Here is a 144,179-nt window from a genome sequence, read left to right on the forward strand (position 1 = left end):
ATCTCACTCTCTTGCCTAATGTTCTTTGTGTTCTATGTTTCACAAGTGAGTCATTTATGACTATTCTCGGCGAACAATGGGGCGGGAACAGTGGGTTGATCCTTGTATTACTATTTACTCACTGTTGAGTCAACACTCAGCTAGCGTTGATTGGATACCCTGCTATGTGTCCAACGCATGCTTAATATTATGTAGTCCTTGTAGAATCCAAAAGGTATTTGCTTCATTTTTCAGATGAAGAAACTCTAGAGCAGTGCTAGTAAACAGAACTTCTGCACTGATGGAAACACGCTATAGCTCCACTGTTCAAGGTGTAGGCAGGAGCCACATGTGGGCAGTAAGTGCTTAGACTATGGCTACTGTGACTGAGGAACTGAATTTTTCATTTTGTTTAATTTTAAATAATTTCAACTCAGCTGCAGGTGACTATTGGCTATTGTATTGGACAATACAACTCTGGAGACTGCTGAGCTAGCATTCAGGTATAGGCAAAATTGAGACTGTTATGGGCTGAGTTGTTCCTCCCAAATTTCTGCTGAAGACCTAACCCCCGGAACCTCAGAATGAGACTATATTTGAAGATAAGGCCTTTAAAAGTAAAATGAGGTCCTATGCTGCTGCTGCTGCTGCTGCTAAGTCACTTCAGTCGTGTTTGACTCTGTGTGACCCCATAGACGGCAGCCCACCAGGGTCCCCCGTCCCTGGGATTCTCCAGGCAAGAACACTGGAGTGGGTTGCCATTTCCTTCTCCAGTGCATGAAAGTGAAAAGTGAAAGGGAAGTCGCTCAGTCGTGTCCAACTTCGCGACCCCATGGACTGCAGCCCACCAGGCTCCTCTGTCCATGGGATTTTCCAGGCAAAAGTACTGGAGTGGGGTACTGTTGCCTTCTCCGGAGGTCCTATGACTGGGCCCTAAATTCAACATGACTGGTATCCTTTTAAAAAGGGAAGATTAGAAGACAGACACACAAGGGGAAGACCATCTGCAAACATATGAGAAAGATGGCCGTCAACAAGCCAAGCGGAAAGGCCTCAGAAGAAACCAGCCCTACTGACACCTTGATCTTGGACTTCTAGCTCCAGAATTGTGAGAAAATTAATTTCTGTTATTTAAGCTACCCAGTGTATGTTTGTTACAGCAGTTCTAGCAAACTAATACAGAGACCTTTTCAATTATGTGTAAAACCCAAAATATTGTCATGGGTTAACTCTGGGAAAGAGAGTAGGATTGTGGGAGGCCACATTCTTGGCCTTTGTACCACAAATACAGCTTGTGGGATCTTAGTTCCTGGACCAGAGATAGAATCTGTGCCCCCACCAGGGAAGTCCTGGGAGGGCACTTTTACTATTTACCCCAAGTACATCTTTATCAATTAGTCTTTCACAATAAATATACATTCTTGTGTTACTTGTGTCATTAGAAGACTTTTTTTTTTAAGATCAGAAACATTAGAGTCAAACCTAGATTTTCTGGCTCCAGAAATTACTCTACTAAACACATTGCATTTCCTCTTGAGCAAACTAAATCTCTTCTTTAGGCCTTAATATTTGGACTGATAAAATGAAAGTTGTGGGCTACATTCGTGACTTTCAAATTTTGTCTCAAAGAAATATCTTAGAAGCTACTTTGAAGGTTCAGAGAAAGGCTATGTAAGTAGATCACCTATGTTTTTCAAGCAGTGAAGTTCCTATTTTATTTGATTTATATATTTATGTCCCATTGGGGCTTCCCTGATAGCTCAGCTGGTAAAAAAATCTGCCTGCAGTGCTGGCCCTGGTTCAATCCCTGGGTCAGGAAGATCCCCTGGAGAAGGGATAGGCTACCCACTCCAGTATTCTTGGGCTTCCCTGTGGCTCAGCTGCTAAAGAATCTGCCTGCAGTGTGGGAGACTGGGTTCGATTCCTGGGTTGGGAAGATCCCCTGGAGAAGGGAAAGGCTACTCACTCCAGTATTCTGGCCTAGAGAATTCCATGATCTATATAGACCATGGGGTTGCAAAGAGTTGGACACGACTGAGTGACTTTCACTCACTCATTCACTCACTATATTTGTGTCCCATTTAACACTATTTATAGAAAATAGTATTATAATTCTAAAAAAGACACACCAAAGTCTGGAAGCTGCTTTTCCTAGATGACTTCTAAGTTCCTTCTAACTTGAACATCCTAGAGTACTTACCATTTCAATAACAAATACATTTTTGTATGAAAACACAGACTAGGGAAATCTCATATTGGGTTTTGCTATATTCATATTTGTGAAATTATTGCAAGCTTCTTTACAGTGAAGTATTCCATCAATTAACCAACAGTTTGGGTCATGTAATTAACAAGCTAATACAACTGATTTGGAGGACTGGATTTCACACAACTCTTGGTTGGGTATTACCCACACCTAATCTCAACATCCAGATCAACACCAGTGGAAAGTACCTTTCATTAAGAAACAGATAATTTGAATTTTGATCTAGGACCTGTCAAGTCCTGGATACACAGAAGAACTGTACAAAAAAGATCTTCATGACCCAGATAATCACAATGGTGTGATCACTCACCTAGAGCCAGACATCCTAGAATGTGAAGTCAAGTGGGCCTTACAAAGGGTCACTATGATCAAAGCTAGTGGAGGTGATGGAATTCAAGTTGAGCTATTTCAAATCCTAAAAGATGATGCCGTGAAAGTGCTGCACTCAATATGCCAGCAAATTTGGAAAACTCAGCAGTGGCCACAGGACTGGAAAAGAATGCTTAAACTACTGCACAACTGCACTCATCTCACACACTAGTAAAGTAATGCTCAAAATTCTCCAAGCCAGGCTTCAACAATACACGAACCATGAACTTCCAGGTGTTCAAGCTGGTTTTAGAAAAGGCAGAGGAGCCAGAGATCAAATTGCCAACATCTGCTACATCATAGAAAAAGCAAGAGAGTTCCAGAAAAACATCTATTTCTGCTTTATTGACTATCCCAAAGCCTTTGACTGTGTGGATCACAATAAACTGTGGAAAATTCTGAAAGAGATGGGAATACCAGACCTGCCTCTTGAGAAATCTGTATGCAGGTCAGGAAGCAACAGTTAGAACTGGACATGGAACAACAGACTGGTTCCAAATCGGGCAAAAAGTACGTTAAGGCTGTCTATTGTCACCCTGCTTATTGAACTTATATGCAGAGTACATCAGGAGAAATGCTGGGCTGGAGGAAGCACAGCTGGAATCAAGATTGCCAGCAGAAATATCAATAACCTCAGATATGCAGATGACACCACCCTGATGGCAGAAAGTGAAGAAGAACTAAAGAGCCTCTTGAAGAAAGTGAAAGAGGAGAGTGAAAAAGTTGGCTTAAAGCTCAACATTCAGAAAACGAAGATCATGGCATCTGGTCCCATCACTTCATGGCAAATAGATGGGGAAACAGTGGAAACACTGTCAGACTTTATTTTGGGGGGCTCCAAAATCACTGCAGATGATGACTGCAGCCATGAAATTAAAAGACGCTTGCTCCTTGGAAGGAAAGTTATGACCAACCTAGACAGCATATTAAAAAGCAGAGATGTTACTTTGCCAACAAAGGTCCATCTAGTCAAGGTTATGGTTTTTCCAATAGTCATGTATGGATGTGAGAGTTGGGCTATAAAGAAAGCTGAGCCCTGAAGAATTAATGCTTTTGAACTGTGGTGTTGGAGAAGACTCTTGAGAGTCCCCTGGACTGCAAGGAGACCCAACCAGTCCATCCTAAAGGATATTCATTGGAAGGACTGATACTGAAGCTGAAACTCCAATACTTTGGCCACCTGATGCAAAGAACTGACTCACTTGATAAGACCCTGATGCTGGGAAAGATTGAAGGTGGGAGGAGAAGCAGACAACAGAGGATAAAATGGTTAGATGGCATCACCAACTCAATGGACATGAGTTTGAGTAAACTCCAGGAGTTGGTGATGCACAGGGAAGCCTGGCGTGCTGCAGTCCTTGGGGTCGTAGAGTTGGACATGACTGAGCAACTGAACTGAACTGAAGCCCTAGATCTGGCCTTGATCTTTGAACAAGTTAGGCGTCTGTTTCTTTAGCCATAGCATAAAGACTTGGGCTACTGGGACTTCCCTGGTCGTCAAACTGGCTAACACTTTGTGCTCCCAATGCAGGATGCCCAGGTTCAATCCCTGGACAAGGAACTAGATCCCATATGCTGCAACTAAGACCTGGTGCAGCCAAATAAATACATGTATATATAATATATATATATAAAATTTATAAAAAGGAAAGCAATTTGTCTATTAAACCTCTGAACTTCTTGTCAGCTATCAAATTCTATCATTCATTCATTCCTTGATGCTTGATCAAAACATATGCTCTCTTCAGGCAGCGAGAAATTAGACCTCCAAAAAAAAGTGGGTTTATAGAGACTTGTCAAGACTTACCTTAAATAGGATGCACAGCCATGTTAAATTCTTAAGTTGAAAAAGATAACAAAGTAACTAAAAACTTTGGAGAGAAAACTTTTCCTCATAGGATAGCAGGCCATGAAGTGACGTGACTTTAATGATTAAGCTGACTTTATTTTCCCAAGCTGCTTTGAAGAGATCATCTAAGTATTATTCCAGACACCCATCACCCTTATTTTTAGCTCTGAGTTTCCTTCACAAGAACAGTGACCTGTGTCTTCGAGTTCCAGAGGGCGCCCAGATATGGTTCATGATTCATGTGCAGGTACTTTGCATTGATTTCCAGGAAGGTCAGGGGAGTGGGAGCCTGGAAAATTGATTTTAGGTGTAAAATCCTTTCTTGCCTTTGTTCCTGTTCCCAGCATTTGATCAGAAATGCACACTCCACAAATTGATCCCTGTATGCCAAAGGCTATTGGCAAATACAACAAAACCCAGGCGATATGGTTCTGCAAGGGCCTCGCAGCTGGTGTGGGGGGAACGACACTCAGGGCTTTGGTCACAAGCTATTTTCGGCCTCTGATAGCAGTTGTGTTACTCATGTCTCATTCACCCCCTCCCCTCAGCCTCCCTCCCCTTCCCTGAACCGCGGGCCAAGGCTGGTGACGGCCCTCATGTATTTAAAGAGGACGTGAGCCCCCTTATGCAGCTGAGCCGACAGAGATCACACAGACAGGTGAGTGGAGTGAAGGGCATCAGGCCTGGGGGTGAGCTGGCCTGGGGGCGCACTGGGACTAGGAAGGGTCCGTAGAGTAAGGGTGTGCTTCATAGAGTACGCGTGTATTTCTTTCAAGCGCCACCAGCCACTCTGGTTCCGTGTGAGGAGGGTCAAGTTATGCTCAATTCTGGGGTAGACCCAGTTGTCTAGAACACTCCTCAAAGGGTGATTAGCATTTGAGGGTGCAAGGAAAGCTCACAGAGAATGAGTAAGGGATCATTTTTGGTCTAAAACTATTTTGATGGAATAATGTTTCTTATTATCTTAGTCAAAAGGTGTTCATTCTAGTCCTAGGATCACATAATGAATGACGTGTGACTTTGAGAAAGTTCCTGTCCTCAGGGTCTTGGTCTCCCCTCCCAGGATCAGTATGGATGTGGTGACATTTTCCTACACTGTAAAGCCCTGCACAAAGTGGTTACAATAGACACGATACAGCAGAAGCCACCTTTCCAATGCTTAAAATACAAGGATCTGTTCTTTTTCAAAAGGTGTGAGTGAGTGACTCAGACTTCTACAGTTCACCTTATCCTGTCTTGCACTTTGGTAAAACTCAAAAGAGTCATTGATTTAAAACAGATTTTATATCCCAAGGATGTTCAGCAATAGGCTTGCTCTTAATCATTTGAAACTAATCAAAACAAGCCCCCCAAAAAGACATGTCTGTGTCGAAAATCAATTAAAAGTTCTGTTTGCTGGGAAGACCATTCCCAGCTGGGGCTTGAGGGGTGATTCCCATTGTTTCCTCTAGGTTTCAGTACAGGATTCTGTTGCTACTGTTGTTGTTACATCCCAGTGAATGACAGGCATGAGTGTGACTGAGAGTGAGAAACGAGTGAAAATGCTGTCCAAGGATCAGAGCCACCGCCTCTAATTCCTGTTCACTTCATTGAGCCAAGGTGGTGACTCCTCAAGAAGGGAGGGTTGGCGAACGGGTCTGAGGACCCCTGTCTCTGCAGTACAGTTTACAGTTCATTGCCATTGATGAGCTTGTACTGACTGTCTCCTGAATGCAAGGAAGGGTGGGCATCAATACAAAAAGGGCAGGAAAATGGGGAAAACCTGTGTCCTCAGTTTATAATATTTTGGGGATTGAACTGCAACGCTGGGTACATTCAGTTCATTGCAATGTATGTAAAACTTCTATATGACCCAGAAAATGTCAGAGATTCTTCTGGCTTGACTTCAGTTCCATTCTGAACAACTCAGTCCTTAAAAGAAGCCCTGCCTATTGGTAAGGGTACAGGTGACCCCAAGGCTCAGAACCCTCTCAAACGGGCAGACAGGTGCTCTGCAGCCCCCCACACAAGCCATCCACTGGAGATAGAGGAGGTAGGAGATTGAGGGGCAGAAAAGGAGAAGGAAAGAGTGAGCAGGATCTTTCAGCAGGCAAATTGCTACAGTCCTCCTGGAAGACAAGGAGACAGACTCTTGGGAGAATACAAATTCAGAAATCCTGGGGGACTTCCTTGGTGATCCAGTGGTTAAGAATTTGCTTTCCAGTGCAGGGAATGTGGGTTTGATCCCTGACTGGGGATCTAAGATTCCACATGCCTGCTGTAGGGCAACTAAAACTTTGTGCCAGCCTGTGTGCTGCAAAGACCCAGAGCAGCCAAAAAAAGAAAAAAAGTTCATGTTTAAAAAAAAAAGAAAGAAATTCTTCAAACTTGAAAAAGGAAATAGAAACAAATGAAGAGCCTCAGCCATAGAGGCAGTTCAAATTCTAGCTTTGAATATCACTTCTCTGCGTTTCCATTTCTGAACAGTAAAAATTAAAGTTAGGCTACCTATCCCAAGAGCATTTGTTAGAAACAAATGGAATAAAGTATGAGAAAGTAGTCTGTAAGCTGAGTAAAACTGTACCAATAGTCCAGGCCTTGGAGAAAAGGCACAGGGCCACACCCCATGGGCTGCAAGAGGATTTCCTGCTAAGTACAAGTGTGTTAGATGCTCAGTTGTGTCCGACTCTTTGTGACCCCATGGACTGTAGTCTGCCAGGCTCCTCTGTCCATGGAATTCTCCAAGAAAGAATACTGGAGTGGGTTCCCGTTCCCTTCTACAGGGGATCTTCCCATCCCAGGAATCGAACCCAGGTCTCCTGCATGTGCAGGCAGATTCTTTACCATCTGAGCCACTACAAGTGTGATGGTAGAGGTCGGAGCAAATAACAAGCTGATCAAGAGTCAGATGATTAACCTGTTTTACAAGAGGAAGGACACAGACAAGGAATATAACACACAGGAAATAGAACTCCTGAGGCAGGCAGACTCCCAATTATAAGTGTGCCGCTCAGATTTTCGGGAGTACTATATCCAAGAGCTGGACCTCACAGCCAAAGAGAAATGGGATGCCTTCAACTGTGAAGAATCGCAGTTACTCACTGCAGTGAAGGAAAGCGAGAGAAGAGACAATCATTGTCTTATTATTGGGCCCAAAGAAGACAGAAGCTTCTCTGAGCCTGACCGGTGACCTCATCATGGGAAAGGGGTCATGATTTGTCGGTTGTTTACTGCCCTGTGCAGGCATGCAGCGCAGTTAGCCAAAAGTCACCAAAAGTGGTGCAAGACGTCATTCTTCAGGGCGTGTAACGAAACTTCAAAGAAGCGAAGTAATCACTCAGGGTCACGTGGCTAGGAAGTGGCTGAATCAGGATGCACCCGAGGGTGCAACATGGTCTTTAAAAACAAATTATAAAGGTCAAGAGAGCCGAGTGAGTTTCTGAGAGTAACAGTCGGCCACATCCTCAGAGACGATTTCAGAAAAGATAGAATATGACCCGTGAGCTACAGCCTTAGTTTGAGGGGCAGGTGTGTCTACTCTGTCTGAATTTTAAAAGAGCTAGGTTTATTTTTGTACTGGGATTAAGTGACCTATGCTCCCCAGGCTTTGAGAAAGGGCCTCTGGAAGGGTGCCTTCATGTATCTCCTCAGAAGCTTAGCAGGAAGCGGCTGACCTTGAGTGTCCTCCCCAGGGGGAGCCACGGTCTCCCTGGGCCACAGGGCCTCTGTTTGGGTTCACTGCTTCCCTTCCAAGTGCAGAGTACCAGCAAGGTCAGCGGGTATTAGGCACCAGAACTGCCAAAGTGGGGAAGTGGCTGACCCAGGGCACAGGCTCAGGACCCTGCCAGTGTGCTGTCCCTGGTGCCAGGCATCATGACCCCCTGTCCCCCTGCCCCCAAGGAGGCTTCATCTTTCTTGGGTACAGCACACTCTGAAGGCTGAAAAACAGAGTGGGTTCACAGTCTGAACAGAAGAGCCATGGAGAAGGAGTGGGAAAGATTTATTTAAGAAAACGTATTTGGGGGTCTTTCCTGGTGGCCCAGTGGCTAAGGCTCTTGTGTTCCCAATGCAGGGGGCCCAGGTTCAACCCCTGACTGGGGAACTAGATCCCATATGCCATAACTAAAGATCTTGCATGCTGCAACAAAGGTTGAAGATCTGGCTCAGCCCAATAAATACATTTTTAAAAAAGAAAAGAAAAAGGATTTTAAAACTGGAGATTAAAAACACTAACAGTAATAATGAAAGCAACTAAAATTATTAAACGCCCGCTATATGTAAGCATTTATATATAGTATCTTTGCTATTACTGCTGTCTTATTTAACCAGAAACAACCTTCTAAGAAAAGCCTTCTCATCCTCTCGTTATGTACATGATGACATTGAGCTCAAAGATTTTGAGTAATTTGCCCACAGTTGAATAGATAGTGTTTCTTGCATCCTGGTTTGTTTCTTTCCAAAGCCCTTGCTTTCCCACATTATCTGTTTTACTTGGATGAAGAAACTAAAGAGGCAGTATTTAAGAGGAAATACCTCTGGGTAGCTTCTCTGCCAGGTGAGGTTCCAGTCACCAATCAGATCCCTAAATCTGTCTCAGGGCTTGAAGTACTCTTGAAAGGGCTTCACTACATTGCAGCCACTTGGCCATCCAGCCCAAGCTAAATCAAGAGGGAGAAAGAACTCTCCAGTCCCGAAGGAGCCCTTTCCATGCGTGAGGAGCCCTGACTCTAGGAAAGTCCTTTATTTTACTGAATTGAATTCCATTGCCCCGTTACTCCCACCAGTGAGTACTCTCTCTGCCCCATGGAGAGATGACAGGTTGGTAAGACCCCAGTTCCCATCACCTGTGAAGTTCAGTTAATGGAGTTGCTGACCCCTCCAGTGTGTTATAAGCAGGGACATGGGACACAGAACCAGCTTAACTGGGGTTTGAATTGTGGTTCTGCTGCTTACTAGCTATGGGACCTCAGACAAGTCACTTTAGCTTTCTGTGCCTCAGTTTTCTCATCTACAAAATGGGAATCACAACAGTTGCTCTACAAGGCTGTTGTATTAAAAGTAGTATATATAAAGCAACTGATACTCAGTAAACAATAAATAGTGGCTAAGGTTAACAGAAGAACACAGCTTTGGAGTTACAGCCATCTAAGTTCCAACCTAGCCATGTGACACAAACTAGCCAAGTATGGCCAGAACCACTAGCCACCTGAGCAACGTAATTTCCCTAAGATTCCTCGTCTCTGACTCTGAAGTGAATGTTATAAGCACCTGTCTCGGAGAGTGGCTGTAAAGATTAAATGAGATTTGCCACAGGGCCTGGTCCAAGGGCCAGGCTCCAGACAATTGGACTCAACAACAACATGATTATATTAGTACTGATTATCACTTAGATTCCAGATATGTGCTTCTATGATCCAAAATCTTTGCTTCAGTCAGTGTAGACAATTTAACTCACTATGTGGAATCAGGCCTCTAACAGAACAACCAACACTGAGATGAAAACAGCATTGTCACTGGCAATGTCTGCTCAAAGCCCGTGGCCTAAGGTTCCCTCCCTGGTTCTTTAGTGGACCCCTAATAAAGAAAAAACAGAATCACTGAGCCCCCATTTTATCTACCCCACCCACTTTTGCCCTAAGGTATCACCTTTCAGCTCTACAGTTGGTAGTTTAAAAAAAGAAAAAGCAAGTATTGAATTAGGAAGAATGTGCCCAAAATACACAGTATAGCAATATTTTTAAAAATTAAGATAGATATGTGACAACTTAGAGTTATTGCAGGACTCATCAGCTTTCACATTTTATAATACTCTGCAATTTCACTCACTCAAACAACTACCATCCTCCCCAAAATAGTGAAATAGATGAGACTATCATGCCTATTCTAGAGACAGACACTGAATTTCAGAGAGCCTGCATGGTTTTCCCAGATCACACAGCTTCGAAAAGGCCAGGCAGAAATAGAACTCTGGCCTCCTGCATCTGGTTTATGCTCTTCTCCAGTCTCCACAATAGTGCATTCCCAGTATAATCTCTTCCACAGCATTATTCATTACGAAATCCACCCAGGTAGCTCTCACTGGGAACTGGGTATTCAGCAGTCTGGAGTCCACCCTCTCCCTAGTTGACATGGCAGGGTCTGGCATTCTCTTTCATCCTCCTAAATCCCGGACTGTCTCCTGTTTAATCCTGACTCACAGACAAGATCATCTCTGGGACTGGCCCAGAGCGTAGCGCCAGGTGATGTGATGGAGACTCTGATCCAGGTGACAAATGGGTCTGAGTGACGGGCAAGCCTATATTTGGTGTCCCACCTTCAATGACCCTTGCCTGTGCCAGGCAACACTGATAAACAAGTGGCCCATCCCTTGGACCTTGCCAGAGTAAACTTGCACTCCAGGCCTGGCTCGGGGAATGTTGAGACACAGGAATTCCAAAGCCACGCAAGAGGCTGAGAAGGTTAGGTATGTAAGCCAAGACCTAAAGGTTCTTTCAAATCATAGTGACTTAATTAGCAGATGGTTATTCAGGTTGAATAACCTGAAATAAAGTGAGTAGCAATGACTTACCATTGAACAGCTTCTCAATGCTGCTTTAAATTCAATCATCTTTCCATGACCTTCACAAGGATCCTGTGAGGAAAGTGCAGGACATAACACTTTTCACTCACTTTCAAGGCCGCAAGGTTAAGATTAAAGCCTGTGTCTTCCCATTCAGGCTGCTTTACAATGCACACTGCCGTTTGGCCTTTGAGCATCCAAAGGAGAAATCAGAGATGTCTCTTGTGTTAAGCCCCCATAGCTACACTTCCATCTTTAGAAGTGGACCTGAGCACCTGTTTAATTGAATGCTTATGGATTTCTATTTTGTGTCCTGACGTCTTGAAAAATGTATGTCAGATATTTATGATCACTTAAAAACAACCTGTGCAGGCTCCATTACCTTGTGAATAGCTATTATCTGTAATCTTATACTTACTTTGAAAAGTACCATGTGTAGACAACTGCTGAACACACATACACACACACTCATGCACACACACACACTCACGCACACACACACACACAGTCCCTCTAAGAGGCATCTCTGTCTCCCATTAAATTGCAAAACATGCCAATGAAATCTCCATTGAAGATGTGAAATGAGAAATTTGACCTGGGGTTGTTTTCATTGAAATTTTTCATGTCATTAATTTCATAAATCACATTTCTAGATATGTATTATATTTCTTCTCTATTTTATATTATGTTGAAACTCAGGATCAAAATGAACATGAGCAAAATTACATGATTTTACCCTTTTCCAAAAATGTATAATCTTTAGTCAGAGAAGGATGGATCTTGGAAAAATAAGTTGGCTAAAATATCACCCCCAAATGTCTACTTTTTATGCCTCATCTTGTGTATACATGAGGTTGCAATATTAAAAGTCTACTCTATCCCTGAAAGTAAAATATAAACAATTTGAACTCTTTCAGGGTGTTTTAAGATCACCAAACCTTTCTGTGTGCTCTTTTCTCTGCCTGAAATGTCCTTTTTCCTTTTCTCTGTCTGGTAAACTCTTATTCACCTTCCAATCCCCATTTAGATGTGAGGTTTTCTGTGATCCTTTAACAACTCACTGCTTTCTTCCCCAATCTAAATGTAGGTAAGTGGGTAAGTCATTTCCTCCTTTAAATTTGCATGCTGCTGCTGCTGCTAAGTCACTTCAGTCATGTCCGACTCATCCCAAAAGACTCTTCTCTGGTACAGAGTATTCTGGTTCTTGCCTGTCTTCCTAGATATCTTCCTAGAATGTGGGCTTCTCAAGGCTAGGGAATGGGACACAAAGTACCCATCTTTATAAGCTTTCTCCTCCTTTATTCCCTCACCAAGAAATTAGTGCAGTGTCTGACAGATGACAGAAAGTGAAAGGTGAAAGTGAAGTCGCTCAGTCGTGTCTGACTCTTTGCAACCCCATGGATTATACAGCCCATGGACTTCTCCAGACCAAAATACTGGAGTAGGTAGCCTTTCCCTTCTCCAAGGGATCATCCTAACCCAGGGATTGAACCAGGTCTCCTGCATTGTGGGCGGATTCTTTAGCAGGTGAGCCACAAGGGAAGCCCAAGAGGGGCTTATCCCTTTCTCCAGAGGATCTTCCTAACCCAGGAATTGAACTGGGTCTCCTGCATTGCAGGAGGATTTGTTACCAACTGAGTTATTGCTGCTGCTGCTAAGTTGCTTCAGTCATGTCCAACTCTGTGCGACCCCAATAACGTCAGCCCACCAGGCTCCCCCATCCCTGGGATTCTCCAGGCAAGAACACTGGAGTGGGTTGCTATTTCCTTCTCCAATGCATGAAAGTGAAAAGTGAAAGTGAAGTTGCTCAATCCTGTCGGACTCTTAGCAACTCCATGGACTGTAGCCTACCATGCTCCTCTGTCCATGGGATTTTCCAGGCAAGAGTACTGAAGTGGGGCGCCATTGCCTTCTCCAACTGAGTTACTAGGGAAGCTCAATACATGACCCATGATACATTGACACATGATAGGTGGTAGTAAATGCATGGTGATTAAATAAATGAATGAATGAATGCAGATTTGACCCCAAGCCTTTCAATTAAAAATCCATCACTCTTGCCACTATATTGAACAACCTGAACTATAGAAATAGCACTAAAGGTTTCCTTTTTAAAAAACCTTTTGGGGAATTTCCTGGAGGAGTGGTTAGGGGGCTTCCCAGGTGGCTCGGTGGGTAAAGAACCCACCTGCAATGCAGGAGACAAAGGAGACGTGGGTTCAGTCCCCAGGTTAGGAAGATCCCTTGGAGGAGGGCAAGGCAACCCACTCCAGTATTCTTGCCTGGAGGATCCCATGGAGAGAGGAGCCTGGCAGGGCTACCAGTCCATGGGGTCACAGAGAGTGGGGCAAGACTGAAGCAACTGAGCATGCATGCATCCCAGTGGTTAGGACTTGGTGCTTTCACTGCTAAGGGCCCAGGGTTCAATCCTTGGTTGGGGAACTCAGATCCCACAAGCCTCATGGTGTGGTTATATTTTCTAAGATTTTATTGGATAAAAAGAAGAGCTTGTTTCTCTGAGAGGAAGGTAGGATGTTTCTGGCTAACCTAACCCGTTTTTGGAAGCGAGGAAAGCTCCTTGTAAAGCATTTAGATGGAGAGTTTCCCTTTTATCCTAGTACTGGGTTCCATGATCTGTTTGCTATTTACCTTCTGTTTCTTAGCAAAACCTGTCTCTGTTATGAGGCTGGAAGACACAATCCATACCAGGTGACCCAGGAGGCTTAGTGTTAATAGCCAACTATTATAAGAAGGTGACTGGCTTCCTGGAAGGGAAGGAGAAAGTCGAAGCAGCCACTTGGAATGGTCTGAGAATGCTTGGTGCCAATGACAAGATGACACACCAGGCTTCTTACAAACCAAAGGATCCCAGAGAAAATTCAGGCTCCTGGGACTGACAGGATTTCAGAGATTTCACTGAGCATTGATAGCTTATTTTAGTTCTGCTCTGGGGAAATTAAAAACTGGATTTATTCTTACACACAGACACAGAAGGAAAGAGAAAAAAAATTCTTGATGTCTCTCCTAACCTGGTATCTCTGAAACACAGTTCTCTAGTGAGGGGACTAGGGTGGCCTGGGGCTGGCTGTCAGCAGCTCCTGGCAACAGAAGGTGCTTAAAGGATGTGGGCAGACTCACAGGAACATCACCTGGCTCCTGGAATCACACCTGTCCCTGAGAACAGTGTTAAGTACCTTCCTGCACATCCTTTAAACAACACTGTGAGGCAGCAAAGAAAAGGACTCTCTTCATAGCACAGGTGGGAAAACAGAGACCCTATGAAGTTCATTTCCATGCACATGGCAAGTTGCCAGCAGTCCTAAAGGCAGGAGGTAGGTTTCCAAGCCACTAATCTAGTGTGGTGACAACATAGCTCATTGCCTGTGCAATGATATTTCTTAGAAAGGAATTAATGTGTAGATGAAATGAATCTGAAGAGAGTTTTAAAATATTACATGTGTATATATATATTTTTCAGGGCTTCCCAGGTGGCACTAGTGGTAAAGACCCTGCCTACTTTCACCCATTGGAGAAGGAAATGGCAACCCACTCCAGCGTTCTTGCCTGGAGAATCCCAGGGACAGGGGAGCCTGGTGGGCTGCCATCTCTGGGGTCGCACAGAGTCGGACACGACTGAAGTGACTTATCAGCAAACAATGCAGGAGACCTAAGAGATGTGGGTTCGATGCCTGGGTGGGGAAGATTCCCTGGAGGAGGGCAGGGCAACCCACTCCAGTCTTCTTGCCTAGAGAATCCCGTGGACAGAGAAGCCTGGCGGGCTACAGTCCATGGGATTGCACAGAGTCGGACATGACTGAAGTGACTCAGCACACACGCAAGATTGGCGAGGGCTTTGCTAACCAAAGGGTGGTTCACTCCTAGCAGCATCCGCTTATCCTGGAGTCTGAGACATGCAGAACTTCCTCCCCTTCTCAGATCAACCAAAGCAGAATCTGCATCTTAGCAAGATCCAAGGTGACTCAAGAAACGCTTAGCTAGATAACATACGGTTTTCATAGGTTATTCCCACTTCTGAGGGAACAGTTTAAAAAACACTTAGATGGAAGGAAATAACAATACTGAATATTTGCATACAATTTCAGATACACAAAACCAGTTAATCCATTCTTTCTGAGAACCCTGTGAGGTACACAGGAAGAAGGACTATTAATTTTTAACAAAAGAGGAAACTGAGACCCACAGTGGCAAAGTGACTGGCTCAGAGCTTGCCCTGAGTGTCTGAGCTTATCCGTGACTGGCTCAGAGCTTGCCCTGAGCGTCTGAGCTTATCCATTGACTTACACACAGTAACCATTTGTTGAATGAATGATGGACCACCAACAAACTGGGGCTTGATCCTGGTCTGCAGACCACAGGGCTGCTAAGGATTGGTTCTTTTTTTTTTTTAATTGAAGTATAGTTGATTTACAATGTTGTGTTACTTTCTGTGGCACAGCAAAATGAATCCATTATAAATATATCCACTCTTTTTAAGATTCTTGTCCCATACAGGTCATTACAGTGTATCGAGTGACGTTCCCTGTCCTTATTAGCTACCTATTTTATATACAGTAGTGTGTATATGTCAACCGTGATTGGTTCACTCTGGAGGCCACCTAAACTGAGGGTATTTGATTTATATCCTGCTAGATTTGACCTTGATCAGAGAGTCTTCAAGATGCCAAACTGGGGTGGAGGAGCGAAATGCGGAGCCTGCGAGAAGACCGTCTACCACGCGGAAGAAATCCAGTGCAATGGAAGGAGTTTCCACAAGACCTGTTTCCACTGCAGTGAGTTGGATGCGAACACCATGACAGTCCCTCAGAGTGCCAAGGGCACGCCAAAGCTCACCCTTAGCCACAGTTACTGTGTATCAGCCGTTCTCAGCAGATGGCCCCGGGACCCACAGCATCAGCATCTCCTGGGACCTTGTTAGGACTACCACGCTGGGCATGGCCTACAGAAGGGATGGTGCTCTCCTAAGCACCCGCTCTCCAACCATGTGCCCGGCTCAGAGGCAGTTTCCCTGCAGCTCAGAATCAGAACAAGCTCCCAGTGGTAAAAACCCTGACCCCGTGGTGATATTTACGAAGTATGACTTGGCAGAGAAAGGAAGCCATCACTTATCTGCAGCCAGGGTGGATTTGGCTCAATGGGTTGTTCCCACAGGCCAGCGGTCACTGAAGCCAGCTGCAATGGGCCTTTCCTAAGAAAAAACCAGTGTCAGGTGAGGGGACAGCAGGGGCTGACTCTGAAAGGGTCAGAAAGGGAAGAATTTGGGGCACCATGAACTTGACAAGGGGAATCTTTACCGTCCCCTGCTGGACACACTTCCACAAATGTCAAAACTAGGGGGACATTTAAAACTCTGTGGTCCACCCAGGAGTCAGGCTCTGCCCAACTCATGTGACTCTGGACAAGTCATTCTCATCTCTAAGCCTGGGTCACAGGCATCTGCAACAGAGCCAAGAGCAGAGTCTGTACCTTCAAATCCCAGTCTAGTCTCCTCAACCCGACTGCCTTCTAGTCTCCTAGCAGCTTTTCCCCATTTTAGGAGAGCAGTTCTGTTTTGGGCACTTACCTTCTTTGCTTCCCTCCAGTAGGTCTGGCTTAAGGGTTCATCTTACTCGGCATTTGGCAGACGCTCCCCCCGCCTAGTCCTCCATCCACCCCCATGTCTTACCCAGCAGCCACAAGGCATCACGCTGCCTCAAACTGTTTCATACAGAACTTCAAGGGTTGTGCTCCATCTGTTAGGGGATAGAGCCCCTTCATCCTCCAGTAACGGTAATGTTTTATCTGCTGCAGAAATTTCCGTTATCCTGTACCTCCCACAACAGACATAATTCTCACCAAGGAACAGGGGAAAATGCTGCTGTGATGGGACTGTTTACCAACGTTTTAGGCTTTAATGATGGGTAGTTAATTTTAAGTCATCATACACATCCATCAGGTTCACCATTATCATCACAATTATCCAGAAGTCATTGCTCAAGAGGATTTATTCCATAACCTTCTGACTTCTATCCAAAAACAGCGAATGTTCTTTTAAAAGAGTAGGGATAAGAAATACTGGAAAGAACATTGGAATCGGAGTAAAAATGACTAGGGTTTGAGTCTGAACCCTGCCATGTAACTGTGTGCCCATGTATGTCATTTCACCATGGTGAGCCTCAATTTCCCCGTTTATAAAACAGAGATGGTTATACCTGACACACAAGTTGTTATAAGCAGAAAGCTGGGGTTCTTCACCTGAAGTCCAGTTCTCTAGGCGTTTATTCTCCTTTCATCAACTTGGATATCTGAGTGGGAGCAGGCAATGATAGCAATGCTTTCCATGGTGAAAGGTGTCTTGTCTTTCCCAGGATGCAGGAAGATGCCCTGTTGAATGGATCGTGTAGAAAGGATATAAGCATTTACATCCCTTTCAACCCTTGAATATTCTCCTTAGAACTTGCGGGTGGGATAGGGATCTGAGCAGGTTTCAGCAGTGGTGGACAGAAGGATTCTGGAGTGGAGCATGCTTTTCTATAGTTTCATCACAAGACTGATCTGTCCATAGGTCACTCTGTAATTGCTGGAAATAGAGGCAAAGTCTACCTTAGTCTGTCCCGTGGCCAGGGTTCTCCAAACTTCTAGACAAATCTTAATCCTCCCTACCAGCGCTATCCAAAAAAACTATAATGCAAGCCACATATAGAAAATTTTTCTAGTAACTCTATTTTTAAAAACATAAAAAGAAACAGGCGAAATTTTTAAACATTCAACCCAACATATAAAAAATAATAATTTCAACGTGTCACCAATACACACATTATTACTTCATGTGGTGGCCAGGTGGCTATGGTATTGCACAGCACAACTCTGCTGCACCTGGGTGTGAAAGTTGGTCAGAAGCCAGGGAGTGGCTACAGGATTGTTTAGGACAAGACAGGGCCCAGGAAGTCCTGGAGTGATGGGAATGAGCGGTGGAATAGGGTCAAAGGGATCTGAGGCTGGCTGTGCAGTTTACTGCTGTATAATCATGGACAAGTCACTGATCTTCACGCACGCATGCATGCATCAATCCGTCACTCATTCAACTCAACAAATGTTTACAGAGGACTAGGCTCTGTGCTGTGTTCTGGGGATATTAAAACAGTTTTTCCCTCAAAGAACTCAGTCTCTAACATCAATAAATATTCAACAAGTTGTTCTGGAGATTAGGAATAACAGTGATAAGAAGGGCAGAGATAGGTATATACTTAATATGCTGAAATATAAGGCAATCCCTCCCAAAATTATTCCTCACAAAAAGGGTTCACCTTGGCTTCAAAGCCTTATGAAGTCTCTCACACTACAGGAGAGTCTCTCAGTTTATTTAAACTTTTTTAATCAGAAAATTTAACACACATAATATTGACATAATTGTTTAATGAACTCCCATATGCCTGTTTCTCCAGCCATATAAGCACCGACCTCTGGCCAACCCCACCTCTTCTACCACCGTATCTTCTCTCTCTCTCATATTCAATTACTTACTTTTAAAAAAAATAAATTACCATTTGAGAAAGGCGTGTTAGCTTGAAACAATCTCATTAAACGTTGGATTGCTTATAGAGGTCACTTAATGGAACTGGTTTTCTAAAAAGGAGGCAAACAAATTGAATGCACATGTGTTATTATTCCTGGGGATATGACCTCACTATTATGAGCCTCTGTATCACCATAAACAGTCTTTAAGGCTCATCATTACAATGTGATACAGCAAGGTATTAAGCTGTGGAAATCCTACATACTTTTAAAGCTGCTCTAATATTATTGTTATTAGGTACTTCTTGTTGAGACACAGATTTCAAGGTGACAGCTTCCTGCTCAAGGAGACAGGGTTGCCTCTCAGATACAGACAGACGTGGGTATGAGCTGCTCTGGGGAGCTGGGTCAGCTGCCTCAGAAAGACATTGTTGAGAGGGAGATGTTGAAGGTGAAGATGCAGAGAAATAATTTGGATGCAATTTGTTTCCTGAATTTGTGTAAGATTAGAAAAAAGCTAATGTCTCCAAAGCAATATATTTTTTATTTATATGATTAAATATTAGAAGTGGGTATCTGACATCTTCATTTACATCCTTAAACACATATTTATTCAAGTTGACAAAAATTTTTCTATCAATTGAAAATTTTAATTAATAGAAGATTTTCTATGAATCTTCTTTTTGGAAAAACAGTCTTATGTACTATGTATAATATATATAATAATTATACTAATGTAAAGCATCACCCATACTTTATATTAGGTGATTACAGTGACTTGAGTCAATAGAAGCCTAAGAGCAGGTCTACCCTTTCATTATGTCCCCTGCATAACTGGATCAAAAGTAGTCTCAGCAGTAATCATCTCCCTGAATATCACAGTGCTCTTCAGAGTCCATTTTATTTATTTATTTATAATTTTTATTTTTACTTTATTTTGCTTTACAATACTGTATTGGTTTTGCCATACATTGACATGAATCAGCTACGGGTATACATGAGTTCCCAATCCTGAACAGAGTCCATTTTAAATAGAGAAACTGCTCAGTGCTGATTCTGATGTGATTAAGAAAAAAATAAGTTCCTCCCCTGCCTCACCCCCTGCTTAGCCCCACACATAAACACTCACACTTCCCGATGTCATTCGGGGTGAGACGCTCAAGGACAACTATTCTTGGTTGGTCTGAGACCACACACTGGGTTCCAGTCCTGGTTGCCACCTCTTTCTAGCTGGGCACCGCTGAAAACACTACTTCCCTTCTCTGTGCTCCCATTTCCTCATCTGTGAAACAGGACTGTCTTGGAAATCTATGTCACAGGAATCAAAGCTGTATGCTCGGCTTGGGGGGCCCCTTGTGCTGGAACCTCTGGTCCTTGGCAAGGGGGCCCTTGCACTAGCGGTGCAGGGAAGGAGGGGAAAATTGCAGCCCTAACTCCCTGGCCCTCCTTTCCCTGGCAGTGGCCTGCAGGAAGGCGCTGGACAGCACCACGGTGGCCGCTCACGAGTCAGAGATCTACTGTAAGGTCTGCTACGGGCGCAGGTACGGCCCCAAAGGGATAGGGTATGGACAAGGCGCTGGCTGCCTCAGCACGGACACAGGCGAACACCTGGGACTCCAGTTCCAACAGTGAGTTACTGCCCCGCTTCTCCCTGCCAGTAAAGCCCCAGCTCTCAGGGGAGTTCATTCTGTTCCCATGGCAACGTTTTCTGGAGATGGGAGAATGGACCCCATTGTTGACTTGCCAACAACAGGAATACTCAGTCTGGCCAAGTTCTAACAATGTGTCATCTCTCCAAAGACTCTCTTTAAATTATCTGCCTTTCTAAAGGGCAATTACTTTTACACCATAGCTCTTGGGTTGCATCTCAAGAAAAAACCCAGAATGTACAGATGTCCTATTGTTTGACCTTTGCAAAACTTCATGGAGTCTCTTTCCTTCCCCTTTGAGTATTTCCGTGTAAATTACATATAGACGGCAGGGATGCAATGGCCCTTCTCTGTGTGTTTGTTGCTGAAATATCTCTCCCCTTGGGTTGTAAGATGACTAATGTCTGCATTGTAGGGGGAAATGGGTCTGTGGGGATGGACTGTGCTGAGTAAACAATCAATTATGACTGTTCTGCGGGTCTCCTAGCTGCCCTGTCTGTTCCCAGGACAGTGTTGAGGTTTCCCTAGCATTATCCTAGAGAAGCAGGGATTTCGCACTGTGCCACCTCCATCTACCAGTCTGTTCTACTTAATGATCGCGCTGACCTCCAGCCCAAAACTGAGTATATAGACTGACAGTCACTGGCCTGCAGCTGCTGTCTGGCCAGCTGGTACCCGGGCTCAGCTCTGCAATGGGACTGGCAGAAAGGCCCAGCCCAGTGGAGGCAGCGTCCCCCAGAGATCAGTGAGAGCATCTGAAGAGTCATCTGGTCCCTTTCAAAGAGCACAGCCCATGGTAGAGCCTGTAAAAGTGCAGGGATGTGTGATTTGCCATTTAAATTTTTCTCATCACTTAACTCCAACTGAAGATGCTATTTAAAAAAGAAAGATGCTACCAGCTGCAATCTCTGCTTCACATTACCCAAAGCTCACTTTTCTATGCTAGGGCTTTTTCTGGGGTGCTGCACAGACAGAAAGAGAGTCTGGAGACCTGGCTTTCATCCCAGCTCCACCAGTTATGAGCTGCTGACCTTGGGCACTTACTCCTCTGGCTCTTACTCTCCAGCTACTCCTACTTACTTTAGAGGGTTATGAGACTCAAACGATAAATGTGCAAGGAAACACCAAAAGATAAGGAAACGCAGGATTATTATTGTACCTCTATCTTAGACATGGCTCTCAAGAGGGCAGGTGACCTTTGGATGCAGGGTGACAATCTGAATTGTGACAAGGAATGCATCAGCTCATTGGACTATGGTTTGTTTAGTATCAACTGTCAAGATGCTACCTTGCCTTGTAATATTTTTACTCATTTTGGAAAGCAGACCTGTGGGTTTCCAGATGGTACAGATAACCCTAAATGTGCAATCAGGATAATAACACAACAACAGCAATAATACAAGCTGCGTACATGGAACACTTGCTAAGTGCTTTACAACAGAAAGGAAAGGTGTAAATGAATTCTGGCTAACATTCATTAGCCCTTACAGCATGCCAGGCAGGTGCTGCTCTAAGCGCTTTAGTTACCTGGCCTCATTTAACCTTCTCAACAGTGAGGAAGGTTACAGTGGGGAAGGCACTGTAACTATTCCCACTCTCAGATGAGGATCTAAGGCGCAGAGAAGTTTAGTAACTTGCTCAAGGTTACACAGCTCATACTATTTGCCAAGGGAAGTCTATAGGTTTCATTCGTTTGTCTATTTCCACCAGGTCCCCAAAGCAGTCACGTTCAGCCGCCACCAGCAGCAACCCTTCCAAGTTCGCAAAGTTTGGAGCATCGGAGAAGTGCCCTCGATGTGGAAAGTCAGTCTATGCTGCTGAGAAGGTGATGGGCGGTGGTAAGGTAAGGACTTCCACAGGAGCCAGATGGGGATGTGTCCACCTCCACCCCTTGGGTTGGGAGGAATGAGAGAAGGAGGCAGACCCTCCTTAGCTCCCAGCAGCCACTTAGGAGCCACTCATCCTCACCTGCCTTCCTGGACTGTGACGGTCACCCTGCAGTGCCCTAGGAAACTGCAACTAGTGGAATTTGATGCAATATGCATTAACTCACTAGAGGGAAGGCACCTAGCTAGGAGCTCTGGAGATACAAAGATACACAAGCTCCCTTGTCTTCAGTGTCCAGTCCTTCCAGAAAAGTGTCAGTTCTCGAAGCTGAGGCCACTGCATAACTCAGCCTGCTATTGGCACCACACTGCTGCACACAGCAAACACCTCACAGCAGCTAGAAGTATCCTCACTCAGAAACGTTGTGGCAACAGGGAGAGTCCTCGACATCTGAGACAGTAACTCACACTTGTCCACAAGTTCCAGTTTCAGGCCTGAAGCCAGGGTGTTCACCCAAGGATTTGAGCCTGAAGACAGACAAAGATACTGTTTATACTAAACGGGGAGGAAGGTCACAGAGAGAGTCTGACTCCAAATATAGAGACTGTCTCCACCCCAGGACTGGCCACTTAAATACAGGTGAGGACCCTGGGCTGTACATGGGAGACATGCAGATACCTAGAAGGCAGGCAATCTTCTGGGTCATCTAAGCCACACAACTTTCTTCCATCAGAAATACAAGGAGAATACCAAAAAGACTACAGATAACAAATGCTAGAGAGGGTGTGGAGAGAAGAAAACCCTCCTGCACTGTTGGTGGGAATGTAAATTGGTACAGCCACTATGAGAAACAGTAGGGAAGTTCCTTAAAAAACTAAAAATAGAGTTACCACATGACCCCACAATCCCACTCCTGGGCACATGTCAGAAAAGATGAAAACTCTTAATTCGAAAAGATACATCCGCCCCAAAGTTTATTGCAGTGCTATTTATAATAGCTAAGACACAGAAGCAACATAAATGTCTACCGACAGAGGAATGGATAACAAATGTACACACACATACACAATGGAATATTACTCAGACATCTAATGAAAAGATGCCATTTGCAGCAACATGGATAGACCTAGAGATTATCATACTAAGTCAGAAAGAGAAGGGCAAGTATCAGAGGATATCACTTACGTGTGGAATCTAAAAAAATGTTACAGATGAACTTATTTACAAAACAGAAATAGACTCACAGACACAGAAAGCAAACTTCTAGTTACCAAAGGGGAAGGGTGGGGAGGGATAAATTAGGAGTTTGTGGTTAAGGGACACATACTGCTGCTGCTGCTAAGTCGCTTCAGTCATGTCTGACTCTGTGCGACCCCATAGACGGCAGCCCATCAGGCTCCCCCATCCCTGGGATTCTCCAGGCATGAACACTGGAGTAGGTTGCCATTTTCTTCTCCAATGCATTAAAGTGAAAAGTGAAAGTAAAGTCGCTCAGTCATGCCTGACTCACACTACTATATATAAAATGGATAAATAACAAGGACCTACCTGTATAAACAAGAGAACTATATTCCACATCTCATAAATTATAACAGAAAAGAATCTGAAAAAGAATACACACACACACACGTATCACTTTGCTGCATACCTGAAACCAACACTGTAAATTAACTTGCTCCAGTACAAAAAGAAGAGGTACGGAGAGTTAAAAATGAGGCTAAATTCCCTAGATGATGGCATATTTCTTTGCCTTTCTTTTTTCATTTTATATTCAGTATGTTACCCACTGCCTCAAGTCCAAGTTCCCCTCTCTCCAGTTTATTTTTTGATCTTCTAGAAAGAGGAATCCTTCTTCTATTTAGTCTGTTCTGAAGGGATATATATGGAAATCATTTTGATAATCCAGCTTTAGGGGTCCTAAGAATCACTGGCCAAGCCATAGTATCTCATTTTCCTCAAACCCCTGGAAAAATGCTTCTGGGAGCCAATTAGGTGGGTCAATGATTAAGACAAGGGCATTCCTTTATATGCTGCTTGGTCAGGGGACTTAACAAGGAAGCAAATGCTCTGCCTGCCCTATTAAATATCCAACAGCTCTGCTTTCCTGTGCCCCACAGCCTTGGCACAAGACCTGTTTTCGCTGCGCCATCTGTGGGAAGAGTCTAGAGTCCACAAACGTCACTGACAAAGATGGGGAACTTTACTGCAAAGGTGAGTGGTTCCAGAGACTCTCCTGAGATGTTTTCCCAGGGAGGGTCCTTGGGAGGGAAAGCTGTGTCCCTGCTGAGAGGCCTGTGCCTGCCTAGAGGCGTAGCTTCTCAGCCTGATCCAGGTTTGGGCTCCCAGGACATAGGGCAAAGCCAGCCACCGAAGGGAAAGTAACCTCCTGCTTGACCCACCTCTGGCCCCCTCCATAGCAGCACATTGAGGGACCTGATACGTCACAGATGCTCAGGGAAGTTGAGGGCAGCTGGGCACCTGGCGGCAGGGAGGCCAAGGAGGCAGCATTGTCCTGACTGGCCTTGGAAGGGGCCTCAGTTCTGGACAAAATCATCACATTCCCTTCCAAAAACCTGCATGCTTTGTCCACATGATGGGCAGACAGGGGTGATGGGAGGCTGGGGAGGATGAACTCTGTTTGGCTTCTGCTGAATTTATCAAGACACACCTGTCTCCTCCCTCCCTCCTTCCTTCCTGACATGTCCGGTTCTGAAGTTGCACATCACTTAGTGATCACACAGAACTGACAAGCTGGTTTGCCTTCTGGTTCTCACAGGTCTGCCCCAAACTGCCTCCATCATCCCTCTGTCTTGCAGAGAGGAAGAGAGGCTTAGCTCCTTCCTGACGCCGAGAAAAAAAAAGGAATGCTTTAGGGCCATGGCAGTGTGTCCCCGTTCTCAGAGCCTCTCCTAGCCCTATTCTGCTTCTCCGCAGGGTCCTCTCACCCTTTTCACTCAATGATGGTGTCTCAGGATCTCCGAATGTGTGTGTTAGAGTTGGGGAGGGGGGAGAGGGAGGACATTGCTAACCAAGACTGCAGGTGGCCCAGCTTCTCCCAGGATGAGACCGGGTGGAAGCTGATGTAGTATCTGATGGGGACTGCCTGCTCCCAGCAGTAGCAGATACAGAGGGTCCTCAGCATTCACGGGCCAGAAAACTCTAAAATGCTGCAGCAGCTGGTAGGGAGATCAACCTGCAGAGAAGTATGAATAACTGCATTCCCAAGTGCTGCAAGCTCTGGTAGAGGACGTCACACAATGCAGGGCATGCAAGGGGGAAAGTGATCCAGGAAAGCTTTCTTAGAACAGAGAAGCTTCCTCTGGCTTTGGGAGGCAGGGGGTCCCAGAACAGGGAACAGTGAGTGCAGAGGCACCGAGGCTGTGACATCGTGGCTCATTCTAGGCAGTGTGTACCTGGAGTGCAGGGAGGGAGGCAGGAGGCGGGAAGCGACGGGGCTGGGCAAGCAACTGGCAGCCAGATTATGGGGACTCAAGAGAAAACGTCTCTGAACACACAGGAGAGTGCAAAGGAGCATTAACAGTTTTATAAGCAGATATAAAATACAGTTCAATTTGTTTAAAGGGTAACTTATAAACACTTTTATCAAAAGGATGCCTGAAAAAAAGAAAAAAAAAGGACACTTGACCCAGGTAAAATAACTGTGCTCAGATGCAGGGAACTGAAATAATGGTGCTGACCGGCCCATCCTCCCCTTGTTCCCTTCTCTCTCATTTGCAGTGTGCTATGCCAAAAACTTTGGCCCGACAGGTATTGGGTTTGGGGGCCTTACACACCAAGTGGAAAAGAAAGATTGAAACGCGCACCGTGTGCCAGGTCTCTTACCGGCCTAAAGCATTTCCCAAGTAATCCTGCCCAGATGGAAACCCCTCCCCAACCTCCTCTCATTGGTAGCTGAACGGTATCTCTCCTCAGAAGCGATCACAGTCTTCACCCGAAGTAAGAAGAGCTCTTCGGAAGAAAATTATTAACACTCAAGTCCAAAACAAAATGCTTTATTATTTGATACCTGGGGGTAGGAGAGACCAGAAATAAAATTTAAGTGACACCTTGTATGTCTCTGGATCTTTTCTTTCGAATAGGGGGACATTAAAAAAAAAACAAACAAACAAAGTTTTTTTAACAAGTTGTGCAGAGGATGTAGTGGATTTTGGTGTCAACTGAGGAGTGAGGAGGAGAAGGAGGCAACAGGCAGAGGGAAGCAGTCTTCTAGAATCTGTCAGCTAAGCTTCTTTCTAGTTAGCACAAATGGAGAAGAAAGTAGGGGGTCCCCAAGGAAACAGACAACATGGCAGTGAATTCTAAAAGGAATATCAAACTAATTAAACTGCTGAAGACCTCATCCTTTTCTCCTTACCACAGGCTTTGCAATATTACGCGTTTCGTGAAGACTTAGACATGGCAACAAAATGTGGAGTCTGCTGTGGTAAACACAACAGGAGCGTGATTTTCTTTCATTCCAGGGCAATTCCCTTAGGTTTAGCAATTTTCTTAAAACTTCTGTCGAACTGCCAGCCTCACAAATGAAATGCAGCCATTTAAAAACGTCTGCATCCTCTGCCTCCTCAGCAAGACCTTGGTGGCTCAAGCAGGTGTATTTTCTCACCTCCTCTTTTAACAATCACAGCATTTCTACCACTACCGTGAAATTCTCGATTCTTTGCAGCAAATGAAAATCTATTGACAAAAATTACGGAACATGAGACTAAACTGTGGGGCTTTCTGTGCTCCAAGACCCAAGGAGATGTTTTTAAAATGAGCATTTGTTCAGGGCTGCATACTTGCTGTCATGCACAAGGCCCTGCACTGACTTCATTCAGTTCAGTTCAGTCACTCAGTCATGTCCGACTCTTTGTGACCTCATGGACTGCACCACGCCAGGCTTCCCTGTCCATCACCAACTCCCAGAGCTTGCTCAAACTCTTGTCCATTGAGTCAGTGATGCCATCCAACCATCTCATCCGCTGTCATCCCCTTCTTCTCCTGCCTTCAATCTTTCCCAGCATCAGGGCCTTTTCCAATGAGTCAGTTCTTCACATCAGGTGGTCAAAGTATTGGAGTTTCAGCTTCAGCATCAGTCCTTCCAATAAATAGTCAGGACTGATTTCCTTTAGGATTGACTGGTTGGATCTCCTTGCAGTCCAAGGGATTCTCTAGAGTCTTTTCCAACACTGTGATTCAAAAGCATCAATTCTTCAGTGCTCAGCTTTCTTCAAGGACCAACTCTCACATCCACACATGACTACTGGGAAAACCATAGCTTTGACTACATGGACCTTTGTTGGCAAAGTAATGTCTCTGTTTTTTTATTATGCTGTCTAGGCTGGTCATAACTTCTCTTCCAAGAAGCAAGCATCTTTTAATTTCATGGCTGAAGTCACCATCTGCAGTGACTTTGGAGTCAAAAAAAAAAAAACTCTCTATTTCCATTGTTTCCCCATCTATGAAGTGATGGGACTGGCTGCCATGATCTTAGTTTTTTGAATGTTGAGTTTTAAGCCAGCTTTCCATAATACTGACTTCACTATTTACCTATTTATCTATTTTCTGACGTTCAAAGTGCAAATACATTTAACCATTTTGTTTGATTGGTATAAATAGAATCGTTCAGGAAAAAAAAGAAAAACAGCTGGCAGGGGTTGCATCCCATTACACTTTCAAACAAGTAATACACAAGTATGCTTCACTCACCCAGAGATTCTTGCTGGGGTGATTCAGCCACTGATTTCCATTCAAATAGCCTGAGGATAGAAATATTGTACATTCCAAATTCTTTGGGAAGGAAGCCCAGGACAGTGTATTTTTGATTTGTAAACTTTTTTCCAGAGCTCTATCAGAGTTCCCATCATTGTCAATCAAATAATAATGCCAGTGATGAACTGAATTAATTAAACCAAGTTCTCTTTAATCTGAAGTGACTTTAAAAGCTACACACTACCTGGCCCTTCACTAGGAGGTCCCCCATACCAGGGACTTCCAGATTTGCTGACGGGTAACACACACATGAAATGATTACCAGACAATGCAACCTTCTCCTCCACTGCAGTGTAGGTACCAGCATCTCTATCCATCCACCTGGGAGACTGAAAGCTAATTGTAAAGTAATTAGCCTCCAATTAAAATAAAAAAAAAATTAATTTTAAAAAAAGGCTAAAAACTTCAGTCGTCCTTAGCTCTGCCCTCTCTGACATCCCTCCTTGCCTCATTCCCCAAGCCTCCCTGATTCTACTTCAAAATGTCCCTAGAATACACTCCCTCTATCCCCATTCTTTGATATGTTTGATTTGATATCTTCATTCTTTGATATACGGCTGGGGCTACAGTAGCAAAGGACCATGGAAGAGATGGCTTAAACCACAGAAATTGTTTTCCGCAGTTCCAGAGTCTAGAAGTCTGAGAGTAAGGTGTCAGCAGAGTTGCTGTCTTTTGAAGTCTCTCTCCCTGGCTTCTAGATGGCTGTCTTCTCCCTCCCTTTGTGTGGGTCTGTTTTGTAATTATCATAACTACCTCTTCTTATAAGGACACAACTCACTTCGAATTAGGGACCACCTGAATCATCTCATTTAAACTTATTTCTGTAAAGACCCCACCTGCAAATACATCACATTCTGAGATACTGGGGGTTAGGACCTGAACACAGAATTTGGGGGGCGGGGGGGAGCACAGTTCTGTTTGTAACAGTGTGTCATATAAAGGACAGGAACTGCCTCAGACTTAACTCATTCAACTTAGCTTTAGACCATCTCTTCCACCTGAGCCCAGCTACACTCAAAGATGCAAAGCTTTCTGAATACACCAATCCCCCCACCCCATCATGCTTTTGCAAATGTTATTCTTCCTGCCTGGAATGCCAAGAACACGGAACCCATTCCCAACTCCTTAGCCTGGTGAACTCCTAGAAATCAAGCCACAGATCAAATGCCAATTAACCCACCTCTGTGTTCCCACTGCCGGTATGTAATGAACACAGCACTTGTCTCACTGCACTGAGTTTTTAAACTTCGATCTGCCTCCTTGTTAGAATGTGACACACTTGCATTCACTGTGCTTAAAAAATAGCAGGCATTTAATGAGCGTGTGGAGCAAGTGATGTGTGAGAGACTGCAGGCTGGACTAAAAGCAAATTCTGCTAAAATTTAGAAGATATTCTACATGGGAGCAAGATATTATACATGGAAATTTAAAAAAAAAACAACGCAATAACTTTATTATGGTTTGGCAGGGTTTGTGTTTCTCCTCTGCTTCCTGGGCACGTGGTTCCACTGAATTTCCCAGGCTCCCAGTCAGCGACTAGGACACATGACGGAGTTGGCCAATGGAGGCCCAGCCCCCAAGACCCCCAGGAAAGTCTCCACTCTCTCTTCGCACATCTGTGGATACAGAAAGTCTGGTGGACACTGAGGCCCTAGGAAATGGTGGAGCCATTAGCTGGGAAGCAGCTTGGGTCCCAGCATAGAACACCTGCTAATTCTAAATAGCCTGTGACAAGAGGGAGACATAAACCTCATGTTGCGTTAGGCCGCTGAGATTTGGGGGATATTTACTATTGTGTTAACTCCCTTGACTAATACGTACCTGAAACACTGGATGTGCTGCATCCAAGACATTCACTGTCAGTGTCCATCTCATCCATTTAAGTCACAGGGAGCATCATCAGGATTGCCTAATATTTGTGAAAATGAGTCAGATGTGTCATCTCCAGGGTGACCATACAGACATTTGGGAAAAGAAATGAAGCTATGGGAAGATAGCGTATGAGTCAAATGATTGGGCTTGCTTTGGTGTTAAAACCAAACAAAAACAAAGCCTTGCTATTCACCTACAGCCTTCTCTCTTTCAGAGCCAAACTGTTAAGACTAAGACTCATTTATTCCTTAGCAGCTCGGTATTTGGTTTCCAATACCCCCTCAGCACTGATCACAAACTCTCTGGTCTTGCCTCAGTTGTTCTTCTCAGCCTCGCCTTAGCTCCTGACCACTGCTCTCTCTTTGAAGGTTCCCCTCCTTGCATGCTGTGACTGTCTCCTGATTACCCTCCTACCCAACCTCCTCTCAGCCCATCCCCTCTTTTCTCCAGCTCCCTAGATCCGTATTCCCTAAGGTCATGTTCCTGTCCTTCTCCTCTCTCTTTTCGTTTTCATCTTTGCTCCATTTTGAGAACTGACCTTCCCATTTTGGGACAGCAACTCCCTTTTTATTTTCATCTCTCTCCTGTGACTGGCTCACCCATCCGTGCAGGTGACTCACATGCACGCCCTGGCCTCCTTCCAGCTGCCTTAACTTCTTCCAGTGGATAGTCTGCAAGTACCTCAAACAGACCCAACTACCAAACTCACCCCCTAGTCTTTCCACACTGTTTTCCTTACTTCTCAAAATTGCACCCTGCCACCCCCCCCCCCCACCGCCTCATTCACTGGATTCAACACTGCAAAGCCATCTTTGGCTCCTCCTCTTCTGCCTACATTTAATCAGTAATGGAGCTGGCTGGATCTCTCCGGCTCCTTCATTATTTGTTATCTAGACCACAATTAAAAGTTTATCTCTAACAAATTTTATCTGCCAAGGTTGAGTCAGAAAAACAAATCACACTATTTTTTTAGAAAGAGAAACTAATAGCAGAAATTGGCTAAATGGGTGCTAAAACTTTTGAAAAATTAACAAGGCACACACTGACTTAACACAGAGATACAAGACACAGCTCCACTATCCCTGGGGCTTGGAAACAAAGAGAAGAGATGGTGGTACCCTCATCTACATGCCTCAAGGACAGCTCTCCCAAGAGCGTGGAGTCAGATCTCTGAGGAGAGCGCTCGGTCTGCAGACGGTTGTAGCTTCCAAGGGGCACCACTGAGCTAAAGTTAGACACTGACTCCAGCTGTCATCGTCGGGGTGAAGGGCCATTGTTTGAACAACACTGAGGGGAACAGCTGGTGAGCAGGATGGAGTCAGTCCCGTCTCCCCTCCTCCTTCCAGCCTACTGGCAGAACTTAACACAAAGTCGGCCGACAAAGATGTGATCATTTTCAGAGTCCTAACATGGACACACAGTGTAGAGGAGAGAGGGAGACTGGACACATTTCCCTACCAACAGCTTCTCTCTTTACAAGGATTTCTGAATAGCCAGCATTGATTAAGCCCTTACTATGTGTCAATTGCAATTCTAAGCACTTTGTATGATTAACTCCGCTAATCCTCATCATAACACTTGGAGGTGTTCATAACAACACTTGGAGGTATGCACTGTACTGTAACTAATCAGAATACAAACCAGGAAACTGAGGCACTAGGAACACATGTGCCCAAAGAGGCGAAAGTAACTTACAACTGACATACTCAGCATACAAACCCCGGGTGCCCAGTATGAAAGAGATGCCCAGGCTTTTTGTAACTTTCACACCCTCGTATACCTGAGGGAGATGCCAAAATAGAGTGAGGGTAAGATTCCTTAAACAAATGATTCCTGTAGCATGTCTATGTGAGAATCACCTGGGGAACCTGACAAAAATTCAGATACCAAGACTCTCTTTCTCAGAGACTTGACTTAAAAGGTCTGAGATGAGAAATCTGAATTTTCAACACACTGTCCCTGGACACCACCCTTTCTTCCCACCCCAGCCCCTTATTCAGATGTGAGCAGCCTGTGAAACACGAACTTGGCAGGGGTTGGTGAGTGAAGCAGAGAGGATATAACTTGACAAAGTCCACCTGCTCCGAAACTGAGAATCAGTCTTCAAACACCTCGGATCACATCATGTTCTGCTCAAAATCCCTTCAATTCCACTCAACAGATTCATTCAAACACTTACTGAGTATATACTACGTGCTAGACAGTATTCTAGGTGCTTAGGATGCATCAGTGAACAGAACAAAGAGCCCTCATGGACCGTATATTCTAACGCGGTGGAGAGGGAGGCCGTATGCAGTAGACACAATGAATAAAGAACACAGTGTGTTAGAAGGCGGGAAGTGTTACGGGGAAAAATGCAGTGTGGGGCAAAGAGGAGGAAAAGGGCAAGAAAAAGATGTCACAACTTTCAAAATGTGGATGAAGGCAAGCCTCATTGAGAAGTGGACATTTCAAAGAAAGCTGGGAGGAAAGGCACTGTGGATTTCTGGGGTTACAGCAGTCTCGGCAGAGAGAACAGGCAGGGAAAGGCCTGAGGCAGAAGTGTGCAGGGTGTGTGGGATGATCAAGGGGGAAGCAGGGCAAGCGGCCAGCCCGACCCTGCAGGCCAGTCAGGGCTTCGCCTCTTCCCCTGGTGACATGCGGAGCCACTGGAGGACTCCTGAGTGCTGTGACTCAATCTGCCTTGTACAGGGATTACTCCACTGCTTGTAACCGGGTGAAGGTGGAAGCAAGGAGACCAAATAAGAGGGCTGTAGTAATGCAGGCAAGAAGTGATGTAACTCGGGGCTACAGCAACAACGGTGGCCACGAGTCACCCTCTTCTGGATATATCCTGAAGGTAGAGCCAGTAGGATTTCTCAAAGAAATGAGCATGCAGTATTATGGGGAAAAGTGATCGAGAAAAAATTGTGAAGTTTTGGCCTCAGTAATGGAAAGGATTAAATTTCTGATCAGTGGGTACAAAGAACACTGAGGGTAGGGAATACGGTTGTTTACTTTTTATTCACTTATTTAAAAATGTATTCTATGTTTTATTCTTATCTATTTTTAAAAATCTATGTTGTGGGGGTGGAGCTAGGATAGAAATCAGAAGTTCAGTTTCAATTTGGACAACTAAGTTTTAACATGTCTACTATTAGATGTTCAAGTGGATACGTCAGGTACACAGTCTGGAGTTTGAGAAAGTCTCAACTGGAGTTAATAACCTGGGGTGTATGTCACCACAAAATCAGATGAGATTATCAAGAAAGAGGAAGTAAGTTTAGATAAAGAGCAAGGAGATCAAGGACTCGCCTCTGGGACATTCCAGCACAAAATGACAGCAAGATGTCAGACTCTCAAGAGCAACCAGTGAGATGAGCAGGAAACTCGGGAGTGCTCGCTTCTGGAGGCTGGGTGAGGAACTGTCAGATGCTGCTGTAGGTTCTGTAAGATGGACTTGGAACTAACGCTGAATTAACAACACGGAGTACTTGACAGGAGCAGCTTCCATGAAGTGCTGGAGGTCGAAGCCTGACTGCAGATGGGTTATGAGGAGGATGGGAGAGAGAACCTGGAGATACTGACAAGGTTTTCAAGAACTTTTACTGACATGAGAGTAAAGAAATAGCTCCTTGGAACTTCCCTAGTGGTCCAGCGTCTAAAACTCGAAGCTCCCAATGCAGGGGGCCCATGTTCAATACCTAGTCAGGGAACTAGATCCCCAATGCTGCAACTAAACATCTCACATGTCACAACTAAGACCTGTGCAGACAAATATATATATATATATATATATATATATATATATATATAAAGAAATAGCTCCTTATTACTCACTTTAATCTTACAGCTCCTTCAAGACCCCTGGTGATCTATAATAGCTCCCGTCCACCTTTCCAACTTATTAACCGAGTTCCCCACTTCCAGCACCCTGTGGGCCCACGGTGTCATCGTGCTGACCACAGAGTTTCCTGTTGTCTTTACTCAAAGTTCTTTCCATGAGAATGCCTTTCAATTCCAACTATCTATCTGCTTTCAAACTCAGTATCACAGAAGACTGTGATACTTTCTAATGCCCTGTCATCCATAAACACTTCCCTGATCACACCACTGAGGCTCTCCCCAACCTCTAAACTCTAACAATATTTTATTTGGATCCCTCTTATGGCTTTTAGTAGTTTCTACATTATCTTACATTTTTTCTTCTACATTCTAAATGTAGAATGTACATTCTAAATGTACATTCTTCTAAATGTAGAATTATCTTCTACATTTATCTTAGCTTCCCCTCTAGACTGTAAATGCCAAGGTTAGTAATGCCCAACTAAATGTTTTCTGGCCTACAATACCTAACATGGTGCTCCATAAATATTTGTGAAAGTGAAAGTGAAGTCGCTCAGTCGTGTCTGACTCTTTGCGACCTCATGGACTGTAGCCTATCAGGCTTCTCTGTCCATGGGATTTTCCAGGCAAGAGCGCTGGAGTGGATTGCCATTTCCTTCTCCAGGGGATCCTCTCGACCCCAGGGATCGAACCCAGGTCTCCTGCATTGCAGGCAGACGCTTTACTGCCTGAGCCACCAGGGAGAATGAAATGTGCTTTCCATGTTACATATCAATTAGATATGCTAGAATATAGTGGCTCTGGTAATCTGAATTATAAACAAGTGAGCTCCAGGTCCCTGCCCTATCCCTGTGGTTCTGATCTAAATGGTCTATGGATCACAATTTGAGAATATTTTGGGAGGAGTTGATAGGAAAGGAATGGAGAGAGGATATAGCCTGAAAAAGTCATTCTGCCTCTCAAATGAGAATCAGCCTTCAAGCACAATTCTGGTCACATCATTTCTTGCTTTAAAATCACACATTTAACAAGTTCACTCAAATATTTACTGAACACATACATGTCAGGTGATATTCTAGGAGGCCGGCACTCTAGAGTAGGTAGCCCACTTAGTATCCATGTGACCTTGGAGAGCATGCATACGTCTTTAGGCTTTACTTTCCTTATCTCAAAGGCTCTGTAGAAAAAAATGAGAACAGATCACTGAGGAACTGAAAGTCTGTGTGGTTAGAGGACAAAGTGTGGTCCAAAGTAAGATGGTAAACAAAATAAGGCTCTAAAATGCAACGCTATCTTGACAAGGAAATGGCAGCCCACTCCAGTATTCTTGCCTGGGAAATCCCACAGGTGGAACAGACTGGCCGGCTACAGTCCATGGGGTTGTAAAGCAGCTGGACATGACTTAGTGACTAAACAGCGACAGTACAGGGCCAGCAGGGCATGATGGGAATTTTAGCTTTTACCCCCAGGGCAATGGGAAGCTAAGGAAGGGTTTCCAGCAGGCAGGCGCCATGTCCAGGGATGTATATATATCTGTGTGTGTGTGTGTGTGTGTGTGTGTGTGTATATATATCTGTGTGTGTGTGTGTGTGTGTGTGTGTGTGTTAATACCAAGAGTTAAAGTGGAACTAGCATTTCCTCCAGAAAGGGGAAATTAGCATTTACAATCACATCCATCTAATATTTTAAAAGTGCTAAGTAAAAATTCTAATTAGTCTTTAATATTTCCTATGTTCACTTTTCTAAGTAAAACAGAAAATGAAATAAAAACTTGCTTATTTGTATTAACAATGATCTCACCTCATTCCTGGAACTGGGAATGTTTCTTCAGTCCTAAATACACCTTTTCTTAATTTAAGGTTCAAGAAGTGTCAAGTTTCAGAAACTAAATCTCAGCTACAAAAAAATTGTTTTATTACATGTGAAAGCAAAACAGGTACATCTATTTAAATATTTTTTTACATATTTATAGATAAAACAAAGACAAATAATTTATCAAAAATTACAAGTTTAAAGAATAGTACTACTTTGAAACAGCCAATAAAGTATCTGAAAATACCACACTTTCTCCATAATCGGTGAATATTATCGCCAAAAAAACAAAAGGAACTTGCATTTTCTCGTGAAAAATATAAAAGTTCTTTTTAGACGTTGGCTAAGATTGTTCAGGAACAGTCCGTCTTACTAAACCTGAAAACGTGTAAATGCTTTCTTGAGAACTTCTGTTTTTACCAAATGGCTTTAAAAGCCACCTGTGCCTTCCTTTGGGCTTAGGTGAACTCTCAATCTTCATTTCACTTGCAGACCACAGAGCATCGATGTAAGTACAAACAAATCAAAGTGAGAGTTACGGGGTGCTTTTCTTCATACTGAGCGAAGAACTTTCTCTTTAGCCGGGTGAAAGACCATGGTGTACTGTGAAGTCCAGTCTACTGCACAGGGCTTGACCAAGCCAAAGCAGCCGCACTGGAAGAAATCTGCGAGGTTTTGTGTGAACCCAAGGCTGCCAAGAAAGGAACAGAATGCGTCTTACTACATTTCCTGTTAGCACTTGATAAACATTTACTCAAACCCTAAATGTGCGCTGAGAATTTACAATACACATCCTTCTAAGCTCCCACAGAAATCCAGAGGTGAATCAGACAGTTCCTTGAACCTGGGACCCTTTGGTAAAAACTGAAGCCTGGCTCCATTTCTGAACGTGAATCCCTATTCTGAGATTCCTGGCAACTTAAGTTCATTTTGGATCCTCACTTACTGGAACGGTCACCACCACTATTAAGTTTTTGTTTTTTCATTTCCACTGCTCTAATTCAGACCTGGACTATCTCGAAGGCCAGACGGGCCAGAAACACACACACACACACACACACAATCAAAAAGATGGGATTCTTCTAAGAAACTCTCTAAATGATGCTTCTGTCTCAATTCCTTCTAATTCATCTTACATACTGGAGATTGGGCCTCCAAAAACATGATACATCATAGCTCCTCACCTCCCAATCAAAACCCTTTAAAGACATTCCTCTGCCCAGAGGCTCAAATCCAAATTCCTCATCTTTGTACTCACAGCCCTACACAATAAAGCCCCAAGACTCCTCAGGTTTCCATGTTCCAAACGTACCTTTTGTGATAGCTACCGTGGCTTTACTTTCCCCATGATCACAACTGCATGGGCCATTCTACCACCCTGGAACACACATTTCACTAATCTCATATCAGGTAACACCCTCATCCTCTTAAGTCCTACCAGCTCTCAAGGCCCAGGGCAAGGCCCACTTCACCTTTGGAGCCATCCTGACTGCATGTATCTTCACCATCTTTATTGTCCTCCATTGAATTCCTGAGTGCTACTATCTGTTCCAGTTACCAGGAATATTCATTTTTACGCGTGTGCCCCATCGTACATGAAGACACATCTGTGACTGAGGATGAGCGTGTGCTGCTGCTGGTTAGTGAGAGCCATTGGAAAGAGTTCCAAGGCTGCTCAGAAGGCAGCTTCCCAGGCAGAGGGCTGCCCACGTGGAACTGACAGGGTAGAAGCGGGAAGGCATGCTGGAGATTGACAGGGCCCAGCTCAAGAGCTGGCTATGTGTAAAAGTAACTTAGGGAGGACAAATAAGACAAACCTTTGGGTTGAACAGCATTTGGAAGCCAGATTCAAAGTGGCTCCAAGGCTTTACCTTTAGTTCCTCCAAGGATGCTGCCATTACTCATCATGCCCCAGCTCGCTCACCTCTGGCCCTTTATTCAGACTCTTCTCCAGGGCTTAGAATGCCCTTCCTTCCTTCTCCCCAACCCCATGTCTTTCAAGGCTCAGCTTAAAATTACACCTCTATCGCAAAGAGGTCCATACTTCGGTGGACTAAATATTTATTCTTCTGGTTACATCCCTGAGAAAGGGACTTATTACAACTGCCAGTCTCCAGCAATCAACACAAGCTTAACACCAGTCTCTACTCTCCATCACTTTGGCCCCCTCTTCCCAATTAAGTCAATTTCTCTTCTCCAAACACACATCACAGTCATATTACAGGCTCTGACTTCCCTGTCTAACAGCCTAACAGTTTCATCTTGTACCATGAGTGTGCTTTAAAATAGACTGCTCATGAGATATGCAGTAAGCGTTCAAATCCCTGGAGGGCCCTGGGTCACCTCTGCAGTGCTCCCGGCCTCCAGATCCCGATATATGTGACAGGGAGATAAGCTTCAAAGCCTGATCATTCATATCATAAGAGGATGGCCTTCCTACAGACACACTCATTTTTGACAGAGGACGGGTTTTACACAGCTGGTGCTCTCGGGAGAACATACCCCAAACCTAAAAAAGTAGCTTTTCTTTGACACGGGTGGGCTCATTAAACCATAGGGCTAAAAGAATTACTGGTGATAGAAAGTCAGGTTGAAAATCCTGGCAAAGCTCGCAATCTAACGCTTTCTGCAGAGAGCCCTGTGGCTGGCTTTCTCACCCACGTGCTCAGTTATCTCACACTGACTTCATGCCAGCAATATGCAACCTTGTGACCATGTGGCTTGACTGAAAAGATCCCCCGGCTTGGCAAAACTTCAAAGTCACTTACTGTTTGTGCTTGGTCCAGTAGACTAAATCCCAAATTCTTACCACCTTGGGGCTCATGACCTTACCACTCTTCTGCTATCACTGAGGCTTCCAAGAAAGAAGAGGTCCAACTCCATCAGGAAGCCAGTTGGGAGGATGGCAGCAGGGCCACAGGTGGTGATGGTGAGGCCAGCACCTTCCATAGACCCAGAGGGAGGAACAGGTCTCACTTACTTGTAGGGGGTCCTCCTGAGGGACAATGTCTGTTTCATGTGCTTGCTCTGCTTCAGCAGGCTGGTTCTCTCATAGGAGGTCAGGCCCAGAAAAGCAATCTGAAAAAGAATATTGGAAGGTATGCAAAAAAAACCCCCACCCCACCACACTGAGGCTCATCACTCTTGGCAGAGCATCACGGGACACTGATCGCCAAAGACAACAACACCAAGCCTTCTAACCAAGGATCGTGGTAAGGGAAAGGACTTGATAGCTCAAACCCAGACTCTCCTATGTAAATCTAGTAGCTGGGCTTTTTTTTTTTTGGATTGTCTGCTTTTTATTAACCTTCAAGAAAGCAGAGGGCATTGACTGATAGTCATGAAATGATTGCTTTAGCAATCACTGCTTGTGGCAGTGTTTAGATTCTCAACACATTCAGCATTCAAATTTCAGATGAATCAAGCAACATAATGTCAGTATTACAATTATCTCAACCTCTGTATGCTTCTTAGTATCTCTTTGAAAAGGGTCAAATAAAGTTAATCTGAAGTGAAGGACATTTGAAAATTGTCCTTTATAAGGACAGCTATAAATTTGGGGAAGGGTAAGAATTAAAGAAGCTAAAAAAATTCTTGAATCATTAAAACCAATATTACTCACTGAGGTATCTCATCCAATTCTCAAACAACTCAAACATCAAGTTCCTTATCTGTAAAACACAGATTATCACAGCATCCTCTTTAGCTTGTCTAAGGACTTGCAATAGTATGTTTAAAATGATCTAGTGCAGAGGTTGGTAGAGGTGAAGCAACTGGTCCAAGGCCACACAGCTTAGAAAATGACAGAACTGGGATGGACACCTCCGTCAGCATGAGAACAAAGTCCATGGTCCCTGTCAGCAGTCACCCTCTCAGTTTGACTTGCTACAGTCAAAACCATGACTCATGAGAGCACTTAGGAAATGAAAGACTTCAAATAACTGGACTATTTTGTTTATTAAGAAAACAACTTTACTCTGAATTCTCCTATTTGAAAACTATCCAAAACTTTGAGCTCACTTTCCAGCCTTAGAGAGTATAAACAAACTTTCTTTTAAAAAGCAAAGATATTATATCCTCAAATACTTGTACTTCTTTAAAGAGTCCAGAAAGAAGAAAGAAAATTAGAACTGATGTCTCAAGTCTTAGGTTCTGCCTCTAACTGAGCCCTATGGCCATAAGCAAGGCACTCAACATCGCTTAAGCTTGGCTTTCTCATCCGTAAAATGGACACACGGCTTTGGCACAGTCTCCATCTCAAATGTTTGTGAGGCCACTGACGCGAAAGTGCTTTGGAATACGTAAACCATATATAAATAATCATTTGCATTAATAATACCTAATATATATATATTATTTATATATGCTTTACATATTCCAAAGCGCCTTTCCATCAGTGGGCTCCTCAACATTTGAGATGAAGACTGTGCCAAAGTTGTGTGTCCATTTTACGGATGAGAAAGCTAAGCCTAAGAGATGTTGAGTGCCTTGCTTATGGCTGAGCTTCCCTGGTGGCTCAGATGTTAAAGAATCTGCCTATAATGCAAGAGACCCAGGTTCAATCTCTGGATTTGGAAGATCTGCTGGAGAAACGCATGGCAACCCACTCCAGTGTTCTTGCCTGGAGAATCCCATGGGCAGAGGAGCCTGACAGGCTGCAGTCCATGGGGTCACAGAGCGCTGGACACGACTGAGTGACTAATACCTTTACTTAGTCAGAGGTGGATTTAGAGGCAGAACCTAGGATTTGAGACATCAGTTCTAATTTTCTTTCTCCTTTCCTGGACTCTTAGAACTAACTTATAAATGATTATGGCTTTCCAGGTGGTGTGAGTGATAAAGAATCCACCTGCCAATGCAGGAGACGCAAGAGACAAGGGTTTGATCCCTGGGTCAGGAAGATCCCCTGGAGTAGGAAATGACAACCCACTCCAGTATTCTTGCCTAGAAAATTCCATGGACAGAGGAACCTGGTGGGCTACAGCCCATGGGGCCACAAAGAGTTGGACACGACTGAGCGCACACACATTATAAATGATTATTATAATATTAATAATCATTGACGCTAATATTCATTCTTTTTTTAAATTATTTTTTGGCCACACCACATGGCATGTAGGATCTTAGTTCCCATACCAGGGATCAAACCCACACCCCATGTAGTGGAAGCAAGGAGTCTTAACCACCCGACCAACAGGGAAGTCCTGCTAATATTCATTCCTACTGCCCGAGTCTACAGATGTCGGATAGGAGATTAGGACGAATATTCAGAAACCTCAATTCAGTCAGTATTATCAGCTTAATTCGTTTCTTCAGCATTTTCCCCCTTTTCCTTCCTTTACTTTTTATTATTATTGCAGAATTGGTTACTTCCTCATAAAAATGGAATACATTTTGCTTTTGTTGCGTAATGCTCTAATTATCTGAGGTCTGGCAGTAATTGGCTCAGACTGATCATGGCTGTCCATTCCATGAGGGAGGCCATAGCAACAATGGGAATTAGGTTACGCTCTTAAAGGCAGGCACGCAGCAGGGAAGGAACAGAAGCTTCACAGAAAGCTGAAGGTGGTGGCTACTGCCCTGGAGCATGACCTTTCTATAGTCATGACCTTCTCTGCAAGTGTATGTCCATTGGTTAGTGATGCATCTTTCATTTCTTCTCCACTTCCATGCCCTTAAGTACCACATAATAATAAGGATAACAAACAGGGCTAGGAAAAGGGAGGGAACATAATCATCTCACGTCTGCCTAATGCTTTATAGTTTATACCATGCTTTTACACACCATATAGTTTAATTATATGACAGAAAAAGCCCTTGAATGGAATTGTCAGAAGACCTAAGTTACCAGTTCTGATTTTTGCCATTCAGTGGGTGATCTTGAGCAATTCAATTCACCTCTCTGACCTCTATCTGTTAAAGAGGTCAGCTTAGATAACTCTCACAACTATACTAACACCTTATTACTCTAACCTTTAAACCATTCTCTTAGAGTTGACAGCAATTACTAACCCCCCACCCCCGCCCATTTTATAGGAAACTGCAATTCAGGGGTCAAATGACATGCCCAGACCCACAGGGTAAGTGACAGAGGCAGAACTCAAATCTAAGTCTTCTGATTTGAAATTTAAGTCCTTCTACCTCACTACATGTTACTGTATATGCACTATAAGAAAATAAATACCTGAAAAAGTTGATTTATTAATAAAAACGCTGACCATGAGAAATGAAAACCTGCTAACACGAAGATATACATGACCCAAGGGGAGCAGGTCACAGCCTGATTGAGGTAGGTCCACAGTCCGTCTTCTTTGAATGTTGTGGTGCAATGATTTGACCAATCTGTGAAGTCACAAAAGAGGGATCCATTATTTAAAATGGTAACAAGCTAGTGGTCATTCTTCAAGAAGATAAAAATCGCTGCAATTCTATTTAGGGAGAAGAGAAAGTAACACATAATAGCACAGATCAGAACTCAACTTAAAGACTTTATCTTCCAAATAAATGTCAGCTCAACAAAGATTTTTTTTTTTAATGGTATTGTTAAGGCTATGACAATACTGCATTGGTAGTTGGCAGTGAAGGAATAAAAACCAAAACCTTTATAAAACCATCACTAAAAGCATACTCAGCATAAAATAGACTGGTCAGAAGTTAGTTATTCAAGGACTTGATAACTGAGAATGATTATATATTCAATAAATATTTGTCTGAGAATATTCTCTATCTTATCCATGTTACAGCAAGACAAGGGTCTATTACAGAATTGAACATAAATTCTTATTAAGGGCTCAGCTCAACAGGCTATTGTTGAGGACACAAGAAATCCTATAAGCACCTGGGTATCACTGTAACACAACCTATAGCAGGCAGTTACTGACTGTACTTGTGCAATGGGACCATAATTAATCCCGCAGAGGGAGAAAAGCCAGGTGAGAGAACTCATGAGTCAGACACCCCTAAGGAAAAAAAGAACAAGATTCATATGGCTGCAGCTCAGTTTCTCTGCAGGAATATCTATTCATATGTCAGTCCAAAGTGAGGTCTTCATGATACTGACCCCCTAAGCCAGGAAGCCAAGAACATCAGTAGGGAGAACACAGGCAGGAATAGGCAGAAAAAAAGAAACAGATCTTCCAGGTAGCAAAAGTGAAAGTCACTCAGGCACGTCAGACTCTGCAACCCCATGGACTGTAGCCTGCCAGGCTCCTCTGTCCATGGAATTCTCCAGGCAAGAATACTGGAGTGGGCTGCATTTCCTACTCCAGGGGATCTTCCCAACCCAGGGATCGAACCCATGTCTCTCACATTACAGGCGAATTCTTTACCAGCTGAGCCACCAGAGAAGCCCCATGTAAAAATCAGTGACATCAAACAGGCATCATGGGCATTCATAAAGGACAAGGAAATAAGAACTGTATAGATGTGCACCTTGAGGCTTTATAAATGCCTCTGGCAATTCGATAAGTAGTTTCAGACATTTTCCCAAAGCAGCACTTAAGAGCTCCTGGGACAGAAAGGAAATGCGTCCATGACTTAACTATCAACTGTCTGACCATTTTAGTCCTGAAAATCTTTTTTTTTTTTTTTCGGAGTCCCGTTTGATTTCCAACAATCTTTCATGCATATATGCCAGAAGCATTCTAAGGGCAATCATCACAGAGCAACAATCAAGGTAAAAAAACTTTAAGGCAAATTACACTCTCTTTAAAGCTGCTCATTAGGACAGCAAACAAAGATGCATTCCACATACACACCTGATACGACAAAAAATATATATATATAATTTCCAACAGCAGGCTTAGGAAACAGCTGCTGAGTGGGAAAGAATATCTACTTTCTTTCTGCTTCTGAACGTCTACTGCTCCCTTCCGGGAATTTTTTTGATAACACTGCATGACTTTGAACAGGAATTTTCACGGGACTGATTTCAGATTTATCGAAGATATGGCTGCAAATGGCCACATACATTATGTTATGCAATACAACACTTTAATGTGTACTAACAATACATTTTTATCAGGTGGCCACTGGCTAATAACAGGGAACTTGTGCTCTAGATCAATCATTTTCATCTTTAATAGCTTTGACAGTTATGATGTTCTAACAATGATCTAAAAATCTTTGTCCTGTAGCTTGTAGGAAGGATGTTGACACTTTGAGTGACTTACCATCCACCCTGAAAACAGACCTCACAAAAGGGGAAATGCACAGAGGCTGCTCAAAGCCAGAGTAGCTAGAACTGGATCCCACGAGAAGGAAGGTACACAGCAGTGTTCTAGCATCAGGAGTGTTGATAATAAGGAAGATGGGATGACAATGAGGCCTTGTTAGAAAAATGGAGTGAAAATTCACTTTTGACTTCTGTGAAGTAATGATAAACGGACATAATGCTCTTGTTCAGTGTAAAGAAATACGGTGGTGGTCACAAAATAGCAAAACAATACATTAAAGTAACAAAACATGTTCAGCTAGTCTACACAGTTGTTAGTGAATGTAAGGTGGGACTGTTTCTAAGGAACAAAAAATGTAATACAAAAATTGCTTTGGAGCCAGAGAATAAAGACAAAGAGGAGGGAAGAACCAAACGCATGTAATAAGAAAGCAACTTGGAAAGGATGAATGTGATGGAAAATTACTTCTGTCCTTATCAATGCAGTCTTGTGCTGGACACAGCCCCCGCACAAAGGTGACTATTTTTAGTGACAAGAGAGTGTGGAGAGACAAGAGCGGCGTAAAGCCTGGCTCCTCTCCCTGAGGATCAAGCCCAAGGGACAGGCTGGTCCAGGGGCCCAGCTCCAAAAGGTTTCCAGGAATATGCTTTATTTTCAGGCCTTTAAAAGGGCAGCTCTTTCAACAGAAAGAAGCATTTTTTTTAAAAAAAATCTTTTATTTCTTATTCCACAGGACATAATAATCTAAGCAGTTTTAAAATTTCAGTGCTCAGGATTACTGATGGTCTTTGACAAGAATTGAGATCAGGGATCACAACCTTCTGACTCAGCTCCATTTGAGATGGTGGCGGTTACACTAAGCTCCAAAAGCATTCCCTAGTGATCAGAGACACCAAAGGGGTCTGGTAGAAACAGGGCTGTCCAGGTAACTGAGGTCCTCTCCATGCCTATGGCAGGGCTAAAAACAGACCATTTCATGAATATCAATTAACAATCTCTAAACAAAACAAAAGGGACTCTTGAGAGTCCTCTGGACTGCAAGGAGATCAAACCGGTCCATCCTAAAGGAAATCAACCCTGAATATTCATTAGAAGGACTGATGCTGAAGAGGAAGCTCCAATACTCTGGCCACATGATGTGAAGAACTGACTCACTGGAAAAGACCCTGATGCTGGGAAAGACTGAAGGGAAAAGGATAAGGGGGTTGCAGAGGATCAGATCCTTAGATAACATCACTGACTCAACAGACATGAATTTGAGCAAACTCTGGGAAATAGTGAAGGACAGGGAAGCCTGGTGTGCTGCAGTTCATGGGGTCGCAAACAACTGACATGACTGAGCGACTGAACAACAACCAACAACCTGTAATCCTGGATGTTTCTGGAAGGAGATTCGAGAGGCTGCGGACAGCATGGGGAAAATTACCTTTCAAAAATGAAACAAAATTTAACCTAGAGAAAGCCAGCTGGTGAGTGGGGTGAGGGGAGTAAGGAGTGGTGGGACTTGGGATGCTAAAGAGGAAAAGAAAAAATGTAGGAATAAATTTTCCACATCTGCTAGAATCATTCCACATTTTAGCTCAAGCAATAGGCTTGTATTCTACTGCCAAAATCCAAGACTTGAGCATGAATATAACAGGAGTATGCATGGAAACAGATCAGAAGTAAAGCCTCTGCCTCTAGAGCCAAATGCTCCTAAAACCTTCAGAATAAATAAATGATAAACAGTTAAACCAATAAAATCAAAATAAACTATAAGCTCTGTAAGTTTTTCCAGTTAGGTAGCCTATTCCTAGGTCTGAAAAGCACAGGCATGCAATTCTTAAGAGCTAACCAAAATCCTCCTTGCTTCAATTTAAGCCCTGTTCTTACTCGATCACGTTGGAACAGCTGGACGTCACTCCCTACATGAGCCCCTCCACCCCTGCCAGCCACTGACAACCTCCTGCGCGGCTACTGAAAAGTTGTTTTCCTTTCTCAGAGAAGCAGAATAAGTGATCTGCTGTTTTCTTCCAAGTTATTATTTCCAACCTTTCAATCACTGTCACTGTTTTCCCATCAGTTCTAAGTCCTGACTTGATATTTATCAAATGGTATGAGCTTTCAGAGTTCTGTGCCTTAAGTACTATGACCACCTCCACCCCACTCCCTCAACCTCTCGACCACCAACTTTTGCCCCCTATTTTATTTACTTATCACTTCCCCTTGCTTTGTACTTGAGCAACTGATTTTTACTCATCTCACTGAGGGATAAATCTGCACTTATATGAGTCTATTTTTGACCACTTCTCAAACTTATCAAGGTTACTTCAGAGTTCAATCTCTTACAAATTACTGACAACTAACCTCTCCTAGCATTTCTTACAGCTTCCCGATGCTGAAAGAGTCTTAAGAGCATTCATTTCACTTTTATTAGGGTATGGTTTATAGTCATCCAGCCACAATGTGATATAAAAGAGTTTACAAGAAACAGTGTATCGAGTGTGGGTGTCTAAGTCTGCTGTAAGAAAAATGTATACTTACAGATGAAAGATTCATATATAAACCAGTCACACACGATGGAAAGGAAAAATAAGAAGAATATGTAATAGTGATGGTTGCCAAAACCTACATCAAAAAAGAAAAACAACATATTTAACACTTTCTTACAATGATTTTCCAAACAAGGTCTTATTAAACAATTTCCTGTCAAAAGCTTTCACTAAAGTAAAAAAGAACTAAGCTGTTGTTTTGCTTTTAAATGCCATTAAACCCAAACCAAACAGCTTTGATATGCCCTGTTCAAATGTCCACATCAACTGAACTAATATTTATTCATTACTTACTAACAGAAGACACTTTTTTTTTTGGAGAGAACAAAGCTTACTAAGTAAATCCTATACAGCCCTAGGATGGCCTCTACAGTGCTGGAGGGAAATGAGTGGGCAAATCATACCCTGTCTCTTCCTTCCTTCCATGGAATGAGTTTATACAAGTGTGACTTCTGGACATCAAGGACTGACTCAATCAGGGGAACCCAGAAAACAAACAGGGGCAACAGATAACTTGCACGGAGCTGGATACAGCAGAAGAGGGGCAACCTGCAGTACCTGAGACAGGTCTACAGAAGCAGGGAAGGGCGAAGGTGCCAGGTGTCCAAGCCCCACTGTTGCACGTGCTGCCCCTCCCCATGCTGGAAACGGCCGCATTTTGACGCTAATGACACAAAGCTCCTTAGCCACCATGATGTTCCCAGCTTCCCAAAGCCCAGCAGAAGGAACAACACCCATTGGAATCAGGAGACCTTGATCTACAAATGACAAGTTGTGTGACTACAGGTAGGTAGGTCATTTAACTTATGATTCAGTGTTCTCATAACATGAGGAAAATATCTCTTCTGTCTACTTCACAAGCCTGTGGCAACCAAAGAGGATGATGTAAATGAAAATACTACGTAAACATGGTGTGATAAAAATATGTGGGCTTATACTATTGTTTTCTCAGTGCCATTCAAGGCTGCCTGTCATTAATGCCATTCATCTCATCCCTATGGTGGGATGGGGTCCACAAAGCCTGGGAACACAGGAATGATCTCTTCACCTGTACTGTAGACACAAAAGCTCATACAAGTGTTAAGTCATTCAGTCATGTCTGACTCTTTGTGACCCCATGGGCTGTACCCCACCAGGCTCTGTCCATGGGATTCTCCAGGTAAGAATACTGGAGTAGGTTGCCATTTCCTTCTCCAGGGGATCTTCCCAATAGTAGAGAATATCAAAATGCACCACGGAAAGGTGCCTTTTGTTCATCAAGATTCTACAAGCATAGCCTCCCCTTGAAGACTCATGAGACTCTGAAGTTCCTCATAATAAAGCCCTGCCTTTTACTGTGATGGCTCAGAGGAAACCCAGGGCTGCAGATCAGGACAGTAAATACTCCCAGGGAAGGCAGACCCCAGACCTCTGCCATCTCTGGCTCTGGTGCCTACTTGAGCCTGGGAGGCAAGGAGAAAAGGTGAATAAAAGGGATAAGATACAAATTATGGAAAGAACATGCTATCTGGAGTGGAAAACTGATACTACTAAAGTGAACTCAAGCAAATAATTTGACCTTTAGTATTTTTTCCAACTCTAAAATGAAGATAGGGTTCATGCTTGGGAACGCATGTACACCCGTGGTGGAGTCATGTCAATGTATGGCAAAACCAATATAGTATTGTAAAGAAAATAAAGTAAAAATAAAAATTAAAAAAAATAAAATGAAGATAGTAATACCAACTTCTCATGATAAAACAGGATACTATCTATAAAGGTGCTTTAAAATTATTATCAACCTCAACAATCAATGTTCCGAAAGTATTAAGACCACAGAGCTGATCTCTGACAAGCAAAAGCTACAGATGCTTAAAGTCACATGCATTAATGAAGAGAGAGCTGAACTTCAGATGGAAACTTGACACTCTCACCTATGCACCGTCCAGTCCACAGGCAGTGTTGATCGTACCGAGCCACACAGGAGTTGCACACATGGCAATGGAGTGATCTTAATGGCTTCCTTATCTAAGGCGACAATTAAGAGAGCGAGCAGATATCAGAATCCCAAAGTGGTAACAAATCAAAAGCAACATTTTATTTCTAAATTATAGAGACACACTGGCACAAATAATCCTATATTGATCATCAATTCACTTAGGCTCTGGAAGGCCTTGTTACTCTTACTTCCAGATGTCTACTTTAATTAGGCCATGAATAAGGGGGATTTGGAGTCCAGAGCCTACTGACACTGATGAAGGGGAAATGTGGCAGCACCACACAGCAGGATGAGTATCAGCCGAAGAAACAGCGAACACGAGTTACATTTCTGGCTCTGTCAGTAATTTGGGGAAAGTTACTTCTCTTTAGGCCATGAATCCTCAGTTGCTAAATCAAAGGTTTCACTAGGCGGTTTCTAGGGTCACCATGATCCTGAGACTCCAAGTTAGCTCTAACATATGCTTCATGGCAGGAAAAAGCAAACCAAACACATAAAGAGATTCAACCATAGGCAACTTCAAGAGATTATAAACATCCTTCTCTCATATGTTCAAGGCAGAAAATTGTTCTGACAGCAATGTGAAATTAAAAAAAAACAACAATTTTATACCTGGTAAAAAGAAAGGTGTATAAATATACCAGAAGATGTGAAAAATGCATACATGAGCATTGTAACAAAGAATTTGCTTTTACTATGGGAAAAGAATTACAGAGGAAAAGATTCACTCACAAGACAGGATGTACAAAATGTTCTGAAGTCCAGACAGCCGGTCTCTGCAAGGGTGATGATACTCTGAAAGACATTAAGTTTGACCTTACGTTTGCTTTTTACTGGGGAAATGGATGATGCATGGTTATATACCATTCTCACAGTTCTCTCTCCAAACTGCAATAGCTAGAAAAGCAATTTAGAAGACCTGCCACCATATCATTCTGTGCCTGAAATATGTGACTTTTCAAGGCTGCATTTTCAAACACAGTCAATAAATTAGAATGCACAAAAATTGCACCCCCTCCCTGTATTCCATGAATGGCAATGATCTCTCAGTTATAATATGCTAAAGAAAAATAAACACACACATTATACACTCATAAAAAAGGAACAAAAACCACCTACACATCAGAGTTGATGGTTATAAGTTTCAAAGGCAGGCTTTCAGGAATACTGGCTTTAGATAACAGAGAAAATAACAATCTCCCCAACTTCTAACATTCACGAGCAATGGGAAACACACCGTGACTCCTGACAATTTCAGTCTGAGGACAAGAAAGGGCATCTCCTCAGCCAGTAAGTAGAAGGACTCCCCTTGGCCTCGTCCTAGATACTCTCTATATATTTCATAAGGGAATTTAAGCTGCATGATCATTACCTAAGTATTATTATAAAGAAGCAGGAGCTCATATCTACTGACAGAAATTATATCTGAAAAGTCTTGGTGGTATATTACTGTAATGGAAAATAAAAACACTTTTTAAACTTTCATATAAATAAATGACAGTGAAGAAATCTGTTTGCTGATTTAATTATTCCACATTTATGCTGCACCTATTATGTGCCAGGCTTCCCTGGGGCTCGGATGGTAAAGAATTTGGCTGTAATGAGGAGACTCGGGTTCGATCCTTGGGTTGGGAAGATCCCCTGGGGAAGGGAATGACAATTCACTCCAGTATTCTTGCCTGGAGAATTCCATGGGCAGAGGAGCCTGGCGGGCAACAGTCCATGGGGTCACAAAGAGTTTGTCACAACTGAGGCGACTAACAGACTGATTAGCTGCCAGGCACTAGAGATGCAGTCCCAATAAAAACCGACATAGTTTACCACGCCTTTCTATAAAACAAGTCAGTAACATTACAGAGAAAGCTCACCATTTTCTTTTCTTCTTCTGAAGCCTTAGTGAACCCTGGATCAGTTGTCCAAGTCTTGTAGAAAAAATAGAGGAAGGCTACTATGCTGATAATGAAAACGAAATACAAAGGGGTGCCTGCTACATGTGAAAGCTGAGTTAAGGAACATATCAGACTTCTAGTAGGAACAGCCTAATTATGATGCAGGCACATTTCATCACTGGTGCTTAAGAGTCTCTTTACTCTGCACTCTACCTGTGCCTTTCCTACATACACACACCACTACACAGACTAACCCTAAAACCTGGTCCCACCCTATGTTCTGCTCCTAGAGGAATCTGCTCATAGTTGGCTAATAATTATCTCTTCTCATTAGTTGAAACTCATATAAAAGACTGAGAGGAATAGTTGCGGTACATGAAGAACCTCCTAAATACTGAAAAACCTTCCAGATCCAAGCAAATTAATATCTAATGGTGTAACTGTGCCTCTCTTGTGTGCATCTAAAATAGTATTTTCTGATCACCTAATAAATTTTAACAAAACTATTCAAAGAAACAAATCACTGAGTTCAGAGATTCTAATTAAAAATATTTCCCTATATATTAATGCTAGCAAACATTTCTTACATGGAAGTTTAATAACATAATTCTTGTAGTTGTATTAGGCTGAGTTAATTCAGAAACAAAGAAACTGCTCTCCTTGCAAAGTGGTTACGAATTAGATACTATTTGGAAAGGCAGATATTATGGGTAAGTTAAGATAAAGTGTTTCAAAGATAGACATTACCCACTTTGAAGTGCTTTTAAAGTGGTTCAAATCCTTTGTATCAAAAAGGAAAATTTTGCTCCAGGGAAGGACAAATGAATGTGCAATAATGAACCAATAAGCCAGCAGTAAACAAGTTCTCCTTGTCCAATTAAAATCATTATATTGACACAGTAACTGTATCTGCCTTCGGAGGTATTGCCAAGCTGCCTGGTGCTAAACTTCAGAGTGGAAAAATGTAGCCACAGAACAAACTAAACTCTTGCTATTCAGTGTTGTCCGTGGACCCACAGCAACGGCTTTACCTGGGAGCTTATTAGAAGGGTAGAGCTCCAGACCTCACCCCAGACCTGCAGAAGCAGACTCTGAAATTTACCAAGATCCCTAGGGGATGCACATGCACATTATAGTTTGAGAAGCACTGCTCTTATCCACAAAAAAACAGCAGAACCACATCTCGTTCCAGTAGGCAGGAATGGATCTTGTTGGTTTAGCTTACTGGTTTATCTGCAGATGGGCCTGGCTTTATGAAAGACACAGGATTCCCCCCCTCCTCCCCCAAAAAGCTGTATGAAATTGAAATTGCATTCCCCTAAAATCCTGATCAACATACACGACACAGTCTCAAAAAACTCCAACTGAATCACAGGATAATCTTCTGTACTGAGTGGAACAAATCTGGGGCTCCTGTTCTGAATAATCTTTAGAACAAGTCCTGCAGAAATTGATGGATTCTCTCCTTCCAAATGAACGGATCCCTTCACTATATTCCCTCACATAAAAGCCAAGCATGCCTTGTTCCCATGCCCTTGCTTTGTATGGTTCACTGCTCTCAAGTGTTCCCCACTTTCCCCATCTACTTCTAAAATCATACTTTTAGGATGTCCAAGTCCTAACTGCCTTCAAGACCTAACTTACAGCCTTCCTTTCACTTGAGGTCTTTCCCTGTGGAAAAAGATTCTCTCCCTTCCCTGAACCCAAGAATGTTAATTCTATGGCACTCAGCCCTGGATTATAGTTATCTGTAGACAATTTAACCTCCCCAGTTAGCCTGTGACCCTTTTGCAGCTAGAATATTTCTCAACATGGATCTGAGATCTGCCATTTTATAACTTGGATTAACTGGTTTTCGTTCTTCAGCTTCTTTATATCTACACTGTAATCTACACTATAGTTGCCCTACAGGCAGATGCTACAGGAGCTGCTTCCAACATTTTTATTGAGTGCTCATTCTGTACAATGCACTGTCTTCCAAATGACAGACTTTCAGGCACTTGAAATTGGAAGGCAGAGCTTACACCTCCAGGATAGGCAGCAACATCACTGCTCGCACAACATGCTTTCCTGCATATGTTCCTCTGTTCGCCACTGTCTCTTTTCGAAAGAACAGCATTTGAAACAGAGCAAACACATCTCAGGTGTGTCCTGACCAGTGCAGTCGACAGTGAGATGCTGATGTCTTTTGCCTAGACACTCACATCCTAATACTACTAGACAATACACTGGTTTCCTTGAAAGCCGCATCACTACACATACCAGGCTTCTGGTCAAAGCTCCTGGTTCTTTTTCATTTGACCTGAAGCTGTGTCATTCTCACCACGATGTGTACTTGTATCACGCTGATTGTCTGAAACTCAGTATTAGGACTTCACATATTTATTCCTCTTAAACTTAACTCAGCTACAGCTGGAATCCCAAACGTCATGTTCAGTGGTTCACCATCTCTTTGCTGAATCTTAATCTTACTTCCAAGCTCATCAGTAAGGCCTTCTCTCCTTCTCTCAAACCTGCCTCATAAAAGCCACATATCACTTGCTGTACACACAAAAGGCACTAAAAGAAAGTGTTCATCTCAAGAGCTAACCTAGAGCTGCTCTTAAAATTCCAACATATAACCTTCCACACAGATTTTGTTCATAAGAGTAATTGATAATAATAAAATAATAGGTATTTACAGAATGGGGACTATGGTCAGCATTTTACAGACATCCTAACATAGTAATGCTTGCAGGCACCTGATGAACTTGGTACTGTTATTCCTAATTTAGGAAAACTGATACTCAGTGAAATTATTTGCCCAATGGTACCGCGGCTCAGCAGGTAAAGAATCCGCCTGCAATGTGGGAGACCTGGGTTCGATCCCTGGGTTGGGAAGATCCCCTGGAGAAAGGAACGGCAACACCTTTCAGTATTCTGGCCTAGAGAATTTCATGGACAGAGGAGCCTGGTGGACTACAGTCTATGGGGTCCCAAAGAGTCGGACACAACTGAACAACTTTCACTTCACTTCACATAATAACTAGTAAGAAAAAAAAAAAGCCAGAACTCCAATTCATTCTGTCTGATTCCAAAGACCACATTCCTTCCACAATGTTCCCAGGGCCTCTTCCCGTGATGGGCAAAGCGGCTGTGGCAGTGGAGGCCCCATGCAATCCAGACACGGCAACACAACTAGTCTACACCCTCAGGATGGGTCTTTCCAGGGCAGCACCTCAGTGCACACCCAAGGCAGTTCAGATAACATTTAGCACTCAGCTTGGAAAACACTGATCTGATGGCGCCACCTACTGACTGACCTGGACCCACCAGCAGCAGCCTGGACGCTTATTAGAACTGGTTTCATGCTGTACATGTCAGTAAAATACGTTCCTGTCAACTGCAACATCTTTTAAGATTCTGTCCAGCTATGGAAATCAAATCAGTCCTTCTCATATTATGACATCTTCACAAATACTGAACAGCAGTAAACTCAACTGAATACTAACTAAATACTTCTGTAATCGAGGTTTTCAAACTATGGTGGAGTAACATTTTTGTTAATATTGACACTGAAAATTTGAAATAATTCAATGTAAAAGCTACCACACTTTTTTGGTGCAAAATCTAAAAGAGCATGAGTTACCCACATTTTAAAAAGTCATCAAGAAACACAATTTTAAAACTATGTTTACTCCACTGTGTATGAACTGGTAAATAAAAATATCAGTCAGCCCTTTCAGTACTACGTCAATTACCAAAACATTTACTAGCCTTGGGACTTCTATAAGTGATAAAGTATTTTTGTATCACACAATATCACCCAAGCCTTTATTAAGTGGTGGTCATAAGGCCAGTGCTTAAAAAGCTGCCCTCAAATCAATAACTGAGATGAAAGTTAATGCAATAAAATCTTTTGAAAAGTCAAAATGACCCCCATGGTATACTGTGCCATTTATTTAAAGGAATCTGAAAAGTACTAGAGATAACGCTCAGAAATAAAGAGCATCACTCAAGTAAAAACATGCTATAATGAAGGGTGATAAATGCACTAAGAATTCATATGCCTCTCTCACTTTACATTTATTTCGATGAAACAATAAACTGAGTGAACGCATCTCTCTTATAAGCAGTATTCTTTCTTTAAAAGTGTATCACGCCCAGAATGAGAAATAACAGAGAGTTAAAGGAATATGCTTAAAGGTACATGTCTATCCACCACATCCATTCTCCTGCCCTGTAAGGAAAGCAAGGCTTTTAATGGTTTCCTAGGGCCCTTTGAGGGAGAGAAAGGAGCCTGGAAAGAGGTGGGAACTCTGAAAACTGGAGAAAACGCATCCTTCCTAATGGGAGCTATAAATAGCCATAAACTAAGAAGTAACCCCTATCCTCACTTTCAGGTGACTGGATTTGGCCTGGGCCCTGCTCCTCAAGTGATAAACCAATCCCTTGGATGAGTTGTTTTTTTAAACTACAAGTTGCCATCCACTAGTAGGTCATGAAAGATTTAAGTGGCCTATGACTTGCATTTTTTAAAAAGGAAATAGAATAAAAAACAAAAATGTTAGAGTAAAGCACATATTAGGATGTGCTTTTGTCTCACATATATTTTGGGTGGCAACGCAAATTTATTTTTACTGTGCACTGAAAACCACTGCCTTGGATGATAACACTGCACTGACTACTGCTGAGGAGGACACATTTCCTTCAGTACTCCACCTCTACAGGTAATCTTGGCATCCAGATTTATTAGTCACTACAACTGCTGACCAAGTTAAAAGAACCATCTGACCTTAAAGAGAACCTCAAGGCAACACAGTAATTTTTATGGATCTAAATAATTCACAGTTCATTTACTGTTTTAATATATTGTTAAACTGTTTCCTTCCTATGTGTAATTAATACTAAACACCTGCTGTTTCCATAATGTACCCTGAGATCACATCCAGAATTCAGTAGATTTCCAACATTAAACACCGTCAATCAGGACCATTAAATTAATATAAATTTGATTTGCATTCCCTGGATCTCATCTAGTATCTAAATTTTAGTCATTTTTAAAAGCTAAATGAGATATGCATTTAAAGGTAAACTTGAAGGATATCAGGAAAGAATAAGATGAACCAAGTCATAAACATCCAAAAAATGGAGCTCAGCAGAAAGACTGTTGGTAAGTATATAAGGCTCTTGTACCCGAGCAAGAACCTAAAAGAAAAAAAGTATAAACATAAGGTATTAGTGATTCTGAGCGTTATCATATTCATCTTAGTTCTAAATTCCCTTAAATAATAACAACAGTGAAAATAAAGAAGACCTCAGATAACAGCAGCAGCTTTCACCAAGTGCTACGTGCCACCTTCCATGTGGTAATTGCTAGGCACCAGCATCGCTTCATTGTACGTGTGGGAAAACTGAAACACTGAGACTCTCAAAGTAAGTCCTGTGACGAACCTACACGTTATTTCACTCCCAATAACATTATATTTTCAATTAATCTTTTTCATTTCTATTGAAACACATATTTGTATTTTTGGCATGTTGTATTTTCAAACACACGTTATATTTCCAAATTGCAAAAATTTAAATCCCTGGAGAGTCATCTTCACATTTAACAAGCTAAATGCGAAGATAGCAGTGTATTTTTGAAACACACAGAGGCACACAACCTTGAGCATTTTTATCCTACAATCAGCTTGTGAAGCAGACACGTAACATAAAAAGATACATACAGGTTACGGGTGGCTTTCGTCATCAAACCCCAGCCATCTTGCTTGGATCACAAGCAACATGGAAGTCCACATAAAACTTACTCAAATGTTTACTACTATAGTTTCAAAAGAAAAAAAAATCTCTTACATTAAATACTCAATACAGTAAATCATGCATGAATATAGTTTACCTAGATCTATTTTTAAATCATACCATAAAACAACAATGACTGAACACACATATTAAAGGGTTTTTAAAAAGTTATCAAGATCCTAAGCACAACTATGATGAAATAACACTTGGCAACAAGTATAAAGATCCCAAACCTCAGGCCCCCAGTATGTTGCCAGAATAGGCCAACTGGAGCCCACATAACCTTCGTGGCATGGCTTGTCTGCAGCAAAATTTGTTTGACCTAATTAAGTGGTGCAGTGAACTGTCTTATTTGAAACAGCCTGCTACTACGACCTGTCTACTCCTGACAGGTATCACATAGCAGCCTGGACCAACAAACAACCTCCTGTGGAGCCTAGTAATAGTGGAAGTTCATAGCTGCTTACTCCGTGAAACTGGGACTCTGAAGAGTGGAAGAAATAAAAGTAGAATGGACAAAACTGCTGCTGCTGCTGCTGCTGCTAAGTTGCTTTAGTCGTGTTCGACTCTGTGCGACCCCATAGACAGCAGCCCACCAGGCTCCCCCGTACCTGGGATTCTCCAGGCAAGAATAGTGGAGAGGACTGGAGTATGGACAAAGCTACCATATGCATTTGTCTCCCATTTGAACAGTGTCCATATGCTAAGCCTAGCATATGAAGCCCTCAACTCACAAAGTTTCCATATAAATTTTTTATAACATGAGTTTCTATTAAAACAAAATCTCAAATGCCCCTATCCTAGGTGAGTAGATATTGTGCCAGCCTTTGCTTTCTCTCTGGAAAAAAGAAAAAAAGTGATTGCAATTTGGCTTAAAATTTATTTGAAAACCAAGTCAATCCAATTAGCGGAAAATGAATGAATATCTCTAACTTACAAATTTTCTGCATAGCAGGCAATTTCAGGCATTTTACTATTTTTCAGAAATTGGAGCTTTTAAATTCATTTCCAGCCTACTGTCCTGCTCTTGAATGACTAAGTGGTAATATTCCACTAATGCTTTTTTTTTTTTAAATAACAAAAGCAACTCATGCTTATTCCACAAAATGCTGGTGAGCAGACAAAGGACATAGGAACACTCATAATCACACCCTAAAGACAGCAACACGCACTTTTAGATTCTCTCTTACAGATCATCACTGTTACATTTTCCTTTCCTTCAGTGACTGAAAACATTTGACAGGAGAGACACATGTCCTGCTTGTATGGGCCTTACATTCCAAGAAACAGTAATTAAGTGCCATGAAGCAAATACAAGGGGAGGATACAGCAGAGCCAGTCAGACATGGCTTGGCTGAGGAGGGGATGCAGGGAACTGAGGTCCATGAGACGTCTCCCGCTACGTAACAACACGGTACAGACAGACACACAAGCAAGAGCCAAGGCCCCAGATGGGTATGAGCTTCACATGTTCTAGAAACAGAAAAGAAGGCTGCAGGGCAGTGAAAGTAAGAGGTAATGCCAGAGGGGAAGGGGTGATTACATAGCACCTCACTGGCAAGGAGTCTGGACGTCATTCTGAGGACAAGGAGAAGCCACGGGAGGGCTCTATGCAGGGAGAGAAGACAGAAACTGGCTTGCTTTTTTAAAGCCCACCCTCGATTGCTGAGTGAGGAGGAACTACAGCGGGGTAACAGCTGGAGTCAGGAGATCAGTGAGGCGGCCTGGCCTAAGGAGTCAGCAGAGGAGAGGATGCGAGCAGACCAAGGGGGACAAGGCAGAGAGGGCCTGGGAGGGCACTGGGTGTGGCGGGTGAGGGGCAGCAAAGAACAGCGGGGGCCAGTGATCCGAGGATGGGACCCATTATTCATGTAGAAACTGGATGCCGCTCTTCTGGGAAAGGAAGACGAAAAGCAGCGCTGGGTACTGATTACTGAGTACTGGGCATCAGTCATGGTTTTAACCATTATATTTGTACTAACCACAAGGCAGGCATTGTCATAAATATTATCCTCATCTTAGAGATAAAGAAATCGAGTCACAGAGAGGTAAACCAACTTGCTCAAGGTCAGACTGTCATGTGATAAAGCGTGACTTGAACCCAGGCAATCTGACTCTTAACTAGTGACTACATATATATATGTGTGTGTGTGTGTGTGTATATACACATATATATAATGTATATATGTAAACTGTATACATATATACAATATACATTGTATACAATATATATACATATATATGTATATGTATTACATATAAATATGTAAATATGTGTGTGTGTATATATATAATGTATGAATGTTTTATTAAAAATAGAATTATACCACAGTTACTATTTTATAACTTCCTATGATTTACTTAGGTTGTTTCTTACCTAAAAAACATTATGAGCTAAAAACTAGCTTAAAATGAATTTAGATTTAGAATAGAAAAAATCAATTTCCAAAAAATGGGCAAAAATGCTTCAAGATGCAAAATAGTTACAAAAATCTTCTCATTATTCATTAACAATTCAAAAAGTGACCCAGGAAAAAAAAGTGAGCTAGGATATTTATTTTCTACCAATTGTCAAGGTAATGAAATTATTGGATTGACCAATTTGCTTTCAGTCAACTCATATACCACCAAAGCCCTGCCCTCCCACCTTGAGGATCATTCTATGTGATAAGTAACATTCATAGCTCAATAAAAATCTGTGGCTCCAGCTAATAACAGTAAAAAAAAGAGTACTCAAATTGGAAATGCAATAACCAGCTTTGCAAAGACTAATACATACCTTGGAAACAAAGACATCAGAAAAAACAATATTATTAAAAGAAATCCTTTTAAAAGCCAAGAATCTGAATCGAAGTCCAATATGTATCCAACAGCCCACATGGTAATCACAGAAAGTAGCAGCAGCAGGAAGACCTATTAAGAGATTCAGAATTTTAGAACTTAATGGATTTTACCTCCTAAGCATCTAATAATAGTTAGTGCAAAAGTAAAACTATTTCCTAAATATATAGTAAGTTAATACAACAGCACAACACAGTTTCCCTTCAAAATTGCTGATAGATAAATCTGAACTTTAAGAAATTACAAATCCTGAAAGTAATCTTTTAAATCTTGCATTAATAAAATGTTGCTTAAACATATTTAGTTTTGCTATCTTCCACTCCAAGAAATGTTGATCTTCTAGAAACGTGTTAGTGATAGCTGACATTTAAAAAAATAATTTCTTTCAAACAGTATTCTATATCAGAAGGCATAAAGCAGGACAAAAAGACCACACAAAAAATCAATACACCCAAGCTTCAACAAAGAAAGTACAAGAGTTCCAATATGGGCACTGCATGGTGCCATGCCCTAATAAAGAAGGTCAGAAGGAACAAGTCTGCAGAAAAGATGACTTTCATTTAGGGCATGTAGAATTACAGACATCTAGGAGATAGCCAGGACTCAGTCAGAAAAGCAGATCTACCATACAGGTCAAAACTTGGTCTTTAATTAGTACACCGACTGGAAAGACAAGAATAAAAAGCATCCTGAGGACTGTGTGCAGGTGAATAGGGCAGAAGCTTGGCCAACAGGAACACTCAAGGGGAAAAAAGCTAAGTCCCAAAAGGCAAGTAAGGAAGTGTGACCAGTATGACCAGAAAGGCAGGATGAGGACCAGAAGCAGTGTTCCAGTCAAGCCAGGGAAGGGACTTGCAAGAAGAGAGTAGTTCTCAGTGTCACATGTCACATGGAGGCCAAAGTCTGAAACACATCCTTGGATGCTAATAATAGGAGTTTATTCCACAAAGTTAAAAGAAGGAAGCAACACTGTGGCTGTCTGTATTAAAGCTGGACGCCACATGCAATGTGGTCCCTTAACTCCAGTATGCATGACCTTTGTATGGATGTCAGAGTTGGACTGTGAAGAAGGCTGAGCACCGAAGAATTGATGCTTTTGAACTGTGGTGTTGGAGAAGATTCTTGAGAGTCCCTTGGACTGCAAGGAGATCCAACCAGTCCATTCTAAAGGAGATCAGCCCTGGGATTTCTTTGGAAGGAAGGATGCTAAAGCTGAAACTCCAGTACTTTGGCCACCTCACGCTAAGAGTTGACTCATTGGAAAAGACTCTTATGCTGGGAGGGATTGGGGGCAGGAGAAGGGGACGACAGAGGATGAGATGGCTGGATGGCAGCACTGACTCGATGGACGTGAGTCTGGGTGAACTCCAGGAGATGGTGGACAGGGAGGCCTGGCGTGCTGCGATTCATGGGGTCGCAAAGAGTTGGACACAACTGAGCGACTGAACTGAACTGAACTGAACTGATCTTCTACAATCTTTACTCCTCTAAACCACATTCTGAGGATGGCTAATTTCAAGTGATTGTCCGATTCTTTGCGACACCGTGGACTGTAGCCCACCAGGCTCTTCCGTCCATGGGATTCTCCAGGCAAGAATACTGGAGTAGGTTGCCATTTATTTCTCCAGGGGATCTTCCCGACCCAGGGACTGAACCCAGGTCTCCCACATTGCAGGCAGGTGCTACCAGGGAAGTCAGTTTCAAATGATAGGAAGTCTTTAATATGCTTCCAATTCTAATTTGCATGATAACACAAAATGAGCAAGTCTAGGGTTATTTTTTTAAAGGTAAACTTAGAATCTACATGCTATATAATCTCAGAACAGAAATAATAATTAAATGTGAATCTCACAATTTTAATTGCAGATACAACACTCACGGATGAGCCACACTATTTCCTGGTTCAACAAATATTCCAGTGTACATCATATGCTAGGCACTGTTCTAGGCACTTGGGAACACATCAATGAATTTAAAGTCTTTCTCTCATGGAGCCTAAATTCTAGCAGGGGAAGACAGACAGACCAACGTACTAAGAGAATTTTAGAGTATAGAGAAAGCTGAATGGAAGCTGTCTCTAAAATTCACTTAGTACGTTTGTCTGTTCTAAGGTTTTTGGCTTTTATTCTGGGAGAAAGGGGGAAACATCACAGGATTCTGAGCAGATAAATGATGGGATTTGACTTACATTGTAAGATTCATCTGACTGCTCTACTGAGATGAGACTAGAGGTGAGTAGAGGCAGGAAAATGTCAGAGAGCTGCAGGAATTCATTTTGCTGGACCAAAATTTCATGGTAAAGTGGTGAGAAGGGTCAGATACTGGATATACACTGAGGGCAGAGCTAGCCAATATGTTTTTCTGATGGACTGGATACGCGATATGACAAAGAGGCAAAGGTCACTGGAGAGTAAGTTGCCACCTACTGAGATGGGAAAGCTCTGGACGGAATAGTTGGGGGCAGTGGGGAGGAGAGATGAGGAGCTCAGTTTTGGATGTTATACTGACGATGCCTTTTGGATGGTGAATGGATAAATCAAGTAGGTAACTGGATAGGTCTGAACTAGAGATACATTTGGGTGTTGTCAACATATAGGCAGCATTTAAAGCCATGGGAGCACATGAAACCACCAAGGGAATGACTAGACAGAAAAGAGGTCCCAGGACAAAACCCTGGGACACTCTATTAATAAAGCAGGGGAGGGAGCAGAGGAGATGGCAAAGGAGACCAGGGAGTAACTGTTATTTCTGTTTTTCTCCCTTGCAAAATTGGTGTAGTATTCATGAGGATCCTCTGCAAAGAAATCTCATGCCTGTTAATCTAGAACCTGAAGGGATTCTATACGTTCTGAAGACAACGCTATCATATGCGGAGACGTTAAACAGTAAAATCAATCCAATATCCATTTTAATAATACATTCTCTATTACAACTTAGATTTTGCTGGACGTAATAGCAAGCTGACCATTCTAATCTAATTTTTCTATTCACTTTTTTGTTGTTGTTGTTGCTCACTTTTAACTTTAGAAGACAACCACTTAGAAGAACTGCCAAGTTAAAAAAAAGAAGAATAAAGGTTGGGTTTCATCTCTCAAAATTCTGGGTGCTTTTAATTTTATGAAGTGACATCATATGCCTGAAGCTTGCAACACTGTCATTTTTTAAGTTTAATTCCTCCTGATTCTAAGAAACCGTTTTGAATGTTATGATTTCCCCTTTGAAAAAAATTTTAATAGGAACAAGTTCTTTAAGAATAACTCCTATAAAATTCCTTGCAACAAGGATTTTTCCTTTTGCATCTCTAAGGATCTAAACTATTTGTGTTTCAATTCACTTATGAAATAAACATGGAAGTATGCTACGGTATTCAAAAGGTAACATGGAGCTGTTGAGCCATCTAGCTGAGAACCAACAATCAACTGCCGTTAAAAGTGCCGAATTTCCGACTCTGGGTTACAGGGTATACGGGAAAGACATAGTCGGCAGACACAGTGCAGCAGTAGGCCAACTCCCTGGTTCCCCTGATGCCTTCAAACACAAAAACAAAAGGACAAAGCAGTTCTTAGAGCCCACAGGACAGGCCCTGCACGGAAATACCTCGCATTTCTGCAGCCACCTCCAAGGTCTGAAATTTTTGTTGGCTCGAGTTTTGGCCTCCGTTTTTAGCATGTGAATAATGAGCCGATTTTTGTTTTGCAGGGCCATGTCAAGAGGGGTTTCTCCCTAAAAAAGAAAGAAAAAGTTCAATTGTATTTTTGATACAGCATAGGTACTAAACTTTTTTTTTAAATATTTATTTATTTGGCTGAGCCGCATCTTGGTTGCAGCACATGCGATCTTTAGTTGCACATGGAGGATCTTTTATAGCTGCGGTATGCGAACTCTTGGGGTATGTGGGGCCTAGTTCCCTGACCAGGGATTGAACCCAGGCTCCCTGCATTGGGAGCGTGGAATCTTAGCCACTGAGCCACCAGGCAAGTCCCAAAGCTAAACAAGTTTCACAAACTCACAAGAATCATAGATTCAATGTATTTATTCCAAGGGTAGCCAACTATTATTGTTTCTATGTATCTTGTGGTAACTGAAGACATAATAAACTAAGAGAGATAAACACCTGGCCATACCTTAACATTTCGGACATCCAGGCTAGAACCAGCTTCCAAGAGCTTATCAACAGCACTAACATTTCCTGCTGCAACTGCCCAGTGAAGTGGAGTGTTTTGATGTATTTTATCAACTATATTGAGAGAAGGATTAAACTTTAAAAGAAATCCAGTTGGTTCTGGCCTGTCTCAAAACAATAAAACACCAAAACAACATTTATTAGAATGATTTGAAGGGTAAATGTAAATAATGAACCTGTTTGATAATGTATCAAGGAACCAATCAGTAAGTATTCTGAAAACTGCAGAACTTCTCTGTGCAGAGTTTTATTCTAGGTGCTAATACTGGTGAGGCCCAAGTTGCTGCCCCAAGAGAAATGTATTGTCTGCTACATAATGTAATTTTAACATCAATACAATGGAATAATTGCTTTTGTTTTTCAAATTTTTGTTTTCATGCTGCTGATCTAATGGTTAACTTTTTTTTTTTTTACTTTGGCCAACACTAAATGCTATGTTATTTATCCAATTAAAAAATTAAACGTACAATGTCATATTTGAGGAGATAAACCAAAAGCTAACTTCACATTCTCCCTCCAACCACTTATTACATAGGGTGTTATAAAAATGCCCTAAATTATTTATCATAGAAAGTTATGGACTTGAAAGTAGAATTCAATGAAATATTTTTTACTTCATCTTCAACACCTTTACTTCTTTCATGACTACTCAAGAGATTCCTATAATAAAATAATAATCTATTTTACTCATTCTAGTCAAGATTTTTAAATATTATACATGACCTGAGAGTTACTAGCAAAGATGACAAAATGCTTTTTGACAAAATTCTACCCCAAATTTGAGCCCTATCACTCTAGGAACTAAAAGAAAATTAGCATCAGAACTAACTCAGTTCCTAGGAGCAACATCCTAAGTAAAAGCAGACTCAGGAACTAAGTACAACACTGGAAACAAAACTGATAAAGGACAAAGTGTAGCATGTATCTGAGCAGAAGAATGACAGAAGTTGGACAATATGGTGGCCAATAATCACAAGTAGTAAGCGTATACTTATTAACAGAATTTGCATTTCTTAGTTTACGTTTCTGAAGAATGGCTACAATATCAGAGAACCCTCAAACTTATTGTTTTTTGAAATGCATATTTATCATCTACATGTCAAATTATGGGAGCATTTAAACCTGTAGCCATTCTTCAGAAACGTAAACTAAGAAATGCAAATTCTGTTAATAAGTTTACACTTTGGAATCTCCAGGTGTTCTGTAAGGAAAGTTTTTTCTTATTAGTAGCTTTCAAACTTTTCCCCAAAGCTATCAGAAAAGAGAAAATTTATTTCAATGCTGCTTTTCTAACTGCAACTACATTAAAAGTGCATGCCACAGTCACGAGACGGAAAATCTTACTTTCTTCAGAATGTTGTGTCACCTCACATAGAATAAGATACTTAAATTGCTGGAATCAAGAGTCAGAATAAGGCAATTCAATTAAACTTACTTACCCAAGTACCTTGTTAGCTGATAACATGAGAGGTGTCTGCCCGTTTACATCTATCGTATTCACACTCTGTTAAAACAGAAGAGTTGATCAGCCTAACTGTAAACACAGTCAAGTTTCCATTTCCTCTCTTAGTAAGAGTATCTCTTTAATACATTCACACCATAGTGTGTCTACAAGTCTTCAAATATCATTTGAATAAAATAATGTTCTGTTTCACATCCATAGAGTAAAAATCCACTGATTGCTACAAAATATTTTCAAGGGGAAAAATCTGAATATACGATTTTAAATGTTGTACATTGTGAGTGGAAGATGACTAAGGGACAGAAAAATGTTGATAATCACCATCAAATATGAGACAGTAGAGACCTTAGAAGTTATCTAGTTTAGACTTTAACTGACACATTAATTCAAACTATCACTTCTTGGACAAAATCATCCAGTCTCTACTTAAACACTTTCAGTAAGAGTGAATTCTACCTTCTGAGGCAAGAATACAAAGCATATTGTATTTTTGGATTTACTATGTTTCAAAGAGTAAAACATGAAAAATTCTTTTCTATTTTTGAGAATACAGGAAATACAAAGGAAACCATAGCTCCAAGAACATACGGTCCACTTAAAAAAATGGGTCCAGAATTGAGGTATATAATGCCTCAACCAAGGGGCCCCAAACCCCCAAAAAAGTCAGTGACTGAATATTCTTACAGGCCTTGGAGGAAGAAGCCCAAAGTGAAGTAGAAAAGATGACTCTTCATATAGTTTTCCAAAATGAGAACCAAGAGGTTATAATTATTCTACTTGAATTGCTAAGTCTAACAGAAAGTGCTTATTTAAACAGAATATAGTCATTCCAAAAGCATTTGTGCAAACATGCTTCCATTCCTGCTACACAAAACTACTGATATATAAACTAGTTGTTACCAGAAAGCATATCCCAGGCAAGCAGAACTGACAGTGAAACGCCCACTGCCAACAACCCATAATTTAACCAGTGCCATAAATGAATATCTCTTAAGGCAAGTCATTTTCCATGGGATTACTTCAGGGAACAATAAGAAACATGCATTCAAACTGGTCTCCACTTGGCCTCAAATAATGAAAGCAAATGATGGGTTAATTTAGTGATCTGACTACCATTTCCACATTCAACCAAAAGAAAAATACAGGCTTTAAAGTCATGTTTTTTGAAAAACTCTGCAAATTACTGGGATCACAAGAAAAACTATTATAAGCTTACAAGTTTCAGAAACAACTATTATATGTTACTGAGCTAAATGACCTATCCTTTTTGCTCCAGTGAAGCTGGAAAAGCAGTATTCAATAGCTAGACTTACTGAGGCTAGTATTTGAACATTCAGGTATCTGTAAAATGATTTGTATACCTTAAAAATGAGGACTATTACTAATGATCCTCTGAGTCCTTTCAGATTTACAACAGCTGCAATACAAAATATGTCTCAAAACATACCTGTCCTTTAGAGATGAGATATGCTATAATGGGCATGTGCTGAAATAACACTGCCAGGTGGATGCCGCAGAATCCCTCTCCGTCAATGAGAGCGGGGTCTGCACCATACTGCAGTAATAATATGACCATAGGTAAATGCCCTTGTCTGGAAAAAGAAAGAACAAGAATTATACTGTACTCTATAGTGCAAAAGAGAAAAATTTAGGGAGAAACTAGCATTTCTAAGACATAAGGGACTGTGGTTAGATATAAAGAGTATTTCTTAACAGTGCACAGATTTTTAAAACACTGGAGCTTCTCTAAATATCTTTTACGTACATATTCGAAACTTAGAACTATCTGGACAGTCCTTCTTGAGTGCAGGTAATAAGCTTATTAATAATAACCTCCAATCTACCTTAAGGACTTCCCTGGTGCCTCAGATGGTAAAGCATCTGTCTACAATGAGGGAGACCCGGGTTCAATCCCTGGATTGGGAAGATCCCCTGGAGAAGGAAATGGCAATCCACTCCAGTACTATTGCCTGGAAAATCCCATGGACAGAGGAGCCTGGTAGGCTACAGTCCATGGGGTCGCAAAGAGTTGAACACGACTGAGCGACTTCCCTTTCACCAATCTACCTTATTAAGACTACTACCATGTGTAAATAATTTTACATAACTAACAATAAAAATGGAAATTAAAAATCATTTGGACTTTGCCGTTATTTTAAAAACAAAAAATAATCATGAAACAGGTATTCTGAATGAAGGGTAACAATTCCCAGACCACAGGTGATAATACTGTTCTTAGGAATTAAATATTTCTCTTTGAATATGGTTCATTTCTATGTAAAGCACTGTAGCTTAAGGGGATGAGCTAACTCCAGATTCTTCAAAATTCTCAACTCCAGAGAAAAGATTCAACTCCTTGCCTTAAATGAACAATTATCCACTTCACTTTCAGGTTCGTATCAATGCCACCGATCACAGAGCATGGAGTTAAAATGAAAGATGAAGAAGTTGCTAAGTATCCAAATAGACACTTACTAACTTCAGCTTCAGATACCAGTACATATCAGGGAAAAGAACTGATGGAGTTTGCACTCACTAAACTACCACATTTGTCCATGTGATCAAATATTAAAAATATTTACTTTGACTTAGTTTGGGCCCTCAATTAAACACAAAAACATCATCTATGGAAACTCTTTAAAACTGTATATTTTTTTTAATGAAGGAGTGAAAACAAAAGAGTCTTTCAAGTGGTCTGTAACTGCAATTCCAATATGAACTACTGGCCATATATAGTTATTTAAATGCAAATTAGCTAAAATTAACTAAATGCAAATTAGCTAAAATTAACAAAATTAAAAACGCAATTCCTTAGTGGCATTAGCCATACTTTACATTTCACATGTGGCTAGTGGCACTACTTTACCGGACAACACGAACATTTCCATCTTCACAGAAAATTCTATTGCAAAGTGCTGGTCTTTAATGTTCAGAAAATACGTAAGTCAGTTTTGATTCTGAACAGCAATTTCAGTATTTAAAGAAACCTTTACCTGATGGCCCAGTGAAGAGGAGTTGAATTTAAATCACCACCCAACTGATCTACCACAGCGCCTTTTGAAATATAAAACCTGTTAAGAGCAAACATAAATGAAAATAAGATTTAAAATTTAAAATTCATACTAAGAAAGTAAACATCCATTTTTCTTAGTAATAAAAGTATTTGAAACAGAAATTATAATAATGCCCCTCTCTAAAACACTCAGATCTGCAGAAGTCTGAAAGATTCACATAACAGCATCAAACAGATCCCTGGTGAAATATTCTCATCATGTAAGTAATTATTCCTGCTGTCATGAGTATTTCTTTACAACTAAACACACAATAACTACTCTCTGCTTATTCTAACCACAAATTTCTTGCAATGGTTTATATTTAAAAGGTTTCTATTACAGATGTTCTACTTAACTTGCAAGAAGAAAGGTGAAACTATGTCACAGCTAACAGCTTAAAGTTAGAATTACTATGTGGAAATAATGATGCTAAAAGTAGGTAGCAAAAAAATAATTCAAAATTCTTCCAGAAAAGTTAGACATTTTGAGCATTTCACTCTCTATTTTGGAGGCATTGATGGGATACATTGTATAAAGTAAAACTATAAGGTAAAGAGACTTATCTTCTTCTGTGGCTTACAGGAATTAATCTCATTATTTCAAAGTTGTGCTTCATATATATTATCTAAACAACACACCAGTTTATTTCCACAGAAAAGGAGTATGGCTGTGAGTATATCTCATTATTCTAACCTTCAGTATATTTTTACTTTCCTAAACCACAAGGATTTTAAATGTATATAATACATAACATGTACACATACACATTTTACACGCTAAGATATAAAACAAAAAAAAACCCACAGTAATGCTTTATATAGGGGAATAATGTTATACAATCTAATACATGCCTAATCTAAAATGTATTCCATATTTAATTTTGCTATTAAATTATTCCCCTACCCATCCATTCCTCCTGGCATTATTACAATATAACAATTTCAGTGATTCTTTTAAACTTGGTGAAACTATCTGTTCCATTGTGAAAAACATGTTGTTATTGTTCAGTCACTCAATCATGTCCTACTCTGTGTGACCCCATGGACTGCAGCACACCAGGCTTCCTTGTCCTTCACCATCTCCTGGAGCTTATTCAAACTCATGTCCATTGAGTTGGTGATGCCATCCAAGCATCTCATCCTCTGTCATCCCCTTCTCCTCCTGCCTTCAATCTTTCCCAGCATCAGGGTCTTTTCCACTGAGTCAGTTCTTCACATCAGGTGGCCAAAGTATTAGAGTTTCAGCTTCAGCACCAGTCCTTTCAATGAATATTCAGGATTGATTTACTTAAAAATTGACTGGTTTGATCCCCTTGCCATTCAAGGGACTCTCAAGAGTCTTCTCCAGCACCACAGTTCAAAAGCATCAGTTCTTCGGCGCTCAGCCTTACGATCCAACTCTCATATCCATACATGACTACTGCAAAATACATAGCTTGGACTATACGGACCTTTGTCGGCAAAGTAATGTCTCTACTTTTTAATACGCTGTCTAGGTTTCTCATAGCTTTTCTTCCAAGGAGCAAGTGTCTTTTAAAACTTTCAAGGCTGCAGTCACCATCCGCAGTGATTTTGGAGTCCAAGAAAAAAAAGTCTGTCACTGTTTCCATTTTTTCCCCATCTATTTACCATGAAGTGATGGGACCAGATGCCATGATCTTAGTTTTTTGAATGTTGAGTTTTAAGTCAGCTTTTTCACTCTCCTCTTTCACCTTAATGAAGAGGCTCTTTAGTTCCTCTTCAATTTCTGCCATAAGGGTGGTATCATCTGCATATCTGAGGTTATTGATATTTCTACCAGCAATGTTGATTCCAGCTTGTGCTTCATCCAGCCCAGCTTTTCGCATGATGTACTCTGTATGTAAGTTAAATAAGCAGAGTGACAATATACAGCTTTGATGTACTCCTTTCCCAGTTTTGAATCAGCCTGTTGTTCCATGTCCAAAAATGTTCAAATTCATTGCCTGAACTGTGACTTCATTTTTAATTTTTCTTTTTGGGCCAGTGAGAGTCCTGGTCCAGATGATTTCTGAGGTCCCTTTCAATACTATGATAACCACTGTGCATGGCACAAAGTTCAAGCATTCATTTATAATAAAAGATTAGAGATGGCTCAACATACATACTTGCACTTGAAAAGAGAAAAGACAAATGAAGGAAAGGTTTAGAATTATAAAACACACACTTAACACACATATATCTCATCTTACTTTACAAGATCCAGCCTGTTATTAATGGCAGCCCAATGAAGAAGAGACACATTTTCTTTGTCTGGTTGCCTGACATCATATCCTGCTTCTACCAACTCTTTACATCGTTCAAAAATTCCGTATCTGCAATAAGATAGAAAATAAAAGGCATAAATGATACCATTAACATAATTTCAGCTATCAAAATTTCTTTCTTTTACCATGTCTTTATCCAGTGTGTCTTTTGGTCAACACAGAAATACAATAATTAGCAAAGGTATTCACAAAGTGGATGGAATGTAAAGCCAAACAACAGAAGTAAACTTGGCTACTAGCTGATGAGACAGATGAATCTATCTGGACTTACCTAATTTTCTGGAATAAACTTTTACCATTTAGTTTCCCTCTTTCAATAAGTTTCACTGGATCTTCCACTACGCACCAGGAATGCATGGTGCTGACTCTGGACAATAATCTTACCCCCGAATCAAACAAAGCCCAAGCAATGATCTCACAATAAGGGAGCGAGACTAAAAGCAAACTGGAACGGGATAAATTCAACAATAAAACATGGACACGGTGCAGGCATAGAAAAGGAAGGAATGATTAGCCCTTCCTGAAGTAGATGGAACACGATATACAAGCTGTGAAGGGAAGACATTTCAGGCAGAGGGAACAGCATGTATGAAAACCAGAGATCTCAAACTACACAGACACTTGGAGAAATAATAAGCAATTCAGCACCACAAAAGCATAAAGCCTAAGAAAGGCAATGGCAGGAGATGAGGCTAGGAGAGGCAGGCAAAGCCTGCATGATTCTCTGCCATGCTTTGAAATTTAGTCTTTATGGCTCAAGGGGAAGCCAGCGCAGGTTTTAAAGAAGAAAGCACTCAGGCTTTGGGCTGTAAGAAAGATCACATTGGTACAGTAAGAAGCTAATTTTAGGTGAAGACTGAGAGACCAGTTTAGAGGCTCTTGTATTAGAGACAGGTGATCAGCAAAGGGTGCCTCAGGTAAAAGGAATGGAAAAGGAAAACGAGGGCAAGAGTGAAGGGATATTTGAGAGTTATTTAACTATCAGAATGAAAAGCAGGAGAGAAATATCTCTTTTTAATTCTAAAATAATTTTAAAAATCATTCATTAGCTCTATTTCTTTTCAATAGAAACTATTATGTCCTACTAGACCATTCAGTTTCTTTGAAACTTACCCTTATTTAGAGGGACCTGAATGTTTCACTATGCCTTCAAGGATCAAAATAAAAACAAATGGCAGAATGTCTGTTTCCCACACCATTAAATTAAATAACTTCCACTTCATCAAAAATGTGTACATGTCTGTCTTTATGGCATTTTTAAAAAGATAGAGATACCCATTTGACAATGTGAAGTGAAGATATTAATGAGAAAATGAGTTGTTGATAATGATACATATATATATGTTCTCCATCTTTTAAATATCAACTTTAACACTTTATTGGAAAAGAAATACTCCCCTGTGATGACCTAGAGGGGTGGGGTGGGGAGGGGAAAGAGGTTCAGAACAGAAGGGAGATATATATATATATATATATGTATATGTATATGTATATGTATATATAAATAAATATAAAATTATGACTGATTCGTGTTGCTGTACAGCAGAAACCAACACAAAACTTTAAACCAATTTTCCACCAATTAAAAATATTTTAATTAATAAAAAAATTGGAAATCAGAAAAGAGAGATATTCCCTTTACATGAGAAACATAAAGAGTACACATTATTTAGGACATTGATGATTTAGAAAATACAAAAACACCTATCCTAACTAGCTCTTTTTCACCCTTCCCAAATATTACCTAAGTATCTTTTTACAACCATTTAAGAAAGTCCAAGATCTGAAGAAAATTTTAGGAAAGATACATGAGTTTTTATTGAGATTCCCTGTGATGGAGCCTAATTTTTCACACTTATTATAACAGAGCTTTACTGGAAGCAGTGAAACATTTAAATGTTTCCATTTTAATTAAAGCAAATATCTATTTACCTTAAGAACACTCTCATCTTCATATAATAATACAAACAAAATTCAACTAAAGTAGTGGTTGACTCATTGGAAAGGACGAGAAGGGGACGACAGAGGATGAGATTGTTGGATGGCATCACTGACGTGATGCACATGAGTTTGGGTGAACTCCAGGAGTTGGTGATGGACAGGGAGGCCTGGCGTGCTGCGATTCATGGGGTTGCAAAGAGTCGGACACAACTGAGCAACTAAACTGAACTGAACTGAAAGTAGTGGTTCCCAGGGCCTCCAGAGTTAATGTAAATTAGTAATTAGAATATTCAAATAATTGTCAATTATTCTTTAACAAACATAAAGCAATATATTAGTCTACGTTAAAGCCAAACAAGCTAACTAATCACCAAACATCTTCATTTTTGACAGAAATGATATATATCAAGTTTGTGCAGTAACATCAGTGTCTTTCATGCAGATTAGCAGTGATGACAGGCAGGCCTATATTTGATTACTAATAAAGTGGCCAACTAATTAACATAATCTGACAGGTGAAATATTTCAAAACATATTCAATGGCAAGAGATGTAGATGTTAACAGTGAGATCCATGAGGGTGATAATGCTGGAAATGATTTAATACAAATACCCACAGGTGGAAATCTTAAGGAGAAACTCGAAACATATTTCATTTTCAGTGAAAGCAAAACAACCGACTATAGTTTCAAGTGGTCAGAAAACCTGTTTCTATTTTACCGACTTTCTTCTAGTGCACCCAAAACAACAGCTACACAGAAAGTAATCAATAAATGTTTAAAATACTCATATATGTGTGAGTTATATTCTTCTATTTCATCTTCATATTTAGGTTGTAGTATATTTTAAAAGCCTAAGATGTGTGTTTCAAACTCAGAGTCTAGCATGAGTGTCATTTAAAACCATCTGCTCACTCAATGAACATTTATTGAGCACCTAATACAAGACAAACTGTGCAAAAGCACTGGGGTTACAAAGATGAAAAAGACATGCTTTTGCTCAGAAGTTCACAATCTAATGGAAGAGACCATTAATAAAAAACTAAGCTGCACTGTATCCAATGCTCTGATGCTGGTATGACAAACATACTATCACTGGAGTATGAAGGGAGGAAAGTGTACACAGGAGTGCCATGAACTGCACATAGGTTATTAAAACTCAACAGAAACTAAGGATAAAACAAAGCATTAGGAAGACTTACTGAGTAGCTTTTACAATGTCACAGTTACTAGAATCCTCTATAAGAGGAACAGCTTCTCTCGCCTTGGCAAGCTCTTTGTTTTCGTGTGCACAGACTCCATGTCGACCAAATCCTGGAGGGTAAGGGCCATGGCTGTGATTCCTGCACTGAAGAGTAAGAGTAATTTGACAAGGCACAGTAAGAGAATCAATATCACATTCAACTACATCATAAAGCATTTGGTACTATCAACAATATCTATCAATTAAATGATTTGTTTTTCATTCTTAGAGGTATATCCTACAGAAGATTTTCATTTTAATTCTATTCACTAGGATTAGATGCTTAATATTAGAAAAGTCCAAATTACGTATTAGGTTGGTGCAAAAGTAATTGTGGTTTTGCACTGTTGAACTCTGCCGTTCAACACTGGAATACATTCTTAAATAAATGTGGTTATGTTATACATCACTTTAATGCATACTTCTCACTATGTATTTTTGCTAATGACTTATTACCTACTGTTTATATTAATCTTAGACTATGGAAACGATGTTAGACAAAAAGTAAATTCCAGTGATTTTTTAATTCAAGTTTAAAATGGATCACAAAGCAGCAGAGACAACTCGCAACATCAACAGCGCACTTGGCTCAGAAACTGCTAACGAACAATATGTGCAGTGGTACTTCAAAAAGTTTTGCAAAGGAGACGAGAGCCTCGAAGATGAAGAGCGCAGTGGACAGCCATCAGAAGTTGACAACGACCAACAGAGAGACATCATCAAGCTGATCCTCTTACAACTACTGAAGGTGCAGAAGAACCGAATATCAACCATTCTACGGTCATTCAGCATTTGAAGCAAACTGGAAAGCTGAAAAAGCTCAATAAGTGGGTGCTTCATGAGCTGACTGCAAATCAAAAAAATCTTCTCTTATTCTACACAACAATAACAAACCATTTGGTGATTGTGATTGTGATGTGCAACAAAAAGTGGATTCTATACAACCCCGGGTGACAATCAGCTCAGTGGCTGGACTGAGAAAAAGCTCCAAAGCACTTCCCAAAGCCAAACCTGCACCAAAATAAAAGGTCGTGGTCAGTCTGGTGGTCTGCTGCCAGTCTGATCCACTACAGCTTTCTGAATCCGAGTGAAACCATTACATCGGAGAAGTACACTGAGCAAATCGATGAGATGAACAGAAAGCTGCAATCCCTGCAGGTGGCATTGGTCAACACGAAGGGCCCAATTCTTCTCCAGGACAATGCCCGACTACACATTACACAACCAACACTTCAAAAGTTGAACAAACTGGCCTACAAAGTTTTGCCTCATCCACCATATTCACCTGAAGTGAAAGTGTCAGTTGCTCAGTTGTGTCTGACCCTTTGCAACTCCATGGGCTCTAGCCCACCAGGCTCCTCTGTCCATGGAATTCTCTAGGCAAGAATACTGGAGTGGATAGCCATTCTCTTCTTCAGGGGATCTTCCCAACCCAGGGATCGAACCTGGGTCTTCTGCCTTGCAGGCAGATTCTTTACCATCTGAGCCACCCAGGGAAGCCCTCGTTGTCACCTGACCTTTCACCAATGACTATCACTTCTTCAAGCATCTCAACAACTTTTTGCAAGGAAAATCCTTCCAAAACCAGCAAGAGACAGAAAATGCTTTTCAAGAGTTTGTTGAATTGCAAAGCACAGATTTTTACACTACAGGAATATACACACTTATTCTCATTGGCAAAAACGTGCTGACTGTAATGATTCCTATTAATAAAGATGTGCTTGAACCTAGTTATAATGATATAACATTCATGGTCTGAAACCGCAATAACATTTACACCAACCAAATATTTCTGTCATAAAACAAAGGCCATCTGCAAAAGACACCAAAGTATTCTGTTGTAATAGGTCAAGAGCCATGGCAGGAAGGTCACCAGGCATCTGCTTCAGGAAGTCATGGCAAATACACCCTAAGGCTACATCCCAATGTATAAATGAAATCCCAGAAGAGGAAGAGGAAATACTTTTAAATAATTTCACTAAAAAATAGACAAAAATCTTCCAAATTTGGTGAAAATTATAAACCCACGGCTCCTACAAGCTCAACAAACCCAAGCGGCACCAAGCTCATAATACTACACCAAGGCACATAAAAATCAAACTACTCGAAACCAATGATAAAGATAGTGGTCCAAGGAAAAAGACACATTATGTTCAAAAAAACAAAGATAAGAATGAACTCAGACTTCTAATCAGTAAGTACCAGCCAGAAGACAAAAGCAAGACAGTTTTAAAAATCTAAAAGAAAAAAACTTAACCTGCAAACACTAACAAAAATATTCTAGAAAAATAGGAATGAAAGAAACACTTTTTTCAAACAAATCAAAGCTAAGAAAACTGCCAACAGACACTATCTTACAAGAAATAATAAAGGATGTTCTTCAGGCTAAAGGCAAATAATACCAGATAAAAATGTGAATCAATACAAAGAAATAAAGAATGACAGAATTACATGGGTAAATATGTGTAATTATGTGGGTCAACATAACAGAATTTTCCACGTTTTTTTAATTTCTTGATGACAAAAAACAGAAGTATATTGTTACAGGAAATTCTTAAAACAGTATTTGCCGATAAACAGTGATAAGTAAACCCAAGAGCAACTTCTAAATAAATACAGTCTTGCAATAAGCCAATAGCAGAAATAAAATAAAATACTTAAAACATATCAGTATTTTTCAAACTACAGGAAAAGTAGAGGGAAAATGAACAAAGAACAGAGAAGGGATAAAACATATAAAGTAATACATTTATATGAAACTATATTTATAATCACATTAAATGCTAATGGTCTAAAGAAAACCAAATGAAAGACAGTTTGTTAGACTGGATTTCTAAAAAGGCAAAACCAATACAGTATTGTAAAGTAAAAAAATAAAAAATAAAAAAAAAGCAAACACTAAGAAAACTACATGTCATCTACAGGAAACTCACATTAAATACAAAATATACATAGGTTAAAAGTAAAGGCTAGAAACAGATATGCCATGAAAAAAAAATAAGCATAAAAATTCAATGGTTATATTAATATAAGACAAAGTAGACATCACACAAGAAATATTACCAGAGATAAGGAGGGACATCTCAAAATAATAAAGAAGGCAAATTTAGCAAGAAGATACAACCACCTTAAATACACGTGTACCCAAAAGGAACTTCAAAATTCATAAAGCAGAAAAGAAAAACAGGAAGATTCATTATTACAGTTGAGAATTTTAACACTTCTTTCAGCTACTAGAAAAAGAGAGAAATTAGAAACAGATGCATGTGTGCGTGCTCAATCGCTGTCGTGTCCAACTCTTTGGGAGCCCATGGACTGCAGCCCGCCAGGCCCCTCTGTCCATGGGATCCTCCAGGTAAGAATACTGGAGTGGGTTGCCATTTCCTACTCCAGAGGATCTTCCAGACCCAGGGATCAAACTCATGTCTACCCTCTCTCCTGCACTGGCAGGCAAATTCTTTACCACTGTGCCACCAAGAAGACTTAACACTATCCACCAGTTGGATCTAACTGACATTTTCATAAAATCCCACCCAACAACAGAATAGATATGTGTTCCAAGTACACATGGAATATTCATCAAGACAGATAATATACTGGGCCATAAAACATGTCTCAACAAACTTATATGGGTTGAATTCATACAGAGTATGTTCTCTGGCCACAGCTGGAATTAAATTAAAAATCAATAACGAAAGGATGTGTGGAATATTCTCAAATATTGGGAAACTAAACAACACAGGTGTAAATACAGTGAATTTTTAGCTTTAAATGCTTATAATGGGAAAAAGACTCTTGAGAGTCCATGGCAAGGAGATCGCACCAGTCCATCCTAAAGGAAATCAGGCCTAAATATTCATTGGAAGGACTGATGCTGAAGCTGAAACTTCAATACTCTGGCCACGTGATGCGAAGAACTGACTCAGTGGAAAAGACCCTGATGCTGGGAAAGATTGAAGGCGGGAAGAGAAGGGGACAACAGAGGATGAGATGGTTGGATGGCATCACCGACTCAATGAACATGAGTTTGAGTAAACTCCGGGAGTTGGTGATGGACAGGGAGGCCTGGCGTGCTGCAGCCCATGGGGTCATGAAGAGTCAGACACGACTGAGCAACTGAATGGGAAAAAAGAAGAAACTAAATGACAGAAGCTTTTGCCTTAAGAACCTAGAGAAGGAAAATAAACCCAAAACAGAATGAATGAAACAATAAAGATAGGGAAATCATGAAATATAAAAAAGAAGAAAAATGCAGAATCACTGAAACCAACAGCTATTCTTGGGACTTCCCTGGTAGTGCAGCAGATGGGAATCTGCCCGTGGTTCCATCCCTGGTCGCGAGATTACATGGGCCATAGGGCAGCTGGGCCCGTGTGACGCAACTACTGAGCCCATGCACCACAGCTACTAAAGCCCACGTGCCTAGAGCCTGTGTTCCGCAACAAGAGAAGCCACTGCAATAAGAAGCCCACACATCGCAATGACAAGTAGCCCCCTGACTGCTGACATTCAGAAGCCCGCCAAAGCAATGAAGACCCAGGGCAACCAAAATAAATAAAAATTACTAAAAACAATAAACAAAAACAGACTGTAAAGTTCTTCTTTAAAAAGCTGGTTCTTTGGAATAAATCAATAAAATTGATAAACCTCCAGACTGATCAAAAATAAAGATGTCAATGACATATAGCAGGTTTAAAAAAGAGGACACTATTACAAGATTCTGCAAACACTAAAAGGATAATAAGGGACTTCTGGGTTCATGTTTATGCCATTAAATTCAATAACCTAGATGAAATGCAAAAAATTTTCTCAGAACACATAAGTTATCAAAATGGAATTAAAAAGAAATGAGTAGCACTCTATCTATTAAAGAAACTGAGTTCATAATTTTAAAACTTCCCAATAGGGGCTTCCTCGTAGTCCAGTGGCTAAGACTCTGTGCTCCCAATGCAGGCGGCCCAGGTGTGATCCCTGGTCACAGAACTAGACCCCACATGCCACACCGAAGAGTTCACATCCCACAGTGAAGACCTGGTGCAGTCAAGTAAATAAATAAAAATATTAAACAAAAACTTCCCATTAAACAAAAGCAAAACAACTCCAGGCCCACATAACTTTTAACCGGCAAACACTATGAAAACATTCAGGGAAGAAACGATAGCAGCTCCTTCAGAATACAGAGGAATTGCTTCCTAGCTCATTTTAGGAGGCAGCATGATCCCCAAAATAAAACCAACAGACATTCGCAGTAACAAAAACTACAGACCTAATACCCTTCATGAACACACATGTAACGATCCTGATGAAATGTCAGCAAAATTGTATTCAGTGATTCAAATATAAAAAGGATAATATACATTACAACCAAGCTTAAACATTTCAAAAGGAATCAGTACAATCCATCGTCTTCACAAAATAAATATACTCAATTCAGCAGAACAAAAGCATTTGACAGAATTCAACACCCATGCATGACAAACACTCTTTGCACGCTAGGGAAAGAAGGGGACTTCCTCAACCTGATAAAGAGCATTTCTAAGAAATCTACAGGGCTTCCCTGGTAGCTCAATGGTAAAGAATCCACATGTCAATGCAGGAGACACGGGTATGATCCCTGGTCTGAGAAGATCCCACATGCTGCCAGCAGCTAAGCCCATGCACCACAGCTACTGGACCTGTGCCCTAGAGTCCAGGAACCACAACTCCTGAGCCCATGCACCCCAACTACTGACGCCTAAACACAACAAGAGAAGTCACCGTAAGGAGAAGCTGACGCGCTGCAACAGAGTCGCTCCCTGCCCTCCGCAACCAGAGAAAGCCCACACACAGCAACAGAGAGCACGCTATCTATGAAAGAAACTGAGTGTTTATTTGGCTGTTCTAGGGAACAGCCAAAAATAAATAAATTATTTTTTAAAAATCTACAGCTACCACACACTTAATGGTAAAAGACTGAATGCTTCAACTGTAAAGACGGAGACAAAACAAGAATGCCCACTATCACTGCTTGTAATCAATAATGTGATGAAGTCCTGGACAGAATAAGAGTAAAGGAAAGAAAAAATGCATACAGATTAGAAAAGAAGCAAATTCACCTTTTTTTGCAGACAACAGGATCATATACACAGAAAACCCAAAGGGATCTTTTTTAAAATTTACAATAGCATATACAATATAAAATACTTAACAAGATTTTCTACTGTATCCAGCATGTTTAGTTGCATTTAAGGGAGAGGTTCATCAAATATCTAGCAAATCATTCCTAGAAATCCAAACTGGCTTATTATTTTCTAGTCCCATCTATGGTAAAGATACCATAAAGTTGTTACCAGACCTTTATCCACCTTATTCACCAGCCCTGTCTCTGAATTTCTCATTGTTTAAAAACAACTCTGAAAGAATGAATACACATCAAGAATAGAAAATTGAAGATATGTGAAATGTGCTTACATCAATTCTCCAGGAGTTCCAAAAAAGGTTAAAGAAATGATAAGTTTACTGAAAGAAGTTCATAATCCCTCAATGGGTTACTCATAAGGGATCAGTACTTTTGTTCTAAGTTATCTAACAGTTAAATTGACCTTTTGGTATATAGTTCTGTGGATTTTAACACATGTGGAGTCTTGTAACCACTACCAAAATCAGGATCCAGAACAGTTCCAACACCTCAAAAGACTCCCTTGGGATCTTCCTTTTAAGCCACATCTCTAGCTCAGCTACCTCAGCTCCTGGCAACCACGGATATGTTCTTCATTACTTATTTTTTTCTTTCCCAGACTGTCAAACAATGGAAGCATGCAGAATATAATCTTCTAAGATTGGCTTCTTGCACTCAGCATAATGCTGAGACTCATCCAAGTTACTATATGTTAGTAATAGTTCCTTTCCTGCTATATAGTATTCCATTACATGAATGTATCACAGTTTATCCATTTAAACAACCCACCTGGGTTGTTTCCAGCTTCTGGCAATTATAAATGGAGCTGCTATAAACATACATTTTGTGTGAACATATGTTTTGCTTCTCTAACAGCGAAATTTGCTTGACCATCTGGTAAGTAGACGTTAAATTTATAAGGAGTTGCCAAATCGTTTTCCGGAGTGGCTGGACCACTTTGCATTGCCGTCAGCAAATTATGAGAGTTCCACTTGCTCCGCATCCTCTGGCACTGATACTCTCCCGTCAGTATAACAGACGTGTAGTAGTGTTTCATCAGGGCCTCAGACTGCATATCCCTGATGGCTAATGGGGGCTGAGTGTCATTTTATGTGCAATTTGCTATCTGTGTTTCTTCTTGGGTGAATTGTCTTTTTACTTATTTTTTAATTGGGCTATTTTCTCACTGCTAAGTTTTGAGAGATCCTTATACTACACATGCTAGACATAAGTAAGTCCTTTGTCAGATATGTGATTTGTAAATATATTCTCCCCATCTGTAGCTTATCTTCCAATTTCTTAAGTCTCTTTCATACAGCAAACATTTTCAATTTAATGAAGTATAATGTAGCGATTTTTTTTTTTCTTTCATGGATCATGCTTCTGCTGTCACTTCTAACAACCACTGCTTTGGGACTGCAACTCCTCTGCTCAGAGAGGAAGTTCTCCTCCCTCAGGGTTTCAGGTGCTTGCGCTGCCAGGAGACCACTTTCCTGTTCCTTGAACCTGAACTAGAGGGCTTCTCCATGAGCACTCCTGTCTGCAGGGATGCTCACTGCCAGGATTCAAGTCCCAGGGTTGGGGGTGGGGAGGAGGGGACTCAGATGGGAAAAAGGTAAATTAGCTGCTGGTTCAGTGGTTTTTCGAATTCCAGTCTTTCCCCCTGCTCTGCCTGCTACAATTTTCTTTTAAGAATCCTTAAAGAGCATTCTATTCTATCCAGTCCATTCATGGGGACAGACAGGGTGGAGTGTTCTTTGCTCCTTCTTAGCCAGAGCTAGAATCACAAGTGTTTTTTTGAATACACAAGTTCTGACTTCTCTGGTAAATTCAACCTCACTGCATGAAACTCTTATTTTAACATGCACACACTCACACAAATAAAAATAAACATATACGTAGTGAGATTAAAACATCAAAAAGACATCAGGATTCTCTTTACCATATCACATGTAACTACCTTCAACTGAAAGAAGACAAAAGATCAAAGAAAGAGTTAAACTCTACTCAGAATTTCTACAGTCTCAATAAACAGCAGATGGAGATGACAGAGAAATCAGTCTGCTTTTTATATAAAACTTAAATTTTTTTAAATCATAAAGTAATTCATACTCATTTTAAAGCTCCAGCAATACAGACATGAACACTTTAGCTGATATTCTGGACTCTCCCTTCCAATCTTGTACCAGTAGAGATACTATTATTAACACTTTGGTATATATCTTTCCTCACTATCTGTATATACTTTAATATATATAACATCATAGAGCATACCCAGGTTTTTATGATTTTCTTATATTTAACAAAACATCTTCAAACATGGGATTTGATTATATAATTATTCATCAACTTGCCTGTCTCACCTAACAATATATCATGTACAGCCCTGGGGTCAGTAAATAATAGTTGAATCTTACTCCATTGTAAAGATCTGGCACAATTAGACGTTAGACATGCAAGCTGATTTCAGCATTCACTCTCTAAACAACCCTATAATTAACATTGTATACATTCTCTAACAATGATTCACCGACACAGGACTGCTGGGTCAAAAAAATACATATGTATTTTAAACATAAACAGATACTGACCAGTTATCTTCCCTAATTCACATTCCCAGCAGCAAGTATTAAGTGTTCCTTTTCCCAAAAACCTCCCCATAACTGATTATTATCAATCTTTTTACAATCTTTCCAATCTGATGGCTAAAAAACATGGCATCTTGCTTTGCATCACACATGCCCCTAATTGTTTATCATTTATTGTCTCATATTTTCTCTTTTGTGGGTTGCCTTTTCAGTCTGTTCTTCTAGTGGATTGTGTATCTTTTTTCCATTAATACATTAAGAAGATTAAGCCTTTCTTTATATACAGATTTTTCATCACAAATAAATGTTGTATATTATATAGATTAAAATGTATTACTTCTCATTATGCCTCAGGGCTTTAAGGACATCAGTTTCATTTTTCATGCAGAAAGTTGAGGAGGATTATACATTTCAATATAAAGAGCATTTATTTATTTATTATGAACAGTTTATTCAGCAATTAATTACTGTGTTTTTATGACGTGCAAAGCATTATGCTAGGAACACAAGGCATTAGTGCGTATCCTCTAGGAGCTTAAGTCTAATGGGGCAGCTAAGTCAGAGACAAAGAGATACTTCAAGTGATAACTGAAGCAGTATGTGATGGAACGGCAAAAATTGGTGACCAAGAGTAGATAATAGGAGGTGCTTTGTGTTCATGTCGTTTTTGCCTAAAGCCAAATCAGAGTAAAAGCTAAAGAGGATTACATAAACTCAAAGCCTGGTTTCAAAGCCAACAGTCTCCAAAGTGAGGCAAGTGCACTCAAGGCCAAGCACTCAGTAACCCATTCAGTCTAACAGAAAAAAATGTTAAAGCTGCTATTATAATAACTTCTGTATTTTTTAGAAAGGGGGGAGGGAAAGCCACAAAAGTTTATAAATTTGTCTTCTTTAATCTTTATGAGTTTTTAGTCCTGGAAGACTCATGCAATCTGTATATCAAGCAGGTCACTCCTCATGGTCTGTTCACAAGGTAATTTAGGGGCAGCGTAAAAGCCCACACCCAGAGGGATTACAATGGGACCTTCACCATTCTGTGGTATTCATCAGGCTAAGTAATTCTCAAGGTATATTACCTAATTTTAACTACTAACTAATTTTAAAACTATCCTTCCCCAAATAAGCAAGTGGCTTACACTGATTACTCCAAAGAAACGATGAACTGAAATAATAACAGTAGTATTGATACAAGTACAAGCAAACAAGAAAATGGCAGAGCTGACCCTTGTCATAACAGGTGCTCTCCACTGGCCACAAGAAGTGAAACAGAGACGGTCTAATCTGATCTAACAAAAGGCCAGCCTTCCTCCAAAAAAATTTCAAATTATCAAAAACGCTGATCTGAAGCAGACTTATATTTAGTATTTTTAATTCAAAACCTTACCATGAGTATATACTGAGCTATTCACTTATGAGTATAATTTAGAAACATACTGTCAAATCCGGTAATAACATGACAATATGGATTTGGAGACTGGCTCCTTCTCCCAGGCCCCAGGTACATCAAACAGAGGGAGCTGAACTTTTTACGTCCCAGCTCACCACATGCCCCAGGACTGTCCCTGTTAACACGTAAATTAACTGGTCAGGGGCCAACAAGGGACAGCAAACTGCGGTCAGTATTATCTGGATGATCTGGACTGTGCAGCTGGAGGCCTGAGCTTCCAGCCAGCATGCAGTGCACGTGCCTCTCATCATTCCCTTAATCTCACAATACAGGTCATTTTACAACCATGAAAACTTTAATTCCTGCTTTTCACATTGCAGGGTGCTTTACTCTAGGGGTGCAAGCCCAAAACTGCTCTACTGACGGGACTGCATGATCAAAAAAGCTTAGAGGACACAGCTGTAAGCTATGTTCTTTGCTCTAGATACCACTCCCTCTCAAAATTCTGCCGTAAGAGCTACAGGTGAGAAAGGAAATGACCTGCTTTGGGGGGAGGTTAACTTCAGGGACAGTCACATAAAATGTTTATAGAAAACAACCATGGAGTCCCAACACAAAGGTTAAAGCAAAGTTTGTTGTGATCCTACACCCTTCTTAGAAACTACTTGCTGGTTAGCTTACAAAATGTTTTTTAAGTTTTCTCTAGTGGTTTCCTTTTTACCACGCTGAAAGGAAAAATCTCCCTGAGAACAAGGTCCAAGTCTCAGATTTCAGGTTGGCTGTATGATGGCTGCTAATCATCTACCTGATTTTGGGCTTCAGTTTCTACATTTGTAAAATGAAAGGAGGAGATCAATGTAGCTATAAAGTTATTTCCAAATCCATGTTTACGGTTCTAAGAAGAGCTGTTACAGTAGTTACTACTGACATGTGTACTGGTAAAGGCATCACTGCATAAACAAACACCCTTCGTGGCAGTGGAAGCCTAACTGATAATATGGCTGCCTACAATATTAAGGTAACAGAATAGGCTGAGCAATAGACACCACCAAACTCATAAGAGTTTCCATTAATCATTCACTCAGGGAAATGTAAAGAACACCTGCTGCTGTTGCTGCTGCTGCTAAGTCGCTCCAGTCGTGTCCGACTCTGTGCGACACCATAGACGGCAGCCCGCCAGGCTCCCCCGTTCCTGGGATTCCCCAGGCAAGAACACTGGAGTGGGTTGCCATTTCCTTCTCCAATGCATGAAAGTGAAAAGTGAAAGTGAAGTCACTCAGTCGTGTCCGACTCAGCGACCTCATGGACTGCAGCCTACCAGGCTCCTCCGTCCATGGGGTTCTCCAGGCAAGAGTACTGGAGTGGGGTGCCATTGTCTTCTCCAAAAGAACACCTACTATATACCAATCAGGGTACTAGGTACTTAGGGATAAAGGACGAATAAGACAAAATTCTTGCTACAATCCATTCATTCATTCACCAGGTGTTTCTTGAATGCCTACTCGATGTGTCGGTCACTGTTTGAGAAACACCTTGATATGGCCCTGAACACAACAAACACAGTCCAAAATAAGAAAAAGAAAAGGAGGGGCAGGGATACCAAAAAAAAAAAAAAGACTTGTAGCTAGCTGAATACTCTCCTCTACACAGAGCAGAAAAAGCAGAACAAGATATTATAAAATTCTGTAAGACAGCTATGAACACATCTGTGGTGATTATTATAACAAAGTCCCCAAGTTCTTTGATACTTCTCCATCAAGAGGAAAGAATCTATGTCCCTCCCTCTCAAATCTGAGCTCTCTGACTACTTCAATAATAAAATACCACAGAAGTGACACTTGGCCAGTGATACTCGGCAGGCTCAGGCCTCAGAAACCGGCAGCTTCCTCTTTCTGTCTCTTGAAATGTTCACTCTTGGAGCCCAGCCACCATGCTGTCCAGAGGCCCAGGCCACGTGCAGGTGTCCCTGCTCAAAATCATCATGACATGTGACTGAGGGTACCACCAAATGATACCAGCCTGAGTCATCCCAGGGGACAAGTCTTTCCAGCAGAGGCTCCGGACATGGTGGAACAGAAACAAACCATCCCTGCTTTCCCCTGGCCAAAATCCTGACTGCTATGATTTGGGATGGTTTGTTACACAGTAGTAGACGATTTGGAGAAGGCACTGGCGACCCACTCCAGTACTCTTGCCTGGAAACTCCCATGGACGGAGCAGCCTGGTAGGCTGCGGTCCATGGGATCGCTAAGTCGGACACAACTGAGCGACTTCACTTTCACGCATTGGAAAAGGAAATGGCAACCTACTCCAGTGTTCTTGCCTGGAGAATCCCAGGGATGGGGGAGCCTGGTGGGCTGCCGTCTATGGGGTCACACAGAGTCAGACACAACTGAAGTGACTTAGCAGCAGCAGCAGCAGCAGCAGTAGATGACTGGAACATCTTAAGATATAAGAGGTATTTCTCACATGGAGATATCTTGAATCCAATTACTTTTTCTAAATAGTATATAAGTACCATTAAAGTTAATTAAAGAGAAAATCAAGATCTAGAAAACCATATTTAAACTCTCATGAGGCTCAAAATCCTGACCATTATCAAATAAAGACAGAAAGAGAGATTGGACAGATAACCATTAAAATTTCTCATGGCATTAACAGAGTTAAGTATCCAAGTTTATTCACTAGGCAATTATTTACAGAGTATGTTAATGACATTAAATGCAGAGAAGAAACATAAAGGAAGGGGGTTAGGGAATGCTGCAGATAGTGGTTATGATGGGGAGGGCCTGCCAACATTGCCATGACATTTGTGTCCAGACTTTACAAAAGCGGAGGGAGTAAGCCATGTGAATATATGAGAAGAGTTTTCCAGATAGAGCAAATAGTAAGTACAAAGGCCTTGGGGCTAGTGTGGCTTTCGTTGATTGAGCAAGAAAGCAGTATTAATAAAAAATGAGGTCAGAGAGGAAACTGGGGTCCAGAGAATAAAGGCAAATGCTGGTAAAAAACCTTTCAGCTGGAATCAGAGGAACCAAATTCAACCAGAGCAGGAATGTTCTTATCTGTTTTGTTCACCAATTAATCTCCAGCACCTGTAACAATGCTTAACCCCTGGTAGAATGAATGAGGTCTTGGCTCTGTCACTTAACAGCTATTTGACTTTTAACAAATGACTTTTTTTTTTTTTTTTTTGGCCTCACCACAAAGCTTGCAGGATCCTCAGTTCCCCAATCAGGGAATGAACCTGAACCACGGCAGTGAAAGCACTGAGTCCTAACCACTGGACCTCCAGGGAAATTCCATGACTCCCAACTTTTTGAGCCTCAATTCTACTCTCTAAAACTGAAGCAACAATCCCTCCCTACCGCACAGAGTCACAGTGAGGATTAAGAATACAGAAGTATTTTGCAAGCTGTAGAGCATCGTATATAGGTAAGCTCTTTATGTTATTATTGAAAAAGTTAATAGCAATTATTATTAACAACAACGATTTCTACCTTGTCCCATTTAATCTCAACCTCTGAATCATGCTCTCCCTCCATGTGGCAGGGAATTCAAGCAGGGCAATCTTTCCTGAAGCACCAGGTAATGAAGTTTAAGCACTTAAAGGCTTCTGTAAATGAGTGGTAGTAATTAAGATATGATAATCACTCCTACTAACTTTTCCTTGAAACTCTAAGGGGGAAGAAAACAAACAAAGGAGACAGTTTCCATGTGAAGGTTCTACCCTCTTTTGTAATATCTGGTCTGCTTGCAAACCTTTTTTATTCTATCAAAATGCAAGAACATTTGACAACTTCCCTCCTGTTTTGCTCCTCACTTAATCTTACATCAGCTTGCTGAAAGAATGGAGGGAAAAGGGGAGCATGAGGAACATTCTCAAGATGACAAAGACATTTTTTAGAGAGGCCCACTGAGCCAATCATCTCAAACTGCTTGAATCCCACTTAGGGACAGAAAAATCTGCTACCCAATTCACTCCAGCTGGAGACAGCTTCAGTTTTCTCATCTGTAAATGGGGATTCTATCACCTTCTTAAGGATGTTTCAATTCTGTAACTAATAATGCACACAAAAGCATTTGGCATATATATGCTAAGAACTCACTAGACCCTGGCTGAACCTGAGTATTTTTCATATATTCAACAAATACTAAGTAAACAGCTATAATATGCCAGTCAGGACCATAAACAAAAAGGACAAAAATCTAGTTCTCCTGGAGCTAACATGTACCTCCTGTCACTCCCCATTGGCCCCTTCTGTTTTCTGAAACTACATCTGGCTTCCAGCACGACCTCCGCCACACACAGAGTCCTTTGGGATTTTGCAGATAGCTATCACGCACCTCCCTCTCCACCCCGTTTTCTCCGGCCTAAACAAACAGCCTCAGCTCTTTCAAGGAGTAAGCAAGGATATGGCAACAGGGAGCTAGAACAGGGCTGGGTGGGGTTAAGGCAAGTTCCCAGGCGCCTCGGCCTAAAAAGAAATGAAGAGAACCTCACAGACTTCAGGCCAAGGTCATGAAGGGCTGGTCCAACTCAGGTGTGTCACCTGACACCTCTCCCAGGCACGGCTTCCCTCTCCTCCCAGGCCCCAGAGCAGTCCCGGCCCTAAGGTGGATGGATGCGGAAGAGCCGGTATGGCACTCACCCTGTGTCTTCGCCTTTTCTTCGCGGTCGCCTCAGAGAGAATTCCCTGCATCATTCTCGGCGTTTCCAGGTTCCCCCCTCCCTGGACCCTGCCCCTCCGCTCCCTGAGGCCCCTCTGGGAGCTAACTCACACCCAAGCCCTCCGTCTCTTCCTCCCCTCGGCCACCCGCCGGGCCCCTGAGACGCTTGCGCCCAACCGCACTCACCTGCGAGCCCAGTCCCGGCCCCTCCATCTCCCCAGTGGCGGCGGCGACTCGACAAAGTGGCGGCGGCGGCCCGCTGGCCAGCCCGCCTCGAGCCGTCTCTACTCCCACTTCCTTCTGTGACTCCGCCTCCACCGCGTCCCTGTCTCGAGCGCTGCGCCGTCAATCGGCCTCGAAAGAGCCAATCCATGCCCTCCGCTCGGCTGAGGGCGGGAGTCTCGCGCCGCCAGGGAGGCTAGTGGAGAACTGCGAGTCGGAGGCCCCGCCCACGCCTCGCCCACGCCGGGTGCTAAGAGCCGCTGGCCAAGGCTGTGCACTGCTTGCCCAGGTAGATGTCCACCTGTCCGCATGCCTCATCCTGCCCCTAGTACAGGTCCAGGATCTGGCTGTTATTCCAACGTCAAGCACCATCTGCCGAGTGCAAATCGGGACTTGGCTGTTTAATAGCTAGATGGCCTTGTGAAACCGTCTCTTAGTTCAGTTCGGTTGCTCAGTCGTGTCCAACTCTTCGCGACCCCATGAATCGCAGCACTCCAGGCCTCCCTGTCCATCACCAACTCCAGGAGTTCACTCAGACTCACGTCCATCGAGCCCATGATGCCATCCAGCCATCTCATCCTCTGTGGCCCCCTTCTCCTCCTGCCCCCAATCCCTCCCAGCATCAGTCTTTTCCAATGAGTCAACTCTTTGCATGAGGTGGCCAAAGTACTGGTGTTTCAGCTTTAGCATCATTCCTTCCAAAGAACACCCAGGGCTGATTTCCTTTAGAATGGACTGGTTGGATCTCCTTGCAGTCCAAGGGACTCTCAAGAGTCTTCTCCAACACCACAGTTCAAAAGCATCAATTCTTCGGCGCTCAGCTTTCTTCACAGTCCAATTTTCACATCCATACATGACCACTGGAAAAACCATAGCCTTGACTAGACGGACCTTTGTTGGCAAAGTAATGTCTCTGCTTTTCAATATGCTGTATAGGTTGGTCATAACTTTCCTTCCAAGGAGTAAGCATTTTTACTTTCATGGCTGCAATCACCATCTGCAGTGATTTTGGAGCCCAAAAAAATAAAGTCTGGAACTGTTTCCCCATCTATTTCCTATGAAGTGATGGGACCAGATGCCATGATCTTCGTTTTCTGAATGTTGAGCTTTAAGCCAACTTTTCACTCTCCTCTTTCACTTTCACCAAGAGGCTTTTCAGTTCCTCTTCCCTTTCTGCCATAAGGGTGGTGTCATGTGCATATCTGAGGTTATTGATATTTCTCCCGGCAATCTTGATTCCAGCTTGTGCTTCTTCCAGCCCAGCGTTTCTCATGATGTACTCTGCCGAGAAGTTAAATAAGCAGAGTGACAACATACAGCCTTGACATACTCCTTTACCTATTTGGAACCAGTCTGTCATTCCATGTCCAGTTCTAACTGTTGCTTCCTGACCTGCATATAGGTTTCTCAAGAGGCAGGTCAGGTGGTCTGGTATTCCCATCTCTTTCAGAATTTTCCACAGCTTATTGTGATCCACACAGTCAAAGGCTTTGGCATACAATTTCCACATCTGTGAAATGGAGAAAATGAGGGTACTTATTTCACAGAATTGTCAGAAGGATTAAACGAGATAAAGCATGTAAAGCCCCTTAGCCAATGTTTGACATAAGAAGGAACCAATAAATGTTAACTATTAAAACATTTGCTACTCTGTTCCTGTGACCTTTGGCAAGTCTCTTTCACTTCTGGGGCTCTGTTTCCTCAGCAAAAGAAAAAAATATATGAGTTCCATCTCTCAGATGGATTGGGAAGAGCCGCCATCCGCACTCCCCACATCCTTTTGTGAACTGCACCGAAGTAGCTGACACCTAACCTCTATTCAGCCTGAAGGACAGATATGAAGCTAGGTGAAGACTTAGCTTCTGCCCTTGGGAGTCCACTGGGGAAATGGGGCTCACCTACCTCAGCCTCCAGAAAACACTAGGGCTTCTTCTAACCCAGCACTTAATATAGTCTTTGCAATTATTCCTTAATGTATCTGTTGCCAAACCAAACCTTTGGAAGTTAAATTGGAAAAAGATTGAAAGAATTATGTCTCCTCTATTCTACTATAATAGTTCTAAACCATAAAATAAATGTCTAGAAAAAAAACAAAGTGCTGGTTTTTCCTGTGATAAATATTGTAATATGGTATAATTGTAAAGCTTGACTGTTATTATTATTATTATAGTGCCATTACCTATTGGGAACATCCAGTCCTGAGTTGCCCCGAAAGCCCAAGGTCTTCGAGGCTGGGGCCTTATTGTATCCACCTGTGAACTCCTGGTGCCTGGCACAGCACTGGGACATGGAAAATGCTTGGTACAATTTTACCGAGCGGATGGGTGGATGGATAGGTGTGTCATCAACTTCTATGATACAAGGAAGGACAAATTAAGTGGCAAATAGAAGTGCAAGCAACTTCCCTTGAGAGCCAGTGGAGCAAGCAATCAAGTTGAACACCCTAGCATGAGACACTGGGCAAGGTTTCACAGAGGAGAGAGCCTTTGGGCATGGTCATTGCGCTTAATAAGAGCTCTGTCTATTGATCACTTACTACGTTTCCAGAAGGAGAAACTGTGTTTCAGACTGATTCCATAAACCCCAAATCACTCAGCTGGTAAGTGGTGGAGAAAGGATTCTAACCCATGTCTCTTACCTCAAAGTGCTTTGGCAGAAGCTGTTTGGTTGTTTCACTTTCAAGTCTGTCTTTTTTTTTTTTTTTTTTTAATGCCTCTATTGAGCTTCTTCAGATTGGGATGGGTATATCCTTAGCTAGTGGCTGAAGGAAAGCAAACCCAGTGAGGCCTTGAAATGCCATCCTTACCTCTCATCTTTGAAAATGCCTCTGGCTCAGCATGTTGACATAGCACTGGAGAATAGCCTAATGGTAGGGGGCATGTTCCTGGAGCAGACCATCTGGGCCTGAATCCCAGTGCCAGCACTGAGTTGTCATATGATCTTGGGCAAGTTGCTCAATCTCTTTGTGTTTCAGTTTCTTAATCTGTAAAATATAAAAGTGGGAAAATAATAGTATTTACTTCACAGGGCTGTTGGGAGAATTACATGAGCCATTGTACGTAAAGTACTTGGAGTGCGTGGAACCTAATAGGCACTGTATATGGGTTAGCTGCTATTGTCGTTGTCATCATCCTCCTCAGCAGTGGGTGGAGAGAGTACCAAATGGGCCAGCTGGAGGTGGCCAGGTAAAGGACTGAAGACACACACGCAGCAGACCTGGCTTCTAGTTCAAACTTTGCCATTATTTACCATGTATATTAGTTGGCTTAGAGCTGCCATAACAAAGTACCACAGGCTGGCTGGTTTAAACAGCAGAAATTAATTTTTCTCACAATTCTAGAGGCCAGAATCCAAGATTATGGTGTCAGTAGGGTTGTTTCTGTGGAGAAGGCAATGGCACCCCACTCCAGTACTCTTGCCTGGAAAATCCCATGGATGGAGGAGCCTGGAAGGCTGCAGTCCATGGGGTCGCTGAGGGTCGAACATGACTGAGCGACTTCACTTTCACTTTTCAGTTTCATGCATTGGAGAAGGAAAGGGCAACCCACTCCAGTGTTCTTGCCTGGAGAATCCCAGGGACAGGGGAGCCTGGTGGGCTGCCGTCTACGGGGTCACACAGAGTCGGACACGACTGAAGCAAGTTAGCAGCAGCAGGGTTGCTTCTCCTAAGGCCTCTCTCCTTGGATTCAGATGGCTATCTTCTTCCTGTGTCTTCACATTCCCTCCGTGCATGTTATCTGCACCCTATCACCTCTTCTTATAAGAACATGAGTCATAATGGGTTAGGGCCCTAAAATGACCTCATTTGAACTTCTCTCTTTAAAGACTCTACTTCCAAATTCAGTCACATTCTAAGGTACTAGGAGTTAAGACTCCAATATATGAATTGAGGGGAGGGGCAAAATGCAGCCCATAACACTGTGTTCAGTTCAGTTCAGTTCTTTTCAGTTCAGTTGCTCAATCGTGTCCGACTCTTTGTGACCCCTTGGACTGCAGCATGCCAGGCCTCCCTGTCCATCACCAACTCCCAGAGCTTGCTCAAACTCATGTCCATCGAGTCGGTGATGCCATCCAATCATCTCATCTCCTGTCGTCCCCTTCTCTTTCTGCCTTCAGTCTTTCCCAGCAATGAGTCAGTTCTTTTCCATCGAGTCAGTTCTTCGCATCAGATGGCCAAAGTATAGGAGTTTCAGCTTCAGCATCAGTCCTTCCAGTGAATACTCAGGACTGATCTCCTTTATGATGGACTGATTTTATCTCCTTGCAGTCCAAGGAACTCTCAAGAGTCTTCTCTAACACCACAGTTCAAAAGCATCAATTCTTTGGTGCTCAGCTTTCTTTATAGTCCAACTCTCACATCCATACATGACTACTGGAAAAACCATAGCTTTGATTAGATGGATCTTTGTTGGCAAAGTAATGTCTCTGCTTTTTTACTATGCTGCCTAGGTTGGTCATAGCTTTTCTTCCAAGAAGCAAGTGTCTTTTAATTTCATGGCTGCAGTCACCATCTGCAATGATTTTGGAGCCCCCAAAAATAAAGTCTGTCACTGTTTCCATTGTTTCCCCATCTATTTACCATGATTGATGGGACCAGATGATGCTGAGTTTCCCAAATTTGCTGGCATATTGAGTGCAGTACTTTCACAGCATCATCTTTTAGGATTCGAAATAGCTCAACTGGAATTCCATCACCTCTACTAGCTTTGTTTGTAGTGATGTTTCCTAAGGCCCACTTGACTTCACATTCCAGGATGCCTGGCTCTAGGTGAGTGATCACACCATCATGGTTATCTGGGTCCTGAAGATCTTTTTTGTATTGTTCTTCTGTGTATTCTTGCCACCTCTTCTTAATATCTTCTGCTTCTGTTAGGTCCACAACATTTCTGTCCTTGCATGAAATATTCCCTTGGTATCTCTAATTTTCTTGAAGAGATCTCTAGTCTTTCCCATTCTATTATTTTCCTCTATTTCTTTGCATTGATCCCTGAGGAAGGCTTTCTTATCTCTCCTTGCTATTCTTTGGAACTCTGCATTCAAATGGGTATATCTTTCCTTTCCTCCTTTGCCTTTAGCTTCTTTTCTTTTCTCAGCTATTTGTAAGGCCTCCTCAGACAACCATGTTGCCTTTTTGTATTTCTTTTTCTTGGGGATGGTCTTGATCACTGCCTCCTACACGATGTCAGAATCTCTGTCCATAGTTCTTCAGGCACTCTATCAGCTCTAATCCCTTGAACCTATTTGACACTTCCACTGTATAATTATAAGGGATTTGATTGAGGTCATACCTGAATCGTCTAGTGGTTTTCCCTACTTTCTTTAATTTAAGTCTGAATTTGGCAATAAGGAGTTCATGATCTGAGCCACAGTCAGCTCCCGGTCTTGTTTTTGCTGACTGTACAGAGCTTCTCCATCTTTGGCTGCAAAGAATATGTTGTGAAAGTAGCTCAGTTGTGTCCAGCTCTTAGTGACCACATGGACTCTACAGTCCATGGAATTCTCCAGGCTAGAATAATGGAGTGGGTAATCCATTCCCATCTCCAAGGGATCTAATCAAAGAATATAATCAATCTGATTTCAGTATTGACCATCTGGTGATGTCCATGTGTAGAGTCGTCTCTTGTGTTGTTGGAAAAGGGTGTTTCTATGACCAGTGCATTCTCTTGGCAAAACTCTGTTAGCCTTTACACTGCTTCATTTTGTACTCCAAGCCCAAATTTGCCTGTTACTCCAGGTATCTCTTGACTTCCTACTTTTGCATTCCAGTCCCCTATGGTGAAAAGGACATCTTTTTGGGGTGTTAGTTCTAGAAGGTCTTGTGAGTCTTCATAGAACCATTCAACCTCGGCTTCTTCAGCATTATTGGTCAGGGCACAGAGTTGGATTACTGTGATATTGAATGATTTGCCTTGGAAATGAACAGAGATCATTCTGTCGTTTTTGAGACTGCACCCAAGTACTGCACTTTCAACTCTTTTGTTAACTATGATGGCTATTCCATCTCTTCTAAGGGATACTTTCCCACAGTAATAGATATAATGGTCATCTGAGTTAAATTCACCCATTCCAGTCTATTTTAGTTAGCTGATTCCTAAAATGTTGATGTTCATTCTTGCCATCTCCTGTATGACCACTTCCAATTTACCCTGATTCATGGACCTAACATTCCAGGTTCCTATGCAATATTGTTCTTTACAGCATCGGACTTTACTTCCATCACCAGTCACATCCACAGCTGGGCATTGTTTTTGCTTTGGCTCCATCTCTTTCTCCACTCATCTCCGGTAGCACATTGGGCACCCACCAATCTGGGAGTTCAGCTTTCAGTGTCATATCTTTTTGCCTTTTCATACTGTTCATGGGGTCCTCAAGGCAAGAATACTGAAGTGGTTCTCCAGTGCCTTCTCCAGTGGACCACATTTTGTCAGAATTCTCCACCATGACCCATCCATCTTGGGCGACCCTACACAGCATGGCTCATAGTTTCATTGAATTAGACAAGGCAAGTTCTCCTTCAAGAACTCCAAAATTACAACTCACTGCTGAACAACCATCGACAGGAGAATGTTGGGTCCCACCAAAAAAAGATACTCCACATCCAAAGACAAAGGAGAAGCCCCAGCAAGATGGTAGGAGGGGCAAAATCGTGTTTAGAATCAAACCCCATACCTGCCAGAGATGCTCAGAGGACTCAAACAAAACCTTGTGTGCACCAGGAGACTCCACAGAGACTAAACCAGACCTGCCTTTGAGGGTTTGAGTGTCTCCTATGGAGGTACAGGTCAGCAGTTGCCTGCTGCAGAGGCAGGGGCTCTGGGTGCAGCAATCCTAGGTGCGGCATAAACCCTCTTGGAGGAGGTCGCTGTTAACCGCACCATAGAGCCGCAGAGCAGACGATGCACAAACTGCAGAACAATTATACCAAATTCTCGCACTGTTAAGAAAGTTCTAGGACCCACAGCAGATTTCCCAACCTGGGGATCTGGCAAAGGGATGGAATTTGCCCAGGGAATTTGACTTTGGAGGCCAGTGGGATTTGATTACAGAACTTGCACAGGACTGGGGAAACAGAATTTTGGAGGGCACAAACAAAACCTGTGCACACCAGGACCCAGGAGAAAGGTGCAGTGACCCCACGAGAGATTGACCCAGGCTTGCCTGTGAGTCCAGGAGTCTCCAGCAGAGGCGTGGGTCAGCGCTGGCCTGCCTCAGGCTTGGGAGAACTGAGTGCCGCAGTGGATGCATGGGGCCTTTTGAAGGAGGTCGCCATTACCTTCATTACATCCACCATAGTTTGGTCTCCAGTCAAACAACAGGAAAGGAACACAGCCCTGCCCATCAACAGAAAATTGGATTAAAGACTTACTGAGCATGGCCCCACCCATCAAAACAAGACCCAGTTTCCCCCATAGTCAGTCTCTCCCATCAGGAAGCTTCCATAAGCCTCTCATCCTTATCAGTCAGAGGGCAGAGAGAATAACACTGTGTGACCCTGGGCAAATCCCTCTCCTTCTCTGTGACTGTTTCCTCATCTGTAAAATGGGTCTGAGAACAACAGTGGGAACACTAACCCTAATTTTGACAGTCCCCCTGCCAGTTTTGATCAGGTGATGTCTCCAGCTGAGACTAAGCTCTACCTCTCCAACCCCCATAACATGTTTTTAAAATCTCTTTCATTTAAAACATGCAGGTCAGGAAGCAACAGTTAGAACTGGACATGGAACAACAGACTGGTTTCAAATAGGAAAAGGAGGACATCAAGGCTGTATATTGTCACCCTGCTTATTTAACTTCTATGCAGAGTACATCATGAGAAACGCTGGACTGGAAGAAACACAAGCTGGAATCAAGATTGCCAGGAGAAATATCAATAACCTCAGATATGCAGATGACACTACCCTTATGGCAGAAAGTGAAGAGGAGCTAAAAAGCCTCTTGATGAAAGTGAAAGAGGAGAGTGAAAAAGTTGGCTTAAAGCTCAATATTCAGAAAACGAAGATCATGGCATCCGGTCCCATCACTTCATGGCAGATAGATGGGGAAACAGTAGAAACAGTGTCAGACTTTACTTTTTTGGGCTCCAAAATCACTGCAGATGGTGACTGCAGCCATGAAATTAAAAGACGCTTACTCCTTGGAAGAAAAGTTATGACCAACCTAGACAGCATATTCAAAAGCAGAGACATTACTTTGCCGACTAAGGTCCGTCTAGTCAAGGCTATGGTTTTTCCTGTGGTCATGTATGGATGTGAGAGTTGGACTGTGAAGAAGGCTGAGTGCCGAATAATTGATGCTTTTGAACTGTGGTGTTGGAGAAGCCTCTTGAGAGTCCCTTGGACTGCAAGGAGATCCAACCAGTCCATTCTGAAGGAGATCAACCCTGGGATTTCTTTGGAAGGAATGATGCTAAAGCTGAAGCTCCAGTACTTTGGCCACCTCATGCGAAGAGTTGACTCATTGGAAAAGACTCTGATGCTGGGAGGGATTGGGGGCAGGAGGAGAAGGGGACGAACGAGGATGAGATGGCTGGATGGCATCATGGACTCGATGGACATGAGTCTGAGTGAACTCCGGGAGATGGTGATGGACAGGGAGGCCTAGCATGCTGCAATTTATGGGGTTGCAAAGAGTCGGACATGACTGAGCGACTGAACTGAACTGAACTGAACTCCTGTAAGTATATGGTAGAATTTCCTTATGGGACCTTCTGGGCCAGATACTTTCTCTTTTCTTTTGGCTATGTTGGTTTTTTGTTGCAGCATACCAGATCTTCATTGCAGAAGGCAACAGCTTCTCTCTAGTTGCAGCCTGTGGGCTTAGTTGCCCCAGAGCATGTGGAATTTTAGTTCCCTGACCAGGGATCGAACCAGTGTCCCCTGCATTGGAAGGTGGATTCTTAACCATTGGACCACCAGGGAGGTCCCTTTAATCTCTTTTAGATGACACCCCTTTTCTCATTCTGCAAATATACATTGGGTGCCTACTACAGACCAGCAAATTTGGAAAACTCAGCAGTGGCCACAGGACTGGAAAAGGTCAGTTTTCATTCCAATCCCAAAGAAGGGCAATGCTAATGAATGTTCAAACTACTGTACAATTGCACCCATTTCACATGCTAGCAAGTTAATGCTCAAAATCCTTCAAGCTAGGCTTTAATAGTACATGAACTGAGAACTTCCAGATGTATAAGCTAGATTTAGAAAAGGCGGAGGAACCAGAGATCAAATTGCCATCATTTGTTGAATCATAGAAAAAGCAAAGGAATTCCAGAAAAACATCTACTTCTGCTTTATTGACTACACTAAACCCTTTGACCCTGTGGATGACAACAAGCTGTGGAAAATTCGTAAAGAAATGGGAATACCAGACCACTTTGCTTACCTCCTGAGAAACCTGTTGCAGATCAAGGAGCAACAGTTAGAACCAGACATGCAACAACTGGTTCAAAATTGGGAAAGGAGTACGTCAAGGCTGTATGTTGTCATCCTTCTTATTTAATTTATATGCAGAGTGCATCATGGGAAATGCCAGGGCTGGATGAAGCACAAGCAGGAATCAAGATTGACGGGAGAATTATCAACAACCTCAGATATGCAGATGACACCACCCTTATGGCAGAAAGTGAAGAGGAACTAAAGAGCCTCTTGATTAAGGTGAAAGAGGAGAGTGAAAAAGCTGACTTAAAACTCAACATTCAAAAAACGAAGATCATGGCATCTGGTCCCATCACTTCATGGCAAATAGATAGGGAAACAATGGAAACAGTGACAGACTTTATTTTCTTGGGCTCCAAAATCACTACAGACAGCAATTACAGTCATGAAATTAAAAGACACTTGCTCCTTGGAAGAAAATCTATGACAAACCTAGACAGCATATTAAAAGCAGAGACATCACTTTGCTGACAAAGGTCTGTCTAGTCAAAGCTATGATCTTTCCAGTAGTATTGTATGGATGTGAGAGTTGGTCACAAGAGTCAGACACAACTGAGCGACTGAAATGAATTGAACTGAACTGTGAGAGTTGGACTATAAAGAAAGCTGAGTGCCAAAGAATTGATGCTTTTGAACTGTGATGTTGGAGAAGACTCTTGAGAGTCCCTTGGACTGCAAGGAGATCCAACCAGTCCATCCTAAGGGAAATCAGTCCTGAATATTCATTGGAAGGACTGATGCTGAAGCTGAAACTCCAATACTTTGGCCATCTGATGCAAAGAACTGACTCAGTGGAAAAGACCCTGATGCTGGGAAAGATTGAAGGAAGGAGGAGAAGGAGCGACAGAGGATGAGATGGTTGAATGGCATCACCAACTCAGTGGACATGAGTTTGAGCAAACTCAGGGAGATAGTGAAGGACAGGGAAGCCTGGCGTGCAGCAGTCCATGGGACTGCAGAGTCAGACACGACTAAGCAACTGAGCGACAACAACAACTACAAACTCGGCACCATTTAGCACTGGGGATTCAGTATGGAGCAAGACCAAAATGCTGTCCCCTGGCTTCCTGGGGCTTTACTGTCTAGCAGCAAGAGACAGACTTTAATCAAATGGATTCACAAACACTGCCCTCTTAGAGCCAGCCTTGCAGTCCTTGGGTAGACTCTCTACTTGACCATGGGCTTCTGGCACACATCGTCTTTACGTCCCTCACCATGCTTTGCACCAGGTCTGGCACGTGCTAAAGCCTGAAAAAGAAGTGCTGTCCAAACAAATGAACTGATGAATGAATACAGCTCAAGTGATGGTTTTCAAAAGGAAATCAAAAGTGGTTCAACTTCATAAACCACTCTAAGAAGTGCTGACTGCACAATGCTTAACAATTCTTGGCTTGGAAAAAAATTTCCACATTATGATTTGCTAATCATCACTGTTACCCTATGGGTAGCAACTGACTTCGTTCTGACTCAACTTCTGAATTTGGCCTCCTCGTTTCTTCCATAGCCCTGGAAAGGACAGGGGCAATTTTTTTTTGAAACAGGGGCTCATTGTAGTCATTTCAATGTTGGCACCAAAGTGACCCTTTGCAATGTCAATAACAACAGGGAGAGAAAAAAAAAAACAAAAAACAGAAAAACCCACACATTTGTTAGCACAGAGATTCCCACAGATACCACTAAGGAAGCCCCAGTGCTCTCTGATACCAGGCCAGCGGGGCTGGGGTGAGGAGGAGTATTTGCTAGGAACACTTCAGGGAACAAATGTTTATTGAGTTCCTAATATGTGCCAGACACAGGCTAAAATACATGAGTATAGCAGTGAACAATACAATCGATGCTCCTCTGGAGTTCAAGTATTTTGGAGAGGGCAAATACTGATAGAGATAAATAAATCAATTTAAAAAAAAAAAAGAAGAAAAAGAAAAAGTAAAATGATAAGTGCTAACAAGGAAAAGTACCAAGAATATAACCTAGGGACCTGCTTTAGCCTGGGCGGGGGTGGGGGGTGGGACGTGGGGATAGGGTAGGGTAGAGGGTGGGTTTCATAGTTCATAAACCAGCTGAAAGGACTTTTCTAACTTCCTCTGTTAATAAATGAGGAGGCTCAGGGAGGGAAGTGACTTACACAAGAATACCTTGCAAGTTACTCACGGAGATAGGATTAGGGCAACTCTCCTGACCCATCACGGCTATCTCACCAGGCTTCGGCAGTCTCAGCTTTCTAAATACCACCAGTCTCACAGATTTTCAGAATTGGGGGTTGAGGGACAGGACAGGGATTGCTTAGAAGTCTTGCTCGATTACATGTCTTCTATCTGTGAAAAACCTTCACAGTTAAAAACGGAAAGTGAGTCTTTCACTTCCTTTTATGTACTATTTATCAAGATCTGGTGATGAGGTACTCTAAAAAACCTCAGCTAATATGATCTGGGTTGGGAGGACACAGCACCCATCTTATATTTTACTTGCTAGATTAACCAGATTCATATGGGTGTGTGTGTGGTGGGGGGTAGGGATAGGAAGAGAAAGAAGGTGAAGCAGGAAGTATATTTTGCCAGTTGCTGTTTTGAGTCTTAGTCACCTGATTGCAGTCCCACATTTAAATACCTGCTCCTAAGGAAAATGTTCTGGTTTTTTCCAAATCACGACAGCAACACTGAGGATTAGGTAATACATCTACCTTGACTCTAGTGTAGCAAGAACCCCTTCTCTACCTTCTGTATCCATCCATCAGAGCGCTGTATTTGTTGGTTTACATATCCACCTCCCCTAGGCTCTGTGCTCCTGGAATACACTGAAACATCACTTCCTGAGGAAAGCCAATTGACCCCAGAAGCATCAGGCTAGAGCTTGTGGAAGAGACCTTACCACTCTCATCTGCAAAATGGAACTAGTAATAAAACCTACTCCACAGAGTAGTTGTAGGGATTAAATGAACAAATGTACATAATGTGCATATAATAAGTGCTGTATAAATGTTGGATGTTACTAGGTACAGAAGAAACTGAGAAAACCTGAGATCTTAGGGAAAACTCAGCCTAAACAATGATCATGAGCCAACTCTGGAATATTCCTGACTTTATAGCAAATATGATCACGGTTCCCCCAGCCAGTATTTACTCCTTGTTTCAAAAAGAACATGGGTTGTGACATTTGATAGGACTGTCCTCCTCTTTCCTTCACCTCCCTGTTCTGCACACTAAACTATTTATGTTAGTGAGAAAAGCTACATTTTCCTCAGCTGTGCCTTCCCTAGAGGATAAGACACTAGTTAAATCTGCTGTTAGCTGCTGCCTGTCGGCTCTGATTATACTGACAGAGTGGTGTCCATGGTAACTGGCTAAGCTGGCTTGCTCCGGTGCAAATTGTTCAAGAATATAGAAGGAGGGACCATAAGAGGCTGAATTGGTTGTCATCTCAGTTTCTAAATGAAAAAATTCGACACTGTGCTTTGATTGGGTGGTGAATCCAGACAAAATCTGGATTTCCTAAGCAGGAGGGACTGAGTTCACTCCCAAGGCCACTGAGTTTCTGATGAATCTGACCAGTAGAGATGATAGTTGGCTAGGGCAGTAGTGGGTGAGATGGTAGAAGGGGCAGAACTCCAAATGAAATGATAGACAGAAACCCTGCCACTCCCTTGAATCTTCTGTGGCTCCCTACTGCCTGCTGCGAAGTCTTTTGTGGGACTAGAGTTTAGCACTGAGAGCCTCTCAAAAACAAAGGTAACCACGGTCGCTATTTTCTCTCTCGTGTTTGTGCCTCTGGACATTGGTCCTCTTCTCTCTGTAGAGCAGGGCCCTCTGCTTTTCCCCACTACTTCTGCTAGCATGTGACACTGACTCCAGCCCTGACACTGTAAGAGTTTACAGCCCCAGCACCCACTACCTGCTTATCATCGTCTCTGTGCCTCTTCATTCAGAATTTTAAAAAAGGGAATCCATTTGGTTGTTCTTGTTCAAGGGCTTAGATGGCTCTGGGTTGCTTATCTACCCTGACCAGTTGGCGGTGATGGAGTAGCTTGTTTTTGCCATGATCATGAAGGGATTTAGCAAGGACTGTGTGTGGGGACAATTCACAAAGAAGGGGACATACACCTCCTGAAATTCCATGAATTAGAGGTGCCTTTGTCCTTACAAGTAAACACCTTCAGCAGGATATATTGGTTTTCTAGGGCTGCCATAACAAAGCACGAGACTGGGTGACTTAATTCTAGTTGTTGTTCAGTTGCTTGATCCTGTCTGACTCTCTGCAATGCCAGGGACTGCAGCACACCAGGCTTCCCTGTCCATCACCATCTCCCGGAGTTTGTTCAGATTCATGTCCATTGAGTCGGTGATGCCATCCAACCATCTCATCCTCTGTCTGATTTCATTCTAGAGGTAAGTCTTAAATCAGGACTGCTCCTAATTTAGGACTTTGACGAAGTCCTAAATCAAGGTGTACGCAAGGTGTACGCAGGGCCATGCTTTCCCTGAGCATTCTAGGAGGATTCTTCCTTGCCTCTTCCTAGCTTTTGGTGGTTGCTGGCAATTCTTATTCCTTGGTTTGTGAGCACATCAATCTCGGCCTCTTCGTGGCGTTCTCTCCTTGTGTCTCTCTGTGTGTCCAAACATCCCTCTTCTTATAAAGACACTGAATTAGGTTTTACCCTGATTCTGTATGAGCTCATCTTAACTTGATTGTATCTACAAAGACCCCATTTCCAAATAAGGTCACATTCATAGGTGCCAGGAGTTCAGACTTCAACATACCTTTTAGGGGGACACATTCAACCCACAACAGAGGGAAAATAAAGAGAATTCATCTAATCCCCGTGCCTCTGTCTGAGAAAACAGCAGTTTGGGTTTGGGAACAGGCAGACATGAGCTGGAGGAAATGCTGAGATCGGGGGAACTTCTTGGAGGGAGAGGCCAGGTAGGTGGGATGATAAGCGACTTTGGACAACCTGGAGGCAGTGAAGGGAACTGGGTTCCTGGGTGGTGGGGAAACAAATGCATCAGGAAATGGGAGGAGATAAGATTTACTTGTTTTAAAAACTAGTTCAGAACTGAGGGTCACAGAAATCTGGAGCCAACTCCCCATAACACCTGGGACAACATCTCTCAAATAACAGGCACTCAGGGGATTTCAGTGAGAGAGGAGGTGGGGGGATGGGAGGAGCAAGATGGGAATGAGTCCTGCAAAGTCTCCCAGCACCCTCCACCCCGAAGCTGAAGGGACTGTTGTTGCCCACACCCCACAGCTTTACAGCTCAGCGTTTCCCTCACCGTGTTGTAACTGCCCATGCCTCCAGTCTGTGACTCTCTGAGCGAAGGGGCCGTGTCCTTTCTGCTCACTGCTACGACCCCGGGGCCAGCACAGAACATACAACACGCGGGGGCGAAATTCCCCTTGATGCTTCCACGCAGGTGAGGGAGGAAAGACTGTCAGGAGCCACAGCCTACGGCCTGGCCGACAAGGTTGACAAGGAACCAAGGAGGAAAGGTGATACTTCGGAGGTTAACCCGGGGCCTCAAGGTTCCTAATTTCAGCTAGTGACAGGACTCGTGTCCACGATCCACAGGTGCCCTGCCTCCCTCAGGACGGGTTTAGGAGCGCAGCATCCGGGTCGCCTTTGCTGTGGAGAACGCCTGTGAAGCCCGCGGCACGGGCGCTGACAGCTATCTCAGGCCTTGGAGGCTGCACATAACCCAACCAGGAACTGCCCACGGGACTGGGATACCCCCAGGGTGGGGCACATTCAGAGAGAATCAAGACCTGTGACTGAATCCAGGGCGCTAGAGGCCAGGCCTCCAGCTGTGATCAGCCCCACGGAGGGTCTGAGGCAAGAGCCCCATCTCTCCCTGTTTCAGCTTCCTCCTCCACCAGCGCTGACGCTGGGCGGCCTCGAAGGGGACATGTGGGCCAGTGTGAGGAGCTGGGTGGAGAGTCAAGAGGTACAGCTTTTAAGTCTTTACTCGGCCAATTACTAGCTGAAGTGCCTCTGACGAGACATGGAAGCTCTGTAGGTCTTAGTCTGCCTGCGTGTGCTAAGTCACCTGAGTCCTGACTCTGTGCCAACGCATGGACTGTAGCCCGCCAGGCTCCTCTGTCCATGGGATTCTCCAGGCAAGAATACTGGAGTGGGTTGCCATGCCCTCTTGCAGGGGATCTTCCTGACCCAGGGATTGAACCCGCGTCTCTCACGTCTCCTTCATTGGCAGGCGGGCTCTTGACCACAAGCACCACCTGTGCTGGCAGGCAGGGATTTCACCAGCTATACCTCCATGGGGCTTCTCAGAGCCATACTGAGAAAGGAATCTTTTTGTTTTTTTCCAGGACTTTGCAGCTACTAAAATAAATTACCCAGTCTCAAAAACAGGAAACCCACCTGTTTTGTTTATGGGATTAAATACTGCACTTGCTTAGGATAGAGTTCGGTGGTGCTGGATAGTAACGAAAGTGTGTGATGTGATACATTAGCTCATGTAGGACTCCTCCAGGCTTTCTGTAAATAAAGACAACAGTGATTTGAGGTTATTTTAGGCCAGAGAAGATTTGGCTTAACTAAAGGGCTGCTGAAATCCTGCTCAGTCCAGTCTGCTCTGGTCCCAAGGCAACTTAAAACTGGTTTCCCTGGGGTAACTCAGGTAGGGCCTAAGAAACCAGATCAACACACTCTAAACACACCTTTTTTCTTACCCAGCCAAGGGTAAAGCAACCTGTTTCCTAATTCCACTCAATAAATACCAGTTATAGATTAACTTGATTTGGCACGTGCCTAAGGGAGACTGAAGATGAGGCCCATGGTGGGCTTTGACAAGGCAGCGGTGAGTGTTCCAGGAAGCAGTGTGGTCACTAAGAAAGGGCAGAGGACGAGGAGCAAGATTTTTACTGCACAAGAACTCAGTGCCTCAGGCTCCTCTGAAAGGGGATGGAGGTGGGATGGGATTAACGTCAGCCCAGTGAAGCACCCAGAACCCATCCAGGATGTCCAGCCTGGGGGAAATCTTTCCTGAGGCTCTTTGGACAGTGATTTTCCTGATAGCTCCATGTCTTCTGCATCTTCCTGTAGCAGGTGTTTTCTCCTGAGTGTGACATGAGTAGAATATTAAAAAAAAAAAAAAAAAGTGGCGCAGTAACTCACAATTTATTATTTGCACTGCAATTATCTATGACAGTCATCTTCTGAATTCTCAAATATTAACATTCCAAACCTCTTCCAAGTCACGTTTCATAACCTCCCCAACATACATCCATTCATGAATAGGATTTCATTATTAAGAATTTCATTTCTCATAATGGATGTTTTTTTTTCCAATTTAGGCTCCATGGGCTATGTGCTGAGATAACATGATTTATTGCCTCCAGTTTGCTGACCTTGGATATTCAGCCTGCCTCTGTGTGCTAATTTCATGGCAGGCCGAATTTTTGCTTCTTTACCAGACTCTTCCTGAAGGAGGAAAATCCCTAACACCTTCAAAACAATCAAAAAACACCCTTAAAATACAGAGGCAAACTTTTTCCTTAGAATGAAAGGCTCACACTTGTTTACAAAGCTATTATCCCAACCATGGCTATTGAAGATAAACTGCAGAAAACGTCAGACAAATAATTGTTCCAGTAGAAAATGGAGCGGACTGATTAATTTTTAATTAGTATCCATGTAGAGTAAACATCCTTATACAGTAAACATCTAAGCATGATCTTTATAGACATTAGATTCTGCTTTAAAGGTATCCACTCATAGTGGAGGTCTCTTCTCTATTGATAATGAGATTTATATGGAAATATATATTATTTGCTGCACAATACATGCGCACTTTATTTTCCAGAGCTCAGAAAAATTGCAAAGAGAGGAAGAATATACTGCTTTGAGTATACAAAGTTCATAGCAGCATTATTTACAAAAGGCAAAATATGGAGGAACCTAAGTGCTCATGAGTGGATTAGTAGATAAAGAAAATGTAGGGCACACACATACGCAATGGAATATTACTTAGCTGTAAGAAAAAGAATGAAATTTTACTATTTGCAACATCATAGATAGACCTGGGGGATATTATGCTTAGTGAAATAAGTCAAAGACAAATATGGTATGATATCACTTACATGTGTAATCTAAAAACTGAAACTAGTGAATATAACAAAAAAGAAACAGACCTACAGATATAGAGAACAAACCAGTGGTCACCAGCAGGGAGAGAGTAGGGGAGGAGCAGGAGAGGGGTAGGGAATGAAGAGGTACAAACTCCTATGTTTGTAAGTTGCAAGGGTATATTACACATCGCAGGGAATATAGCCAATGTTTCATTACGATTATAAAGAGAGTATAACCTTTAAAAATGGTGACTCACTGTTGCATACCTAAAACATATAGTATTGCATATCAACGATACCTCAATAAAAATATATAACTGAGTATATCCATTTTCTGTGGCTGCTGTAACAATATGCCACAAAATTGGTGGCTTTAAAAAACAGAAATATATGCTCTCGCAGTTCTGGAGGCCAGAAATCTGAGGTCAGCACCACTGGGCCAAAATCAAAGTATTGGCAGGGCTGGACATCCTCTAAAGGCCCTAAGGAAGAATCCATTCTTTGTCACTTCCAGCTTCTCATCAGCAATCCCTGGCTTGTGGAAACATCTAAAACTCCCTTTGCCTTATCTACGCCTTCTCTTCTGTGAAATCTCTTTCTGAACCCCCTCTTATGAATATACACATGATTGCATTTAGGGCCCACTTGGATAATCCAGAATACTTTCCCTACCTCAAGATCCTTAATCATATCCACAAAGGACCCCCAGCACACACTTTTTCTTTTCTTTTTTTTTTTTTTTGCCATATAAGGTAACACAATTCCAGGGATTAGGACATGGATATCTTTTGGAAGACCATTTTTAGTCTACCACATTGAGCATTTATTTACTCCGTACCATTTCCTACTTGTATCTATATACCTGAACCTCCTCCCACAAGCCCTCTATGAGGAACATGTGGTGGGAAAAACCCCCAGTTGGGAATTAGGAAATCTAAGACCTTTTACTCACCAGCATAGGAGCCTGCCTCCTTATCTGTGTCCAGGGCAGACGTTGCTAATGAGAGAGTCAATTCCTAGGCAAGTTGATAAGAAGTCCGGGGTCCCAGAAGAGGAGAAAGGGCTCTGGGGCTCTCAAGGAGGAGATAGGGGTCTGGAATTCTCAAGGAGGAGGAAAGGACAAACACCTTTTTTTTTTTTTTCTCTACATTCCTTAGTCTTAGACTCATAAAACGTTTTTTCCCTTTAAGCCTAGAACTAAGGATTACACAACAAACTCAGTTTAAACTCTGTACTAAGGATTATATAACAACAATGTGTCCTGCTTAAGGACAGTTTCTCCTTCCTGAAAACTTCTGGCTAATCCTGTTATCTTAAAATGTAAATTATGGGAGTGGGTCTAGTAAGATCTTTACAACCTTGAGACATTCTTTTGATTTATTGTAATTACTAATTAAAAGAGTAAATAACTCCCTTGCTAACCCTAGGGGGGCACTCTCCATCAGAAGCTTTCTCTGTCCCTTTTTATACTCTAATAAAACTCTGCTATACAAAAGCTCTTGAGTGATCAAGCCTGGTCCCTAGTCCTGAAGTTAAATCTTCTTCTTCAGAGATCAGGAATCCGACACCATTCACCGTAAGCTATTACTAATTCGTAATTAGTAATTAGCATTTGTTTTCAGTGAACCCCTAGATCTCCCCTCAGAACCCTCAATACAACAGTCCAGGAAGTCAATGTGAATTGAAGCCTACTTGTCACCCCTGTGTTGAGTCAACACTTAATGCAGGTGATGATATATTCTCGACAGGAACTCATAGGAAGACTGCTGAAGAGACCCCTGCCTAAAAAGCTACATAGATGGCTCCTAAAGTGAGGAGACGGTGAAACTTAAGCTCAGGGTAATGAGCATAGGTCTGCAACATAGATCGTTCTTCTCTCTATTTCATCCAGCAGCATAACAAGCAAACACACCCTTCCCATTAGTAAGGATAACTTTAAAAATAACATCATAAAGCATATAAAGTTTGCCCCACTGTTTGCTTGGCTCACAAGAGCCATCTGGTATGTGTCAGTCTGAAGTCAGGACTATATGCTCACCAGGTATGCATGCACCACCGCCTCTGTTCCAATTATATCAACCCTTCAAGGACTAATGAAAATGCATCTCTCTAGGAAGTCTTCCCTGATATAACAGGAAGTGCTCCTTGCCAACTCCACCTGCAACTCTGTCACGCTGTATTTGCATTTCAAGGTTCCCGTAGACAGGGACAGGGATGACTCATCCTTGTCTCCACAGATGCTTCTTAGGTTCTGCCAAAAAGCCTTTAAGTGAATATTTTAAATCCCTCTGCAAGATTTCAAAGTATCTCCTGTTTTTTCCCACTTTAGGAACCAGAAGACCATCCCTCAATATTTCAGTGACCTCTCTGAGTAACAGCTCCATCCAGGTTGCCTTTACTTGGATCTGGCTTTAGGCTTGGCTCTGCTACAGACCAGCTGTGTGATTCTGACATGCTCTGAGACTCAACTTGCTCCCCTATAAAATGGGAAGAGAGTTGAACACTGTCCTCCCCGCCTCTCCTGGTTGTTGGCAATGACAGGCTTGGTTACCATATAAGTGGGTTTAGATCTCAGCTTATTTGCAGTCTAGCTGTGTGATTGTGGTAAAGCTGCTAAATTTGCTGAGATGGTTTTTTCACCTGTAAAATGGGAATGCCTACCTTCTGGGGTTATCAGTAGGGATAACACACTTACAATAGTTAGCACAGTACCTGACATCTAATATGTGCTCACAACCTGTCAGTGGGAGTTGTTATTTTAAAGGAACTGCTTTAGCTGAAGGAAATGGGATTGTCCAATGAGGTGCACTAGGCAGGACAGAGACATGAGACCAAATGGGGAGTCCAAGAGCAGGCAGGTTCAGGAAGGGTGATCTTGCAGTCTGAGGTTCAAGATTAGGCAGGTTGTGTTGAAATAAACCTAATGGTAATTATCGACACACAGGATGAAATTGTCCTAAGCCTTTGTATCCCTCTTCCTGTTCCTCTCACTCCCACTTCAGTCTCCAGCTGTTTCTGGACCCAGCTTCACAGGAATCAAGAATACGGGCAATGTGGTTATCAAATTCAAGGCGAAGACCCTCACCATGGTAGCAAGCAAGGACTTGTTCTCAGAAGCTAAACAAAACCCAGGTTGTAAGCACAGAAGTCCAAGATCATCTCCTTCCTTGCACTAAGGCAGCAATTCCCTGGGGAGAGTGAGACTGCAACCTGTCCAGCCATATGTAAGGCAAGGCAGACTGAGATAAATGCTCTAATCGAGGATAATGCTATTGTATAGATGATGAAACTGAGGCTCGGAGAGGTTAAATGACTTGCCTAAAGGTCTCACAACCTGTAAGTGACAGAGGTATCCATCGGAACCAGATCCTTGGGGGGGGGGGTCTCGTCCTTGGCGCTCTCTGCTACATGATCCTGTCCTGAGATTCCATGAAAGGAAGCGGTAGTCCCACACACCACTTCCTCCCCTCCTTGAGCATTTTCTGTCTCTGATGGATTCACCACTTTGATATCACTGTTCAGCCCACTGGGCATCTCTTTGGGAAAGCCTCATCTCATATCGGTCAAACCTTTCCTCCTGAGAGTCCTCATTGCTCACTGAGAGGCTGGGTGAAGAGCGGAGCAGCAATGGGGCCAATAGGAAAACGTGGGGTGATATTACTGGAGGTGTGTACATTGGTATACATTTTCTGGAGTGTTGGTAGCAATGTGTATCAAAATCTTAACAATATGGATATGCTTTGATACAGCACTTTCACTCCTAGAAATTTATCCTGAGGGAATAATCAAATGAGCATATAAAAATACAAACTAGTGCAAAAGAAAAAGGAAAAAGAAAACAAAGTCTAAAAGGTCTTAGTAAGGGATTGGGTAAAGATGCATATTCATACAATGGAGTACTATGCAATCACCCAAAGTGATAATGTCAGACTATATTTATTACCATCTAAATAAACAACATGGTGAACAAAAAAAAAAAGGGCCATATGGACAGTATTATTTCAAATTTTCTAAACATATTATATTAATGTGTATTGTGTGTTTGTGTGTATTTCCTTACAGTGTCAACACTCCTAATTGATATCCAACCATCTAGCTGACTCATCAGTTGAGTCAATACACCCCTTCTACCTGGAAAATCTCCAGGACTGATGCTCAGGCCCACTGAAGGTTCTGGATGGAAGGCTGTGTGCCTTTGTACCCACCCACTTGTGTTCCTACCAGACAGCTCATGCATTCAGCAGGAGTCAGTTTTATAGTTCTCTAGCCTCTTCATTCCAATTTACTTGTTAGTCTATTAATAGTTAAATGTTACATAAGTCGGAAAAATGAGTGAACACAGAGAAATGTATTTTAAAAATTAAGTTGAGAGCTTTGAAGAACACAAGTGTTATTGTAGTGAGGTAGCTATAATGGGGAGGGGGATAATGGTCAAGGTTCAAGAGTCTGCTCTCAGAATGCTTCCAAATATTTTAAAATTTTCTTTCTTCTTCAAAGAAGCCAAAACAAGAATTAGGAAATAAAATATTTTGGTGTCTTATGAAAGACAAAGGTGAACTCCCTTTAGCAGAGTAATAGTAACGTAAAAAGCTATACTAAAACATTGATATATTTTAAGTGAAATGGAAAAGTTAAAGAATATACATCATTTGTTATTGTTATTTTTAAAATTTTTTTTTATTGAAGGATAACTGCTTTATAGAATTGTGTTGTTTTCTGTCAAACCTCAGCATGAATCAGCCATAGGTATACATATATCCCCTCCCTTTTGAACCTCCCTCTCATCTCCCTCCCATTCCACTCCTCTAGGTTGATACAGAGCCCCTGCTTGAGTTTCCTGAGCCATACAGCAAATTCCCATTGGCACATGGCAATGTAAGTTTCCATGTTACTCTTTCCATACATCTCACCCTCTTCTCCCCTCTCCCCATGTCCTAAGTCTATTCTCTATGTCTGTTTTTCCATTGCTGCCCTGTAAATAAATTCTTCAGTACCATTTTTCTAGATTCTGTATATGTGCATTAGAATATGATATTTATCTCTTTCTGACTCACTACACTCTGTGTAATAGGTTCTAGGTTCATCCACCTCATCAGAACAGAATCAAATGGGTTCCTTCTTATGGCTGAGTAATAGTCCATTGTGTATATGTATGACAGCTTCTTTATCCATTCATCTGTCCATGGACATCTAGGTTGCTTCCATGTTCTAGCTACTGTAAATAGTGCTGCAACAAACAATGGGATACATGTGTCTTTTTCAATTTTTGTTTCCTCAGAGTATATGCCTAGGAGTGGGATTGCTGGGTCATATGGTGGTTTTATTCCTAGTTTTTTAAGGAATCTCCATACCATCTTCCAGAGTGGCTGTATCAATTTACATTCCCACCAACAGTGCAAGAGTGTTCCCTTTTCTCCACACCCTCTCCAGCATTTATTGTTTGTAGACTTTCTGATGATGGCCATTCTGACTGGTGTGAGGTGATATCTCATTGTGGTTTTGATTTCCATTTCTCTAATAATGAGCAATGTTGAGCATCTTTTCATGTGTTTGTTAGCCATCTGTATGTCTTCTTTGGAGCAAGGTCTGTTTAGGTCTTTTCCCCACTTTCTGATTGGGTTGTTTGTTTTTCTGGCATTGAGTTGTATGAACTGCTTGTATATTTTGGAACTTAATCCTTTGTCAGCTTTTTCATTTGCTATTATTTTCTCCCATTCTGAGGGCTATCTTTTCAGCTTGCTTACAGTTTCCTTTGCTATCCAAAAGCTTTTAAGTTTAATCAGGTCCTACTTGCTTACTTTTGTTTTTATTTCCGTTACTCTAGGAGGTGGGTCATAGAGGATCTTGCTTTGATTTATGTCACTGAGTGTTCTGCCTAGGTTCTCCTCTGAGTTTTGTAGTTTCTGGTCTTACATTTAGGTCTTTACCATTTTGAGTTTGTCTTTGTGTATGGTGTTAGGAAGAGTTCTAATTTCATTCTTTTATATGTTGCTGTCTAGTTTCCCAAGAAACATTTACTAAAGAGGCTGTCTTTGCCCCATGGTATATTCTTGCCTCCTTTGCCAAAAATAAGGTACCCATAGGTGCATGGGTTTATTCCTGGGCTTTCTGTCTTGTTCCATTGATCTATATTTCTGTTTTTGTGCCATTGCCATATTGTCTTGAGGACTGTAGCTTTGTAGTATAATCTGAAGACAGGAAGGTTAATTCCTCCAGCTCCATTCTTCTTTCTCAAGATTTGGGGTCTTTTGTGTTTCCATATGAATTGTGAAATTTTTTGTTCTAGTTCTGTGAAAAATGCTATTGGTAATTTGATAGGGATCACACTGAATCTGTAGATTGCATTTGGTATTATAGTTATTTTCACAATATTTATTCTTCCTACCCAGGAACATGGAATATCTCTCCATCTGTTTATGTCACCTTTGATTTCTTTTATCAGTGTCTTACAATCTTTTGTGTACAGTTCTTTTGTCTCCTTCAGTTCAGTTTAGTTCAGTTGCTCAGTCGTGTCTAACTCTTTGCAACCCCATGAATCGCAGCACGCCAGGCCTCCCTGTCCATCACCAACTCCCGGAGTCCACTCAGACTCACGTCCATCAAGTCAGTGATGCCATCCAGCCATCTCATCCTCGTTCGTCCCCTTCTCCTCCTGCCTCCAATCCCTCCCAGCATCAAAGTCTTTTCCAATGAGTCAACTCTTCGCATGAGGTGGCCAAAGTACTGGAGTTTCAGCTTTAGCAGCAGTCCTTCCAAAGAAATCCCAGGGTTGATCTCCTTCAGAATGGACTGGTTGGATCTCCTTGCAGTCCAAGGGACTGTCAAGAGTCTTCTCCAACACCACAGTTCAAAGCCATCAATTCTTCGGGGCTCAGCCTTCTTCACAGTCCAACTCTCACATCCATACATGACCACTGGAAAAACCATAGCCTTGACTAGATGGACCTTAGTCAGCAAAGTAATGTCTCTGCTTTTGAATATGCTATCTAGGTTGGTCATAACTTTTCTTCCAAGGAGTAAGCGTCTTTTAATTTCATGGCTGCAATCACCATCTGCAGTGATTTTTGAGCCCAAAAAAATAGTCTGACACTGTTTCCACTGTTTCCCCATCTATTTCCCATGAAATGATGTGACCAGATGCCATGATCTTCGTTCTCTGAATGTTGAGCTTTAGGCCAACTTTTTCACTCTCCACTTTCACTCTTACCTTAGGTAAGTTTATTCCTAGATATTTAATTCTTATTGTTGCAATGGTGAATGGGATTGATTCCTTAATTTCTCTTTCTGATTTTTCATTGTTAGTATATAGAAATGCGAGTGATTTGGAACCAGTCTATTGTTCCATGTCCAATTCTAACTGCTGCTTCCTGACCTGCATACAGATTTCTCAAGAGGAAGGTCAGGTGGTCTGGTATTCCCATCACTTGAAGAATTTTCCACAGTTTGCTGTGATCTACACAGTCAAGGATTTGGAGTAGTCAATAAACCAGAAGTAGATGTTTTTCTGGAACTCTCTTGCTTTTTTGATGATCCAGCAGATGTGGGCAATTTGATCTCTGGTTCCTCTGCCTTTTCTAAATCCAGCTTGAACATCTGGAATTTTGTGGTTCACGTCCTGTTGAAGCCTGGCTTGGAGAATTTTGAGCATTACTTTACTAGCATGTGAAATGAGTGCAATTGTGCGGTAGTTTGAGCATTCTTTGGCATTGCCTTTCTTTGGGACTGGAATGAAAACTGACCTTTTTCAGTCCTGTGGCCACTGCTGAGTTTTCCAAATTTGCTGGCACATTGAGTGCAACACTTTCACAGCATCATCTTTCAGGATTTGAAACAGCTCAACTGGAATTCCATCATCTCCACTAGCTTTGTTCATAGTGATGCTTTCTAAGGCCCATTTGACTTCACATTCCAGGATGTCTGGCTCTAGGTGAGTGATTACACCATTGTGATTATCTGGGTCATGAAGATCCTTTTTGTATAGTTCTTCTGTGCATTCTTGCCACCTCTTCTTAATGTTTTCTGCTTCTGTTAGGTCCATACCATTTCTGGCCACAGTCTACAGGATCACAAAGAGTTGGACACTGCCAAAGCAACCCTGCACACATAGATGCAAGACTTTTTTGCCTGTGGCAGCTCTGCCACATTGAGAGTTCAGCATGAAGGTGGCACAGCTGCTTGGGTTGCAGGGACCCCGGGGGTGCCAAGTGTCCAGGGACTACTTCCGCTGTAGGAGTTATGGCCCTATCAGAGTCTTTTTTCAACCCTCTTGTAGCTGGCAATCAGAAAGCCATTTTGGCCAGTCTTTCTCTGTAGCTCCACCCATTCAGGCACTTAGAGGGCTCCCTTGCCTAGGGTCCTTCTCTGTTGCTCGATGGGTCAGGCACACAGAGGGGCCTCCATGGCTGGGGTTCTACTCTGTAATTCAGTGAATCAGGCACTTAAAGGGGCACCCTGGGTGGGGTCCTGCTCTGTAATTAAGTGCATCAGACATTTGATGGGCCAGCCTCTCTATTGTTCAGCTGCCAGTGCTGGCATGTAGGGGGAGAGAGGCTATGGTGATGGCTCCACCCCCTATGCATGACTCATCAGTATTGCCTTGCTTCCATGGCTGTCCCACTTTCCACCACAGGCATTTCCCATCACAGTCTCCTCCCTCACACCACCTCACTCCATCTCTCCACAGTCAACAGCAGTCCTCGCCCTGGGATTGCTCCACAGTCCCTAAACTCCAGCTCCCAGCTACTGCGCCTTCCACGGGACTTGCATCTCTGTCCAGGGTATGTATGGCTGCAGCAAGGACTGTCTGATTCTCATTCCATTTAGGCTGCCACAGATCAGTTATTTCACTCTCAGCCTTAAATGGTTCTCCTCTGACTCAGACAATAGCCCCGACGTGGGGACTGGGCCCCTGCTTCAGTTCGCCCACCTGCCAAGGGCAGATCCAGTCTTACTAACACTCCTATTTTCCCCCCTAGTTCCTTTCTCCTACCGAGTTTTGCCTGGGTCTGTATATTCTTTTCCACTGGTCAGGTACTCTGGTCTGCTCTCAGCTGGTGTTCTGCATGCACTTCTGTGTCTGAAGGTGTATTCCTGATATATCCATGGAAAGGGATGTACTCCACGTCCACCAACTCCTCCACCATGTTGTTCTTCCTGTTATTGTTATCATTTCTTATTTCAACTCTCTTTTCCTTAACTCACTAAGCACAGTCCCAATGCTATCAGAAAAAAATGCCTTCTGCTACGGAGGTCTAGAAAAAGGAAGGATATAGGGATAATATCAGGAAAGATACAGTGAGATAGCCTGTATGCTCAGTCATGTCCAATACTTTGCAACACTATGGACTGTAGCTCACCAGGCTCCTCTGTGCATGGAATTTTCCAGGCAAGAATACTGGAGTGGGTTGCCATTTCCTCCTCCAATAGTAAAATAATGGTTGATTTTTACCTCATCTTTGTGCCTTTCTACACTTTTAAAAATAAGAATGTTTATTGCATTATAATCAGGAAATACCACAAACCTATCACCATCTTGGGAAAGGAAAATGGAAAGAGAAACTTCAGGATGAAGGAAACAACGTGCGGATGCTCGCAGGAGACCCGGGAGACCCTTTCTGTCTCCCCTGATGACTGGAACTGTTTGAGTTATTTTGTTACAAATCCTAATGGTGTTAACGAGTTTACCACCTTGGTTTCGCCCCACCCTGAGTGTCAGGTTGACATCAGCACTCAAACATCTCAACACACTTAATTATCAGGGAAAGGGGATTCAAGGCTCAGGCAGGCAGGTCTCAGGAGGAGAAGTGGACCTTCCCAGATGATGCAAGTTGAGGGCTCCATGAATAAGCCAGATCAGGATGCAAATAGAGGGAAGCAGTTCTGAGTACCTCGGGTTACTCTCATTCATTTGGGTTACAGCAAGTTGCTAAAGGTCACACACTAGCAGATACAGACTTGCATCAAGATGGGCAACATCCTTGCATTAAAAAAAACCCACAATCTTTATTTTTTAAATAAATACATTGTTTTCATAGAAACTGTAAAATAATTATTAATTCTTGACTTACAGAACTATTTGTTGAAAACCAACTTCCAACTACAATAACAATTCTAAAATTATAATAAAAAAGTGGTTCAAAGTCTTGCATAAAAAATGGAAACAAAAATCTGTTCTTATTCCAACATCTTTCCACAATACACTCTATTTCAGTGATAGAAAGGCTGGGGCAGTTGGTCAGAGAAAAGGCAAATCTGACAGTGTTGAAGTCCTGCCTTTGGCAATAGCATTATTAATTGTGCCAGGATGTTCTGGGGAGATTCAGTTTAACATCAGTTCAAAGGGCAAAGACTTAGGGCTCTTTATGGAATGATTGTCAAGGGAGGCAGTCATGTATGAAAGCATAGGGGACTTCCTGGTGGTCCAGTGGATAAGTATCCCTTATCACAGTTTTGATCCCTGGTCTGGGAAGATTTCACACATTGGAGGGCAACTAAGTTCATGCACCACAACTATTGAGCCTAAACTCGAGGGTCCCTGCTCCGCAACAAGAGACACCATCCCAAAGAGAAGCGTGCACACCACAGCTAGAGAGTAGCTGCCTCTTGCTGCAACTGGAGAAAAGCCTGTGTGTAGCATTGGAGACCCAGTGCAGCCTCTGTACAAGGGATTTCTCAGGGCATGGGCATTGCCATGCCCGCTTCCAGGATAAATAAATAAGTAAAATAAAAACAAAGACTTTCTTTAAAAAAAAAAAAAAAAGGGAAGTAAAGCAAATGGGAGCCACTGTACTCAGTCTAGCTGGGACTGGTACAGGGCGCCTGGGCTTAAGGAGCAGAGTCAGGCTGGAGCCCAGGCATGTGCGATGGAGCAGGGATGAGGAAGAGTCTGTCTTCCCTTCTAGTCTGCCATCAGGAGTAAGGGGAGGCATCTCTCAGTGTGGGATTAGAGCCCTGAGAATTAACTTCACTCTAATGCTTCGTGATGGGATTTGGGGTCAGCCAGACCTGAAGCACATGCTGGCTCCACCATCTACAAGTTCTCAAACACAGATATTTTAAAAACAGACTCAAAATAGAGGGTATGGATTTTAGCATTTAGCACAAGGAGGGCACTTGTGCTAAATCCAATCAATAGTTCCCTCATTTTACATAATTGATATGTCCCAGCAAGGTGATATGTACAGCAAGTGCTGGGTTAAATGCATGAAGGGCACATTTCTTCCTTTCTCTCTCTCTGTCTCGCTCACATATTTACACACATAAAGTCAGGGTAAACCACAAGACTCAAATGGAAGAAGCATCACTTTCCACATTTTTCTAAATTGACACAAATCCTGCTTGGCTTCCATCTGCCTGGTTGGCAAGGCCAGGAGATACAATCTTGATCATTTTGAGGGCTGCTCCCCATTGGCCGTGATGGTACATCAATTTGGATCTTGCATGGTCCAGGAACTCAGAGGAGAGATACAGATCCTCAGGGAGCCCACAGATGCTGATGGCCAGGCCAGCATGTGTGTGATCCATTTTAAGGAAGTGGCTCCACTGGTGGCCCCCACGCCACCCCAGGCATGCCTTGGGCCTTCACATGGCTCCAAAGGCATAGCGCTTTGTGCTTAGTCCCCAGGCAGCCCCACAGCCCTATTGCCCCTTTGGAAACCCTGCTACCTCCAGGGGAGTGGGCAGAAGTGGGTACAGGGGCTTTGCAATACCTTCTTGGGGCTGAAATGGAGAGGCCAATCCTCCTATAACCATCCGGGGCAAGGGAGCCCAGAAAATAACTGGACACCCAAGTGAACTTACTGAGAGGAGAAAGTTTCCTTTTTTCATTTCCTTTTTTCTCTGTGTTTTTTTGAGTCCATAATTTTAAAAAAGGATGGCACATTGATTAATTTCCCATAAACTCAATGTATTTTAAATAAAGAAACCCCATAGTAAATCCTTTAATAGAGTAAAAAAACACCTTCTAGAGATTGATGAAAAATCACCTCCCAATATGACTGCTCTGCAGATAGCTTTTTTTTTTTTTAAGTGACAAAAGCAATAGCATAAATATATTATGGCCACATGGTACTTAAAAAATTCTAGAGGCAGCCTTGGCTTTGAATCCAATTCCATCTATTACCATTGTGTGACCTTGGGCAATTTATTTAATCTTTCTCAGCTAGACTGTAATTATCAGAAAGGCAGTTTACTTTAATTTTCAGGCATAGCATGTGGTATACAGAAGGCATCCAATAAATATATTGAATGAATGGACAAATTAAGGGTACCCCAGTTCAGTTGCTAAGTCGTGTCCGACTCTTTGTGACGCTATGGGCTGCAGCCACCAGGCTTCCCTGTCCATCACCAACTACTGGAGCCTACTCAAATTCATGTCTATCGCGTCAGTGATGCCATCCAACCATTTCATCCTCTGTCGTCCCCTTCTCCCCCCACCTTCAATCTTTCCCAGCATCAAGGTCTTTTCCAATGAGTCAGTTCTTTGCATCAGGTGGGCAAAGTATTGGAGTCTCAGATTCAGCATCAGTCCTTTCAATTAATATTCAGGACTGATTTCCATAAGGATGGACTGGTTGGATCTCCTTGCAGTCCAAAGGACTCTCAAGAGTCCCTTTTGTTTTGTTTAGAGATTGTTAATTGATATTCATGAAATGGTCTGTTTTTAGCACCGCCATAGGCATGGAGAGGACCTCAGTTACCTTGACAGCCCTGTTTCTACCAGACACCTTTGGTGTCTCTGATCACTAGGGAATGCTTTTGGAGCTTAGCGTAACTGCCACCATCTCAATTGGAGCTGAGTCAGAAGGTTGATCTCCTTGCAGTGCAAGAGACTCACAAGAGTCTTCTCCAACACCACAGTTCAATAGCATCAATTCTTTGGTGCTCAGCTTTCTTTAGCTGACAACTCTCACATCCATACATGCCTACTGGAAAAACCATAGCTTTGACTAGATGGACATTTGTTGACAAAGTAATGTCTCTACTTTTTAATATGCTGTCTAGGTTGGTCATAGCTTTTCTTCCAAGGAGCAAGAGTCTTTTAATTTCATGGCTGCAGTCATTAACTGCAGTGGGTTTGGAGCTCAAAAAAAAAAAAAAAAAAAATCCGGCACTGTTTCCTCTGTTTTCCCATCTATTTGCCATGAAGTGATGGGACCAGATGCTATGATCTTAGTTTTCTGAATGTTGAGTTTTAAGTCAGCTTTTTCACTCTCCTCTTTCACTTTCATCAAGATGCTCTTTAGTTCTTCGCTTTCTGCCATAGGGTGGTGTCATCTGAATATATGAAGTTATTGATATTCCTCCTGGCAATCTTGATTCCAGCTTGTGCTTTATCCAGCCTGGCATTTTGCATGATGTATTCTGCATATAAGTTAAATAAGCAGGATGATGACAATATATAGCCTTGATGTACTCCTTTCTGATTTGGAACCAGTCTGTTGTTCCATGTGCAGTTCTAACTGTTGCTTCCTGACCTGCATACAGATTTCTCAGGAGGCAGGTCACGTGATCTGGTATTCCCATCTCTTTCAGAATTTTCCACAGTTTGTTGTTATCCACACAGTCAAAGGCTTTGGCATAGTCAATAAAGCAAAAGTAGATGTTTTTCTGGAATGCTCTTGCTTTTTCGATGATCCAGCAGATGTTGGCAATCTGATCTCTGGTTCCTCTGCCTTTTCTAAAACCAGCTTGAACATCTGGAAGTTCATGGTTCATGTACTGTTGAAGCCTGGCTTGGAGAATTTTGAGCATTCCTTTACTAGTGTGTGAGATGAGTGCAATTGTGCAGTAGTTTGAGCATTCTTTGGCACTGACTTTCTTGGGGAATAGAATGAAAACTGACCTTTTCCAGTCCTGTGGCCATTGCTGAGTTTTCCAGCTTTGCTAGCATATTGAGTGCAGCAGTTTTACAGAATCATCTTTTAGGATTTGAAATAGCTCAACTGGAATTCCATCACCTCCACTAGCTTTGTTCATAATGATGTTTTCTAAGGCCCACTTGACTTCGAATTCCAGGAAGTCTGATCATCCTGGAAGTGATCACTCATCCTAGGTGAGTGATCACTCCATCATGATTATCCGGGTCCTGAAGATCTTTTTTGTCTAGTTCTTCTGTGTATTCTTTTTTTTTTTTAATTGGTATTGCCATACATTGACATGAATCTGCCATGGGTGTACATGTATTCCCCATCCTGAACCCCCCTCCCACTTCCCTCCCCAGCCCATCCCTCTGGGTCATCCCAGTGCACCAGCCCCAAGCACTCTGTATCATGCATCAAACCTGGACTGGCGATTCATTTCACATATGATAATATACATGTTTCAATGCTGTTCTCCCAAACCATCCCACCCTCGCCCTCTCCCACAGAGTCCAAAAGACTATACATCTGTGTCTCTTTTGCTGTCTCACATACAGGGTTATCGTTACCATCTTTCTAAATTCCATATATATGCATTAGTATACTGTATTGGTGTTTTTCTTTCTGGCTCACTTCACTCTGTATAATAGGCTCCAGTTTCATCCACCTCACAGAACTGATTCAAATGTATTCTTTTTAAAGTCTGAGTAATATTCCATTGTGTATATGTACCACAGCTTTCTTATCCATTCATCTGCTGATGGACATGTAGGTTGCTTCCATGTCTTGGCTATTATAAACAGTGCTGTGATGAACATTGGATGTCTCTTTCAGTTCTGGTTTCCTTGGTGTGTATGCCCAGCAGTGGGATTGCTGGGTCATATGGCAGTTCTATTTCCAGTTTTTTAAGGAATCTCCATACTGTTCTCCATAGTGGCTGTACTAGTTTGCATTCCCTTAAAGAAAAGAGGGTTCCCTTTTCTCCACACCCTCTCCATCATTTATTGCTTGCAGACTTTTGGATCGCAGCCATTCTGACTGGCGTGAAATGGTACCTCATTGTGGTTTTGATTTGCATTTCTCTGATAATGAGTGATGTTGAGCATCTTTTCATGTGTTTGTTAGCCATCTGTATGTCTTATTTGAAGAAATGTCTGTTTAGTTCTTTGGCCCATTTCTTGATTGGATTGTTTATTTTTCTGGAATTGAGCTGCAGGTGTTGCTTGTATATTTTTGAGATTAATTCTTTGTCAGTTGCTTCATTTGCTACTATTTTCTCCCATTCTGAAGACTCTTTTCACCTTGCTTATAGTTTCCTTTGTTGTGCAGAAGCTTTTAATTTTAATTAGGTCCCATTTGTTTATTTTTCCTTTTATTTCCAATATTCTGGGAGGATCCTGCCATGATTTATGTCAGAGAGTGTTTTGCCTATGTTTTCCTCTAGGAGTTTTATAGTTTCTGGCCTTAGGTTTATATCTTTAATCCATTTTGCATTTATTTTTGTGTAAGGTGTTAGAAAGTGTTCTAGTTTCATTCTTTTATAAGTGGTTGACCAGTTTTCCCAGCACCACTTGTTAAAAAGATTGTCTTTTCTCCATTGTATATTCTTGCCTCCTTTGTCGAATATAAGGTCTCCATAGGTGTCTGGATTTATCTCTGGGCTTTCTATTTTGTTCCATTGATCTATATTTCTGTCTTTGTGCCAGTACCATACTGTCTTGATGACTGTGGCTTTGTAGTAGAGCCTGAAGTCACGCAGGTTGATTCCTCCAGTTCCATTCTTCTTTCACAAGATTACTTTGGCTATTCAAGTTTTTTTGTATTTCCATACAAATTGTGAAATTATTTGTTCTAGTTCTGTGAAAAATACCATTGGTAGCTTGATAGGGATTGCATTGAATCTATAGATTGTTTTATGCAGTATACTCATTTTCACTATATTGATTCTTCCAATCCATGAACACAGTATATTTCTCCATCTATTTATGTCCTCTTTGATTTCTTTCACCAGTGTTTTATAGTTTTCTATATATAGGTCTTTTGTTTCTTTAGGTAGATATATTTGTAAGTATTTTACTCTTTCTGTTTTAATGATGTTTCCTTAATTTCTCTGTTTTCTCATTGTTAGTGTATAGGAATGCAAGGGATTTCTGTGTTAATTTTATATCCTGCAACTTTACTATATTCATTGATTAGCTCTAGTAATTTTCTGGTGGAGTCTTTAAGGTTTTCTATGTATAGGATCATGTCATCTGCAAACAGTGAGAGTTTTACTTCTTCTTTTCCAATCTGGATTCCTTTTATTTCTTTGTCTGCTCTGATTGCTGTGGCCAAAACTTCCAAAACTATGTTGAATAGCAGTGGTGAGAGTGGGCACCCTTGTCTTGTTTCTGACTTTAGGGGAAATGCTTTCAATTTTTCACCATTGAGGATAATGTTTGCTGTGGGTTTGTCATATATAGCTTTTATTATGTCGAGGTATGTTCCTTCTATTCCTGCTTTCTGAAGGGTTTTTTTTTTTTATCATAAATGGATGTTGAATTTTGTCAAAGGCGTTCTCTGCATCTATTGAGATAATCATATGGCTTTTATTTTTCAATATGTTAATGTGGTGTATTACATTGATTGATTTGCAGATATTGAAGAATCCTTGCATCCCTGGGATAAAGCCCACTTGGTCATGATGTATGATTTTTTTAATATGTTGTTGGATTCTGTTTGCTAGAATTTTGTTAAGGATTTTTGCATCTATGTTCATTAGTGATATTGTCCTGTGGTTTTCTTTTTTTGTGGCATCTTTGTCAGGTTTTGGTATTAGGGTGATGGTGGCCTCATAGAATGAGTTTGGAAGTTTACATTCCTCTGCAATTTTCTGGAAGAGTTTGAGTAGGATAAGTGTTAGCTCTTCTCTAAATTTTTGTTAGAATTCAGCTGTGAAGCCATCTGGACCTGGGCTTTTGTTTGCTGGAAGATTTCTGATTACAGTTTCAATTTCTGTGCTTGTGATGGGTCTGTTAAGATTTTCCATTTCTTCCTGGTTCACTTTTGGAAAGCTGTACTTTTCTAAGAATTTGTCCATTTCTTCCAAGTTGTCCATTTTATTGCCATATAGTTGCTGATAGTAGTCTCTTATGATCCTTTGTATTTCTGTGTTGTCTGTTGTGATCTCTCCATTTTCATTTCTAATTTTGTTGATTTGATTTTTCTCCCATTGTTTCTTGATGAGTCTGGCTAATGGTTTGTCAATTTTATTTATCTTCTCAAAGAACCAGCTAAAACCAATATTTTTTTTCTATCTTCTGTGTATTCTTGCCACCTCTTCTTAATATGTTCTACTTCTGTTAGGTCCATACCATTTCTGTCCTTTATTGTGCTCATCTTTGCATGAAATGTTCTCCTGGTATCTCTAATTTTCTTCAAGAGATCTCTAGTCTTTCCCATTCTATTGTTTTCCTCTGTTTCTTTGCATTGATCACTGAGGAAGGCTTTCTTATCTCTTCATGCTATTCTTTGGAACTCTGCATTCAAATGGGTATATCTTTCCTTTTCTCCTTTGCCTTTAACTTCTCTTCTTTTCTCAGCTATTTGTAAGGCCTCCTCAGACAACCATTTTGCCTTTTTGCATTTCTTTTTCTTGGGGATGTTCTTTATTACAGCTTCCTGTCCATAGTTCTTCAGGCAATCTATCAGACCTAACCCCTTGAATCTATTTGTCACTTCCACTGTATAATTATAAGGGATTTGATTGAGGTCATACCTGAATCGTCTAGTGGTTTTCCCTACTTTCTTCAATTTAAGTCTGAATTTGGCAATAAGGAGTTCATGATCTGAGCCACAGTCAGCTCCCAGTCTTGTTTTTGCTGACTGTATAGAGCTTCTCCATCTTTGGCTGCAAAGAATATAATCAGTCTGATTTCGGTATTGACCATCTGGTGATGTCCATGTGTAGAGTCTTCTCTTGTGTTGCTGGAAAAGGATGTTAGATATAACCACTGCATTCTCTTGGCAAAATTCTGTTTTGCCTGCTTCATTTTGTACTCCAAGGCCAAATTTGCCTGTTACTTCAGGTAGCTCTTGACTTCCTACTTTTGCATTCCAGTCCCTTATAATGAAGGGGACATCTTTTTTGGGTGTTAGTTCTAGCAGTTCTTCATAGAACCATTCAACCTCAGCTTCTTCAGCATTACTGGTTGGGGCATAGACTTGGATAACTGTGATATTGAATGGTTTGCCTTGGAAATGAGCAGAGATCATTCTGTTGTTTTTGAGATTGCATCCAAACGCTGCATTTTGGACTGTTTTGTTGACTACGATGGCTACTCCATTTCTTCTAAGGGATTCTTGCCCACAGTAATAGATACTATGGTCATCTGAATTAAATTCACCCACTTCAGTCCATTTTCATTCGCTGATTCCTAAAATGTTGATGTCACTCTTGTCATCTCCTGTTTGACCACTTCCAATTTACTTTGATTCACAGATCCAACATTCCTATGCCATATTGCTCCTTACAGCATCAGACTTTACTTCCATCACCAGTCACATCCACAACTGGGCGTTGTTTTTGCTTTGGCTCCATCTCTTCATTATTTCTGGAGTTATTTCTCCACTCTTCTCCAGTAGCATGTTGCGAGAGTTCATCTTTCAATGTCATACCTTTTTGCCTTTTCATACTGTTCATGGGGTTCTCAAGGCAAGAATACTGAAGTGGTTTGCCATTCCCTTCTCCAGTGGACCGCGTTTTTCCAGAAATCTCCATCATGACCTGTCCATCTTGGGTGGCCCTACACAGCATGGCTCATAGTTTCAGTGAGCTAGACAAGGCTCATTTGATCAGTTTGGCTAGTTTTCTGTGATTGTGGTTTTCATTCTGTCTGCCCTCTGATGGATAAGGATAAGGGGCTTATGGAAGCTTTCTGTTGGGAGAGACTGACTGAGGGGGAAACTAGGTTTTGTTCTGATGGGTGGGGCTGTGTTCCCTCCCTGTTGCTTGACCCGAGGCCAAACTATGGTGGAGATAATGAAGATAATGATGACCTCCTTCAAAAGGGCACCTAGCACAAGTTAGTTGTTTAATAAGTATGAGGCTCCTTTGCCTCCTTTTTCCCAGTCCACTTTTTAACTTCTAATTTTGAAATAATTTAGAGCCACAGGGAGATGGAAAAATAATGCAGAAATGTCCCATGTGCCAGTCATCTAGACACCTGCAGTTGTGACATTTTACATGCCTACAGTGCATTACTGATTGATCAGCACAACAGTCTGACCAGTGTCTGCATGCACTCACTCTTTTTATAAAACTTGTATATGTATTAATCTGTATAATCACTGCCACATCAAGACACAGAACTGCCCAGAACCTCAAAGCAGCTGTATAGTGCTGCCATTGTACAATCAAACCCCCCTCCCCTTCCCAAGCCCCCACAAGCACTTCTCTCTTCTCCATCTCCCCTTTGTCAATTTGAGAATGTTTTATAAATGAAATAATACAGTATTTAAGCTTTCAAGACTGCCATTTTTTCACTCAGCATAATAACCTCATGATACATCTCAGCTGTTGCATTTATCAATAATTCACTCCTTTTCCTTGCTGGGTAGTGTTCCATGAGATGGATGTACTGCAGTCTGCTTGACCTTCACATATTGAAGGACAGTTGAGTTGTTTCCCAGTTTGGAGCTACTACAAATAAAGCTTCTCTGAACTTTTGCATCTAGGACACTTTATGTGAGCATGTGCCATGATTTTTATGTGAGCATGTTTTCATTTCTCTGAAATAAGTGCCCAGGATTGTGATTAATGGATCACACAGCAAGTATATGTTTAATGCTTTAGGAAATTCCTAGGCAGATTTCCAGAATGGCTGTTACCATTTCACATGCTCACCAAGAGCAGATGTAAGACCCAGTTTAAACTCTCTGCTTCCTTGCCAGTGTTTGTTTCATCAGTATTTTTTATCTTAGCTATTCTAATAGGTGTGTAGTGGTATCTCACTGTGATACCCTAATAGCTAGTAATGGTGAACAACTTTCCATGTGTTCATTTGTCATCTGCGTATCTCCTTTAGTAAAGTGTCCAAGTTCTTCGCTCATTTTCTCATTGTATTGTTTGTCTTACTGTTAAGTATAGCATTCTTCATTTTGAAAACAAGCCTTTTGTCAAGTAGTTTGCAAGTGTTTTCTCCTAACTGGTACTTATCATTTTATCTTTTTCACTGAGTTGCCCACAGAGCAAAAGTTTTCCATTTTAATGAAGTCTAAATAGCTTAGTATTTCCTTTCATAGGTTGTGCATTTGGTGCCATGTCTAAGAATTCTTCTCCTAATTTTAGATCACAAAGCTTTTCTCCTATGTTTTCCTCTAAATGTTTTACGGTTTTACGTTTTACACTTAGCTCCATGGTCCATTTTTAGTTTATGTTTGTATAAGGTGTAGATCAAGGTGCGTGTTGTTAGCTATCAATGTCCTATTTGTTTGTTTCTGCCAAGTGACATAACAGCACCAAGTTCTACAGGAGCCATGGAAGTAAGATACTATCCAGGGGGGTAGGCTGTCTAAACAGTCCCTCCAGAACACTAATCACCCTCCCCTGGTTACCTAGAATGAGCTTGAAGCTATGGAAACAAATACTTCACCCCTGAGACTTCCTTCTGCAATCATATTATGCAACCCAGTACTGGTCATGTTGGATCTCTCAGGAGTCTCCTGTTGCCCCTTGCACCATCACCTAGAGTGAGTTTCTGTTTGAAACAGGAATTGAATGTTGAAAATTTCTGTTGACACGGTAACATACCACTTAAGGGTAGGAGAGGGTGTGTTTTATGGAAAGGTGGTCCCAGAGGTGGAAAGGGCCGAAAGCAAGAATCCCTTCTACAGCCTCTTTGCAAAGAAGGACACTCTTTCGTTCAACCAATATATTCTGAGTAGGAAATAGGTCTCTGATCTAAAACAGACAAAAACAGACATGGTCTCTGCCCTCTGCTGGGGGAAGGGGTGGAGTACACACACACACACACACACGCACACACACACACACACGTGTGCTCGCACATGCACTACCATGTGCCAGAAGCTGAGGATCCAATAGGGTGCTGAGGGAATACATGGCAGGCACATCTAACCCAGACTTTGGAAGCCAAGCAATGCTTCCTGAAAGACATGACGCTGAACCTGAGACCCTAGTAGATGAGTTGCAGAGAGCCAGGTGGCATGGAGGGGTGAGTCAGGAACAGTAATAAGAAAGAAAATGCTTCCAGGTGAGGAAGAACAGCATGTGCAAAGGCCCAGAGGTGGGAGTGAGTGTGGTGGGGCAGGGATCCAATCATCCAAAAGTGCTGGTGCTTAAGGGAAAAAAAGAGGGATGAGGCTACCAAGATCAGACCAAGAGGGGCCTTGACATTTCAGCCATTTCTTAAGGACACCAGGAATCCCCTGCAGGGCTCTGGGTAGGAGTCTAGAGGTTCGCATCTGCATTTTAGAAATCTCACTCTGGCAACATGGAGGCAGTTGGTGGGAACTTAGGCAGCTGGCTGGGGCACTAGTTACGAGACTGTTGCAAGAGCTGTTGGAACCAGAATGCGGAAGTGGAGATGGGCTGATACATTTACACCAGAGTAGGTGCTGAGGCTTCAGGAGAGAAGATGAGACGTTCGTTTGTTTGTTTTCATTAATTTAATCGGAGGATAACTGCTTTACAATACTGTGTTGGTTTCCGCCATATATCAACATGAATCAGCCGTAGGTATACATATGTCCCCTCCCTCTTGGCCCTCCATCTCCCCTCCCACCCCATCCCACCCCTCTAGATTGTCACAGAGCACTGGGTTGAGCTCCCTGTGTCACACAGAAAATTCCCACTGGCTATCTATTTTACATATGGTAGTGTATATCTTTCCATGCTACTCTCCATTCATCCCACCCTCAAGGAGAGCAGATGAGGTTTGAAAGATCAAGAAATGAAGAGAGAAGTTGTGCAGAGAAACAGAGGTGAGTTGAGGGGTGAGCTGAGGTTGGAGCCTTTGCTTGGACACTCCTGCTGAGGAGGCGCCTGCTTATTCCTTCCCTGTTGTGATCTTTCCATGATTGACAGTACTGCCTGAGCAGAACCCTGCTCCCCTGTAACTTCCCTGCCCCAGTCCAACTTCGGTCCTGAGGGACCACACTGGATAGGTCCACCTCTGCTGGTCTCAATAGCCCTTTGACCATTTTAAAGACACAGGTCACATTCTCTCAAGCTTTTTCTTCAATTTACTCATCCCTAGTTCCTACAGCCACTTCCCTCTTGGCATGGGTTCTTCTTTCGGGTAGTCCCTCCACCTCCCACCTTTAACTTAATTTTTAAGAAAATACTTTGGCTCTGCTTTGCAGCATGTAGGATCTTAGTTCCCCAACCAGGGATTGACCTGCAGAGGGAGCTCAGAGTCTTAACTACTGGACCACCAGAGAAGCCCCCTCCCACCTTTAATCACACAATGCCTGAGCTCTGGAGAGTGTCTGATCAGCCAGAAGACAGTAGCATCCCCTTCCGGAGCCCGACAGTCTACTCCAAGCATGCCCTACTCTTCTGTCTTGCCAGGAAGCTGTCTCTCTTCCCTGAACATTTGAGGCAACATCCCCCAGTGGCATCTGGGGTGCCCTGGGCAATGGGGACAAGCCTGGGCCAGAGCCTCAGCTGGGGAAACAGGTTTGATGAGGCCCTTGCTGACTCATCTCCTGTTGCAAACAAGCTGTGTCTGGGAGCACATGACCCAGCTTCACCGGCAAATGGATGGCCTGCCTTTTCTCCTCTGGTGAGAGTCAAGCACCAGGGGCTATTCACTGGCCTGTGATGGGTGTGTGGCCTGGTGTGGAAAATAGAGGTGCGACTCTGGCTCCATCTTTAGTTGTAGCCGTACTGGAAGAGAGGATATAGACTAGGTGGTCAGAGGTGGGCCTTCACGGAAGAGTCAGGGATACAGCTAGACCTCAAAGGGTAGGGGAATGTCTGCCAGTGAGAAAAGTAAGGCTGCGCATTAGGAGGGCAAAGAAAGATGCGGAACTCCAGAGTACTGAAGGTGGACCCAGGGAAGGAAAAGAAGACTCTGTGGTCACAGCAGAGACTCTCTGCATGTGAACACTGAGAGAAAACGCTCGAAAGGTAGTTTATCGGGCTAGCCTCTCCTCCAGGTAGGGAGGGGCCAAGGGCTCTTGACCCAAAGATGGAGATGATTAAAGTGGTGAGTGTTTGGGGAACGGGTCTGGCAAAACTATTGATGAACTCTGCGCCCTGCTGTGGCCCAGAACAGGACTCCAGGATGCCTAGGGAGGGAAAACCCTTTCAGGAGGTCATCCAGGGAACCCAGGGGAGCATCCAGCTGGCCTAGTTTTGGTTCCCCTTCAGGTGATTTTTCCAGAAGCCCTTCCTAGGGGGATGAGGACAGGGAGACCAGGAGACTGATCAAAGCAGGGACTTGCTTGGGGCCGAGGCCCAAGGAAGGAAAGCGGTTTAGTAGGAAAAGCAGCAGACTGGGAGTCTGGAGTCCAGATCTAGTCTCTCCTTATTCTCTTAGTGCCCTTGGCCACTTCCCTTCTTCTCTGCGAGTTATAGTTTTCCTTGGAGAAACAGAAATTTTGAGATCTGTGACCGGTTTACTTCTATATCATCTGACTCAAGTTTTTTTAACAGAGTCATCCTGAGAGAGTTGGCACCATCTCTGAGGTTCTTGGGCCGTCCTGCCCTTGGTGTGATCATCATGAACAACAAGCAAAACAGGTCCCATGAGGCAAAGCAAATAAGTCCTCCCTGGCAATTCACACTCATGTCACCACAGAGCTCGTAGTACCGGCATCAGCTCCAACAGGAAAACCCACGTGCTTGTCAGTGGCATCCTGGGCCCTCCCACGTGGGCTGTGGCACCAGCACAATGGAATCACGTTTAGCAAAGGAAAGATTACGTCTGGCCATGTTGCTGAAGACACTGATGAAAGTCAGTACTGCCCTGGAGGACTGAATTCCTGACTGATTTCCAAGTTCTGAGTTCAGAACTAGGTTTGCCCTTTGCTAACAAATCTCCACCAGGATTAAAGGGAGCTGGATGTATCTCTTTCATCAAATACATCATGACAAATTAGTCATTTGTTAATTCATCCAAAAACATGCATTGAGCAACTGCCTTACTCATTAAATGTACGTGTGTGAATGGATGGATGGATCAGGAGACCCAGGTTCTGGTTCACTGATCAGCTGGGCATATGAGGTAGGATTTTCTCTCTTACAAGTGACAAAAACTTAAATCTAACAGATTAAGAGAGAGAGAGAGAGAGAGAAGTATATTGATTTCTGTATCTGAAAACTTATCAAGAGTTTGCTAAAGTCCTTCTTTATCTTGAAGCTCTGGTTCCTTCTGTGTTAGCTTCATCTTCCAACATCCAGTGACCAGGCTCACCCCCCAGCAGTTCCAGGCTTACATTCTTCTAGCTTGGCAACTCCTACGAGGAGAGTGCCTTATCCCCAGGAATTCTAGAAGCCCTGGAGGGGATTCTCACTGGTTCAGCAGGTGTCAGGTGTCATCCCTGAACAGATCCTGTGGCCAGGAGGGTCCAGCACTGAGTCTGAATTCTGGGCCACCCACAAAGTCTAGAGGCGATGTCAGCCCCAGAGAATCCCCACGGACAGAGAGTGAGGACAGGGAGAAAGGGAACAGATCCCCAGCAGGCATGACCTCAGATGCCCTCTCATTGGGAAGCCCTGCAACTTCCCTGGTGGCTCAGACGGTAAAGCATCTGCCTGCAATGCTGGAGACGGGATTTGATCACTGGTCGGGAAGATCCCCTGGGGAAGGGAATGGCAACCCACTCCAGGACGCTTGCCTGGAAAATCCCATGGATGGAGGAGCCTGGTAAGCTACAGTCCGTGGGGTCGCAAAGGGTCGGACACGACTGAGCAACTTCACTTTCGGGGAGCTCTAAGGCAGTGCTTCTGCCTCTTAGAACCTCTCACTTTTCTCCCCATCACCCCCACCACAGACTTTGCCCTCTAACAAGGTGGGGGATGGTGATTATTTTCACTGGTCACTTAATAGTAACCACCATGGCTCCTCCTCCCTCTTGAAGCTTTCCTCGACATCCTAGCCTCCAGACTCCTCCGTTTCTGACCTCGGCCACATAACGTTCCTGTCATCCAAAGTGACAGCCAATCATTAGGTGTATCTGGAGCAGAAAGAGTACCTAGACCTTTGTCTGGCCCAACAAGAAAGACTGCCCTGAGTAAGACCCTTTCTTCCCACACAGGAAACTCGCAATCTAGTCAGTGACGAACCCTGCATTATTCTCTGAACTGCTTGTGTGTGAGTCTAATCTCCGAAACAGAACTACTGGTTCCCTGTGGGCGAGGCCAGGCCTCATCCTTTCCCCCATCTCTGCATCCTTCCAAGCTGCACTGTCTCCAGTGGACCAGTCTCGGGGCCTGGGAGCCCCCTCAGCAGAAGCGTTGGCAGCCTTACCCCGTGGGTCCCAGCCTTCTTGCTAAAGGATGCACAAGCTCCCGGCAGGCAGGACAGCCCTCCTCTTCGTCACCTCGCACTGTGGGCCCTGCTTCCCACGCACCTCACCCTGGGCCCTTGGTCACCACACCATATGCACCTTCACCCCTAGCTTATCGGTGAATTACGTCTTTCATTCTGAAGTCACTGGAACGGTGTGACCCTGGCTGTCCCTTGGATTCAACCATTTCCAAGACAAAGAGAGGAAGGCTCCTTCTCTGTTCTGTATCGGACCATCTTGCAAGGCCAGACACGGAGTGGCAGCTTCATGGTCTACGCCTGCAGCCAACAGATATGTTCTGGGCATCCACCACTCGGTGCGCAGAACATGTACTGGGGAAAGTGGTGAATGGCAGTCCAGGCAGTCTGTCCTCCGGGAGCTCTCACACCAGCAGGAAAGCCCATTGGCCCCTCCCCCAACCCTGGGGGAGTTTTTCATGCTCCCTCCTGTTCCCTTCTATCCAGTCAATGGGATGGGGATAAACTTGGTACAAGCACCCGAGTGTCTCGGTTATGGGGCAGGGGAGTGGGGAGGAAAGGGACAGAGTGGCCTCACGATCCGCTGCTCACAATGGCCATCTGTCATTCGTCAATCAGGTCCCTGGACTCAGCATATGGACCCAAACTCCTCTCTCCCTCACCTACTGCCCAGGAGGTGTTGGGGCAGCCACTGGGCACATGCTGGGGCATCTTGGCTTTGGCCTTAGCCATTTGTTTAAAGCATCCATCGGGACTTTCCTGGGAGGTTCCTGTGTCCTACTGCTTACTCCGGTGTGCCCTTGTCTACAGTGGATACCCTCAGAAACCAGTGCTTCCCTTCTGTCTTTCACATCAGCACAGGCCTGATTGCTGGAGACCAGCTCAGAGGACAACTGGTGGACAAGTCTACACTGAAATGAAGCAGCCCAACTGAACAGAGCCAAACGGAATGATCTCTCCTAGGCACACAGGAACTGATTTTTTTTAAATAAAGAATATTTCCCGATCCATCTGCTCTTCACTGAGTATCTCTTGAACTTCTGAAGGTGGGACTTTCTCTGGCAAATTTCTGCTCTTGTCTCCTTTGAACTCAGAGGCGAAATTAATCCTGAGATCCCAGTCCGCTTCTCTCTCCTCCACCTCTTCTTTCTGACATTAAAATCCGTCTCTGCCTTTCATATCCACAGAGAAGGGGGCGGGGCTCCACTAATGAATGTTTGAGAAGCCCTTTGAGATCTTGGATGAAAGGCACCTTATAAAATACAATTAAAAATAATAGGGATAATTACCAGCTGGCCTAGCCCCTGTGGGATAATTAGAGAGTTTTCCTCGGGCAGATTCTGAATTCACGCAGAAACACACGGGTTCACAAGGCTAAACTGATCTGAGATTTCAGCGGCCATTGTTATGCTTCCTCCATTCTAGGATCATAGACTAGAATTTTTCTGAAATCTGAGGCACATCGTAGCCATCCAGAACTGGAAAGTATCTTTGAGATGATCTGTCCAACCCCCTTGGTATGCAGATGAAGACAGGGAGGCCCAGGGTGGCAACGTGACCACCTCAAAGCTGCACAGCGTGTGCGAGAGCCACAGCCCAGGAGGACCAGTCCCTGTATACAATTAGGGGATTCCTGTCGCCCTACTCCTAATCAATAAAGCACCTTTTCTCATCTCTGTATACTGATCACTTTCTATTGCACAGAAGAGCCGTGGAATGAGTCAGAGAGAGCTGAGTACAAATCTTAGCTCTGACACATATGAAAGACAGTAGCTGCAAGTAAGCCTCAGTTTCCTGATGCGTAAAATGGGAATAACGATGCCTGCTTCACAGAGGTGCTAAAAGGAGCCAGTGAGCAATGCACACAGAAGCGCCTGGCATGGGGCATGTGTTCAGTCAATGCTGCTGGAAGACATGGTCCAAGAATGAGCCTGGCAGTGCCAGGGATTGACCGACAGTCCTTGCTTTATACTGATATCTTCAATCTGTGTTTAATGAGCACCTACTATCTGAACACTATGCTAAGCTCTCCAGGATTTATCTCATTCAATCATCATCACCATGCCCATGAGGTCAGCCATGAGGAATCAAGTTTCAGAGAGGTTAGCTAACTTGTCCCAGGTCACACAGCTCAAGAGGAGGTGAGACTTGAACCCCATGCCCCCAGTCACTTGAGACACTGCTTTCTCGTGTGAAAAGAGACGTAAACATTGTTATAACCGCAGTGGAGTCTGCTGTGACACAGGAAAGGAGTGACGGAGGGTGTGGGGACAGTCACAGCCTAAGATGACGCACTGAAGGACTTTTACCTTCGAGGTCATGAAGGTTACACTCTTCTCCTGTGTAAGATTATTTATTCTGAGGGGCTATACTGGTGCAAGGCACATGATCTCCCCAAAGAATGCAAGGTTAGTAGCTGTAGCTGAATCTCGAATCAAGAAATCTAGATTGGGGTCCTGGATCTGCTTCTTAGAATCCAAGTACCTTTGCTCAAGTCCCTTAAGCTCTCTGCCTTCAAGGCCCCATGTTCCTGGTCTGGATATAGAGATAACACTTCTCACATTACCCCTTTACTGCAAGAGGGGTCTTTGGAGATTCAAATGGGAATGAACGTGGAAGCACTTTGTCCCTACCACTTTCTGTACAAATACAAATCATTACTGTTCTATTGATAGCTTTGAAGATTTTTCAGTGTGATAAAGGAAATGGCTGGAAGTCCCAGGCTGGTGGTGGACTTCAGGAAGACTGACTTAGCACCCATGGCAGGCAGGGGACAATATATATTACCTGCCTTTGAAGGACGGTTCAGTACATTCAGAGCTCTGAGCTCGTATTATTTGGTTAGAAGAGGGCACTTTAGGGGACCAGCCCTTTGAAATTCAACTTTAAACATAATGGGTTCCATTTATTTCAGGATTCAACTTTTTCCCAGCTGAGACCCAAGGTCAGAACCTGTTGTGTCACATTCTTTGCTTCCATATGTGGGGAGGAAACAGCCCTGTGAAAGGCCACTCACTGGGTGAGGCCGGCAAAGGAGGAAAGAAGATGACCCAAGCGTCATTAATTACTCTGGGTGATTTCCTCATTAACCAAGACTTTCCCAAATACCTCCTAGAAACTAGAATAACCAGGACTGTGCTCTGAATTACCCTGCTCTGGATGGATGGCTCAGAGTCATCCTCTGCAGGGATTTCCAGGGCTGACGGAGAGGATGACCGTGCCTCAGACTGTCAGAGATAAGGGAACACCCAGGTTGCCCCCTGTCAGCCTCTGGGCTCCTTGGAGGGAGAGACACCTAATACCCCAGATATGGGGTACTCACTCCCTCACATGGTTAGACACCCTCCAAGCACCATCTGCCTCCAGGTGCTTCTCACGGACTGCTCAAGGGTCTCCAGCACCATTGGTATTGTGCCAACTCTAAAACACCCCTTCCCAAGACTAAATCCCCCCTATTAGGGGGATGAAATGATATAAGCAAAAGGACATGGCTTTAGGCATCAGAAAGAAAGGCTTGATTTCCAAAATTCAAGATCAAAAACTCGAACAAAAACTGGATCAAAAACTCATCAGCTGTGTGACTTTGGGAAATTTAATTGACCTCTCTGAACCTCTGTGCACTTATTTTTAAAACAAATAATAATCATCAGTACCTTTATGGATTGTTGTAAAGATCCAAACTAACATTGAGAACGTGCTCACACAGAGCAGGCTTTCAGTACCAGCAGTCTCTACGTGGCAAAAGTCAGTCATTTTAGAAGCATGTATTGAGGGCTTTCTTTGGGTCAGTGGCTCTGCTGGGTGCTGCACATAGGAGAGCAGAATAGAGGAACAGAAGGAGCGCGGGGGGACTTTCCTGGTGGTCCAGTGGCTAAGACGGCCTTCCCAGTGCAGGGGGTTTGGGTTCAATCCCTGGTCAGGGAACTAGATCCCACATGCTCCAACTTAAAGATTCCATATGCCACAATGAACGATTCCATGCACTGCAACGACAATCCTGTGTGCTACAACTAAGACCAGGTGCCGCCAAATAAATACATGAATAAAAATAAGCATATTTTAAAAAAGAGAGAAAGTGGGCTTTGGTCTCAAAGATCTGGGTTCTAATCCAAATGTTTACCAACCCGGTGTCCCTGGACAGTGGGTGGACTGAGCCTCCCTCATCTCATCTCTGCATGGGGATGGTGTGGGGGTTAAATGAGATGACGCGCACCACGTGCTGAGCCTAGGGCCCCACTCAGCATGAGTTCTGAGGAAGTGGGAGCCACACTGCAAGAGTTAGGGATGCAGAATATGTGAAGAAGTTAGTGCCAGGCCAAGTTCAGGCAGTTCAGTGGACATTTTATTATGTAGAGTCTCAAGTAATCTTATTTAAGGCTATGGTTTCTCACCCTGGACTGCATGGGCTATTTCCTTTGTCCACTTATTTTCCCAGGGAAATAGACCCTTGAACATAGAGGGGAAAAGTACTGTCCCTTTAGATTCACTGTGTTGTCTTTAAGAGTAGAAGGGGGTCAAGGCTGGGGTACAGGGCCAGCTCTTGAGTGGGGAAACTAAGGCATAAGATTGGTGGTATAGATGGGACATCAGGGAGGTGAGCTGGGGGGTGCATGATTTGGGGGGCAGATGGAGAAAACTCAGTAGGCATGAGGGCTGCCTGGCCCTGCAGATACGGGGCAGGGGCAGCTCTGGGACCTCTTAACCACACCCCCAGGAGTCCCGCCCAGCTCAGGAACTGCCCAGGGCTGAGTCCATCCACCCAGGGTTTCTGCAGGCCTGAGAAAGGCAGCCACTGACAGAGACATCACACTAACCATGGCCTTTCTTCATCTGAGCCACTGATCCAGGGAGAAGCTAGCGGGGAGGGAAAGAAGAATTTCATTTTCTCCCTATCCTGGAATATCCATGCAAAGTGCCTGACCTCCCTCTGTTTCAGGTAATAGAGTAGAGGAAAGTCATGCTTCTCAACCCAGTTTCCCACAGTTATATAAAAATGCAGATTCTGAGTCTGTGGGTCCGCGTGGAGGCTGAAATTCTGCACCTCTAATGAGTTCCCAGGTAATGCTGAGGCCTCCCTGAAACTCCCCGCCCATGAACCATGTCAAAATGTTAGAGAAAATATTTTGAAACACATCTTTAAATCAAGGAAGGGGAACTTAAGGCCAGGAGTGAAGCCAGACCCAAGTCCGAGCAGATGCATGTGAAGAAATGGTCACATTCTCAGGTGGGCTAGGCACGACCTCATGGCCTAGAACTGCCACACACAGAACTGTGCTGGGAAGAGAGAAGGATGGTACGCAGCACTCATTCTGTACCCGTGCAGAATGTACCTTCCTTCCCCAGCTCCCAGTTCCTATTTTGGGCCCTCCTCCTTACTTAAGTGACACATCCAGACATTCCTCGCATCCCTTCTCAGCTTCACAGGAGCCCTTCTTTCATAGTGGGACCCCCCCGTCCCAGGGGAGGGATCTCAAACGTGACTGCACAGCAGCAGTTAATAATCCCGCCCCCTTCGACCATCACCACCTGCATCTGTGTTTACAAAGCGCCTCTCGTTGTCTGCCAAAGCACTGTCATTCTCACAGACAGAGTAGGCTCAGAGCCATCACAAAGTGGCTAGAAGCCAACAGAACCAGGATTCAAAACAGGGCTCACCCCCCTGACCCTGCCTTGGCCCCGGCATCCGTTCTACTACTCCGCGGCTGCCTCTAATGACAGCAGTGATCAGTTACCAGGCAACACTCTCTGGTCCCTTGTTATATCAAACACTTGCCAGCCTTCATCGATCGGAACAGACATCTCCTTAGTCTCACCCAGTCGGTTAGGAAATCTCTGGGGAATGGCCAAATACATATTTATGATCAAGAAAATGTTAATTTATATCCCATCTGTTTGAAGATAATCTGTCTCTGGCTTCAGTCAGCGGAGACATATGAACAAGTCACCCCAAGCAAGAGTCGGTGTAAGCTTAGCAGACAAGGAGAGGTGTGGGAGGGAGACAGGGTCCCATGCCACATCCCTTCCCCGTCTCAAGGCAATATCTCAAAATCCCACAGAAAAACTTTTTTTTTTTTTACCTACAGAGACACAAAAGACCACGATACATGACAGTGTGCATAAATGCGACAAATCCTAGGCAAACTGTGAAATTTGAGTCAAGGTTCTGTTAGTTTCACTCCTGGGAGCGTTTTCCAGCCAGAAACAGAAAAGGGAACTTACAGGCGCCCTCTTGTGGGGAGATCTAGCACTGACGGGCTGCCCGCAGCCACCGGGCACCTTGGGGAAGACCGCTGCATTCATGAAGTTTACATTCCAGGGGAGGCAGGCTAGGCAAGGAATGAGCAGTTAAATGGGCAAGTTCCTCTCAGAGAGTGAAAGTAAAGAACATAAAATAGGGTGAGGTGATGCTGTCTGGGTGGAGGGGGTCTGGGTAGGGGTACAATCGGGGATGGGACGGCTGAGCTAAGCCCACATGAAAAGAAGGTACTAACCACGCGGAGATCAGGGGCCAGTGTCCCCTGCATTGCAAAGGTCTGCAGGCACACCTGAGCACAGAGCGCAGAGAAACCAGTGTGGCAGGTCATGCAGAGCAGAGAGAACTCCAGGTGAGAGTAAAGGCGTAGCCGCCTCTGTGCTCAGGCGCTCAGTCGTGTCCAGCTCTTTGTCAACCCATGGACTGTAGCCCGCCAGGCTCCTCTGTCTATGGGGATTCTCCAGGCAAGAACACCGGAGTGGGCTGCCATTCCCTCTTCCAGGGGATCTTCCCAACGCAGGGATCGAACCCAGGTCTCTCGCATTGCAGGTGGGTTCTTTACCGTCTGAGCCACCAGGGAAGACACCTCTGGGAACACCCATATCATGCAGGTGGGAAAACGAGGTCTCTCATACACATTCAGAACATGATTCTCACCCCCGTACCTGCCCCCATGCCAGGTCCTTCAGCAAACCCAGCCAGCTCTGACGAAGACCATCCACCCCTACTACGGCAGGTTCCTAATGGATCTCCTTGCCTCCTGCAAGGCATTCTTCTCTCAGCAGAAAATGGTTAGGGTCTCTCCTTTGCTTAAGCTCTTCAATGACTGTGCACTTAGAATAAACCCCACTCAGGCCGTCCTTCTCCCTCCCTCAGCTGCAGCCGTAGTAGAAGCTAACCTTTTCTGCCACAGGACCTTGGCACTTGTGGTCCCCTACACCAGGAAGGCTTTCCCCCTGCTTCTTATCAGGTCTGGTTCCCTTTCATCCTCCAGGGTTCAGCTTAAAGTTCCTAAAGAAGCCCCCAGTTTACTCCAGATCCCAGCAGCATATAGATTTCCTTCATGGTACCCACCACCCTGTATAATTACTTTATTTAGTCATTGTTTTCTTGCTGTCTTTCTCCAAGTGGGTTTGGACCTCCATGAGGGAAGAGACCATAACATTTTTATCTACCACTGGCTCTTCTGTGCCCCTGAGCTCCTGGCATTTAAGTGATGTTTGCGGAATGAACAAATGAGCCCCAGGAGATGGGAGCCCATGAAGATCTTAGCAATAACCTAGCCCAGTACCTTTCAAATTTTATTTTTAGAACACAGAACCTCCTTCCAAATGGAACCCTATGCAGAATCTCAGAGGTGAGAAAGCAGACACGAGCCCTGCCCTTCTGGTTCTGTCTTTGTACCGCCAAGAACCCTGAGTGATGCTGTGGGCTCTTAAGAAATCTCCCCACGTGGCTGAGTTGTTCTCAAGCCCCACCATTTCTCTGGCTGCTTGCCTCTGTTTTGACCTTCAGAACAGAAGCAGGATGGGACATGGCATTCTGAATGGTCACAAGCAGTTTAGGAAGAGGTTGGAGTTAAATGTTTTGGAGGAAATTTACATATGTAAACATATTTGGGGATCTGATGATGCACACCTGGGGTGTGTGTGAGAGTGCTGTGGTTTTTACTTCAAAGAACAGCAAGTGACGGTGGGCTCAGGCAAACGGGGAGAATTCCCCAGCAGCCCTGTGTATGCAAAAGAGGGCTCATGGACCACCCCCTTCTGAAACCAAGCCGCACAGCCCAGTGGGCCCAAATGGAGCATGAGACAGCATACGCCTGGCTCACAGGGTGGCTGGGCGTCCTGGGAAGGTGCCTGGGCATGTTAGACATCTTCTATGCTCTGCTTCATATATTCTAGGCTCACCTTTTCACCTTGGCCATTGGTGAGATGATCTGGGGTGTAACAGCTGCACCGAATATCTTTTGCTTTCTGATGGCTCCTTGTTAGCTGTGTGATCTTCGGCTAGTTGCTTAACCTCTCTCACATTTACCATCTGGAAAAGGGGGGTAATAAAGGTACTCACTTCATACAGTGGCAGTGAAGATTACATGAGTTAATACATCTGAAGGGCTCAGACAGACCAGTGCTTGACCTGCACGAAGCAAGACAATGCTATTTCAACTCTTGCCAGACACTGCCCCTCTTGGCATGTCTCTGTAAAAAACTTTGCTCTCTCAGCAGCCAATTTTAGTTTTTTTTTTCCCTGAGTTTCTGTTTTATTTTCTTTCTAACTGAGGTGTGAAAAAGTTCTAGGTTCAGTTGAAGTTCCTGGTGAAAGAACAGAACTGACATTTTTTTTCCACTGATTAAAATCTGCATATTTGTATTTCAAACAATCCAGCTAAAACTTGATTTAAAAATTCCTTTTATTTCCTTTTTCGGCTTAATGAGTATCACTTATTCAGTAGGAAATCTTTGTACTACATGTTCTGCATGTTAAGAATAAATGTACATTAAATCACGGTTTTTTTTTTAAAAGGGAAAGCTATAGCCTTATTGCTCCCTGATTGGGACTGTCCATAGAAGGTGGAGGGGGCCTCCCAGAGGCCCCCATCACAGGGGCTTGCCTGTTGGGGCTGAGAGGATGGTAGGTCCTGAATACTGCCCCACCCCCACCCCCACCGGAAATACACCCTGGGGGGCTGGGCTCTGGAGAGGTGGGAAGGGGGAGGGTCCGTTGGAAAAAGCACTAGGCCAGGCGGGAGTCAGGAGGCAGATTTCAGGCCTGGCTCTCTGTGCAAACCCGCAGCACCCAGAACAAGGCCCTCCAAGTAACAGGTGCTCAGTCCCGTATTTGCTGTACAAACAGATGGATGAACCCATGGCTGCATGACATGACCCTCCTCTCAGGGGGTTTCCAACCTGGAGGACAGACCCACGAATGGCTGCAGAGCAGGGCGTGCTCTGTCCAGTCTAGGGGCAGTGCTCAGGGGCTGCGGGAGTCAGCCAAGGAAAGCGCCCCATGAGCCGGGATACATTCCAAGAAGGGAGCTCGATGGTCCTAAAGGATAAAGGCGATTCCAGGAGGCAGAGAAGAGGGCTGGGTGCAGAACACTAGAAGGCCTGCACGCCCAGAGTCTCAGAGGCACCACCAGTATAGCATTGGAAAGGCATGTGAGGAGGTTTGATACTGCACAGATCACATTTTGGAACATACTCTGCTCCAGCAAGACTCTGCCAGCCATCCTCCCAAAGGGCACGGTTATCTGTAAACTGGGCATGAGCCCAGCTCCGCAGCCCTGGTTTTCTCAACTCCAGCCCCATACAAGGAGCTGGCTGAGTACAGAGAACCGTAGGTTCAGGGCTCACAGGTGTCCCCCATCCAACAACCCCACCCCCTCAGGGAGCTGCAGGCTGAAGGTGAACCCAGGCCGGGCCTGCACCTTGCCCTCCTCCTCCTCGGCCAGCTGCCCAAACTGTTACCACGGGGTTCACACACACCCTACCCACCCTACCCTGGACAAATCCCATTGTGAACCTCTCCTGCCCTGCCCTGGCCAAGCACTGGCAGAGGAAAGCCAGAGAAAACCAGACTGGCAGGCAGCTAGGCCTCAACAGCAATTCGGGAAGGAGAGGGTGACCAGGGAGTCATTTGGGTTTTCTGGAGCTAGAAAGTGTGCGCAGCCCCTTGGCGGCGCGACGGCGCAGAAGCGCGGGCGGCGGCTGCGACGGCGCAGAAGCGCGGGCGGCGGCTGCGACGGCGCAGAAGCGCGGGCGGCGGCTGCGACGGCGCAGAAGCGCGGGCGGCGGCTGCGACGGCGCAGAAGCGCGGGCGGCGGCTGCGACGGCGCAGAAGCGCGGGCGGCGGCTGCGACGGCGCAGAAGCGCGGGCGGCGGCTGCGACGGCGCAGAAGCGCGGGCGGCGGCTGCGACGGCGCAGAAGCGCGGGCGGCGGCTGCGACGGCGCAGAAGCGCGGGCGGCGGCTGCGACGGCGCAGAAGCGCGGGCGGCGGCTGCGACGGCGCAGAAGCGCGGGCGGCGGCTGCGACGGCGCAGAAGCGCGGGCGGCGGCTGCGACGGCGCAGAAGCGCGGGCGGCGGCTGCGACGGCGCAGAAGCGCGGGCGGCGGCTGCGACGGCGCAGAAGCGCGGGCGGCGGCTGCGACGGCGCAGAAGCGCGGGCGGCGGCTGCGACGGCGCAGAAGCGCGGGCGGCGGCTGCGACGGCGCAGAAGCGCGGGCGGCGGCTGCGACGGCGCAGAAGCGCGGGCGGCGGCTGCGACGGCGCAGAAGCGCGGGCGGCGGCTGCGACGGCGCAGAAGCGCGGCTGGGAGGGGCTACCCTACGTCCAAGGTCAGGGGCGGCGGTGGAGAGGAGCTACCCCACGTCCAAGGTCAGAGGCCTCGGTGGAGAGGAGATACCCCACGTCCAAGGTAAGGAGCAGCGGCTGCACTTTGCTGGAGCAGCCGTGAAGAGATACCCCACATCCAAGGTAAGAGAAACCCAAGGAAGATGGTAGGTGTTGCGAGAGGGCATCAGAGGGCAGACACACTGAAACCACAACCAGACAGCTAGCCAATCTGATCACACGGACCACAGCCTTGTCTAACTCAATGAAACTAAGCCATGCCATGTGGGGCCACCCAAGACGGATGGGTCATGGTGGAGAGGTCTGACAGAATGTGGTCCACTGGAGAAGGGAATGACAAACCACTTCGGTATTCTTGCCTTGAGAACCCCATGAACAGTATGAAAAGGCAAAATGATAGGATAGTGAAACAGGAACGCCCCAGGTCGGTAGGTGCCCAATACGCTACTGGAGATCAGTGGAGAAATAACTCCAGAAAGAATGAACAGATGGAGCCAAAGCAAAAACATCACCCAGTTGTGGATGGGACTGGTGATAGAAGCAAGGTCCAATGCTGTAAAGAGCAATATCGCATAGGATCCTGGAATGCCAGGTCCATGAATCAAGGCAGATTGGAAGTGGTCAAACGAGAAATGGCAAGGGTGAACATCGACATTCTAGGAATCAGCGAACTAAAATGGACTGGAATGGGTGAATTTAACTCAGATGACCATTGTATCTACTACTGTGGGCAGGAATCCCTTAGAAGAAATGGAGTAGCCATCACGGTCAACAAAAGAGTCTGAAATGCAGTACTTGGATGCAATCTCAAACACAACAGAATAATCTCTGTTCGTTTCCAAGGCAAACCATCCAATATCATGGAAATCTAAGTCTATGCCCTGACCAGTAACGCTGAAGAAGCTGAAGTTGAACAGTTCTATGAAGACCTACAAGACCTTCTAGAACAACACCCCAAAAAGATGTCCTTTTCATTATAGGGGACTGTAATGAAAAAGTAGGAAGTCAAGAAACATCTGGAGCAACAGGCAAATATGGCCTTGGAGTACAGAATGAAGCAGGGCAAAGGCTAATAGAATTTTGCCAAGAGAATGCACTGGTCATAGCTAACACCCTCTTCCAACAACACAAGACTCTACACATGGACATCACCAGATGGTCGACCCTGAAATCAAACTGATTATATTCTTTGTAGCTGAAAATGGAGCAGCTCTATAGGGTCAGCAAAAACAAGACCAGGAGCTGACTGTGGCTCAGATCATGAACTCCTTATTGCCAAAATCTGAGTGAAATTGAAGAAAGTAGAGAAAACCACTAGACCATTCAGGTATGACCTAAATCAAATCTCTTATGACTATACAGTGGAAGTAAGAAATAGATTTAAGGGACTAGATCTGGTAGACAGAGTGCCTGATGAACTATGGACAGAGGTTTGTTACATTGTACAGGACATAGGAATCAAGACCATCCCCAAGAAGAAGAAATGCAAAAAAGCAAAATGGCTGTATGACGAGGCCTTACAAATAGTTGTAAAAAGAAGGGAAGTAAAAAGCAAAGTAGAAAAGGAAAGATATACTCATTTGAATGCAGAGTTCCAAAGAATAGCAAGGAGAGATAAGAAAGCCTTCCTCAGGGATCAATGCAAAGAAATAGAGGAAAATAATAGAATGGGAAAGACTAGAGATCTCTTCAAGAAAATTAGAGATACCAAGGGAATATTTCATGCAAGGACAGAAATGTTGTGGACCTAACAGAAGCAGAAGATATTAAGAAGAGATGGCAAGAATACACAGAAGAACAATACAAAAAAGATCTTCAGGACCCAGATAACCATGATGGTGTGATCACTCATCTAGAGCCAGACATTCTGGAATGTGAAGTCAAGTGGGCCTTAGGAAGCATCACTACGAACAAAGCTAGTGGAGATGATGGAATTCCAGTTGAGCTATTTCAAATCCTGAAAGATGATGCTGTGAAAGTGCTGCACTCAATATGCAAGCAAATTTGGAAAACTCGGCAGCGGCCACAGGACTGGTAAAGGTCAGTTTTCATTCCAATCCCAAAGAAAGGCAATGTCAAAGAATGCTCAAACAACTGCACAATTGCACTCATCTCACACACTAGTAAAGTAATGCTTAAAATTCTCCAAGCCAGGCTTCAGCAATACGTGAACCATGAACTTCCAGATGTTCAAGCTGGATTTAGGAAAGGCAGAGGAACCAGAGATCAAATTGCCAACATCCGATAGATCATCGAAAAGGCAAGAGAGTTCCAGGAAAACATCTACTTCTGCTTTATTGACTATGCCAAAGCCTTTGACTGTGTGGATCACAACAAACTATGGAAAATTCTTCAAGAGATGGGAATCCCAGACCACCTGACCTGCCTCTTGAGAAACCTGTATGCAGGTCAGGAAGCAACAGTTAGAACTGGACATGGAACAACAGACTGGTTCCAAATAGGAAAAGGAGTACATCAGGGCTGTATATTGTCATCCTGCTTATTTAACTTATATGCAGAGTACATCATGAGAAACGCTGGGCTGGAGGAAGCACAAGCTGGAATCAAGATTCCTGGGAGAAATATCAATAACCTCAGATATGCACATGACACTTATGTGTCATGGCAGAAAGTGAAGAACTAAAGATCCTTTTGATGAAAGTGAAAGAGGAGAGTGAAAAAGTTGGCTTAAAGCTCAACATTCAGAAAACTAAGATCATGGCATCCGGTCCCATCACTTCATGGAAAATAGATGGGGAAACTGGCTGACTTTATTTTTCTGGGCTCCAAAATTACTGCAGATAGTGATTGCAGCCATGAAATTAAGACACTTGCTCCTTGGAAGGAAAATTATGACCAAAGTACACAGCATATTGAAAAGCAGAGACATTACTTTGTCAACAAAGATCTATCTAGTCAAGGCTATGGTTTTTCCAGTGGTCATGTATGGATGTGAGAGTTGGACGATAAAGAAAGCTGAGCGCAGAAGAATTGATGCTTTTGAACTGTGATGTTGGCGAAGACTCTTGAGAGTCCCTTGGACTGC

At 43.0% G+C, this 144,179-nt stretch overlaps 2 protein-coding genes across 2 annotated transcripts; one reads left to right on the forward strand and one right to left on the reverse strand.

Annotated features, from left to right (window-relative positions):
- The first annotated feature begins 4,999 nt into the window (after positions 1 to 4,999).
- Positions 5,000 to 26,062, forward strand: CSRP3 (cysteine and glycine rich protein 3). The gene is made up of 6 exons (XM_052661724.1): positions 5,000 to 5,121; positions 15,652 to 15,791; positions 19,973 to 20,141; positions 21,873 to 22,005; positions 24,107 to 24,200; positions 25,728 to 26,062. The coding sequence occupies exons 2-6, from the start codon at positions 15,680 to 15,682 to the stop codon at positions 25,802 to 25,804; spliced, it is 585 nt and encodes a 194-aa protein (XP_052517684.1). The 5' UTR covers positions 5,000 to 5,121; positions 15,652 to 15,679; the 3' UTR covers positions 25,805 to 26,062.
- Positions 26,063 to 35,503: 9,441 nt separating this feature from the next.
- Positions 35,504 to 87,709, reverse strand: ZDHHC13 (zinc finger DHHC-type palmitoyltransferase 13). Its single transcript, XM_052662058.1, has 17 exons — positions 87,621 to 87,709; positions 72,591 to 72,736; positions 69,375 to 69,497; positions 67,106 to 67,183; positions 65,560 to 65,704; positions 64,090 to 64,154; positions 62,592 to 62,754; positions 62,065 to 62,190; positions 58,406 to 58,539; positions 54,929 to 55,029; positions 49,822 to 49,946; positions 48,686 to 48,748; positions 47,889 to 47,982; positions 45,968 to 46,051; positions 41,455 to 41,612; positions 38,251 to 38,348; positions 35,504 to 35,961 (listed from the first exon to the last, which is right to left on the reverse strand). Exons 1-17 carry the CDS (start codon positions 87,645 to 87,647, stop codon positions 35,823 to 35,825), a joined length of 1,869 nt encoding a protein of 622 aa, XP_052518018.1. The 5' UTR covers positions 87,648 to 87,709; the 3' UTR covers positions 35,504 to 35,822.
- Positions 87,710 to 144,179: the final 56,470 nt, after the last annotated feature.

The sequence above is a fragment of the Budorcas taxicolor genome, chromosome 25, assembly GCF_023091745.1.
Source record: "Budorcas taxicolor isolate Tak-1 chromosome 25, Takin1.1, whole genome shotgun sequence".
NCBI lineage: Eukaryota > Metazoa > Chordata > Mammalia > Artiodactyla > Bovidae > Budorcas > Budorcas taxicolor.

Bases quoted from the DNA above. Each gene is read 5' to 3' on its own strand.
- CSRP3 (XM_052661724.1), top strand. From the start codon at position 15,680: ATGCCAAACTGGGGTGGAGGAGCGAAATGCGGAGCCTGCGAGAAGACC. The intron at 20,142-21,872 runs GTGAGTTACTGC...TATTTCCACCAG, and splicing joins CTGGGACTCCAGTTCCAACA to GTCCCCAAAGCAGTCACGTT. The intron at 22,006-24,106 runs GTAAGGACTTCC...TGTGCCCCACAG, and splicing joins AGGTGATGGGCGGTGGTAAG to CCTTGGCACAAGACCTGTTT.
- ZDHHC13 (XM_052662058.1), bottom strand. From the start codon at position 87,647: ATGGAGGGGCCGGGACTGGGCTCGCAG. The intron at 72,737-87,620 runs GTGAGTGCGGTT...CTTACTCTTCAG, and splicing joins GGCCGGGACTGGGCTCGCAG to TGCAGGAATCACAGCCATGG. The intron at 69,498-72,590 runs GTAAGTCTTCCT...ATCTTATTGCAG, and splicing joins GACATTGTAAAAGCTACTCA to ATACGGAATTTTTGAACGAT.